This window comes from Fistularia commersonii, chromosome 3, assembly GCF_037954325.1.
Source record: "Fistularia commersonii isolate RoL2024-O1a breed Wild chromosome 3, RoL_Fcom_v1.0, whole genome shotgun sequence".
Classification (NCBI taxonomy): domain Eukaryota; kingdom Metazoa; phylum Chordata; class Actinopteri; order Syngnathiformes; family Fistulariidae; genus Fistularia; species Fistularia commersonii.
Genome location: NC_141286.1, coordinates 17,104,428 through 17,247,160, shown reverse-complemented (window position 1 = coordinate 17,247,160; position 142,733 = coordinate 17,104,428). Strand labels below are relative to the sequence as shown.

The 142,733-nt window shown below is 39.1% G+C and overlaps 11 protein-coding genes and 1 long non-coding RNA gene across 16 annotated transcripts in view; 8 read left to right on the top strand and 4 right to left on the bottom strand.

Moving 5' to 3' along the window:
• Positions 1–1,409, top strand: part of ctsd (cathepsin D) — a 6,490-nt gene extending 5,081 nt beyond the window's left edge. The window contains exons 7-9 of the mRNA XM_086143901.1: positions 6–150; positions 630–728; positions 879–1,409. Of these exons, the coding sequence (XP_086000027.1) occupies positions 6–150; positions 630–728; positions 879–1,040 (406 nt within the window). The 3' untranslated portion in view covers positions 1,041–1,409. The remainder of the gene's footprint in view (positions 1–5; positions 151–629; positions 729–878) is intronic.
• Positions 1,410–4,586: 3,177 nt separating this feature from the next.
• On the bottom strand, positions 4,587–18,196 carry cdhr5a (cadherin-related family member 5a). The gene is made up of 14 exons (XM_086143900.1): positions 17,978–18,196; positions 13,861–14,033; positions 13,541–13,600; positions 13,116–13,205; positions 12,958–13,044; positions 12,671–12,775; positions 12,387–12,572; positions 11,411–11,501; positions 10,715–10,812; positions 10,147–10,353; positions 6,632–6,745; positions 6,449–6,515; positions 5,755–5,915; positions 4,587–5,316 (listed from the first exon to the last, which is right to left on the bottom strand). The coding sequence occupies exons 1-14, from the start codon at positions 18,066–18,068 to the stop codon at positions 4,726–4,728; spliced, it is 2,121 nt and encodes a 706-aa protein (XP_086000026.1). The 5' UTR covers positions 18,069–18,196; the 3' UTR covers positions 4,587–4,725.
• Positions 18,197–38,368: 20,172 nt separating this feature from the next.
• Positions 38,369–51,780, top strand: drd4b (dopamine receptor D4b). Its single transcript, XM_086139689.1, has 4 exons — positions 38,369–38,782; positions 39,853–39,965; positions 45,399–45,991; positions 51,537–51,780. Exons 1-4 carry the CDS (start codon positions 38,531–38,533, stop codon positions 51,737–51,739), a joined length of 1,161 nt encoding a protein of 386 aa, XP_085995815.1. The 5' UTR covers positions 38,369–38,530; the 3' UTR covers positions 51,740–51,780.
• Positions 51,781–59,910: 8,130 nt separating this feature from the next.
• Positions 59,911–65,535, bottom strand: sirt3 (sirtuin 3). Its single transcript, XM_086143896.1, has 8 exons — positions 65,379–65,535; positions 65,232–65,277; positions 64,550–64,726; positions 64,223–64,455; positions 64,033–64,133; positions 63,494–63,655; positions 60,410–60,625; positions 59,911–60,028 (listed from the first exon to the last, which is right to left on the bottom strand). Exons 1-8 carry the CDS (start codon positions 65,455–65,457, stop codon positions 60,023–60,025), a joined length of 1,020 nt encoding a protein of 339 aa, XP_086000022.1. The 5' UTR covers positions 65,458–65,535; the 3' UTR covers positions 59,911–60,022.
• A 185-nt stretch (positions 65,536–65,720) lies between these two features.
• psmd13 (proteasome 26S subunit, non-ATPase 13) lies at positions 65,721–70,434 on the top strand. Its single transcript, XM_086143895.1, has 13 exons — positions 65,721–65,956; positions 66,349–66,427; positions 66,699–66,733; positions 66,825–66,880; positions 66,965–67,008; positions 67,091–67,177; positions 67,684–67,855; positions 67,945–68,024; positions 68,112–68,237; positions 68,526–68,588; positions 69,331–69,411; positions 69,642–69,758; positions 70,124–70,434. Exons 1-13 carry the CDS (start codon positions 65,856–65,858, stop codon positions 70,217–70,219), a joined length of 1,137 nt encoding a protein of 378 aa, XP_086000021.1. The 5' UTR covers positions 65,721–65,855; the 3' UTR covers positions 70,220–70,434.
• Positions 70,435–75,815: 5,381 nt separating this feature from the next.
• On the top strand, positions 75,816–92,224 carry jph3a (junctophilin 3a). Its single transcript, XM_086143894.1, has 5 exons — positions 75,816–76,220; positions 81,309–82,089; positions 83,634–83,758; positions 87,046–88,274; positions 89,512–92,224. Exons 1-5 carry the CDS (start codon positions 75,839–75,841, stop codon positions 89,590–89,592), a joined length of 2,598 nt encoding a protein of 865 aa, XP_086000020.1. The 5' UTR covers positions 75,816–75,838; the 3' UTR covers positions 89,593–92,224.
• A 6,040-nt stretch (positions 92,225–98,264) lies between these two features.
• Positions 98,265–103,495, top strand: LOC147235706 (uncharacterized). Its single transcript, XM_086143893.1, has 2 exons — positions 98,265–98,570; positions 99,557–103,495. Exon 2 carries the CDS (start codon positions 99,700–99,702, stop codon positions 101,479–101,481), a length of 1,782 nt encoding a protein of 593 aa, XP_086000019.1. The 5' UTR covers positions 98,265–98,570; positions 99,557–99,699; the 3' UTR covers positions 101,482–103,495.
• A 439-nt stretch (positions 103,496–103,934) lies between these two features.
• On the top strand, positions 103,935–113,781 carry LOC147235705 (casein kinase II subunit alpha'-like). 3 transcript variants are annotated; one of them, XM_086143890.1, is made up of 13 exons: positions 103,935–103,981; positions 107,639–108,015; positions 108,205–108,316; positions 109,421–109,522; positions 109,709–109,759; positions 109,935–109,994; positions 110,572–110,655; positions 110,848–110,958; positions 111,070–111,171; positions 111,351–111,451; positions 111,570–111,718; positions 112,191–112,278; positions 113,399–113,781. In XM_086143890.1, exons 2-12 carry the CDS (start codon positions 107,909–107,911, stop codon positions 112,262–112,264), a joined length of 1,053 nt encoding a protein of 350 aa, XP_086000016.1. In that variant the 5' UTR covers positions 103,935–103,981; positions 107,639–107,908; the 3' UTR covers positions 112,265–112,278; positions 113,399–113,781. The 3 variants fall into 3 exon arrangements, with proteins under 3 accessions (XP_086000016.1, XP_086000015.1, XP_086000017.1); XM_086143889.1 differs by having other exon boundaries at positions 103,943–104,164; XM_086143891.1 differs by lacking the exon at positions 109,709–109,759 and having other exon boundaries at positions 103,946–104,164.
• A 666-nt stretch (positions 113,782–114,447) lies between these two features.
• kiaa0895l lies at positions 114,448–126,393 on the bottom strand. 3 transcript variants are annotated; one of them, XR_015105927.1, is made up of 8 exons: positions 126,168–126,393; positions 124,970–125,733; positions 124,718–124,861; positions 121,002–121,134; positions 120,073–120,378; positions 119,046–119,143; positions 117,156–117,378; positions 114,776–114,904 (listed from the first exon to the last, which is right to left on the bottom strand). XR_015105927.1 is itself a non-coding variant. In XM_086143886.1 (7 exons), the coding sequence occupies exons 2-7, from the start codon at positions 125,693–125,695 to the stop codon at positions 117,217–117,219; spliced, it is 1,569 nt and encodes a 522-aa protein (XP_086000012.1). In that variant the 5' UTR covers positions 125,696–125,733; positions 126,168–126,393; the 3' UTR covers positions 114,448–117,216. The 3 variants fall into 3 exon arrangements, 2 of the variants coding, with proteins under 2 accessions (XP_086000012.1, XP_086000014.1); XM_086143886.1 differs by having other exon boundaries at positions 114,448–117,378; XM_086143888.1 differs by lacking the exons at positions 114,776–114,904; positions 117,156–117,378 and adding an exon at positions 117,492–117,644.
• A 4,106-nt stretch (positions 126,394–130,499) lies between these two features.
• On the top strand, positions 130,500–132,296 carry LOC147235703 (beta-1,3-galactosyltransferase 1). The gene is made up of 2 exons (XM_086143892.1): positions 130,500–130,629; positions 130,820–132,296. Exon 2 carries the CDS (start codon positions 130,820–130,822, stop codon positions 131,909–131,911), a length of 1,092 nt encoding a protein of 363 aa, XP_086000018.1. The 5' UTR covers positions 130,500–130,629; the 3' UTR covers positions 131,912–132,296.
• A 501-nt stretch (positions 132,297–132,797) lies between these two features.
• Positions 132,798–134,323, top strand: LOC147235702 (uncharacterized). Its single transcript, XR_015105926.1, has 2 exons — positions 132,798–133,303; positions 133,396–134,323. It is a non-coding gene; the product is annotated as an uncharacterized LOC147235702 (long non-coding RNA).
• A 2,652-nt stretch (positions 134,324–136,975) lies between these two features.
• LOC147235701 (interleukin-17C-like) lies at positions 136,976–141,735 on the bottom strand. Its single transcript, XM_086139675.1, has 3 exons — positions 141,522–141,735; positions 141,050–141,300; positions 136,976–139,346 (listed from the first exon to the last, which is right to left on the bottom strand). Exons 1-3 carry the CDS (start codon positions 141,543–141,545, stop codon positions 139,109–139,111), a joined length of 513 nt encoding a protein of 170 aa, XP_085995801.1. The 5' UTR covers positions 141,546–141,735; the 3' UTR covers positions 136,976–139,108.
• Positions 141,736–142,733: the final 998 nt, after the last annotated feature.

The window sequence follows — 142,733 nt, the reverse complement described above, 5'->3', positions numbered from 1 at the left end:
GTCAGGTTGAATGTTGGTAGCCAGCTCAGTCTTTGTAAGAGTGGCTGTGAGGCCATTGTGGACACGGGCACGTCTCTGATCACTGGACCCTCAGCCGAGGTCAAGGCCCTACAAAAAGCCATTGGAGCCACTCCTCTCATCCAAGGAGAGGTGAGATACTAAAGGATTTCCACTTATTAAAGCTCAACCATATGTTTTTAAAGAAATAAATTCTATTTAGGGAAAGTGCTCTCACAAATCCCAAGAAAATGGGATTTGTGGAAGCAAAAACATTATTAGATGCGAGACAATGTAACTATTGTCTCGCATCTAATAATGTTTTTGCATCTAATAATGTTTTCCTCTGAAAAGCAAAACTGATTAGCACGCTTCAGAGTAATAAGGCTGAACTGTCGAGCTTCCCCGATATGTTCAAGACAAACACAAAACTCAAACTCAATTATTTGTTGTAGTTGTTGTTGTTGTTTTTGTTTTTTACAAAAAAACAGTATTAATCTGAAACTTTCTGGTCTTTGATTCTGGCTACTTAATTCATTATCAGATTAAGCTTTTTTTTTCTTCTCCTGGAACTGAACCACACACTGAATTCAGCTTTAAAAACTTTTCATTTTCTTTGAATAAATGTACAGTACATGGTCAACTGTGACAAGATCCCATCACTCCCTGTCATCACCTTTAATGTGGCCGGACAGTCCTACACTCTGACTGGGGAGCAGTACGTCCTGAAGGTGAGCTGTCTTTTGCCTTCAGGGGATGATATAATTCAGTCCCATCATTAATAATTAAACTTTTTCTTTTTGTCATAGCAAGGAGGAGTTGAATTGAGTGTAATTCTGTCTGAAGTGTAGATTAACGGTCATCTCCTCTAAAATTTTCAGGAGAGCCAGGCTGGGAAAACCATTTGTTTGAGTGGCTTCATGGGTCTAGACATCCCTGCACCTGCTGGCCCCCTGTGGATTCTGGGAGATGTATTCATTGGCCAGTACTACACTGTTTTTGATCGTGAAAACAACCGGGTTGGCTTTGCCAAAGCAAAATAAGCACATCCTGAACAAGAATAACATGCTTAATGCAACAAGTTATAAATGCTTCAATCTGTGCATCACACATTTTCTGTTGCTTTGCAATCAAACTTTATTTAGCAATAGACTCTGTGTAGGGCCTTAATGCACTGATGTGAAGAATGTAGAATAATGATCCCCTGCAAACCTTTTAGGCTGTGTGAGATGAACAGGATCAGGAAACAAGTGACTACGTTGATACTGCCCTTTTCCAACAGTTTTTTTAAATCGGGCACTCGTTTTAAACTCTAATTTGTAATTGAGGGGGGGAACCATTTCTCTACTACTGACTACTACTGGGATGGATTGTAATGTGATTGGCTCAAATAAAACCGTTTTAAGATGTTACCTGTTTTCATTCTGTCCATAGACAGTCCTTAATAAATGGTTTAGTTGTTTTACTGTTTCATTGTTCTAAAAATACATGTTTTGGTTTGAAGACCATCTCAGTCCAAAAACATCTAAATCTTCCTACCAGTACGTGTAAGCTCACTTTAATCTGTTTGAGCTGGTTGTTTACTGTTCCTGGTTTTTAATTGCTCTCTGTGTTATTTGAATAACAAACTTTCTTAAAGTCCAAGTCCTGCTATTTATCTGACAAGAATATGCTTCTCATAAACAAAAGGAACCTGAATATTTTAGCTGGAATATATCTGAAATATTCAGTTCCATCAGTTAACACTGTTCAGTTAACAGTGCAATATCAACAACAGCTTTACTCCTTAGTTTGTATTCAAATTATTGGTGTCAAACCAACCTGCAAAATTCATGTCTGAACAGATGATGTTCTACTGGTGTGACATATATAGTCACTTTTAGATCTGTATAGTTTTGATTGGCAACTACATTTGCAGCTACCATTCAATGGACCAATAAAGTCCTTAGATTACCAGTCCAACCCGCCATATAAATTTCCCCCAAAATGTCAAACCTCTCTTTTTAAAATGTCATTTTTTTTATTTTAAAACAAACTTTTATGCAGACATGACTTGAGAAGCAGTTTACAAATCCTTCAAACTTTATTATTCCTCAAGCACTCAGCATAAATTCTTTTCATGTAAAAAAAAAAAAAAGTCACAAATAGACATTAACCCACGATTTATCCATAACAGTTGTTATTTTACTGAACATGCACAATGAAATACAGTTTGTGTATAAAAAAGGTCTGCTCAGCAGTTTAGTACTCCGTGAGATTTGTCCCCATGTCTCACTTTCAGACTGGTTCAGTTTAGAACATTACACAGGAAGTGTGCAGTGGAAAAAAAATCGTCAGCAGCCCTGCAGACATCTACTCTGCCCCCCTGTTTTTTCTTTTTTTTTAGTCATGATGTCAGTCATCATGACCACGAGCAGTTTCCGAAGTTTCAAAGGGGTAACTGAACCTTCCAGTTGTTGTTGCGAGAAAATACATGTGAGGAAAGGTATGTCCAGCTTCTAAATGGATGAAAAACTGCTATAGCCAATTGTTGAGAAAAGCACACTGGTTGAACTGAGTTGGCAGGTCAAAAAATAAAAACATTCATTCCAAAAAAGGGTGTAAAAGTAGCCTTAATATCAGCCAGAAAAAAATGAAAATGCCTTGAAGTTAACAAAAACTCAAGATTTTTTTTTTTTTTTCCAGAAAAAAAAAACCCTCACTCTCCTTGGTTAATGTAATTTAATATTGCAGTCTTGATTTTAAAGTATGTCAATGAATCTTTAAAAATATAGGATTGTATAGTTTTGGCCAAGATAATTAAAATGTACGAAGACAGCTTCTCATGTAATCCCATTGAAGACTCCCTGTCAATGAAGGACCGAGTGATGGTTTCTTACTGAGTTATGATCCATATATACTGAGGGTCTGGGTTGCCAGGTTTTAATGTTTTTGCCTCAATTCTGCCCCAAAAAAGAGCCTTAGGGTGTTCTGACTCAATATAAATGAGTAGAAAATCTGTCAGCCTGTTGCTTTTGTTGAGAGTGCATGTTTTCTCCTCTTTCCCTGAGGATCCGTCATGTGGTGCCTAAATGAGGGTAAAACTTTAATCAGCCCAGCGCCTCAGTTCACAACAAGATACTAGCAAACAGAATAATTTTGAATATTCTAAAAACTGTTAATCAACATTAGATCCTCAATAAGGTAATTGATTGAATACTGACATGCAGTAAGCAGTCAACTGGAATAGACGATAAATGTTAGAATATAAATTTGCTGATGTTTCCAAGAATACTGGAGAGCCTTGACTAAATCCACACAGTTCCAAGCGCTGGGTGCCTGAGCAGGATTTGTGACAGCACAAATATCTTGACGCAAATCTTGATCTGATACCCAATATACAGAAGCGTGATGTATAAATCTGTAGCCCTCAATTACAAACACAACAATTTTTTTATCTAAGAATAAGGCATCTTTTGTCCAGTATTTTAGTATGTAAAATGTTAGATACTGGTTATTCATTTAGTCTGGATATTTAATGAGGTAGGAGTGAATTCTAAGTATTTGACTTTGCCATTATGTTATCCCTATAAACATACAAAATATATACTTTATATATTTTTTTTATGTTATGATAGATGTAATGACAAATAGTAGTTTTTAAACCCTGGCAGTCCAAAACCCAATATTTTATCTTCAGAGCACTTGCAAGAGATTTATTAACCACTGTCAAAAATATTAATTACAAGTTATTTATTAATTTGCAACAAAAACTGAAGGTATATATATAGTAGGATGTTTAAAGGCACATTGGGTTTGTTATAACTTGTGTTTTGCTTTACAATATTGTCCTTCTATAGAACAGCTTCTAACTTGAAACATAACATTTCTGCAAAAGCGTGAAACTGGGAACAACCTGAGTGACTATTACAGGACTATTAATGAAATACCTTTCCCCGATGGGGAAAAAATGAATTTCCCCTATGGGGTTAAATGAAATTTATCTTATCTTACTTCCCTTGTCTATAAAAATTGGTTTTCCAAACAGAAGCACAATGTCGTTTGGAAAAGCACAATAAAATGGTGTAATTTTAATCTGTAGTAACTGGTGCTGTTTTATATTATGCAGTATCATATGTACAACATTCAACTGAACAAGAAACCTCTTTGTTATTCATTTTATTTCTTCTTAATCTCCTTTCTCTAGCACTGAGAAATTTTCATTCATGTAGCATGTCTGAAAAATATTCTTACACACGGATGGTTTGCATTCATGCAACAAATAGCCACTGAAGAGGATAGAGATACGACCTGGGCTGGGGTTTGATTCAAAACAGTCTGGTCCTCTAGGGCTTTTTTGTTCCCCTGAAATTATTTTAGCAAAGTTGTGGCAATCAAATCTACTGACTTTGTGAGTTGGTTATTTCCAGAGGAAATCCTAAATATTTTAAGACTACAAGATTCACGCAAATAGCCCTTGAAAGGCACCCTCACTGTAAACAATTCTGAAAATCACTTTGCGGAATTAACTTTGAAGTCAGTCAGTGCTAGTGGAATGTATACTGAAAAAATAAACAAATTAAAACATTTTTTCAGGAGTACTATTCCCTATCCAGGATTCTTTTCTTCAGGTGTGGCAATTCTCCAGATCTTCTGTGCTCATTACACACTGACTGTCCAGACAAAAAAGTGGTAAGAAAACAGACTTCTGCTCAGTTTCTTGACCATTTCTTTGACTCGAGTTTGACCTCAGCCTTCCTGCTCTTGGTCTCGCTGCTCTTTTTCCAGATCGGTTTTCCCAGGGTCCGGCTCGTCATTCGGCTTTGGGCTCTGACGCTCTTGCTCATCATCAGACTCTCTACGAGGTGCAGCCGGATCTCGAACGACTCCCTCCATCTCCACCTCCCCCTCCAGTTCTTCCTCAGTATCCTCCTCCACTCGACCCACCGTGTCAGGGATAATCTCCACCTCTATGTCTGAAGAGTCTTCGCTCTCCTTGAACCACACTGTCTTCTGACCCTCTTTCCGCTTCCTGGTCAGAATGGACCTCATGCCCTGCTCGTCCCTTTCCCCCCTGCCTCTTCGGGAGGGTCTTACAGAGGGGCTCCCCTTGGGGACATGGTTGGAAAAGACACTGCAAGTTGAGCAATGACGACTCCGTCTTTCCAGGGGGATGTTTCGAGCCTGGGGGAAAGTGCTCCGTCTGGGTATGGCGTTATTCCAGCGTCCAGATCCTCCGCGGCCCCCGTCTGCCTCATTCTGGAACCCATCATTGGTGTACTGGAGGGAGTCGCGGTGACCTGAACGAGGCTGGTCAGACTTCAGACAGATACCCAAACACTGTAGGCAGAACAGAGGCCCTTTATTAACGTAGCCAGAAGAAAGGAACATGATCGGGCTGGATAATGTAACTAGTATTCATTTTTTTTACATTAGCATAGCCACATCACTGGTCTCATATTATGGGAAAATTGCATGTTTATGTCCTTTTTGGCACAATAATTCATCTCAACATTCTATTCAATCCTGATGGACATAAATGAACTCCTCATATTTAATATATTTATAACTTATAAAATAAACAAATGTGATTTTAAAGAAAAGAAAATCCCCCCTCTTTTTTCCTGTTATTATTCTAAAGCAGTATTGATGACATAAGAATGAAATAAGTCTTCAGTCCTCCAAGTCCTGGCAAGACCCAAGAGAAGCATGTTCTCTCATTCATATTTTTTATCACAATGTGAAGACAATGTTTTCAAAATAACTTATCAAACTAACCTCGCATATTTTGTCAATACCGGCGTTTCCCTTCCATAACCGGGAAATCAAGAAGCCAATCACAATGAGGCAGAGAACCAACAGTGCTGCCATGACCAGCCCGAGCAGCGCCATGTCACCTGCACGATAACCTACATTTGCAGGGGATGGGACGGCGACGGCTGTGGAGAAAATGAAAATGACACCTACTGAATTCATGTCCTACTTTTACTAAAGAACATTTAACATTTGTGGCTGGGATGAGATCAAATGACTCACGGTCATACCACTGTCTGATCTGATCATCAGGACATCTGGCCAGGTCTTTGTGTCACTAAAAAGTGTGACTCTTAACTGTGTAACTTTGCTACGCGCAGAAAAATTTTAAACCTATGTCTTTCTATGTGTATGCAGAAAGAACATTTATGATTCAGTGCAGTATACTTAGAACTGATTGGATTAGATATAGTCAGATTTCTTGTTAAATGTTTCATGAATCTGTCCTCTGAAATTAATTTAGATTTTTGATCATCATTTCATTTACATTCCAGGATGATAGAGTGGCATAAACTTGATTCATGTTTGCATAAATGTAAAGTAATAATAAATATGTCATTCTATCTATTTGGTGCAACAAACTTATAAATGTAAAGTGCCAATCAGTGAGATCTTAATGTGAAAACAAGCAGAGCTGTGGGGAAATTGTGTGTCCTACCAGGTATGACCTGAACGGAGAGCGCAGCCGAACCAAACTCCCCTGTGGTGGTGTCCAATGCTCGCAGCTGCATTCACAATTAACACATTTTAAGTCGCTATTTAAGCCTCACATCTCACAGTTTGAAATAAAAAATGTCTCAGTAAATATGTACGTTGTAGTGATTGTTTGTGCTTTCCTCACCTGCAGTGCAAAAGACTCAGTCTTCACAACTCTCTTCAGGATCACAAAACCGTCTGATGTCACATTGACGTAGCTGCTGTACTGGATTTCATACTTCACGTCTGGATTCACACCCTGAACCACACATCAGAGGACTGTTTGCCTTATACTTATCATTGTCTTACTTTTCTTTTATAGGGATAAGCAGACTTTGTGAAATTATTCTTAAAAAGAATAAGGTTTCCCAGTAAACTGCCACCTTACCTTACCTTACCTTACTGGGATGTGCAAACCCCTCTACCGTGGTGGAGGGGTTTGCGCATCCCAGTAATCATGGGAGCTATGCTGTCGGGGCCTTTATGCACCTGGAAGGGTCACCCAAGGCAAACGGATCCCAGGTGAGGGACCAGACAAAAGTGTGGCTCAGAAGACCCCCGTGAAGAAGACAATAATTGAACCCACTTTTCCCTTGCCTGGACACAGGTCACCAGGCCTGGGAGCGGGGCTCGGAGGCAAGCGCCTGGAGGCCGGGCCTTAGCATAGTCGGAACAACATGGGTCCCTGTACCCCTGGGCTCACAGGAAGGGCCAGGGACGTCGGGTGCAGTGTGAGCCAGGCAGTAGCCAGAGCTGGGGACCTTGGCTGTCCGATCCTCGGCTGCAGAAGCTGGCTCTTGGAACATGGAATGTCACCTCTGGCGGGGGAGAAGCCCGAGCTGTTGCGCAAGGCTGAGAGATTCCAACTAGATGTAGTCGGACTCACCTCGATGCACAGTGTGGGGTCTGGAACCAGGCCTCTCGAGAGGGGCTGGACTCTGTTTTAATCTGGAGTTGCCCCCGGTGAGAGGCGCTGGGCAGGTGTGGGCATATTGATTGTCCCCTGTCTAAACGTTGTGGTTCAACCTGGGGGACCCGAACAGGGTAGTCTCCCTCCGGCTTCAGGTGGGGGGACGAGTTCTGACTCTTGTTTGTGGCCATTCACCCCACAACAGTTCAGTTTACCCACCCATCTTGGGGTTCCTAGAGGGGTTGCTAGAGAGCACTCCTACTGGGGATTCCTTCGTTCTACTGTGAGACTTCAATGCTCACGTAGGCAATGACAGTGGGACTTTGAATGGTGTGTTGGGAGGAACGGTCCCCCCAATCTGAACCCGAGCGGTGTTTTGTTATTGGACTTCTGTGCTCATCACATACTGTCCATAACAAACATCATGTTCAGGCATAAAGGTGTCCATATGTGCACTTAGCACCAACACACCTCAGGCCACATTTCTTTGATCAACCTTGTGGTCGTATTGTCAGACTTGCGGCCGCATTGAGACATTGAGTCAAAATGGGCCATGTTCTTTGCTTCCATTGACGAGGCAGTAGACTGGAGCTGCAGCTGTAAGGCGGTCAGGGCAGCAACCCTTGAATCCGCTGGTGGACTCCAGCAGTAAGAGATGCCGTCAAACTGAAGGAGTCCTATTGGGCCTTTGTGGCCTGTGGGGCTCTGGAGGCAGCTGACAGATATCGGCGGGCCAAGTGTCATGCGGCTTTGGTGGTTGTCAAGGCAAAAACTCAGGCATGGGAAGAGTTTGGGATGACTTCTGGAGGATGACTTCTGGCGGGCATCGAGGAGATTCTGGTCCACCATCCAGCAGCTCAGGAGGGGGAGGCAGTGCTCCGTCAACACTGTGTACAGTGGAAGCGGGGCGATGCTGACCTCAACTGGAGACATTGTAGCTCAGTGGCAGGAATACTTCCAAGACCTCCTCAACCCAGCTGAAATGCCTTCTAATGTGAAAGCAGAGCAGGTGAACTCTGGAGTGTATACACCTGTTTCCAGGGCTGAAGTTCCTGAAGCAGTCAAAAAGCTCTTCAGTAGTGGGTCCACAGGGGTGGATTAGGTGCGCCCTGGGTGCCTCGAGACTCTGGATGCTTTAGGCCTGTCCTAGCTGACACACCTCTGCCGGATTGCGTGGATGTCGGGGACAGTGCCGCTGGACTGGGTGGTGATCCCCCTTTTTAAAAAGGGGGATGGAAGAATTGTTTTCCAACTACAGAGGGATCATACCCCTCAGTCTCCCTGGTAAAGTATATTCAGTGGTGTTGGATCCAGGAGGGGCAGTGTGGTTTTCATCCTGGCCATGAAACATTGGACCAACTTTATACCCTCAGCGGGGTAACATGTAGACAGCTCAACCAGTCTAGATGTTTTTTGTGGATCTGGAGAAGGCGTTTGACCGTGTCCCACAGGCAGTCTTGTGGGGGGGGGTCTCGTCATATGGGCTGTTCGGTCCCTGTATGATCGGTATCAGAGTTTGGTCCGCGTTACTGGTTGCAAGTCAGATCCGTTTCCAGTGAGAGGTGGACTCCGCCAGGGCTACCTTTTATGGACAGAATTGAGGGATCAAGGCAGGATCGGTCTCTGCTTTTTGCAGATGAAGTGGTTCTGTTGGCTTCATCAAGCCATGATCTCCAGCTCTCACTGGAACACTTTACAGACGAGTGTACGGCCAGGATGAGGATCAGGACCTCCAAATTCAAGACCATGACGCCAACTGGAAACAGGTGGAAAGCCTACTCCTGGTCTGGGAAGATGTCTTGCCCCAAGTGGAGGAGTTTAAGTGTCTTGGGGTCTTGTTCACGAGTGATCGAAGGATGGCGCAGGAGACCAACAGGTGGATCGGTGCGGTATCTGCAGGGATGCAGTCTCCATACCGGTCTGTCAGGGGAAAGAGGGAGCTGAGCCAAATAGGCGAAGCTCTCAATTTTCAGGTCGATCTGCATTTCCAACTTCACCTATGGTCACAAGCTGTGGGTAGCGACAAAAATAACAAGATTGCGGATACAAGCGGCCAGATATGAGTTTTCCAGGATGGCCGGACTCCCCCCTAGAGATAAGGTGAGAAGTTTGGTCATCCAGGAGGAGCTCGGAGTAGAGCCACTGCTCTTCCGCATAGAGAGGAGTCAGATGAGGTGGTTCGGGCATCTGGTCAGGATGCCTCCTGGACGCTTCCCAGGGGAGGAATTCCAGGCATGTCCATCTGAGAGGAGACCATGGGGAGGACCTAGTGAACACCTTGGGGTCCCCCCAGAGGAGCTGGACCATGTCGCGGGCGAAAGGGAGGTCTGGGCCTCACTGCTTTGTCTGTTGCCCCTGTGACCCGACTCTGAATAAGCGAGGGAAGATGGCTGGATAGTTGGAAGAATAAGGTTTACACAGTACATTTAGGCTATCTTAGGTCATAAAATTTATACGCCAGCACCTCACAGACACTTCCATGCACTTATTGTGACTTATTAAGGCATCAGGACTTTTTACTGAACAATAATTAATAAAAAAAAGTTTTGATAAATCATTGATTCATATTTTGTAAAAATCCTCATCATTGTGTCTGTGCATTGTTTTTTTTTCATCCTTTTATTGCATTTAAAACCTGTTTGAAAAATGACAAATGATAGTCTCATCCAAGTTTTATAATTGTATAACATGATGTATTTTTTTCATGATATATACACATTGTAACCTGACCGCGCAGAGTGAACACTTACACTGGCGAAGTCTTCATCCCGGGCTCGGACCCTGAAGGGCCGGTTAGTGCTGCGATCCCGGAGAACCATGCTCTCAGGGACAGAATTGCTGTAGATAAAGCCCTCGTATCGCTCCTTTTCAAAGCGAGGAGGGTTTCTGCTCTTCTTCATCACTTCAATGGTCACCTGTGTAACTGCAAACTGATCCCTGTTGGTGACCTGTGATGCCTGAGTGTGATGTACCAAATATTTTGTCAGTTGAGGTTTCAAAGGTGTACAGAAGCTTTAAGGTGCCTGCAAAATCCAAAGCTACTTTTTTTTGCTACAACATTTATCCTTAGATAGATTCATCTTTGTATCTATTTATCATTACTACCAGGACAACGTGCAAAATTCACACAAAAAGGACAATTGAATTATACCTTCTTGCTTTATAGTTATTGTAGCTGTATGTGGTAATATACTCATATTACAGCCTGAAATATTCCCTTTTCACATTTTTTTAAATTCCATAGCAATCCTTTTATGACAATTTGTTTGAAATTAGAAACAATAGAAAAATAATATTTTTTCTCTTGTTTATGTTTACCAGAACAGTGAGGGTTATTGGTCCAAGAATATCAGCAGCTTTTGCCATGGTGATGTTCCCCGTTTCCTCATCAATCTGGAATATGTTTCCCTCATTGCCTGGATGATAATGTAGATAAAAAGATACAAATGTATTCATATATATCTATTTTCAGCTTTGTAGATTGTGTTTTTTTTGTTTTGTTTTGGTTTTTTTTGCTTTTGTTTTCAGGGGGGTACAAGTAACAAGTTTTTCACTATTTAAGTTTTGTTTTAAAAAAAAATTAAAGGTATATATATATACTAGGGAACACACAGTTGTTTAATTTTTACCGTCTATCTGATACAAGTTGCAGTATATCTGGTGGTGTAAATACTATAGACATGTGTCTCTGGTGGAAATCTAGCTTAGTGAAGATCAGTACTTGTTCAATATTTAATGTGTATTAATGGTTGTTGATTTTTTTAATCTAAACAGAAGCAGTTCATTCAATGTTTAAAAAGTTTAATGGAAAAAAAAGGCATTATTTATTCTCATAATACCATGTTGTTTTTTTGTTAGAGCTCCCTTTAAAACATCCACCAAGTAAATGTTATATTAAATGTAATTTTAAAACTGCAGCATTACAGTTTGGTAGCAAATGGAACAATAGTAAATATATAATGCCGGCAATATAAGCTACAAATAACTGATACATCTGAATAGTGAAAATCCAACCTCTCAGTATTCTGTAGCTGATCTGCTCGCTCCTGTTCTTGTCTCCATCTCTGGCAAACACCGGTCCAGGATCGAGAGCTAGCGGCCCTTCCTGTGGAGTAAAACCACCAGCTGTTTCTACAGAAAATATTAATGCTCATTTCAAATTAAACTGGGTGGACGATGAAATAATATCAACTTAAGATAGAGATATTTTTCAAACACTATGAGGGTGATGTAGTTTTTTCAAAGGAATTTGTGACTGGCTTCTGCCTGCTGAAAATGAAGGGCTTCCAGTGTTTCTTTTTATCATTTGTTGATGCAACGCTTCCCCCTCGCTTCCAAAGAAGGAAATTCAAAGACAAATATCTATCAAGAGCCCATGAACTGTTTTCCTGACAAAATCACAGTGATATCGCATGGCATTTTAGTCAGTGGATATAGGGGATACAAGTGCAACAATGGATCAAAACGATCAATCATCATGATGATGATTCTTACACAATGTACATACAGTATCTGCACAGTGTCCCGTTGGTACACAAGATAACAAGTATATAGATTTGAAAAACCTTGTTTATGATTTTGATTCAACTGGGTGGATACAAACTGCTGAAAGCAGAGTAAAAACCCCATTGTTGAAATCATAAATTTTCTTTTAAATTATGCTTTAATTGATTTTTGAGTAAATACTGAGTGTTAACATTTACACAACTTTAAATTCCATACCAGCAAGCCCATATATATGTGGATACCTTTGAATATAGTAGCCAAGTCCGCTTATGTGTGGTGTACCATAAAGATGTCTGCATGGATCATCGTGAGCTGTAAAACTTTCCTAAAAACCTGCAGTTTTCCTTGAAATACAACGTTGTACCTCAACTTCAGCTATAAAATGTTACCGTTGTTATAGATTTCGCCTTTGCAATGGAATAACATTACATCGGTCCTATCTTGTCTTATTCTACAAAAATACATCACAAGAAAAAGATCTGACCTCTTTTTCCGTGAGATTGACTTTGCCTCTGTAGCCAGTGCTCACACATAGTTTGGCAATTCCCAAGGTGGCCCTCGAACAAGGCTGAAACCAGGGGGGCCGGTTATCAATGTCCTTCACATGCACTGTGATGCTGGCCACTGATGTGAAGAAGGGCTTGTTGGATGCTGAGCCGTTAAACGTGTCCTGGAACATGAAGCACATTTCAGAGGTTAAAGGCCACCGTGCTTCACCTCGATATTGAGTGATTACGTAAGTATGGGTGATTTTGAGCAATACTTTACCTGCACATGTAACACCAAAGAGATCTTCTGGACAACATCATAGTCAATGATACTTTTGACCAGTATTTTCGGAGTGGTGATGTTCTCTAGGCGGAAGTATTTATCCTGGATTACATGATGACACAAAGACAAAAAGAAATCTAAATAATAGTCACATAATAATGATAATACTGGTGATGATGATGATGAGGATGATAATATGTGTACAAACTGTAGACAGTAAAAGTATATTTCACAGTCCCATTTTATAAGATTCTGATAAGAAAAAGCATGAGTCGTGATCTTACTGTGGCAGACTCTAAGCGATAATATAGTGGCTGTGAATCAATGTCTGTAGCTTCTATCAGTCCGATGCTGGAGTTGATTGACGTGAGCTGCAAGAGAATCAACCCCAAAAGTGAAATGACACAAATATTACAAAATGTTGAATTCAAATGTTTCTCACCTCATTCACTTCTAGGACGTAGTGGGTTTGTGCAAAGTTTGGAGGGTTGTCATTCACATTTTCAACCAGAACTTCAACAGACTCATTGATCTCAAAAGACACAAACAATTCAGATTTCAAAATGCATTATATTTTAACATGAAAATAGAATTGAATGTGAATGTTCATGGTTCATTATCCAACACATGAGCGTGGATCCATAGCAGACACTGTACAACAGGCTGGTCTTATGATTTTATATATATATATGACGGCTGTGGAGGATCCCGGTCATCCAGGTCATGGTCAAAATCTTCTTCTCGTAGCAACTGGACTTGATTTTATTCCCTTCAAAAGGGAAACGGATTCGCACTCTAACAGATGAATCTGTATCACTCGGCTCAACTCGGCTCCTTTTTCGGTGTTGTTGAGTTTGTCCTACTCACAGACGTGGTATCCGGTCCTATGCACTGCACCCACACCACCAAGGCGGCACTGGACAGTGACTAACACACAAGTCAAAGATTACATATATAGGAATAAAATTTCAATGTAGAGCATAGCAGCACTGGTTGGCAATACCAGCATCAGAAATATTAACAGGTGAATAAAAAATCTCAATATATGAGGACACCAAGTCAGAGATAAATAGAAGGAAGTATGCTTTGAAGAGAACATAACACAAACAAGATGGTTGCTAAACAAATATTGAAATTTTATGGTTTAAACACTAACAAGAGGTTAATGCATTGTCAAGCTACATTACCTCAAAGTCCAGTCCTTTCTTTACCATCAGGGAATTGGCTTTTAGATAAAACAAATCCTCAGGATTCACCTCGACAGTTAGGGTTACATCACTCGCAGTTTTGATTTCAACAACCTCAACATCAGCCGTGCTGTTTTCTTGGACAGCAATAGGGCCAGGTGGCACTGTGCAAACTAAGAGAAGCACAAAGAAATAATAATAAATGATGAGCTCTGGCACTTAGCTGATGACTTGTTATGATAAAAAAAAAGGAAAAACAAGAAAAAGTATTACAGATATTTAAACACTACCCTTAACACTATATGCACTAACTAAAAATAATAGATCGTTCTCAAGTTCCTTTACTGATATGTACATCTAACCCCATCAATTTCCCTTCTCGTGCACTAAACACATCCAAGACCCTGAGACAAAACAGAATGTCAGTGTTGCAGTATGCCAAACTTGCTACAGTTTTTCAAGTCTCATGGGGAAGTTAGTCAAAGTGTTATACCTGTTTACTTCATTAAAGGTAAAGTATGAAAGACAATACATAAATACAACTTCTTTGTGGTGACTTAACGTAACATGTTAAATTAACATAAATGACTCCAATAATTATATTTTTACATATTTGTTCCAATAAGCTGATAATGATGTAGCTTATTAAGATGTGCCGCAAAATATTATGTTTTGTCGGTTATTAAATTAAATGACTTATGATAATATCATTTCTTCCAGGGCTGTATTGGCATCCATTTTTTTTTTCTCTATTTCTAAGCTCATTGAAATGTAACAGATATCAGGTAATAATAAACACAAGTGATGGAATTCCTAACCAGGGTGAAAAACAATTATTATTGCAGACTACTTCCATTATATCATTGCTTCTCAAATAGTGGGGCCGGTGTGACCCCGGGGAACATGTTTATGGTGTAGTATTAGCTCACACCTAATACTAGTATTAGAATTTGGTGTCGTATGCCTTTTTTTTTGCACCGAGCATGCACACACACAGCACAGAGCAGGAAATATGAAGTGCATTGAACAAATCCTCAAGAGACACCATGGAAAAATATCTAGCAGGGATGATAAGAAAGGTGGTGAGAGACGGAGATGATTAGACAAATGAAAGACACCCGAAAGCTAAGAAAAGGGGAGACCGGTGTGTTTACAGTGTCTGAAAAAAGTGTTAATGTTACTGATTTGCTATTTGAATTTATTGTTATTATTTATTGATTTATAAAATTGTTCAGTCAGTCAAAAAATGTAAGAAAAAAAATTATTTGGGGGAATTTCAGGCAAATTGATGCACTTTAAATTTTTTCTTTATGTTGATTACGATACACTGTTATGCAGAGGTGTACATATAACAATTTTATAGACAAATTATGCTTTGTAGTTGCAGCAGTGAGTGGAGGGGTGCGCGAAATGTTTTCTTCTTCCTAGAGGGGTCATAACAGAAAATAATTGAGAACCACTGTATTACTGAGTAATCAACTCAAGATTCAGTCATACAGTACGTTGTAAAGTTTAATCATCTTAGAATGGAGGCTGTTATGATGATACAATTTATCAAGGTCAAGGTTTATGTAGCTTTTGGTAACAAGGAGATAACTGGCGACTGTCTAGTTGAAAAAAGTACTTGAAGTAAAAAGGCATTTGAAATAAGTCCTCATGTGACGAGGAGGATTCTGAACTATTCACTTGAAGAGAAAAGAAGAAAAGAAGAAAAAAGCTTAATACCCCCATGTGACAAACATATAATTGTCAAAAGCAGAGAGAATGTCCTAAGTCCCTGACCTGTTTAAAGCATTCTTAGCAATAAGAAACACAAATCAATGTCAGAGTCAAATTTAACAGGCTTATACACTCCATGAATTCATTATCACTGTTCAACTTTGTCCTAAAGCTGTAAGCATAATAAACACAATGTTTTCCATATAAACAACACTGTTTTTATATGTATTTTTTTTAGTTGCTTAATAAAATAACAATTTGCTGTGACTAATGACATTACTTTTAAATGCTATCTTTTTAAAAATAAATATCAAATTTGATAAAAATTAGGATTTAGGCTATTTAATTTGGAATGACGCTTTTTGCAGATATGAGGTGGCAGCCAGTATGGGATTTTTGTTCTTCAGCAGAACGTGAGGCTAATGATAGAACAAACAGAGCTTTTATTTCAAAACACCTGCCACTATTTCCTGGCTAATCCCATTTTGAGCTAGTATAATGGAGAATGTGCTTTAGAGCAACGTCTGGGATAAATTTCCTTTCAAAGAAAGTGAGAGTACATTTCAAATAATTCACAAGTTCTGCAGAGTAAAATCTGATCATGTGTTATGTTCCTCTTGACTTCAAGGATACGTTCCTTTGTGTTCGAAGGTGAAAGTGATATTCTATAATAAATACATTTTTCCCACTCAGCTAAACGCCTCATCCATAAATGCTAATTAAATAACTTCAAATCATCATCTCTGCCTCCAGAAATGAATCTAGAATAATGAAAATATTTTAACTAAGCTATGAGTGCTGTATAGTTATATAGGCTGGTTACATGGGATGGTTGGTAAAAAAAATATTGAAATTTTATGATTTTAACATTCAAAAAGAATCATGACACACTTAAAGGGCAATTTTTATGTGTGTATATCCTGAAGATTATAAATTAATTTTATTTGCCGTTTCAAAAGCAATGCTCTCAGAAATTACAAAAGAAGAGCAATAAAACCAAATGTAGTTACTGAACTTTGTAATTACAACTATGGCAACTTAATGCAAACTGGCCCAAAGACCTACTGCTCAGTCCCAAGTGCACCCACTATTTACCTATAATCTTGTGCAACAATAGTACTGATCATCAACAATATATGCATTACTAATAAATTACTGTCCAACTCAGAACAGTCAGAAACATCAATGATCCAGTTACAAAGATGTCTATACAAGACCATAATGAACTGCTATATTAACAACGTTCAACTTTGCATTTTGTTTTGAAGCATCATTTTGGAAGTTAGCGTTGTAAACAAAAACTTAGATAAGTATGACCTGCATCGGTTGGTGAAAATGGAAAGTGGAAAATGAAAATTCAACAACAAAAGCAACCAAGGAGTACTAAAGGTGGGAGGGGATCTGGAAGCCAGGAGGAGTTTCCACCCTAATAATGCAGTTCGAAACATGTCATTTAATCTTTGACCCCTTCTGATCCTATAACTCCCTAGTAATCCTATTGCCTTAAGTAAATCAGTAATGTCATGAAGTCCCAAGCTTACACTAACGTCTTAAAAAAGTGAGAGCTTTTTACACTTACGAGTTAAACATCAATTTTCTGTGAATGAAATCAACAACAGGTGTAACTGTCTGCCAAAAGTCTTGGGTTGATAGTTTTTGTCCCTTGATTTGAAAATCATCTAGGAATAAAATATTTTGAAAGGCATTTTTATAGAAATTAGCTTAAAATGAATAAGAAATTAACTTGAAAAACTCCCTCAAAATCCCAAAAAAGACAGTCCATATTTCTCCATATTGGGACATATTATTATTATTATTATTATTATTATTATTATTATTATTATTTAATAAAATTGTTGTTGTTGTTGTTGTTGTTGTTGTTGTTGTTGTTGTTGTTGTTGTTGTTGTTGTTGTTGTTGTTACATGTCAAATCTGGTAGGAAATCAGAAGGAACTCAAACAGCATAAATATATTGCTTCTGGGAAATTAGAAGCACACTATGATTTTCTCCATTAATGCATACATTTTTTTTATGTATAAATGATCGTCATGTAGTCAGATAGATGCTCTGGGCTATTACACAAAAGTGCAAATAAAGCACCCCTCATGATATCGAAAGAACACATGCAATGTCTTTAAGTTTGGTTTGTGCCATGTGATTTTCCATCCCAAAAACTGCTGGCTATTACAATACTCTATTTTTATTTATTTTATTTTATTTTATTTTCTGTTTTAAATTGACCTAAATTACTCTGAATGAAACACTGCAAGGGAAAAAATATTACACGCTTCATTGGGTGGCTCCAATCGCCATGGAGGATGGCAGCATCAGGCATGAAGCCTCATATATATCAGCATCTCTCCTGCGGCCCTTAACCAAGATCAGAGCTCTACTCACGTCTTTGAGCAGCACAAACTGTACAAAAGCAGACGGTAACGATACATCCAAGGAGAAAGTCCACACTTTTGCTCTTCGGTTTCTCTTCCATGTCCTGATTTCAGTGGCAGCAACAAATGAAGTCCCAAGGAGGATGAGGAGCCCGTGGTACCAGCTGGTACTCATCCACATAATGCCCCGTCTGTGCGCCTCTGCGAGTGGGAGTTGACTACAGTTGCAATGTTTGTGACTTCATCTGACGGGCACATATTGCATGAAGCGCCTGCCAGTAGAGAGACTTACAGCCTCCTACTAAAATATTTGCATCTGTTTTAGCTGGACGGGTCAGTCAGTATTGGTGGCCCTGCTGCATCCTGGGAAAAATGTTGTCAGCTGGAAACATTTCTCACGTACAAATTTGATGCCCATTAGAAAGTCACTGGGAGAAACGTGAATAACAAACCTGCAAATAAACAGACGTATGATCCCAACTATAATTCAGTTCCACAAATGAAAGACAGCTCCAGATGCTCACTTGGTCATTATCTGAGTTGGGCTCAATACTCAACAGTCCTTTAACTCCAAACCTTTAACTCTTAAGAAAATGAATTAATAATGCAATTTCTCTTTGAAAAGTAATTTGTTGCATTTCTTATGCCTGTTACTGGTGTCTGCAAAACTATGGTTCGAAATTAATATCATGGTTGTAACTGTCACTGGCAACAAATGAGGACAATTAACTCAAGTAGGAAAATAGACAGAATATAATTTTTATAATATGACATAATTAATCTAGGTAAGCAAAAAACACATATCTTATATTTCTCAAATTGTTAATTATGTAAGACTAATAATATGTGACATCAATCTGTTACAGATGGATGTACTTTTAATTTTATTCAATGCATTAAGGAAGAATATGGATTTTTTTTCTTTTATTTTTCATTAAAATATTTTGGGAGTGTTTTAATTTGAAGAAGGTTCATTAAATATGTCGAGAACTGCTGCCATTGTAAAGAATGACCTGTAAGAAATGTTTAGAATTGTCTGGTGTTCTCCCTGAGTGACAGTGTGACCAACTATGATTGCTGATTTACTCTCATCATACTTACAGTATTGCAAAAACAACAATCAAACCAATAAACCCCAAACTCAGTTTCATGATTGCGCCTTAGCAACATCTTGCCAACAAAATCCATTATCCAGTCTCATAAATGCTATGTGCCGCCCAAATTTTTTTTGTTCAGTTTATATTATCAACCAAGAGAAATAAAAAAGGATACAAAAGTGAACCAACTTCTATTGCTGCTCGCCAGTAACTATGTGAACAGAATATGTCTGTATGGACCTTGAATGACTTATAAGGCGACTTAAATAAAATGTATTATAATTGTTATTATTATTACAATAAGTTCTTAATAGCAAAGCTATCCGGATAGTAGGCAACAGCATTTGCTGCATTACTTCCATGTTGTTGGATACTGTAAGTAAGTCATTAAACTTTAATGCATATTGCATCGCATATCCAGGTTAGAAGTGAACAGGAAAGCCAAAGCTGTACAATGTTCAGTGGCTCTTGCACTGCAGTAAGCTGATTATTTTTTGTTTTACTATCTTCAAAAGTAACAATTGACGCTAAAAGCGTTAGATATGTTTTCCTGCTGTCTGATCTCTTGTATAGTAACAATGACACACACTAGCACAAGCTCAGACACATAACTGCTTCATGTGGGCAAGGCAGTGCTTTGTACATAAACCCGCCTGTGAAATGTTCTGTCTAGCATACAAGCATACACACACTACTGCCCCCATTCTCACCCCCTCCTCCTCCTCGGTGTGGGAACAACAAGCTCACAGTGTCATGATGTCACAAGAAGGCCATATATTCTGCTCCATGCAGACATGATCCTCAGCAACATAAGCACAAAGCTGCTGCTCTCTAGCTCTGCATCCGTTCACACTGGAGCAACAGCCTCTCGGTCATTACGTCACACTTTGCTTTGGGGAAGTAAGAGCTGTTCCCTGGCCACCAAGAGGCGCCTCAGCTCCTCAGAGTGTCAGCTGCACCATGGTCGGAGAATTTCCAGAAATTAGAAGTTCAAAAATATTTAGAAATGTTCCATTCAAGCAACAAATATTATATAAAATAAATAATAAACCTGACATTTTCATAAAATATAGAGATATTGAAATTTGCACCACTTCAATAAAAAGTAATTGTTAAAGTGATAACAAAAAGATTATCAAGATAAAAAAAGCTTATCTTTGCACTCATTACAAAGTCTGAATAATTTAATGCGAACACAACGGCAATATTTATGTTGTCAGCATTGTTTTAGTTGAAGTTGCAGCTGAATATAAATTGACCTTTTGACAAAACAACAGATGTTGCACATTAAGGGTCAAACAAACTTTTGTGCTAAAGTTTGTAACTTCTTTTTATCATTTGCGTGCTGAATGTCCATCTATTGTTTTTTTTTTGATATGCTGTGAGCCTCTCAACCTCATGGTGGTGCTATTATGGTGAAAGATAATTAGTGGGTAAATAAAACTTTGGACTTTTTACTAACCCTTTTTATACAATAATTTGTTCAATGCTGGTGATGTAACAGTAACTTGATGGAGTTTAGCAGAGAAGCTAATCTCATTAGTGGCCTGCTCAATGGCATTCCTGTTCCAAGGAGCTGCAGCCTTCAGTCTTTTATTTATTTATTTTTTTAGAAGGCAGTTCCTAAATTTAACATAAACGTATCTATCTTATTAAAAAACGTTGTTAATTCTACCTTGCAGAAACAAACAAATAAAACCGATTCTGATTGCAAGCTGTTTTTTGGATCAGCAGAACAGTGCCCAGTTTGCAGACATGTCTTTAGTTGCTAAAAGGGAGCTTAGAATTATCAATGCGCAAAAAGTAAACAACAAAAATTAGAATATAACAATAATAATAATAATAATAATAATAATAATAATAATGAGAAGAGGAAGAAGAAGAAGAAGAAGAAGAAGAAGAAGAAGAAGAAGAAGAAGAAGAAGAAGAAGAAGAAGAAGAAGAAGAAGAAGAAGAAGAATGGTGTGGTGCATTGGTTAGCACTTCCATCATTGCAAAAAGGTTTGATCCAAACAGGAGCCTTTTCTGAGTGGAGTCTCCATGTTCTCCTCATGTCTGTGTGGGTTTCCTCTCACAGTCCCAAACATGCAGTAGAGAAGAAGAAAGAAGAAAGAAAGGTAGGTGGGTTCATTAGAGACAATACATTGCAAAGACCTGTGGATGAGCGAGTGAATGGTTGTATATTTCTATACCGGTCAAGGGTGAACCCTGCCCACTCAGTCACATGGGCTCCAGCCCCCCCAAAACCCTGACTTCAGGATAATCGGCAAGAGGATAAATGGATAAGTGTAATAATAATACATAATCATAACAATTATTAATATTATTATTACATAGTAAGCAGGCTTACTTAGTTGTGATGTTCTTCTTTCAGTGGGCTGTGAAACGGCCTGCCCGTATTGACAGCATCTTCTAGTCTTACAGGAGTTTTTCCATGTGACATCAAACACTACCAGTCATAGGATACAGGCCTGTCACATGGATGTGAAAATTAGAAACAAGCATGAATGGCAAACTGTGTGTCTACTGTCAAGTCCCGGAATCCTGTAGCCACAGTATGAGTCTGATGAGCTTTACAGGAATACAGCTCCTCTGCATTTGTGCTTTGCTGCTGACCTTTGACCGAAAAAGGAGCTAACAGGTTTAAACTGGCCAAACGGAACAGTTGGCTGATGCCTTGGGATAATGTGGCAGCTTGTTGTCACTTTCCATTCATAGACGCACATTTGATTTATTTATTCCTATAGTATACCTCTTCATGTGTTCGTTTAAGATTCCTTGTATATTTTAGATGTTTCGTCAGAAAATCTGGTTTACTATTGCATATTAGCATAATGAACTGTCCTTATATGTAACTGAAGCCTGAAAATATATGTATTTTTATTGAGACACAGATTCTGGTGCATTCTGAAATCTCTAACATAGCAGCAAACATAACCTCAGAAAAGAAACCATAATGCAAGTTTGACTGAAAAGGTGAAGTTCTTGTGAAAGAAAGTAACTATTGGAAAGTAGTTCTCTTCAGGCCCAGTAAAGGCAATAGAATGTCCTTCAAAACCAGAGTCTCTCTTCATTTCATAAGAATAGCAAACAGGAATGCTTTTTTAAAAACTGCTCAAGACACATCACAAAAAAATTCAGTGGACAACCAGGTTTATTTTTCTTCTTTTGTAAAGTTCCACAGAGCAGGAAAAAAGAGAAACTCCCTGCCATTTAAGGACCCCTTAAATGACAAGGATTTTAAAATAATTTGCTTCTATAAAATGATCATCTCCCATGGTCTTTATGTAAGACTGTATTATTTGGTTTTCAATAAAACCTGCTTGCAAATTTTGCAATATCTGCAATAAATGACATTGTCTGCTAACTTGATAAAGGAAAAAAAGAAACACAATCAAATAAATATTTCTTGCGGCTGTTATAGAATTAGTGTAATTTCTAGTTGGATATTTATTGGAGGTGCCATCCAGTCATTTTTGCTGGTCATGTAAGCGAGTGAAAATATTTTTTTCATCCAGTAGCAAAGCTTATTATGTTTGGTATGTTGAAAATGTTTTAAAGCAAAACAAGTGTTTAATACTGGATACCAAGAAAAATTATCTCTGGGAAATAAATGGATAATTCCAACAACTTTTAACTCAATCCTTGATTTAAATTCCAAGTAGAATATGTTTAGTGTCTTTGCTGCTCAAAATTTAATTTGAGGATGTGTGTATTTTTTCTGATTCATTCATATTTTCCATCTCATAACCTCCTTGCCATGAAATGGCAATATAGAGTGATTTGACTGGGAGTTAAAGCTTGAAGTGATATTTCTGCAATTTTAATTGGGTTATTTAAAAAAGATAGGTTCATCTGAGTCAAAAACTTTTTGTTTTTTTATTCCCAGTCTGGTCCAACTGAGCCTTATATTCACAGTTTGGTGTAACAGATTCTAAAATACAGACTGAGTCATATAATAGAAGTCATGAATAAATGATGGTTTCTTTTTTTAAACTATGTAAAAGTGAGCTCAGATGGGTTTCGTCAGCAATGTGCTCCCTGGGCTCAACCACATTTTATCCGTCAGTGTGTTGCCGACGTCAGAGGTGGAAGCACAGACTGCTAAAATCTGAAAGTTTGTTCAGGGCCAAGACCATACACGAGTGGATTTGATCTAACCGTGTAATTTCTCTGCCTCTTTTAATTTTATCATTGTCTTTGTGCTTTGTGTGATTTTTAAGAATTTGTTATTGTCCCCCTGTTGTGTTAATAGGCCCTCAGTAAGCTGCCAGACACTTTTATCCATAAGCCCTCTTTCTATGAGTGTTTTAACCCAGCTAGGAAAAGGGTTCTTCACAAATAGCTCAAGCTGCCCTTTACCAGTCCCATTTACCAGATAAGGGGCTTATCTTTCATTTATGTGCGTGTGTGAGATATCCTGCAGTGTTGAAAAGCCATCAGATGCTCATTCAGTAACACACTGACCTCTTAGCACTGTGGTCAAGCTGCAGGAAACTACCACTTAAAGCGCACCCAGGGAAAAGAGAAAGACACTGCTCACTGGGTGGTAATAACCGTTTCAAAAGGGTTTTGTTAAGGACTGATGGTTATTTGATCTTTCATACATGTTTGCTGATTAATGATGAAGATGGAAAAATTATTCCTTTTTCTTTCTGTTGAAAACTTCTTAAAAACATATTCTGCTCACAATTGATTTGACTTTTGTATTCAAGACAAGACAGGATGCAATAACCCTTCATTAGTTTAGGTAAAGGTCAAAATTTTGGTGTTATTAATTGATATTTTAAAAAATGATCGCACGCTTAGCCTTTTGCCATTTAGTTGAAGTGAACTGCATGATTATACGTTCAATGTTTTCGTTTGTTAATTGAATTGTTTTATAACCATTTGCTCCAAATTATTATAATATATTACAATACATTGTTTGTATATCATAATACATTGTTTGAGGCAGGGGGAAAGGCTTCAGAAGACTGTGAAACATATGGATTGACAAGAACATTCTTCATGTTAGTTAGTAGAAGGTGATAATATCGTAACTGAACGACTGTTTTTTCCACCAGAATAAATATGGAATTCCACAGTTTTTCCCACAAGAAAAACAATACTCAACATAAGTGTGAGGAATTTCATCTATCACTTATATTTATCAGCAAAAGTGTTCATGCCATGTTTCGTTAATCCATGACGCGATAAGATATATATAAATTTATCTATATGTATCTTCATATCTCAGTAAATGAATTGTCTCTTTGTAGGAGATAGTGTTTGACTAATTAATGAAGGGAATTTCAGTGTAATGATTATCTTGCAGATTAAAAGCAACCAGTGCTAGTTTCATTAATGCAAATCTAACAGTAAAGGTTCTAGAGGTATGCTCCTGAACTTGCTTCTGCACTGAATGTGTCACAGCTTGTGACACATTTTTTGTTTATTTTTCTTTTTAAGAAATATTCCAATCTTTTGGTTGAGACATTTTGGTGGGAAGCAGATTGTTTGTGGAAAGGCTGTAGCATGACAGACATGATGCTGGAGTGAAGACAGGAAATCCACTGAGCTCAGCTGTACAATCAGAAAGTGCAAGGTAAGCAGGGGTTCTTATGGTGCAATAAGAAAAACATATAATTTTAGTCATTAAAGAGACAACAAAGAATCTGAGCCTTTGCACCGAGAGAGTAATTCTGTTTTGGCTGCCCATGTGTTTGGAGCCATCAGGTGAGGATAGCTGGAGTTTAAATGTGATACTGGGGTGTCCCAGAGGAATGGGCTTCAGCTGTTGTCCTGTTTTCAGTGTGTTCAACAGAAAAGATGATAGAGCCCCGATGCCTGACCAAAAAAATCTCAGCTTGCTACAACACTATCCTTTGGTTTGTCAGATGGTAACTTCAGTGCATCCCCAGTGATGGGTATTCAGTGACAGTTATCCTTGGGTGGGTGAACTGGAATCAGCGAGGCAAGCTGGCCACCACCACTAAATGAATGATGTTTATGGATGATTTTATAAATTTAGTTTGAATTATTACTGTTTTCCTGCATGAAATTGGTGCTGGCTCACAAACACCTTCTGTTCAGGCTTCCTGGAAAGCAGCCCATGTTTTCAGCAGCTTAAAGCAGAACTATTTGGTTCGCAGGGGAGAAACTGCATTATACACAACGGAAACAAGTACTATCCTTGTGTATGAATAGATAAACAATGTACTGCAGACCGCTGCAAACGCTTATTGACCCTTTTTCATCCGCTCAACGATTTGTGTTCTGTTTGTAAAAACACAAACACTGAATTCACCACATTCACAAAGCAAAAGACTGTTGCTGTTCTCAACTATTTTCTATGGAGAGGAATATGCTATAATTCTGTTTGTATCTGTTATATTTATTGGTGCAGTTTCCAATTAGTAACTCGGAGAACTTGATTTATGGATTTGCTTTAATGAATCTGAGACAATATCTTGTCTTTTCCATTAGGCAGTGACTGTACTGGTACTGGTACTGGTCCCATGTGTTATTTAGCACCGGGTTGCATATAAGAATAAATAACATGGATTTTCCATTCTATTGAATATCACTCCTGCAGAATCAAGCTCAGGGCTCTCAATGATTCAATGTGAGGGTAAATTGTATTATCTATGTTCTTTGTAGTCTTGTCATGAGTCATGTTTGTTCACTGCATCTTGAAGGGTGGTCTAGAAAGTAGTGGTCTAGAAAAGGTTTTGGGACCACTGGGGTGCGTATCAGAAAAATAAGAAATCTAAATTGACAGATGCCAGTGCAGTTGTTAGATTTCCATGTGAGGGATAGTTTTTGCTTTTTCTGCATAACCTAGTTCTCCTCTGATTGATTAGGTACATGAGTAAACAGAATGAATTGGTAGTTTAGAACAAAACAACTAAGTACTAATTCATAAAATTTAGACTTCCATTGCACCTCTAAGACACCTCTGAGTTTTCTTCATTCATGCATGACCATCTGAGTACAGTGCAAAGAATATTGTTGAGGTGTTACTGTGATCAAAGAGTTGTGAACATGTGATACTGAGGGACTGTAAAGATTTCAGGGTCTAAAATTAACATGGAACTGGATTTAATGCAATCTGATGTTTATACGCATGATGTATTTAACCAAAATGGCTGCTTGCCGTCATCATCTAAAGAGGGGAATGACAACAGTTCATACAACAAGCCATATAAGAGCTAGTACTTAACATAATTTTTCCTAATGTTAGTAGTTTGCAAGGTAAAACTGGAAGTACCAGTTACAGCTGAAATAATTCACAAATGCCACATTAATACCCATCAGCCGTATTTGTATGTTGCCTCCAATTTATTTTGGCATCATCATTTCCTATTTTGTTATTAAATTATGTAGCTTTGTATTATAACGCTTTCCAAGTTTTCCACCATATTTTTTTGATGTTATTCAGTTTTTCATCCATCCTGATGTCTCCTTTTGTTTTTTTAAACTTGCGCATTTTTCCAATTTGGTGTGATTCACCTTAGTGGATGCTGCTTTCCATATATAGTGACATAGGTGTGTCGGTACCGGAACGCCATCTGAATTGCAGTTAAGTCATCTGAGTCTCCAACCCAAGTGGCCACACCCAATTCCCTGAGGCCTACTTGGTTTTCTCTATGGTGTTTGGACAGTTTATATTGAGGTGTGTTCCACAATAACAATTGTCAGTGTATAATCTGAGGGGGTGACATGTAGACTGGCGGTCCCTCCTTTCACGTAATAAGATCATCTTTTAAGACAAAGGTCATATCCATCAGCCATGTTTTCACTATTCTAATAATAGTTGCTATCTCTAAATGTGGTTTTAGGTCCGCAATCAATTCATCTGGACTTGCCACTGATTGACACTGCACCATATAGTAAACATTGTGTCCGCCAAACCAAGTGAAGGGCAATAATCTTAACTTGATTTCCCTACAGCAAGTATTTTTACAACATGACAACAGTAGCAACAGGGGATTTCATATTGCATAAGTTCGGTAACAAATGACCACATGAGACCTAATTAATCCTTGGAGCAAGCAAGGACCAAATGTGAGTCCAAAACTGAGCTGCCGCTGACTATGAAGAGATACGAGACACACACTAGAGGGATATGTGGGTTGATAAACTGCAGGTGATGACTTGAGGAGGAGCAGGTGTGCCAGCATTGAGAGAGGAAACAGAGAGCCATGGCACAAACAGACACATCCACGCACACATGCATGCACACTGGAATCACAAGAACACGAGGAAACCAAAGAGACCCTTAAAATCAGTCATGCTCTTTTGCAGTCCCAGTGGTGTAATGGACTTTCTATTCTTTAAGCCAAGCTAAAAGATAAGGGAGTTTCTAAGGAGTCCTATGGGTCAAAATAAGACGTGTTTAAAATCAAGTGATACCCCAAATGTACTTAAATAGGATGAAATAAAAGGATACATGATAAGCTGACAGAGTAACCAATATGGCAACCTTTGCACAAACAGTATGAGTTCCGTAAACACATTCTCATAAACACCCTCAGCAGGATGCAGCCTACAACACACGCAGTGCTTGCATCCATGATAACAGACTCTCATTACAGATAAATTCCTTCAAGGGCATCCTTGACATCGTCTCCATTTATGCCAGTTTAAGATACAGTAAAACAGGCCTGATTTGTGTTTTGACCCCCAAAAGGTGCAACTTATTTTCAGGTTCTTCATTGAAAAACTTCTGAGACAATGAATAGCCTTCAATTTTAAGGTTTATCACCAAGATAAGCTTTTGAAGTGGAAGATCCGAGTAACCACATCCCACTTGCGTAAGTTGTATTCTTGGTCATGATTGGCTCCAATATGTGTGATGTCACCAGTAGTGCGAGTACATTCACGACTTCTTGTAAGATTAAGACGAGCGGAGACTTTCGCTCTTCTGAATTTTGAAAAAGGCTTCTAGTGTCAAACTGCACAAACATCATGCTGCACACTGATGCACAAGGGTTCAACTGAACAAAAAAAGGAAAAAAGAAAGAATATTCTGAGTGGAGAGGGACGATAAATATTACATTACTCTCTTTAATCAAACATGTAGTTTTGTTTTTGGGAAATTAATAGACTTTTCAGGGAAAATGCAGCCTCAGGGCGGCACAGGCCAGTGTCTCTATGTGCCGGGCCCAAGCCCAGATAAATGCAGAGGGTTGCATCTTTGAACCAAACATGCAAATCAAACCTAATAATCGCATACTGGATCGGTCGAGGCCCGGGTTAATAACGATTGCCATTGGTACAGAAGACCTACAGGGTATCAGTGGAAACTGGGCTCCTGGGGGTCAAAGAAGGAGAGGAGGAAGGCGTGTTTGGAAGCAGAGAGAGAAGACGAAAGGCAAGAGTCTGGGACTGAGAGTAAGTAGGGACTTTGAATATCAAGACTGTGACAGGAAAACGTAGAGAGTTGGTCAACATAATGCAAAGAAGGAAGGTGGATATATTATGTGTCCAGGAGACCAGGTGGAGAGGTAGTAAGGCTAGAAGCTTAGGAGCAGGCTTTAAGTTGTACTATTGTGGTACTGAGAACTGGTAAGAGAACTGGAATAGGAGTTATCTTGAAGATGGAGTTAGTCAGGAATGTTCTGGAGGTGAAAAGAATGTCAGATAGACTTATGAGTCTGAAACTGGAAATTGAAGGTGTGATGCTCAGTGTTGCTCGTGGCTATGCCCCGCAGGTGGGATGTGAATTAGAGGAGAAGGAGAAGTTCCAAAATGAGTTCGATGAAGCGATGCAGAATATCCCCAGAGATGAGCGAGTGGTAATTGGTGTAGACTTCAATGGACATGTTAGTGCAGGCAATAGAGATGAAGAAGTGATGTGCAGATTTGGTATTCAGGATAGGAACGCAGAGGGACAGATGGTGGTAGACTTTGCACAACGGCTGGAAAGGCTGTAGTGAACCCTTTTTTTCCAGAAAAGACAGGGACATAGGGTAACTTATAGACGAGATAACCTGAAAGTGATCAGTGACTGCAAAGTAGTTGTGGGCGAGAGTGCAGCCAGACAGCATCGTATGGTGGTTTGTAGGATGACACTGGTGACAAGGAAGATCAAGAGGACAAAGTCAGAGCTGAGGACAAAGTGGTGGAAGCTGAGAAGGGAGGAGTGTGGTATGTTATTCAGGGTGGAGTTGAGAAAGGCTCCAGGTGGTCAGGGAGAGCTTCCAGATGATTGGACAGCAACAGCTAATGGTATCGGGGAGACAGGTAGGAGTGTACTTGGTGTATCATCTGGGAGGAAAGTGGATAAGGAGACCTGCTGGTGGAATGAGGGGGTGCAGGAGCATATACAGAGAAAGTGGTAAGCAAAGAAGAAGTGGGACATTGAGGGGACTGTGGAGAACAGACAGGAGTACATGGAGATACAACGCAAGGTAAAGATAGAGGTAGCAAAGGCAAAACAAAGGATGTATGATGACTTGTATGCTCGGTTGGACAGTAAGGAGGGAGAGAATGATCAATACAGGTTGGCAAACAGAGAGATAAAGATGGAAAGGAGGTCCGGGAGATTAAGGATAGAGGAGGGAAATGTATTGACAGATGCAAGAGTGATGAGAAGATGGAAAGAGTACTTTAAAGAGCTGATGAATTAGGAAAATGAAAGAGAGGCAAGGGTAAAGGAGACAAAGAAGAGGATGAAGAGTGGAAAGCCAGTTGGTCCATTGATAGTGCAGAAGTGTCTAAGAGAGGCAGTGGTAGAGTTTCTGGCTAGATTATTCAACAGGATCTTAGAGAGTGAGAAGATGCCTGAGGAATGGAGATGAAGTGTGACGGCGCCCTAAGAGTAAAGGGGATGTGCAGAATTGCGGCAACTATAGAGGGATAAAGTTGATGAGTCATACAATGAAGTGAAGTGAAGAGATGGGTTCAAGCAGGTTGGAGTGGATGGAGAAAAGTGTCAGGGGTACAATGCAATAGAAGACTGTCAGCCAGAATGAAAGGAAAGGTGTATAAGACAAGTGGCGTGACCAGCGATGCTGTATGGCCTTGAGACAGTTACAATGATGAAAAGACAGGAGGCAGAGCTAGAGGTCACAGAAATTAAGATGCTCAGGTTCTCTTTGGGAGTGACCAGGATGGATAGGCTCAGGAATGAGTCCATCAGAGGAACAGCACATGTTAAATGTTTTGGGGAGGCCAGAGAAGCCAGATAGTGAATATATTGGTAGACGGATGCTGGAATTGGAGCTGGAGGCAGGAGGTCAAGAGGGAGACCAAAGAGAAGATTTATGGACCTTGTGAAAGAGGATAAGAGGGTACTTAGTGTGCAAAAGGAGGATACAGAGAATAGGGGAAGGTATAGATGGAGATGGTTGATTTGCTGTGGTGACCCATGAAGGGAAAAGCCGAAAGGAGAAGAAAAACAGCCTTTCAGGAAAATTTATAGTGTATAAAAACAAATATTAATCACTGGGCTCAAGTGGGCAAAATATTATTTTCTTTTATTTTCACCAGAGGCCCACTTTGGTCTCCACGTGATTTCTGCCCAAAGGATTTTGAGTTAAACATCTGCGTTGTTCATTTTGTAAGCCAAATATTCTCCTGTTCTTCCCAAGGCTTTTTCACAATGTGTGAAAAAACTAATTACTGCTGACTTTATTCTAATGATATTCATACCACCGGAGCAGCTGAGCCGCAGACACCTTTACACTCAGATCAACACCAACAAATACTGGAAGAGTGTGAATTCTCATAATAACAGTGTCAGATCTCTGTGACTCTCAGCTGGGAAAACATTGAAAAGAAAATGACTTTTTTTATTTGTATTTTTTCAAAGATGTTTTGGCTCAATGAGAGAGGAAGAATGCATAGTGAAAGGATTGATGACTGGACATTGTACTTAAGCTGCAGGTTTGGCCAAGTAATCTGCTTATTTAATCAATGTAAAAGTACAGAAAATTGTTTGCTTAAAATCTGCCAAGAACAGAAATTAGAAGTATGAAGCTTTCCAGACATATCATAATTGTTGAGGCAGCTTTAATAAATCCTTGAACCATAAGAAACACAGACAAACACATCTAAAACATGATTCAAAAAACAATTAAACATAATACAGGCTTCTACAGAACAACCTCTCTCATGAAAATGACAATATTTTAAATGTCTCAAAGGGATCTTTTGTTTTTCATATTTTAATAAGAAACTATTTGTTTGGCACTTGTGTGGGATTTAACAAACTCGTTGCTTACAAACTCAACACCATTTAAAGTGTTGGAATTCAATTACCCTTCTGTATTTAAGTCTTGCTCACTTCATCTGTTTGGAAAATTTGAATTCAATTATTGTGCCAATATTGGAGTATCCTTCAAATGTTCAATTGTCTGTAACAACAAACTGTATCAAATATCAGCATCAACTTTTTTAAATGTTTCACATCTCAGTACAAAATGAAAATATTATTGATGATTAAATCATCATTGAATTAAAAAGTTGAACCAATATCTTCCCATATTAACCTGAACATGATGGAGGTTGATCAATTTGTGCGTTGATGTTGCTGGCAATTTCAGTGTTTTTTGTTTTGCTTTACTTGCAATTCCTCTTACATGTAATTTCTCTCCTCTTCTTCCGTTCCTGCTGCTTACTGTGTTGGCAGGAGGTGTGACTGGGCACTGAGAATGACGAGATACAGCTGCAGCCCATTTCAACAAATAGTCCAGATTTAATCCGTTTTTCCAAGACTCTATTGCCAAAATTTTCCATGTCACCATACCATACAAAACAGTCATGGCCCAACTTGCTTAATAAGAGACACTTAATCGATGCTCCCTCACTTGGTCATAATTGAAAAGGGCTCCTCACTTGATGAGGATTTTCCGGAAAATATGCTTGTCTTGGATCAATACTAAAAGAGCATCATTATACTGATGAGTGGGGGAAGTGAGTCCATCCATCAAAATGCATTTTTATTTAAACAAAATAAGGCCACAAATCACACATAAAAGCAGGTCGGAATGATGCAGAGGTGGGCTAATAAGAGAAAGAGATCCCCACCCTCAGCTCTAAGTTCTAAATTGAGGAAGAATATGTACAATTAGGCTCCCCTTACTGTACACACTTCAAGTGACCTAATTCTATTTTTACCTCCCATGTGTCAGATTAGTTATGTATCATAGATGTGGAGGCTGGAGAAAAGCTCTGGGAATTAGATCTGTTTCAAGCCTAAGTCATATGTAAAAATAAATTGGATTCTCGTTGAATATTTGTCATCGTGTCAGTCATCTAAATGGACAGATCAAACACTGCCATTTTAAGAGGCATGTTATTCAAAGAATTCTGCATTTTTATTCTTTTAATAAGTACACATCCATGCATGCATCTGTGGAAAACAATAATAAAGAAATGAGGGCTTGAGCTAGTTGGTCCAAGTTATCTGTCTCATGAGCCTTTGGGGCAGCATTTTGGTGTCAGCTGGTAACTTCCTTTCCAGGAATAATCAAAACCCTGTCAAAAGAAGTGGGTTGTTAAGCATTGTAAAAGTAGATGTTAGCAGCTGGTCAAAAAAAACAAAAAAAGGAACAAATAAAAAGTGGATCACCAGGAATGTGGTGTAAAACTAGCTTTAGATAAAGATTAGACACTCTAACAAAACAAATTAAAGGCAGAAATGCCTTGTTGACTTGATATTGAATTTGATAAATACAGTCTAATCTCACTGATACACATGGAACTATCACTTCAGAATCAGGATCTCTTTTGTTCACCAAATGTACAACATACACAGTGATTTGTCTTTCCTAAAAATATCATTTAACAGTAAGTTTAAAACTGAGAAAAAAAATAAGTTATAAGGAAAATATAAGTTAGCAATAATAACACAAGTTGCACTTTAGAGCATATATACAATATTACACCTCCACCTAATGTTATTCTCCCTTTACTCTACTGCTGCTGATGAAACATCACACTATATTTCAACGCTGAAGTAAGAAGTGGATCAATAATAAGACAGTTGGAATCCTTCCATGAACCAAAAACCACCAGGTTACACCATGGTAACCATCAATGTATCCTTGTATAGCTTTCTAATTTTAAAGGGTTGGGCTTATAGGTATGCTGCTGGCTTCATGTCTCCTTATGCATTTCTTCATCCGCCTATCAGTTCAGTCCTCCTAGAGTCTGTGCAGTCCATGTTGGCAGAGCCTCCGCCAATTGGAGCGCTGGGTGGCAGTGTCCTTAAGCTGGGTTGGTCTTTGTATGCCTTTTCAGGCCACCAGCAGAGCGACAGCCAATAACTAATTGGCTGTAGAGAACCTTCCGTGGCAGGTGATCTTTGGGCATCTTGATGACATGGCCAACCCAGCGGAGTTGGTGCTGGCCAACCATGGCCTCGTTACTGGCACAGTTGGTCTTGCGGTGTATTTCCATGTGGGGGACGTGGTCCCTCCAGGATATATCCAGGATGCATTGTAGGCATCTGATGTGGAAGGCCTCGAGCATCCTAACGTGTCGTGCATACAGTGTCCATGTTTCACAACTGTAGAGGAATGTTGTTAGGACTACTGCCTGGTAAACAGATGCGTTAGTGCGGAGGTTGAGGTGTTTGTTCTGAAAGACCCTATGTCTGAGTCACCCAAAAGAAGATGATGCTTGATTGATCTGATATTGTATTTCCCTTTCCATGCTGCAGTCGTTGGAGAAGGAGCTACTGAGGTATTTATAAGATTCTGTAAGAGGATCTTCTGAGATGGTAAAGGTTGTTGGCCGAGGTGGGGGAGTAGCTGCCCACTGGCACAGTACCTCGGCCTTTGCCGCATTTACAGAGACATCCAGTCTCAGGTGCCATAAGCACTTGCAGCAGCTGTGAGTACAGCTTGAAGTACTTCTGGTGAGAGGACCACAACTACACATCCATCTGCATACTGTTGCTCCATGATGTGTTCAGAGGTTACTTGCATGACAGCCTGAAGCCATTTGATGCTATAAAGGTTTACGTCAAGCCTGAAGTCCATCGCAATGCCACTGTCCTTCTTGATTTTTTCACCTAATAGCAATGTCACAGATAGCAGGAAGATATTAAGAAGTACTGCTGCAAGGAACCATCCCTGACACACACAAGTACAGACCCTGAAAGGCCCCGATTCCTGGCCTCCAGTAGTCCCAATGTGGAACTGTTAAAGGACTAAGACAAATTTTCTTGTGCAGCCAAATTTCAGGAGGATACTCTATAGGAGTTCCCTGTTGATGTTGTCAAAAGCCTTTCACAGGTCAATGAAAGCCATGAAGAGGTCCTGGTTTTGTTCTCTGCACTTCTCCAGAAGTTTCCTTGCTGTAGAGATCATGTCCACAGTACTTCTGTTCATTCTGAATCCACTCTGTGATTCTGAAGGAACATAAGGAACTTGTCTCCTTTGCCTTTGTAGGTAGTGATGATGTTTGCATCCCTCCTCTGTTGAGGGACTGATTCTGGTGCCAGGCATCTGCAATAAAGAGGCAGTGTGTGTTTCCCTTCCAGAAGAAAGTGTAATCCAGCCCTACTTTCTTCAGGGAGCCTTCACATAGGAACTTGGTTTCACTAAGAGCAGCAATGTCAACACTGCAGCGGTTAAGTTTTGCTGCAATAGGCGCCGTTCTCCTCTGTGGCCTGTAACTGATTCCATCAGTGTCCAGGAGGGTTAGCATGTTTCATGTAGCCGGTTTGAGAGGGATTATTTTCTTCTGCTTATTTCGACCACTGGGTGGAATGTCCCAATAGGTCTCCATTGGTTTCCTCTGGGTTCAATGGTTTCCTCCCACAGTCCAAAAATATGCAGCAGGTAAACTGGTAAAAATTGCTCCAAATGAGTGAGTGAATGGTTGTCTGTCTATATATGTGGCACGATGATTGTCTGGCGACCAGTCCAGAATGCAACCCGCCTCTCGCCCAATGACAGCTGGGATAGGCTCCAGCATCCCCCGCGACCCTGAGTGCAGGTTAAGTGGCAGACGATGGATAGATAGATGGATTCATTAATGCAACTTGGATTGTGTTTTTCATTCATACATTATCAGTACCACTGATCTAATACACAGGGTCCTGTGGGTGACTCCTTTTCTAAATTACCATCAAAATGTTTTTGAATCATTCCTTAGTTTTTTTCAACCTCCTGAAGTATTGACACATTTTGAAGTGCTTAAACTGACACCAGAACTTCCTAAAAATGGATGTTTCCTCTCAAATAGTATTGAGTAATCTAGGTCAAAAAAAACAACAAGATAGCAAGAACTTCAAGGAAGTTACAAGATGATGAATCATGATTATGAATCATTTCCCTTTCCAGAGGTGGATGTTTTCTCTAGGATAGGCACATAGTTTCTATGGCAGCAGTGTTCTACTAGAGCACAGCTGTTCATGTGACATTGAGAGATTGTATTTAATACTTGAATGTATATATTCATTTGAAGACACAGAAAAAGCCATTCAGGTTAGTGTATTAAAACCAAACAAAATAACTTCCTATTTTCTGGAATTGTTAACGTTGTCATGTCCTACATTGGCGTTTGTATCCCACAATGCATTTGCACCTGTGACATATCAGCAATGTTTGAACCGCACCTCTGGAATGCTGTAGAAATAGATCTTTACATTAGCCGTTACACTTTTCATGTGGTCACACCTTTGTATATAATGCAATCATCATGTTTGTAAAGTTGGTGTGAATGTGCATTTAGAGTTTACAGGGCTATTTGAGGTTTCACCAGTCAATGACAACCTTGATCTCTGACCTCAAGGGACCTACAAAAGTCTTTTGGTCTGACTTTTTCAGTTCATTTTTTATTATAAACCAAGCATAAGGAGTAAACAGAGGTATTTTGTTGGATGTTGTTTAAACTAAATGCTTGTGAACACCAGCATAATTGCTTTCAATTTTTCAAATTTTTAAAATCTTTTTTAATATCCCTAATTTCCCGGTCATTTTTTGTTTAATCATTGCTTGTTTTTCAAGGGCCTTTCCTGCTTAAATTTATGATGTATAGTCCTTAAAGCTGATTTCATTACATTATCCCTTTGTTTTTTGCAACAAATGAATATTCTAAAAATGGGATCCGTAAATAAGGGGTAATAGTAATTTAATTTGTTTATTGCTGCTTTTTTTCAAATTCATTTTTGAGAAGCTCCACCTAGCTTTTTTAAAACCATACTGATTCTTGTTGCTGTGTCCTAACAGACAGACAATGGTGCTGAAAAATTACCCTTCTTGGCAGAAGTAAACATCCAGATTGTTGAATCAAGGTTGGTTGATACCTGGGACAAATGTCCCATTTTCAATCGGTGACAGTTATTCATTGATAAGTGGTGAGTTATAGTTACCCAGTCAAAATGCTGGTTGCTGTTTGGACTGCATGCTCATCAGTGTTAATTCACTAAGACTACCAAAGGACATGCTTCATTTTATAAGCGTTACAATTGGATCAATGAATAAAGTTTTCACACTAAAGTCAGTGGATCCAGTCAGCAAAGCCAAAAATGTGTAACCTCCGTTCTAGCAGTCTCCATTGTACTTGAATATTGTATTATTAAATTTAGAACAGATTCTCATAACTGTATATGAGCTTTGTTATCTTCAGAAAGAGGACAAATACACTGAATCCTTGTTTATTTATTTATTTATTTATTTTTTGTAATTTTGTTAACACTATACGATAACCAAGTCCTTTACTTTCATTAGTAATGTTTCATGTGGGGGGTCTAACTCAATAATCTGGTCTCACAGGAAAAACCATGGCAAAACAGGCATAGTTGGGATCGACCTTTGACATGTCCTTAAAAATGATTCGCTAATTTTACACAGTCCTTTAATAACACAATTTCTTGAAGTGAAGTCGAGTATGACAATTCTAAACTAATTAACTCCACTCAAGCAAAAATGTCCTAGGTTAAAATTATAGGACCATGGGTCAAAAATTTCATACAGTCTCATTAGTTTAGTCTGGTACTGTCAAATTACAATGAAACACATCATCTTCTCTCCTAAATGTGAAACTTTATGTTGAAGATCTGTGTGTGTGTGTGTGTGTGTGTGTGTGTGTGTGTGTGTGCGTGCACACATGCACATGTGTCTGTGTGTGTGAGAAATCCTAATGACTGATATCTGATCTTCATCTTGATTATCAAAAGAGATAATCCAGAGTTTATGGGCATGTCAAATATTCATTTTTGGATGCATTTTCTTTGTTCCGATTTTGCAAACAAATATGAATTAATTCTAAAGAGATGGACTCAATCAAACCATCTGTATGGTCTTTGACCTCTTTGACCTGCCTCATGTGATACTTATTTGCCATTCTTGAAAGATCTTGCTTTAAAAACCAGTCTCATCAATGACAACGGTATCTTGTATCACTATTCCTTGAGGAATAATGATTGTAATTTTTAATTTTGGCATTGCAGCCTAAATGCCAAGGTATTGAGATTCTTCAAGCACTTTTGCAGTTGAAACAGAGAAAAATGGCTTCAGAGTTTACCAGTAATTACATTTTCATGTCACAAATAGAGCAGCTGGACACAAGACATCTTCTTCAGTGTGCAGTCCACCGTCGGAGTTTGTGACCCAAAAGTCAAGCTCCCAAATTACATTGGTGTTGCTAAATATTGGACCAAAATTGAAGTAAACATACTTGTAACATGATAAATCGTGCCCAGAGACCTCCCTCTTCACTTTAGATGTCTCATAAATTAAGTTGCGTTCTTCAATGAGGATGGGGGAGCATCATATGTCACAATTTGCAAGTGTAAATCAGGAAAAAAAAAAGAAAAGCAACTGAGATGAAAATGTAACGACCTTGAGGGACCAGGTCATTTCCAACCAGTAAACAGCAGATGACAATTTGCATACGCTGGGCAATTTGGGAATAAAAGCACAAATTAAAATCTGGTAATTATTTTGTCACAAGTTTCATAGGTTTCTATCCAATATGCTTCTCCAATGCCTTTGCCATTTAGTCTCAAAGTTTAGTTTTCCAGCTTTATCCCAAACACCGGCATTTAGTATAATATGCAAATCAAAGGGTCTCAACAGGATTATGCATCAATTTATATGTGAGGGGATTTTTTTTTTCTTTGTATTTCCCACAGAATATAGATTATATTGATTGTCGTCGTAGTCAAACCGCCGACCCGACGCGACACGGGCAGCAGAGGTCCGGTAAGCAGATTTGTGCAGGGGTGGTTTTAATCCTTCGCCTTCTTATTCGTACTTTAACAAAACTCCCCCACAGCGAGCTGAGGGGACGTGCGGGCGGGAAACCGACCCACGTCATGTTTTACGCGCACTCGGTAGTAACGTCGGAGCGGTGAATGTGGACAGGGGTGGGAGCTCTGCGTCCGGTGCGCAAAGCGGAGCGCACCGGACAGTCGATCCACCTCGGGAAAGCCGCGGGAAAGGGATCATAGATGAAAACCATCCCGGAGAGGGTGGATCTTCTTCGGAGCAGGATCCCGTCAGTCTGCGACACCGGCGGCCATGTGGGACAACTCCACAAACTTGACCATCGACACGCAATCGGCTGCCGCGGTGACAGGCAGCTACAACATCCCGGCGCTCATATTCGGGATTCTGCTGATCGTGATCGTTACCGGCGGGAACGTGTTGGTGTGTCTGAGCGTTTACCTGGAAAAGGCTCTGAAAACGACCACCAACTACTTCATTGTCAGTTTGGCGTTTGCGGACCTGCTGCTGGCGGTGCTGGTGCTGCCGCTGTTCGTTTACGCGGAGGTGAGATCACGCTTTTATTTTAAAACCCCACGCGTAATAGTTTGATGCGGCGTGGAATTTAGATTCTAAACCCTGCTGTGGTTAAAATCACGGGTAGGATAGAGGCATTTCGTAAGTCTGATCGGGTCGAAGGGGCAACACACACACCACTCTGTCACCTCCTTGGCAAAACATGTCCCATGTCTCTGGAGCACCGGCCTCGTGGAGGATGATTCATACCCCAAGCATTACATTTTTAAACGAAAAAGACAAGATAGCAAAGTTCTAAAGGCTTAGATCTCGCTCTTATTAAAGTATTACAAGTTACCCGGATCACAGACTCCCTGCTGAGGCTTCCTCTTCTAAGTCCCTTCTTAACGAGATGCGCCCTGTTGCAGCTCATGCTCAGGTCAGCCAGTTTCCTAAAATTTAATTCCGGCAGTTTTGTTTAAAAAAAATGTTTTCCAGGCGTGAATGTGATCGTAGGGAAGAAAAAAAAAACATTTAAATGACAGAATTAGGTGCTGAAAATGAGTAGGAACAAACAATTCATAAACCGAAGCTTCATATATAAAATAGGATTATTTTAATTTTTTTAAAATTTGTATGAAATAAAAAAATTGTTTTTTGTTTTTTGTTTTTTAAATCAGAACTTTTTCAAAAATCTAGTGACAAGTTATTTGGGAGTTGAAGGTAAAGAAGATCAGAACAGAAAGAACCACACGTCCATCCATCCAAACTGTCCAGAGAATTTTTTTAAGTTAAATGATGGTGAATCACCTTTACTTCTTAACCTAACATTTCAGTGAAACAAAAGTGCTCTTGATTATTTTTTTGAAGGCTGAGTGTGTGTCCTCAGGTAGAACAAGATTTAGGGCCTTGAGCGTGGACTGCTGCTTAGTCAAATGAGTTTGACAGTTACAATTTTCACCTTATGAAACGAGTGAGCGCGGCAGCGTTGCATCTTGAACGAGAACCGATGGTGCAAGCACAAGAGGATTAAGGCCTCTTTATTCTGCTCCTCAGCTCTGGGCTCTGGGCTAATGAGTTTGTGTTTCCTTCTGTGTGTGTGTGTGTGTGTGTGTGTGCAGTTCCAGGGTGGAGTTTGGTCCTTAAATATGCTCATGTGTGATGGCTTGATGACCATGGATGTGATGCTGTGCACTGCATCCATCTTCAACCTCTGTGCCATCAGTGTGGACAGGTATGTGTGAGTATCCGTTCTGTCAAGACATGACTAACCTTCTGTTAATGGAGGTTTTCTGCATCTGTGCCATGCAGAAGAAAGGGAGGTTGTGTTCACAAATCCAGATGTTCAATGTACTGAGAGAATCTTTTTGGTTTTTATTTTTTGCTTTTGTTTGCAGCAGCAAATGAGAGAACAAAGACCAGATGGAAAAGGAAAATTGTGTGACATTTATGGCTGATTAAAAGCCTCAAGATGAATCAATCTACTGTCACTGGGGTCGATGAGACACAAAGTAAATCTATAACACAACACGTACACAAAACAATGAGCCAATATCGATTCCTGTGTGGAGCAAAGAAACGAATCAAATCGCTCTACACAGAATATTCCAATCTGATGGGAGTTTTAATTTAGAAAACAGGATTAAAAAATTAAAGTTATGTTCCTGAGTTAATTCATGGCCAGTTCTGTGTGAGTGGGATTATAAAGATTGCCCTCATAATTGTGTGAATGTTTTTTCATTATTCCAATTAGTAAAATCCCCCTAAATGACCATTATCTTGTGTCTACATCTTTAACCGTAGAGCTTCATGACCCATGATGTAAAAACAATTCTGCTTTTATGACAGCCACTTAACCAGCTTGTTTATGAGGATGGGCTCCTCTAGGGCCCACATTATTATGTCTGAAACACCATGTTAATCTAAAAAGAGAATTCCACAGAAAATTTAGTTGAATCTATTCCACAAATGAGTCTTATCCAGTCACTAATTAACTCTAACCAGGGGTGGTTCTTTGAATGTTTAACTGGAGCGGCTCCAGGATGGCAGACGCTTGCCTAGTGGTGGAAATAATGTATGTGCATTGCATATAGAGTAAGAATATTCTTGGATATTTAAGATTCAAAGTGTTAATTCCTATGTGTACAGTCTGGAAACATTTTTCCCTGTACAATGAAATTCTTACTTGCTGCCCACAGTGCATCCAGATAAGTACTCTACTTGATTGAATATTAATAGAATGCCAGCACATACGGCAGCTGTCGGGGGTGCCTGATAGTGCTTGTTAGAGCTGCAGCAAGATAAAACTGTTGCCTAAATCATATGACCATGACATATGATGCTGTGTGAAATACTTATAATTGTGTCTCGCTAAGTTATTTACGTAATGAACCATAAATATGCAGCTATGAGATTACAGAGAGTTTTAAAGGTGTGAATCTTTCAATTGAGTGCGTTAAATGTGTCTTATTTCTGTCTGCTCCTGATAAGGTGACTGGTTGGAGGTAATAGGCTCTGAGAAATATTTTTGCTCCTGCATCTTTTGCGGCTGGCGGATTGATTACTTGTTGACAGCTAAAAATCAAGTGTTAGTCTGATTTTCTTTCAAGCAGTTTTTGTAATCCAGTCCTTGATGCTTCAACTTAGAGGACGAAATTACATTTAAAGAACTGGGCCCTGAAAAAAATATCTACATATAATAATATAATACTTTCGATCAAAGTTGGCCTGATTGAATCTCATGAATATATGTGCCTGCTTACAGTAGAGATGTGGCACATTACACATTGTTTTACTATCTCCAGAATGCCACCCTTTGATGCCATTTTTTTGGTGCAGACTATGTAGTAAATAGAATATATCAAATTTGACAGAATCTTATTTAATGTCTCTATTGGTTCTCAGTCGACCCAGTGATGGTACTTGTCATTAAATCTTGTGATAGCATCTAGGTCTGTAGGGTTTCTTGGAGACAGTTTATGTCTCTAATCCGAGGGTCTTCTTCTGTTTTGACTACGCGTCTCCCCTGAAATGATTGATCTAAGCATTTGGTACTTCTGTATTGTCATGGACACCTTATGAACCATTCACTTCAGACCAAAGAATGCAACGTGTGCAGAAAATGGCCCCTAGCTCAGTTAGCCAAAGGTTTTAATGGCAAGCAACTGGAATAGAAGCACAGTGGGTTTTTACTATGGAAATAATGCACTAGTGGGTATTGAACCCATCTGCTTTTAAGAAGACTTTCAGTCTCAACATGAATAATGTTCCTTAGCAGATATCCTAAAAGTTTAAAATAATTTCTAAAGCTATGTTGGGCTCAAAGAAGTTATAATTGCTGACATTAATGTCACGATATGAGTTGAACGACGTACATTTGTCTAACTAGTCTCAGTAACCTTTGGTCTAAACGGGCCTAAAAGTGATATTTCTACAGCTTCCGAAGCAAAACGGAAGACAAATACACACCTCCCTGAACATGAGACACAAAAGTAGGGATAATAAGCTTGGGAGAACAGAAATGTTAAAAAAGGGTAAAACACAGTAGTTACAAGTATGATTATTGAATAGAATAGAATGTGCCTATAATTATCCCACAATGGGTATATTTCATACAGTTCCATTAATGATATTGTTTTCTTCAACTACATTTCCAAACTGCTACATCGAAGACTTTGAAGGAGTTGTATTCTATAGTGGCCTCAAAAGGGTTTTCAATTAGTTATGATTTCACAGTTAAATTAACCTTTGACGCTTTCATCACATTAGACAGCAGCATGGATTTTTTTAGTCATAATGAGAGTATTCATATTTAAATTATAATGAAACGTATGCTTTGAGAGAGTAACTTTGATACTTTGATTTGCATGAGGCATTCTAATCAAGTCGTCTTTGGGCAATTAGAAGGATGAAATTCCTGTCAGTCACATTCATGATAATCGGAGCACTATAGAGTCAGCAGATCTGACTATCAAAAAATAGAATGACATCGGCCATCAGTGTTCCAGTGAGAGAATAACATTTTAAGAATACCATCTAAATATGTTTCATTGTCGGAAATCAGAAAGCCAAGTTTCACTGTGAGTATGGTGTTTAAAAATACAAGAAAATCTCCCATGCACAGTAGGTTCATGGAACTTAAACATCATACACAGTATGAAGTTTAAATGCAGATATTGCCAACATGGTCAACACAAGTTAATTTAGTTGGACAAAAATCGTCAATCAAAAACATTCATTTTGTAAAAGTCATTCCAAAATTGATCCAAATTCTCAGACTTGGCAACTAAGAAGAAAAGCACATGTTTTAATTGGGTGGGGCAATCCTATCTTCCAGTATGACTCAAGTGCTCTCTTCAAATGACAGTCTTCATCAGAACCGAGGAAATATGCCCTCTGTTTTTTGTTGTTATCATGTTTGAAGACAAAATGTAAGAAAGCATCATCTTGTCTGACAGAGTACCTTGAAATGTTTGCGGAGGTCAGATTTAAGCAAGTACCTATATGTATTAAGCTTCTGCATGGTCAGAGTCACCAAGATTAGAGGGACCTCAGCACCAGACAGACAAGTCAATGCCAAAGCTGAGCCACAGGCTACAGAGGGTGTAACTGGGCTGACAGCTGCAGAGCTGGATGCCACATTGTGGGAGCACAGCCTATTAGGCATTAGCTCCAGAGTGCCAATGAAGTATTCACTTTAACCTGGAGAGGACTGCGGCCGAGAATGGAAGCGTGCAAACTGGTAAGTCTGGTAATAAAACTAAAAAAATGAATCTAGAAAGTCTTTAATAATTTAAAAGAAAAAGTGTATTACTATTCACTTGTCATGAGTAACATAAAGGAACATTGGATTTGAAAATATTAATTTCACAAGTTTTAAATCCTCTGTTTTTTGCACCAATATACCTCCTCTTTTTCTGTATGATGACTCATCCTGCACATCCAGACACTTGTAAAAGGTCACCGAATCAGACATGACTTAAAGCAAGTACCTTCCATACCTGCTTTTAAACTCAACTTCACCATTTGTGTGCCAACAGAAAAAAATGTGTTCAGGTGTCAAGGGTAACAATCTTGGTTTTCATTTACCTAACATGGTGCCTGTGGTATAAATTCATTATTTCTCTATCACGCTTCTTAACTAACAATGTGCCGACAGTCATCTTCAGATTTATTTTTCTCTTAAACTCTGCATCATGCTGCACAACTCGGCTTATTTTTTCACTCCAAACGAAATCAAGAGATTTGATTAAAATCACACATTTAGTTTTACAGCCCAGAAATATGTGTTGTTTTTTGCAAATAATGCGTCACAGCACAGAAGCTCAACACACTCTTGACTCCCATTGCATGGGGACTTTTAAGGATAAGTCTGATTTTCACCGCCCACTTTTCCGTCATGTGTTTTTGCTAGAGTGAGTGGAATGGTTCCAAGATTGAGAGCAAAGTGTTTTGACCTGCAAAAGGCTGTAACATAATTGTATGGAGCATTTGTCATTACCTACCACAGTCTGCTGGATTTTCAACAGTTGCAAAAAATAATACCTTTATATTTTCTACATCATTCTTGATGTCGCAAAATAATAATCCAGGAACAATAACAATAATTTGGATTTAAATAATATCCGAAAAACAAATGTTGCCAAGGATTAACTGCTTACATCCCAAAATACAAACATTGGTAATATATCTTGATGGCAGAAACAGCTTCTGACTTAGAGTGATGCCTTTCCATCCCTTATTTTTAAAAACAATATAAATATATTCCGAACTCTTGAATTTTGTCAGTTGACTGAAGGAGGACTCTTGTTCATATGATCATCTTGCGTTTATTTTTCTTTTTTAGCAACCACAAAAAAACAAAGATGTTTTTCTTTTGTTTATTTCTTTTAGATTCTCCTTAAAGTGGAGCTCAAAAAAAACAATTTAATTTAGATTCTGAATAATGAAGAGAGTTTCTGTAGGGCGGGGAAGTGAGTGCTGCCATCCAGATTATTTTTTAGGGAAATCACCCCTTATTGAAGCAAGATAATTCAGAGCCACATTCTGCAGATGTTACAACAGTGTGGCTTTGTTATAAAAACATGGCAGTACAAGACTAGCCTGCAGGCAGTCCAACCCTGTCTGCCATTAAATTATACCAAATGAAGCACAAAATAAACCAACGCTGATATCAGACTGGTTCACAGCTGAATAAATGTTCAAGAAGTAATGGGAATTACTTTCCAAACTTCAAGGCTACTCTGTTACAAAAGTATCTGGATGCTAAAAGAAAATGCAGAGATCAACATGGTGCTGTCCTAACTTTTTTGTAACCTGTTTGTGGCATCAATACATTTACATATAAACAATGAAGACAGTTTGAATGTAAACCTAATGTTTTTTATTGTGTTAGATTATATGTCGACAACAGCTTGCAAAATATACATAGTAACCAGCGTTTCCAAAGACAGGATTGCCTAAATTGTCTGCGTTGCGTCTCTGACTTGACATTTTTCACATCTAACCAGACAAAACAATTGAAACAAAGCAAGCTCATTGACTGTGATATTTATTTTTTGATATGCCCCAGCACTACATACTTGCAAGGAAATGTTTACATCTAATAGTAAGGTTGTGTCACTTCTCTCCTGACCTGTGGTAATAAGTTTTTTTCCTTATTTTGCAGGTTCATTGCTGTCTCAATACCTCTGAATTACAACCGGAAGCATGTTGACCATCGTCAGCTCATCTTGTTGTCAGCCACCTGGCTGCTGGCCCTGGCTGTGGCTTCGCCGGTCATCTTTGGCATCAACAATGTGCCTGACCGTGATCCCCGAGAGTGCAAACTTGAGGACAATAACTATGTAGTTTATTCCTCTGTCTGCTCTTTCTTCATCCCCTGTCCCATCATGGTCCTGCTGTACTTTGGGGTGTTTCGAGGACTACGACGGTGGGAGGAGGCTCGAAAGGCCAAACTTCGCAGCAGCATTGAGGCCTGCAGGAAGCTGCAACACGCCACCATCGCTACTGCCCTCCCCCCATTGACGGGTACCATCCCAGGGCCTCTACCCATGCCTCTACCCAGGATCATTGAGAGGGACCTGGCTCAGTCCCGGCTGGATGACACAGACGACTGTATCCAACAGGAAATTCCATATCCTCGCCAGTACAGAGAAAACTCAGTACCCACAGTGACTTTCAGCCATCAGCACATGAAAAAGAGCGCCAAGATCAACAGCAGAGAGAGGAAAGCGATGAAAGTCTTACCTGTTGTAGTAGGTGAGTATGTCTGTTCTCCCTTTCAGTCATCTCAAAGGCTCTTCACACAAAGAAAACAGATTGATTTTGTCAGATTCCCATTACTTTAGAGGACATATTTTCCATCAATCTAACTGGTGTTACTGACAGGGTTTGTGTCTTGACTCAAGCCCTCAGCAACCAGCTGAGTCAGATAGGGACAGAAATGGTAGAGAAAAGCCCAGCAAAGAATCTTCTTCCTTGAGAAGTTGAAGCAAGCTGGGCTCTCCTCTCAGCTTCTCATCAACTTCTATAGACCGACAATAGAAACCACGCCACAGCGCTACAGTATGGTATTGCGGCTGCACAGCACGAGACAGGAAAGAGTTGACCCAGGTGTTGTGAACAGCGCAGGGCATCGTTGGCTGTCTTCTCCCGCATCTGGGCTTTTTCTACAATGCCCAGTTTCAGAAGAAGGCTAATATTTTGGCTGGAAAACAGCATCTTCCCAAGAGCTGTAAAAGCATCCCCCAGCAGAGCACTCACATTCACACCTGGACCCACACACAGCCAGCCACACACTAATACAATGCTGCCCCCCCCCCCCCCACACACACACACCCACAGACACAATAGCTTGCATTAAATTTCTCCACTTTAAACTCATTCATATTCAGATCACCCTTCATACCATCTGCATCATGTACATAACTATGCAAAATTGCACTCTGCCTGCACAATAACAATTAAAAATCTTGAATCTTGAAATGATCATGTAGTGTATCATTGATTCTTGGTCAAGTTCAATCCTTGAGTGTCCAAGGCCATTTAGAAAGTCCAAAATAGAATTGCATGTGTTGATCATTTTTAAATTAGTTTTGTACAGATTAACTCAAAAATTCAATGATCAAACTGCTGCACCAAAGAGTAAAATTGAATAAATGACAGCAAAAAAAGACAGATGTTTTGTAAATTTTACGAATTTGGTTTCCTGTTTGCAGTATAATTTTTTTTCAAAATATTCCTGTCATAAAGTTAAATTCATATGTTATGATATAACAATGATAACACAAGTTAACCCTCTCAGGTTTTTTTTATCTGTATTTGGAGCCATTATATTGACAGTAAGAGAAGGCTGTAATGATGTTCAATGATAAGACAAAGTTTTCCACACATTTTGCATTTCAAGATACACTTGATGTTGAAAATGTAGAAAAAAATAGTCAGAATGTCTTATTTGCTATGATTTTCCTTTCATACATATGAATATGGGATATAAAAACTAACATTAAAATATAGATGACTCTATATAGATATAGATTACTCAGTATAGATTACAGTTACATATTGATATAAAAATGTAAATATATAGTTTAAAGTTTCATTATTGCATTAATCGTCATCATGGTCAGCCTCTCCAGACTTTCTAAGAATGCTCAAAATAAATGTGAAATACAAAAAAAATCAGTTTTAAATTAAGATATGAAGGTTAAAGTATAATGCAATAAAAGTGTGGTTTGAAATGAGAAAAAAAACAAGGCAAGGGAGTATGAAGAATAATCTTCAAATTCGGAGCTTCAAATGTACCTTACAATATTTTCTTGCCTAGCTGTCAAGGGTATTTGAATGACAGGAATATCTATTCAGCCATTGAAGCATAAAATTGAATTCAAATTGCTCCTGAAAAAAGGTGTGGGGCTAATTTGTTGTATTCTGCTGTTAACATCGAAATTATCCTAAAAGTGCCGCTGCAAATCCTGTGAGTGGTCCCCCATTAAACAGAAGCGGACTAACCTGTGCCTGACCTTTTAATTGTACATAAACAATTGCTCAAAGAGTTGATCAGAGTGAGTTTGTCCTGAGATCCAGGTAGAATATTTATGCATGTCACTCTAACCATCAAGATAAATTAGTCTTCTCTGACTGGCCCTCTCGCCGGGCAGCGCCATTATAGCTCAAAGCCCTCAATCCAATTATTATGTAAGACATGATCTTATAGCCAGTCTTAATGGCTGAATCCTGATCTGAACCCAGTTTTGTTTTAACCCAGTGAATGACATTTCTCAGCTGTATTACAAGTCCAATTTATGTCTCTCAATCATCATTTGTGCAATTTTTTTCCCTCCCTTTATACTCCCTATGGATCATCACATGTAAATCCCAGTTTTCGATCGTCTTACTGAGGTGAATGTTGGCCTTTTTGCATATAAAAGTGTAATATATTGTATTTTTGTTAATGGATCGTTGTCCAATAAAATAGTGAGTGTTTAGTTGTACTTGGATTATTATTATTTGCTAATTCTATTTACTACTCTCAGTCATTTCTCTATTAGAAAAATATAATTTTAAAAATCACCTCAGTTCATTATAAGTAAAATATTTTTAATGTCTGGGGTCAGAGCACTGACAGATAGACTTATAGGGCACTGACATGGTGTGCCACTACTCAGCTTTCCTCAGCTGGAAATATGAATACTGTATATGTGTGGGAAATAAGGTACCTTAAAAAATGTCCATCAGGTCAAGTCTTTTGAAAATGATCCATCATTCAAACTGTTAGACAACAGCATACAGACACAGTAAAGTGCTTCATAATAACACAGAAGCCTCTTTGACACTGTCTGTTAAAGCAGTGAATAAACCACTGTTAGGAAAATGCAAAGAGATAGAACTGGAAGGCCAGCAAGTTCTGCTCCAACTACCAGAATGACGTTTTCATCAGACTAACCCTAGTTGTGAAGGGGGGGATTCTGTTTTTACAGCTCTTGGGAAGAAGCTGTTTTTTAGCCGAGAGGTGATTGATTGTCCTGTATCACTTTCCTGATGGGAGTGGCACAAACAGGCTGTTGCCCGGGTGGGTGGGTTCTATTGCAATGTTCTTAGCCTTCTTCTGCATGTAGGCATTGTAGATAGAGCCCAGATGCAGAAAAAGACATCCCACAATGCTCTGTGCTGTTCTCACCACCAGGGCCAACTTCTTTCTACCTCATGCCGTGCAGCCACCATACCACACTGTAGCGCTGAGACAGAGGATGCTTTCTTTCGTTGATCTGTAGAAGTTGATAAGTAGCTGAGAGGAGACACCAACTCACTTCAGTTTCCTCAGGAAGAATCTTCGCTGCTGGACTTTCTTTACCAGGTGTGAGGTGTTAACGGCCCAGGTCAGGTCAGATGAGATGTGGATGCCCAAGAACCTGAAGTTGTCAACGTGCTCCACTGTATCCCTATATATAGGTCTTGCTTGTGTTTAGGATGAGGTTGTTGTTTGAGCACTATTGAGTGAGGTACCAGAGTCAGTGGATCCAGTCAGCAAAGCCAAAAATCTGTAACCTCTGTTTAAGCAGTCTCCAATGTACTTGAATATCATATAATTAAATTTAGGTCAAATTTTCATAACTGTATATGAACTTTGTAAGGATATAACTTATATACTACTGTGTTATCTTCAGAAAGATGACAAATTTACTGAATCCTTTTTTGTTTATTTATTTATTTTAATTTAGTTAACAATATACAATAACAAAGTGTTTTACTTTCATTTGTAAGGTTTCATGGGGTGGGGTGGGGGGGTCTAACTCTACACTCTGATCCCACAGGAAAAAACACAGCAAAACAGGCCAACATGTCCATTAAAAGGGATTTGCTATTTTTACACAGTCCCTTAATATCACATTTTCTTGAAGCAGAGTCAAGTATGACAATTCTAAATTTATTGACTCCGCCCAAGCAGTACTGGTTGAGGTTAAAATTATGGGAGCACGGGTCATACATTTCGTACAGTCTCATTAGCTTAGTCTGGTCATGAATCATTCAGAGTAGTACTGTCAAATTACAATGAAACACATCATCTTCACTTCTAAATGTGAAACTTTATGCTGAAGTTGTGTGTGTGTGTGGTGGTTGTGGTAGTTGTTGGCAGCTCAGGACATTAAAAGTGTAGATAAATAAGAGATCAGCAAGGATGATGCTATTCCAACTAGACATTCAGCAGGAAGCGCTGCTGCACTTAGAAATGTCATTCAAAGAGACGTGAAAAGAAATTTTTGGAAATACAATAGAATTCCACTGCAGTACCATATTCATATTACAAAGAAATACATGCAATGGAATGAAAATATTCAACTTTTATTCTTGAAAAGCTAACCTCAAACTCACTGTTGCACACTACAAATAACTAATGGGCCTGAATCCATTGTGCCACATTTCAACACATGTTGTTTGACCATCATCCAACCAAAATATTAATGTAATTCATGCCCTAGTAGGCCACCATTCCAGCTTTTTTTGCAGCCAGATGTGATTACATCTGGTCCATGCAGCTGGAGATATACAAATTGGGAAGGAGGCTAATGGTGCAAATACACCACATATGTTCATGATTAAATTGCTTGCTGGTTGTCTTGCTTGCAGATTAAAACTCTTTTCGTAAACAAATTCTAAAGTTTCATGCGGGGAAAATATCTTATTTATATTGATGATTGTAAAATCATGTCCAAAATGAAACTGGAAAATGCAGGTGGCCACTGCTGAGTTTCGCAAATGCCTGAGCAATTTGACTTTTTTTTTGGATAACTGGCGGAGTTAGGGACAGCTGCTTTACAGGAAGATGGTCCCCAGTTAGAAACCAGGGACCGTCCTTTGTGGAGTTGGCATAAATTTTACATGGCAGGGTTCTTTCCAGATTCCTCTGTTCATCCCCCACAGTTCAAAAACTGTTAGTAGGTGAAGTGAGGTCTAAATTTGCAAATGAGGAAGCGCAGCTCTGTTGCCCTGTGATCCACTGGTGACCTGTCCAGGGTGAACCTTTTCTCCATCCGAGTAGCACCTGAACCGGCCCCCCATCTATCTCCCTCCCTAGTGTTCAAGACCATAGTTATAGACAATGAAAGAATGTTTTTGTCCTCTGCCTATCATTTGAATGAAAGTATTTGAAAGAATACTTCCAAGCATTCTCATTTCGGTAGGATCAACTAGGATTAAATTTCAAAATAATGTCGAAAGTATTTGAATATTTTGATCAGACTTCACTTGAACTGCATCATCCAACAAGCACACAGTGATTAACTTGTTGCCCAGCGGTGGAAAGTGACAGTTGAACTTCTTTTAGTATTCTTTTTCAATCATCCTGACTCATGGGCCTTTTAGCATTTATATTAGACATTATTTGAGCAATGTTTTGGCACTTCTTCTCAAAGGTTATTCCTTGATCCCCAATGACATTTAAATATTTAATTGAATTTAAGTCCCCAGCAAATGATTACACACAAACAATAAATGTTTTTTGGGGGCATAACCATATGCAGCTCTATGGCTTACCGGGTGTAAAGGTGACAAAAAACATGAAGTCATTAAATTGAGAATTTTGAAACCAAACTTGAAATCTAAAAATCAGAATCAGGAATACTTCATTCTTCCTGAAGGGAGTTGTTCAATTGTGTAATCTCCGGGGGCCCAAGTGAACAGTGGGGTACAGCGGACATATAATTACCAATGAATAAACTCTCTATGCACAGATTCTGCATATGAAAAGGACATATGATATTATATCTGATTGAACTGTCTGACGGATCTTTGTATTTTCACACAGGTTGCTTCTTGTTCTGTTGGACTCCATTCTTTGTGGTTCACACGACGCGAGCCATATGCCTTTCTTGCGCCATTCCCCCTAGTCTGATGAGCACTGTCACCTGGCTTGGCTACGTCAACAGCGCTCTGAACCCCATCATCTATACCATCTTCAACACAGAGTTCAAAAAGTTCTTCAAGAAATGCTTTTGGAGTTGCTGCTGACAGTTCTTTCCCCTCCGTGGCCATAGGCTGAATTGGAGGGCAAGACCCTGGGGGGGGGGGGGGGGGGGGGGGGTGCGGGAGAAAATAAGAAAACAAAAGAGTAATAAGATTAGCGGTACAACCATGACATTTGAGGATTCTGATCAACCAATCTACTTGACTCCAAGCTGCCAGCAGGGTTTAGATGATTGATATAATCTTTCTGAGATGAAAATCAAGCTATTTTAACAAAAAGCATTTACTGCTGATATAGTGCAATTGCTTAATTTTGTCATTTTATTATTTTTTGATTTTGAGGACTAACTGGTCAATTGAAATGACAATGTTTTGGTCACTTTTGCTTGATTAGAGAGGCTGACGCTCGTCTGTGTGAAGCCTTTGCATCGATATCAGTGTGTGTGCAACACATCTTCTTCTGAAGCGTCATCCTCAGCAGGAGTTATGGTCATCAAAGAAAAGGGAAATCTACTTGGAAGCATTAACAAGGGGCAGAGGGTGTCCAGTAATTACAAAAATAAGCTTTAACAGATCGTATTTCTAAACATTTGAAAGCCACACAGAGCTCCGCTTTCCTAAAGGAACAGTTCAACATTTGGGGAAACCTGTTTATTTGCTGTCTTGCAGAGAATACGATGGGATTCAGCTCTGGTCTGTGTTAGTTAGCCTTTTTGGGGAGCAATATAAGGTGATGATCATCAGTAGTAATACATATTATGTTGAATTTCAAGGAAACATCTGCCATTATTAAAGATGATTCAAGGCCTTTTACCAAATTAAGAAAATAATCAAGTGGCTTTGAGCTACAAATAACTGAAAATGTAGTGAAATATTTAACTCTTCCAAAATGCCAAGTTTTTGTTACTAAACCTGACCAGTAAATATGTGAAAATTAAATAATTCTTACAATACAAAAAGTATATTAAATTATCAAAAAGGCTAGCATGCGTCACAGTTGTTTGTACTCCTGCATTCAGATTTGAATAACAGAGTGAATGGTAGTATCTCTTTAAACGTCTTTAATGTATGCATCCCCTATGAATGTAGAATTTTATACAACTTATATTTAATCTTGCATGATGACATTAAAATTTACTGGTCATTTGTTATATATTCCAATTGTCACCTGTACTACAGAATGGAATGTGTAAAGAGAAATGTATTTTCTATGTTGATCACATTCACAACTATCGAGTATCGTGCTTCCCATCCCACCTAAAGCAAGAGAGCAAATAACTTTATTCTTCAAAATGGGTCTGAATTAAGTAGCACAAAGTCTATCAGTAGCACAAAGTCTATCTATCATGGTAGTGGTAAAAGAATATCTCATTACATGATTAACAGCAGAGCATCCTTCTGAAAAGTACCAAAAATCAGCAAATCTTCTGAAAATTGGGCAATCAACTCTCAACCAAGGCTGAGCATTGATAAATAGAAAAATTATTAAGATTGAAAAAAACTAAAGATTGTATATCGTTCAATGATGACTTATATGCATCATATCATAACCAACTTACTTGTTCAAAGTGTGTATGGCAGATTGAATTGAATGCTAAAGCTGAAATTAGGCAAAGATAAATGTTTTTTCCCCATTCAATTTCATGTGGATTTAAATCAATTTTTTTATTTCTCTTAGTTAAAGGTAAATGCTATAGCTTTGCAAAAGAAAAACACATTATGCATACAATTTCTACTTTTTATTATAATTAAATAATAATTAAAACCTTTAGTAAAGTGGTTACTTATTCTCATGCGCATTGTCAAGCAGTCAGTGATATAACTTAAAAAAAATTAACTCCTTCATCCATGTCAAAACATACAATAAATTCCCAAAGTTAGACAATACATCATAAATGTCAATATATTGCCCAGGCCTAGTTCATATGTGTCAGAAATAATCACTTTGTTTTTATATATTAATGACTGATCCTGAGTACAAAAGCAGACTTTTGGAGTGTTTCTAGTTTTTCTTTTCTTCTCATGGTGGATCAGGAATGAGATGACAAAACACATCAGTTCACTGGTTAAGAGTTCATTCAGTGCATTAAAAATGAAGTTGAGATTTTTGTATTGTAAGATGTGTTCTGAAAGTGACTTCAATGATTTGTTTGCTTGGTAACTGTGCCTACTATTTGCCATATCCACGTTTTATGTGGAAACCTTTCTAATAAACTCTGCCAGCTTTCTAATCCTTTTACTCGCCTTCAGATAGAACCCAAGTTTGAGGGTGACATGGTCATCTTATTTCGAGGTAATGTTCACCTGCACACCTGATGTGGAGCACACACACACACACACACACACACACACACACACACACACACACACACACACAAACACACATGGAATCCAGATATGATTTCAGGTAGATTGAAGTGAAAAATGACTTTTTTTCAGGTTTCTATTTAACTCTCGTAATCCCATTAAGAAAGTCATGTTATATGGGTCTTTATCTTATTTGTGAATCTGAGTAAAAACATTGAGTCAAAGCCACAAATGACAAGTAATGCTCCTGATTTAACAATGGAATATTTATTTGTTCAGTTTTATTACCACCAAGTCAGAAAAGTGTTTACCCCTGCTGTATTTTAATAGCATCACCATCTTCATTAATATAATCTCTTTTTTGTAATTTATGGATTTTTCTTGTAAGTCTAAAGAAACCTTGAATTCCAAACTAAATGAGTTAATCATCATTTACATGGTCATTTTGTAAGTTAATTTGTGATTTCCTTTAAAATTAAGTAGAAGGAGGACAAAAAAATACATATAAAGAAAAATGTTTACACAAGGAAAATTCTCTGATAGGCCACAATAAAATAAAATAAACTACTATCTGTAGCCTTTGCTAAAAAGACCTAATAAATAAGTAAGTGTAAGTGAACTGAGCAACAAAGGAGAAAGGTCTGACATATTCACCTGAAAGGGTATGACTTCAATAGCTCTTTCCTTTCAGGAGATGCTATCACATGTTATTAAATAGACCTTGTCTTGTTGTAGGAGGTGACAAAAACAGCCTAAAAACACATTTCCATGGGAAAGGCAACCAGGAAATGTGAAAATTAATGGAAAGTGTGAGAGACGGTGTCAAAATCCAAAGGAGGTGCCAAATTCAGGGATGAGCAAAAAATATACAGCTGAGCTCTGAATGATGGCTGACGAAAGTTTACTCACAGCATGACATGGCTCACATTGTTCATGGGATGGAAGCAAATGAAAAATATTGGAACAGAACTATTCTAAGCAGAAATGAATACCCTTTCATGAGTTTTATTATGATAATGGGTACATGTTCGTTAATGATCAGTGTTCTTAGCATTTCAGGATTTGTCTTAACCACAACTCAGCCACTAAGAATGATTGGCTATCCGTCTGGATTTTGGTATTTGCTAATTCACTGGGACAGTGAACCTATATGAAACATGCCTTATTAAATAATGGAAACAAGTGACAGTTGCAGTATGATATTTGATATGAGACACTCCACCAGCCACATACTGCCCTTTGACTTAAAAAAAGATGGAAAACATAGATGAAATACTGTTCAGACAGTATTTTATCATGTATTAATTTGGGATTCAGACAACTGCCCAAACTACCCTCTAAATAACACAGCCTCCTCTATACACTAACCTGTGTATATTTTTGCCACATCCTATATAATATGAATTTTGTTTTGTTGTAATATAAAAAAGGCAGGTGCATTCAACAGAGGAAGACAATGATCAGATAACCAGTGTGTTTGGTTGCACGGACATCCTGTTTTATAGGAAACCGAACACAGCCTCTCTAATTTGGCAAGTGGAGATATGCATATTGACATCTGCTGATAGACTGCTTTAATGAGTTTGAATAAGTTGGAAGAAGTATTGCAACATATATTCATATACAAAAGATCTGATATTGTTAGAGTTGGTTCCTCTTAGTTCTGCCACAGACAATAATTATCAATTTGGCCCATTCCAAAATGCAACATACGTTTTTTTACAGTCGACATTTTCAAATGTCAAAGTATCCGAAATTAACTCCATGAATCATAGCTAAATCACATTTATTTCTTGAAAAGCATTACTCTAACATAATAAACTGCTTGAGCTCAAAATGTATGCAGTTCAGTAAAGAATAACTGTTCCTCTGTCATTTGAGGGTACCATTCATTATTCTTTTTTACAGTCCACCAATATATTGTACAGCTTCGCCTTCAACAAGAGATATGATTGATTTAGTTTTGCTGTCAGATTTTAAACAACTTCTAGATTAAGAGCAAATTTTTCCCATTTATATGCCGCTATTTCCTTTGCCCCTTCCGTGGGCTTCCACCTTACAGCCTCTTTTTACTGGGAGACTTCAATGCTCACATGTGCAACGACAGTGCAACTTGGAAGAGCATTCCATTATCAAGGCGGAAGACTGGAGCTGTGGCCATAAGAGTCACAGATTCTGTTCATAACTTTTATAAACAGAATTTTTAGTTACAGCCAGGGTGTCAAGGGGAGCAGTTCAAGTATCTTGAGGTCTTGTTCATGAGTGAGAGAAGGTTGGAGCAGGAGATTGACAGGCGGATCAATTCAGCATCTACAGTGGTGCGGACACTGTACCGGTCTGTCGGGGTGAAGAGGGAGCTGAGCCAAAAGGCGAAGCTCTCAATTTACCGGTTGATCTACGTTCCCACCCTCACCTCTGGTCACGAGCTGTGGGTAGTGAACAAAAGAACAAGATTGCGGGTACAAGCGGGCAAAATGAGTTTTCTCCGCAGGATGGCTGGACTCTCCCTTAGAGGTAAGGTGAGAAGTTTGGTCACAGAAAAAATTGAACTCTTTTTGAGATAAGAAAGGAGGATGGATTTTGTCTACAAATGATCAGAATTTTTGGTGAGTAAAATTCTGCTATTTTCCTAAATAATACTGCAAGTTTATAAAGTTATTATTGGTGCTTTTTATGTGTCGCAGCTGTTTGCTCTAAAGGCATTTTTGTAGCTACATGAGTTATATATTTGCAATCCACCTCTATTTACACTGCATTTCTGCATAATAAGATGTTTTTTATAGCCATTAACTAATTATTGGGGGGTTGATTGATTCGGAGCACTACTGAAAGCCTAGGTGTAAAATGCATGGCCCACCACTGACATTTTATCTCGTAATTTATCAAAATGAAAGCATTTTTTACCTTTGCGGAAAGCACATCTTGCCAAATTAGAGTAACTTTGATACCCATATTCCAACCGATTCAACCTTGAGAACAAAATAAATGACAGACAGCAAGATAATCACTAAATGGTCTAACTCAGATGTAGATGTTATTAGCAGAAGCATAAAAATGTTTTCATCCGGAGAATAAGGTGGCCATATTGAATGAAATTTTTCAGACATATTGGCTTTGCAATTACCCAAATGGGTACTGTAATAAGGTATATTATTGGAAATCCCTGTGCCAGATGTTGTATTAAAATATAAAATTACTTCAAAACTTATTTTAGAGACTTCGCCAAGGACCAACATCAGTGACACATGAGATGCAACAAATGTGTTTTGTTGCTTAGATTATCTTCTACCATGCAACATGCACCAGCATTACCACCAATGTAGTATCACAGTAATTCCCACCACTATGCTAGTTTCAATTTTCCACTCTTAAAATGACACATCAGATTTAAGAAAAATGACTAATGAAAGTGCAGATAAAAGAGCTTTGTGTGTATCCATCCATATGTCAACACATCACCAATTACTGTTCGGTCCATAACCTAAGATAATTCTAACGAAAATAGATATGTATAACACGTCTGGGCCTAGTGATTATCCATTCTAGTTAGTTTTCTGTTTCAGTCTGCATAATGTCAGTGGTGGCTGATAGGTACTCAGTAACAGGCATCAAGCTGTGGGGATGGGCAGTGACACATGGACACTGAATGAGGAGGAAAGAGTGGATGGTTTCTGTGATCACTCTCAAACATTGATCTTGACATTATTACTTTATTCAAGATATTATAAAATGCTGTGATAAGGGAGTGTTTTAAAGTGCGTTTGGATTTCTTTCTCAAAAATACACTTTCAGTCCTGCCTGCAGAGCTGCTTCTCTGAGTCTAATGAGCTTAGACAAAATTTTTAACCTTGAAGCTCAAACTTTCAGCTGCAGTACATGTTCTCAGTAGCCTGATCTCAGTTTTATTGGCAGTTTTATTGCTGGGAAAAGGGGGGGGGTAATACAAATAACAGGCATTTGTCTCCCTCTGCTGGTAGAAAAACAGAGTGAGGGAGAGAGCGTGTTCTGAGTGGTTTCTATGCCTCAAGTCAAGGTTTGCTTGATGTTTATCAAGAGTAAGCTGTCACTTGTTTGATCAATTCTTTCAATAAAAAATAATGCAACGGTGATGTAAAAGCTATGCAGTTACTTGATTTAGTTGTGTACTTTGCATAGCCTGTCCTTTATTACTGTTCTGGAATTTTAATAATAATAATAATAATGATGACATTGCAGTTACATAACGATCCATAGGTTTACTCGGACGTTCCCCATTTGAAAGGTAAGTCCAAAAGCACCTGGATCGAAGGATGCAAAGCAACTTTTGACAGGTAGACTGGGGAGTCAGAAGTCCCCATGCAGTACATGTTCCTTTCTAAACTGTGTTTCTGTTCATAAAGACCATCGACTGAATGTATGATAAAGGGCAAAGTCCGACACTACCAGGTTGAATGTTTGAGGTGGAGCAATTACTGCAATCACTATTTTCTCTGTTGAGTATGATCATTTGCCACTCATGAAGACTGCCACTCATGAGAACGCAGCCACTCAGGAGGACTCTTGTCAGTGTACAGGATTGCGCTGAGTATGTGACTGGGTACATGAGCGCTTGTGTTAACAACATCTTGCCCACCATACATGTCAGGAAGTTCCACAACCAGAAGCCTTGGTTGAAGGGTCAGGTACGCCACATGCCGCGTGCCAGCTCTCATGCATTTAGGTCCAGCAATGAGACGTAGGATGAAGTACAGACTGAAGAAGGCCATTAGAACAGCCAAGAGGCAGTACAGAGAGAAGCTGCATGGCTTCTACTCCACTGCTGACCCTGTGCGGATGTGGCAAGGCCTGCAACACATCACGGGCTACGTCCACCACCAGCAACCTGCCAGACAACCTCAACATCTGCTACACCCGTTTTGAGAACCCCAACCACAACAGAGGTGAGCCACACACACACGATGGGTCGGAGTGACGTTCTCGAAGACATTAAGGTATCACATGTGTAATCAACTGTTTTCTAAAAAAATATTGCCATGCTCACAATTGTATAATACAACTGCGATGTAAAAGCTATATAACAACTTGATTTAGTATTTTACTCTCTACAGAACCTATCCTTTATCATATTATTTATAGTTCTGGAGTTTTCCTGGCATTGCCATCCATCATGAAGCTGCAGAGGCATCAAGCTGAGAAGATTTACTTGGTATTCCCCTTTTGGCAGCAAAGTCCAAGAGTTCCTTGAAGGCATTATGTGAAGCAGGCTTTGACAAGCAGACTGGGAAGTCTGACATCCTGATGAAGGATATTTCCTTTCTGAAACTGTGCTCCAGTTCATACAGGCCAGAATTATATGTTACAGCTGAGGGAAATGTTATCAGTTAATATTTAACATTGTAAACAACTGCTTAAATGTCTTAGTTATTAAATTATCCATTCAAAAATTTGTGAGATTTGTTCTTTATTTAATTTCATTGAGTTGATACAGCGTAACTGAAATTATCTTGTTAAACTTACATTTAACTGGCCATTATCATGTCATAAGTAACTGTAAATACAACATCAATTCAATCAAACAAGAAAATTTATAAAAAATATTGATGAATACTGGTAAAAGATAATACTCATTTCACAGTAAAAACCTTTTTGTTATAATTCTATTAAAGTGCAAAGTTTTCATTTTCTTTTGTTTTGATTGCATGTAACTTTCAGTTTCTTACTTTATACACGCCGTGAATAAACTTGTTCTTCTTTTCTTTTCTACTGTTTCCTCAGGTTTGCCACAATGAAACATTTGCCTCCATCTTCCCTTACCCTCTGAATCCTCATCTCTTAGTCCAACAAACAAAAATAATTAACATTACATTTGATATTACATTACATATAGATATGGGTGTATCTGTTCTGATTTGAAAGTTCAATAAGTTCAGTTTTTTTTTTTTTTTGTGGTAACATGATGTTTAATAAAACTATGTAGAAAAACTTGGATCAGGTACTTTCGGTCATGTGTACTTTCGCAACAGCTCCCAGTCAGGTCACTCTTCAGGACTTCAGCAGAGACAAACAGAAAAATGAATGTTAGTGAAATTATTAATTACGAGTCGATGCCATATTTTGACATAAGTATTTAACAAAGTGGCAATCTGTGGATCAAGAGGTCACTGTTTTTTATTCAAGTTACTTACCCAGGAGTCACCCTGAAGGCAATTTTAAAGGGTGCTCGAGAGAGAGAGAGATAAAACCCCTTTGATAACAAGTCACTGAGAGTCTTCAGCGACCATTTCCATGATGCAAGTTATAAGAATGCAAGCCTCAAAAGTATGTACATTATGCTGCTGTCAGCAAAGAGTAAATATCTAGTTGGAAATTTCTTATAGAATATGTTTAATTAGTCTGAGTTTGTGAACCCAAACCAAATTTTCCACTCACTCTGTCAGTAGGGGAGGCAGCCATCAGAGCCTCCAGCTCCTTAGTCCAGCCGAGAGCATCAACAAAAGTTTGAATGCTACTGACAATGTCACCCAGCTGCACAACATCATTTGTGCGGTGATTTCTCAGTGCAAATGGACCCACCAGGTCCCTGTTGATGAGGAGCCGAGGAACAGAGCTGCGTACAGCCCATGACAAACTGGCAAAGGGCTCCACCTGTAAGACAAAGAGTGAACAATTGCATATCTGTGCCCAACTGAAACAAATGGAAAAACTAAATGTCTATCAATATTTCCATCTTGCTTGAAACAGTTGCTGCACTATTAATTTGTATCCAACAAAAAAGAAGAAAGATTTTCTTCTGACCCCTCCGTGAGCTGCCACCTTACAATGGTGGAGGGGTTTGCGTGTCCCTGTGATCCCGAGAGCTATGTTGTCAGGGCCTTTATGCCCTTGGAAGAGTCACCCAAGTCAAACAGGTCCCAGGCGGGGGACCAGACAAAGTGTGGCTCATAACACCCCCATGAAGAAGACAGGCCCAGACTGGGCCTGGGCTCGGTGGACGAGAGGTTAACCTCCCTCCGCCTTCAGATGGGGGACAGGTTCTGACAGCTGTTTGTGGCTATGCACCGAACAACAGTTCAGTTTACCCACCCTTCTTGGGGTCCCTAAAGGGGCTACTAGACTCCTACCGGGGATTCCCTCGTTCTACTGAGAGACTTCAATGCTCACGTGGGCAACGACAGTGCGACTTGGACCCAAGGCGGTGTTTTGTTATTGGACTACTGTGCTAGTCACGGATTGTCCATAACAAACACCATGTTCAGACATAAAGGTGTCCATATGTGCACTTAGAAAACACACCTTAGGCCACAGTTCTTTGATTGACCTTGCGGTCGTATCATCAGACTTGCAGCCGCATGTCCTGGACACTCAGGTGAAGAGGGGGCAGAGCTGTCAACTGATTACCACCTGGTGGTGATCAACCCCGTCATACGGGCTGTTCGGTCTGTATGATCAGTGTCAGAGCAGATCAGTGCAGGTCTGCATTGTCAGTTGTAAGTCGGACCCGTTTCCGGAGAGAGTTGGACTCTGCCAGGGCTGCCCTTTTTCACCGATTCGGCTCATAACTTTTATGGACAGAATTTCTCGGCCCAGCCAGGGCGTCAAGGGGATCTGGTTTGGTGGCCACAGGATCGAGTCTAATCTTTTTGCAGATGATGTGGTTCTATTGGCTTCATTAAGCCATGATCTCCAGCCAAGTGTGGCCAGGATGAGGATCAGCACCTCCAACTCTGAGACCAGGTCGGGCAAGCGGTCCTGCCCCGAGTGGAGGACTTCAAATATCTTGGGGTCTTGTTCACGAGTGAGGTAAGGATGTAGCAGGAGATCGACAGGCAGTGATGCAGACTCTGTACCGGTCTGTCGTGGTGAAGTGGGAGCTGAGCCAAAAGGCAAAGCTCTCAATTTACAGGTCGATCTAAGTTCACACCCTAGCCTATGATCATGAGCTGTGGGTAGTGACAGAAAGAACGAGGTCGCAGGATGGCTGGACTATCCCTTAGAGATAGGGTGAGAAGTTTGGTCATCTGGGAAGAACTCAGAGTAGAGCCACTGCTCCTCTACAGAGAGGAGTTAGATGAGGTGGCTCAGGCATCTGAGCCTTGGGGTCCCCAAGCCCTGGGGGGACGCCAGCGTTGACTGCTTGCAACAAAACGTTTGATGGTTAAGTGATTACGCCCCAGTATCTTAGATATTTCAAGAGTGCTGCATCCCTCTGAAGGACATTTTACAATGCCCCCAAAAAGAAAATCATATTCTGCAAAGCTGAAAGCAGTGAAATATGCAGCCAAAAACAGTAATCGAGCAGCAGAAAGATAGTTTGGAGTGGGCGAGAAACTAGTGAGGGACTGACGAAAAGTGGAGGATACTCAAACTGCCATGAAGAAAACAAAAAAAGCTGAACACAAGCTAAAAGCTAGATGGCCACAGCCAGAGGAACAAGTACCCAAGTGGGTGCTCGAACACTGCTGTCGGGAGAGGCTTGTCAATGGTGCAGTTGCGTCTCCACGCCCAGGTAGTTGCCAAGGGGGTGAATATAAATGACTTTGCGGCAGGACCTTCTTGGTGTTACCGCTTCATACAATGCAACCGCCCCTTTATCAGAGCACGGACAACGAGCCACCAAGATGAGGAAGCAGCGGGCCTTCTACCTCTGCAGTTGCCAGAGTTGCTCAGAAGTGACACAGAGGATGAAGAATTCAATGGATTTAGTGATCTGGAGTGAGATCAAGAGTTTGGTAAACTTGTTATGCTATAGTTATTGAACTCTTAAAATGGTATATTAACATACCAGACACCTATTCAGCCTGTTGTTCTCTGATCTATTGTTATTACTATTGTAACAACCCTGCGGTACTGTTTAGAGGAAATGTCCTTAGTTCTGTGATTTCCTACTGGTTGCGAATGTGTTGTGGGACCAGAGGGATTGAAAGGGCAGGGTGTGAGGCGAGAGAGCGTGGAGATGGAGAGGATTAAGTGGAGCCGCTGTTACTTCACTGCTATAATTGTTCTTATAAATATACGGTTTGATAACCAGCAAATCGTCATTGTTGGGCACGTCCGCTCGGACATTACACTATAACTTGCCTTTCAAGGTGAAATGTCTGATCTTGGCCTCTGATTTTATTAAATAAATTTCCCCCAAAAATGTGACTTAAAGATCAGTGCGATTCACATGTTTTTTTCTTCTTCATTATGCATTTTTGGCTGGTGCGACGTTCAGTCGAAAAAATACGGTAAGCATTTAATTCAAATTGTGGGATTGGATTTCATCGAAGTCCATGAGTTAACAAAGAACAAGCCCCTTAAGCAAACATGACTGTTTACATTAAAATATTACTTCAATGTTGGCTAAACTCAAATACCTTGAAGTTGTTTGTCAAACATACATTGAAGAATATTTTTCCATCTTTGACACGCTCTCTATTCATGATGTCTCCAGCACTGATTTATTTCAAATTGAAACAGGTCACACTCTGAAGGTCTTATTAGGGTTCTTATACTGCTGAAGCTAATGCTCACCTCCAGTGATGTGCCCATGATGATCAGAAGGTCTGCAAGTGGGAAGTCTGTGAGGTACTTGAAGAATTGCATTGGTAGCTCCTCTCCAAAAAACACAATGTCAGGCTTTACCACACCCTTGCAGGTCGGACATTTGGGAACCATGCCACTCATTATATCTGGCTTGTGAAACACATGGAAAGAAAGGTAATTCATTAATAGCTTCTGCTTGGCATGACATTTGAAAAAGTTTATTAAAACAAGGGAAACATACATGAAGGGAAGAGAAACGGTTTACTGTTCACTGTAAAACAAATCAATTATTCTCACCTGTTAAGATATATTGACTATTATCTAACAGTGATAATGTGTTACAAAACATTTTCTTGTTTGTAAATATAGTGATTGCAATAAATAATGGTGAGACAAAAGGTACATTTCATAAGGATTTTTAAATGGGCTTCTATACAGCAAGATTTTTTTCCAATATCACAAAGCTTTGATATCATTCGCCATAACCTCTAGAGGACACTGGTATAAGTCCTTGCGTTTCCACTCACTCGTAAGTCTTCTCCCTCATATTTCCTTCGACAAACAATGCAGGTAGCTGTGGCAAAAGTACCATGGGCTTCCACCAGCATCCCAGGAGGAATTCCTGCCACTAAACAAGTATGTAACCTTAAAATAACACGGCATTACTGTTTGTGTGTTTTTATATGTAAAACAATGCCAAGAATAATGAATACATACATCTTTCCAAGCCATCAATGTTCTGTGTGTACATCCTGATGAGCAAACCCTTCTCATGAAGTAGGCGCACGAAATAGTGAGTAAGATTGGGCCTATAGTTTCCAGGATATAGTGCCTTGGCCAGGGCAAAGAAGGGCTTAGGATTGTGATGGAAATAGTCTATTTCAAATATGGCCTCAGCATAAGGCAGATCATACTGCTGCAGGTTGTCATAGAGGCCGCTGCCTGGGGACCTGTGAGCCAATAAAGACTTCTCTTGACATATACCCCTCATTTAATAGCATAAAAATATCATATATGAACCAGTAGCACATCCAAACTTTTTACCTGAAATCTGGGATGCCGCTAGGAGTGCTGATCCCTGCCCCCGCCATCACCACTACTCTCTTGTACTGCTGCACTTGAATATTCTTGGCGATGTCCTCCAGGGTCTGCTGCTCACCAGCTGCACCACGACCAGAGAAAAAATTTCTAGTCCACTCCCACCAGTGACATTTTGCTTGTCTGTGAAGATACAAAAGCGACTCAATATACAATTCCATCTTGCAGGAACTTTGAGAATGTAATTGGATTCTGGACATTTTGCACAACATTGGCTGCAATACATTTACATTAATCGAGCAAAATATCTGTGATATTGAGTACCCGTTTCCATGGAGAACACCCCCGTTATGTACATTTCACCAACTGCAATTTAACATGACAAATATAATAAAGTAATACAAAGAACTCTGGGGCATAATTTTAAAAGTCTTAGGATACTGCTACGAGTAAAGTGACAATGACATCTGATTTGAGCACGAAAACAAGTATCTCAAGATTCGCTTGACTTCAAAATAGGATCTGCAGAAGCTGCTTTTAGAATTAGCAAATATCCAGTGCTGCACCAACTCTCCCCTTGTTGGAACGAATCACTGCTTTGACTGCTCAGAAACTGCTTGATTTTAACACGCCTCCAATCTAATATATTTAGTCTTTAACGAAGACAAAACAGATAACAAGTCTGTACCTGGACAAAGATGATGGTGCCAAACACGATCTGCCGAGAACAAAACCTGTAAAAGCAGGCATAGGTTATCCATAGGCAAACATTCTAGTCACCATTCTTAACACATCGTCAAAAATGTGAATGCATGGAGTTGGTCTCAACACTGACCGTTTGCAAAAGCAGCCCGACTTGTTGTTGAACACAAACTGCGATACAAACATAGACGTGAACTGGGATAAAAAGCCATAATACAATTTTGGTCGAAAGTACTGCTAAAGACAGCGACTGCGTTTGGTCGACCCTTGACCTTAATGACGCAAAAGAATACCGTAATATAGCTCCGATCCTGACTACACTGTACCGAATTACACTCCAACTTTAGATGCTTAATGTGTTCAAATTCTTATAGTTTAGTCAAACAAACTTCCACAGGATGATATGTAAGACGTAAGTGATATGAAAGAGTAAGTCGTAAGTCTCCCAGATCGTTGAAAGGTAAAATTAGCTAGGTAGCAGCGCCTTCATTACCCATAAGCCTTCACGTTCACCAGACCCACAACACGGAAAGCTACTGGACGTTAGCTGAAGAAGAGTGGCTCGTACTCACCAGTCCCGAATTTCAAAAAATATCAATTTGTCGTCAACATGAAAGATGTTACTGGGTACCTTAAGCAGCAGCAAAGCAATAGCTCAACGCCGGAGATGGCAACAGAATGGCATACGCTAGAGGAGTTATACAACAAAAGGTAAAAAGAAAAACATTTCTACAAGTCGACCTGTGAATGTTCCTTGTTAGCCTGTTCAATGGGAATGTTAGCTGAGTCATGCACGACGCTAGCGTTAGCCCTTGCAAATAGCAAACTGCTCTGTTGTATCATGTGTTAGTAAAATAGTACTTAACGATTAATTAGGCACAAAAAATATGTGTACATTTGACATTGCACCTTTTCAACTCGAGAACAATAAATTCAGTTATATTGATGAAAGAGTTCTGGTATGATCAAACCGGCCGCACTCTTACAAATTGTTGTGTACAATGATGAGCCTGATGTTTGTTTTATTTTTAATACTTATTCTTATCATGCACATATATATATAATTCATTGATATGAGCTGGCCCTTATCCGTCATCATCCAGATTGTGGCATCAGTTGACACTGAGGCTGACAGACTTTGTTAAAGATTCTTGCTTCAAAACGGGAGATGGCCTCATACAGGTAACTGCACCACAGTCACACATGTCATGGGTGTTTTTGAAAGCAATTAACTTGAAACGTATGGAAATGCAACTTGCTCGAGTCCCCCTTTGTTTATATGGGACTGGAATAAATAACACTATGAAGCCACACTTCATGGTTATAATGACCTGCTCAAAACTTTGCAGTAAACTATGTATTACCTAAGTTATTAGCTGCAATCCCAAAATAGAGTTGGTTATTATTGATTTGGCCATCCCAATTTTAGCAATATTCTTTTTTCTTCTTACAGCTTTATGAAAACTTCCTCAGTGACTTTGAACACAGGTGAGGCAAATTTGCTATAGCACATCTAATACTGCATTTTCCTGTTGTGTTAGGGTTTTCCCCCTAATACTGGTTTTGTTTATGTTTGTAGAATCAATCCATTGTCTCTTGTGGAGATTATTCTGTATGTTGCCAGGCAAATGTCAGGTATGTAGGTAAAAGAAATGTTTTCTGCAGACTTTAGTCCTATATTCTTTGTGTTAGAATATTTAGTACAATGTTTTCTTCTAGATCCTAAGGATGCCATCACCTTTCTTGAGAAAACCAAGGAGAAGGTAAGTTGATCAGTGGGTACATCTAATTTAACATTTTTACAGAATGTTTGGTTGAATTTAAATGTGTTGCTGGCTCGTTCAGGTGAAGAGCAGTGACGAGGCAGTCATTCTCTGCAAAACATCTATTGGAAGCCTTAAACTGGAGATCAGCGATTTGCCTGCAACAAAGGTAAGCACTTTGTTACGTAACTTGCTCAACTTTTTTTTTTTTTTTTTTTTTTTTTTTCAAAAAATTGTCAGCAGCTGTTGTAAGAACTGATTTCAGTAATCTTCAACTTTAGCTACACTTGCTGTATTTCACCTTCCTTGTAGTCTTTTTCAACATTTTGCATGAAATAATCTTTGAAAGGTTAGCCCTCAAATTGTGTTCAAAATTAAAGGACAGTAATCCCCTGCAATTTTCACATCATGAGGTTTGGTTATGTTGATTCAACAAGCTTTCCTATAGTTGTTGTGTAGTGGTATTGACCAACTCTTAAACACATTCTTGGTTTGGTTGTTTTGGTCCTTGCCTTGTCATGATAACTGTTTCCACACCTGTCAGAATGCCTGCAACAATAGCAAAACCAACCAGTAAAGTTCCGCGCAGATTTTCCAAATCTTTGCGAGGAAAAAAAAATTCTGGCATTGCTTATAAAAGTTCTCTTTCTTCCTTATTTGTCTATACATGTTTAGAAACTAATCGAGGATGTTGAGGAAATGTTGAACAACCTCCCTGGGGTGACATCAGTTCATGGCAGATTTTATGACCTATCCAGCAAGTACTATCGTATCATCGGAAACCATGCTGCTTACTACAAGGATGCACTTCGGTATCTAGGATGTGTTGATATCAACGACCTTCCAGGTGGGCAAAAGCATGATAAGAATCGAAAGGCACCATGTCAGGGGAACCTTGGCAAAAAACAACTGTCTAATTATTATTGTTGCCTCTAGAGACAGAGAAGCAGGAAAGAGCTTTCACACTGGGACTGGCTGGTCTCTTAGGAGAAGGAGTTTACAACTTTGGAGAGCTGGTAGGATACTTGTCATTTTTTAAATGCTATGTTAGTCTTTAAGCTAAAGTGCATGTGGCATTAGCTATGTCTGTTATTTTTGTGCAGCTTATGCATCCTGTGCTGGAGTCCCTGAGGAACACGGACAAACAGTGGCTCATTGATACGCTATATGCTTTCAATGGAGGCAATGTGGAAAAATTCCAGAGCTTCAAGTCTGCATGGGGCCAACAAGTAATTCACAGCTACATCAATGCCCTACATGTAGTGAAAATTTACACACAACTTCCCCTGTGTTGAGGTCAAGTCTTCCTATGGGATATTAAAACATTGTTAGCTCATGCAGTAAAATAAAAAACAACTAAGAATATCTGTTTATAGACACTGAGATTTAACAGATGTATAGGTTCAAAAAGAAACTGCTGTAACTTTGAATATTTTTGTTAACCATTCATTATTTGTGCATCCAGTGGGTGCAGAGCCTGACTTGAATGTCTTCACATTTTCCTCTCTCCATCCTAGCCTGACCTTGCAGCACATGAAGCTAAACTCATGCAGAAGATTCAGTTGCTCTGTGTGATGGAGGTAAGAATTTCTCTGGCAAGATATTTTTGTTTGAATTGATTACGTTCCTTTGCTTTTTGTTCCAGTTATACAGTCCAGTCATTAACACGCTGGCACTGCTGTATCACAGATTGGGCTCAATAAGCCAAAATGGAACTTTTGCATAAGGGGGCTGGCTGGCTAATGACAGTTTAATGTCCAATCTGAATCACATTGACATTTGCTTTGGCATGTACAGCTTAGCTGGATAAAAACTGAATAATTCAAGGTTTGCAGTGCATGTCATAATCAGGCAAAACACACTGACATACACGTAGACCTGCCTTACATAACAATATGGCTAAAGTTATGCACAATCATCCCCTCTGTAAGCCTGTCAGATACAAATAATAAAGTTTGAGCCATTCAGCTGCAAAAACACATTGTAATGGACAGATATCTGTAAACTTTTTTCTCGTGAGCTTAGACACAAATTGTCTCTCTAGACCTATTGCCAAAAAATGGCAACTTATTGACTATTCTAGGGTAATTAACTTTTGGGATATAAGTAGAAATGGTGCAGGTGCCCCTCCGAAATTAGCTTTAATCGCCTGTCATCTCAGCTTGTGCAATTAGCCAAAATTAATCACTTCCCGATCTAACTGACTGAATTGCTTTGTTAAACAAACACATATTAAGTAACTATATTTAATGCGTTGCACAAAGATCTATTGCTGATTGTTTACAAATATTAACATTCAGGTTTGTTTCTTTTTACTTACAGATGACTTTTACTCGTCCTGCAAACCACAGACAACTGACATTTACGGAGATTGCTAAAAGTGCCAAAATCCCCGTGAATGAGGTTTGACGTGAAACCTATTTAATCTGTCTGTCAAAGCCTCTGTTGAATCATTTTTCAGCTATCTTCATATTTTTTTTCATTCATCTTTATTACTTCAGACAAAAATATGTTTTACTGTGAACCTCATGCCTGAGCAGATTTGTCATTTCACTTGAATTTATGTTCACTTTGAAAATGTTAATTTTTGATGTATGTACCCTCTGTGCTTGTACCGGCTTCTGTACCTGCAGGTGGAGCTCCTGGTAATGAAAGCGTTGTCTGTTGGCCTAATTAAAGGCAACATTGATGAGGTGGACCAGAAGGTACAGATGACTTGGGTGCAGCCCAGAGTCTTGGACCTGCAGCAGGTGATGTCAAGTCATGATCTGACAAGAACCGCAGAACATTCAGTCAATGCCAAACCCATGGCCACACTTTCCCATAACATTAAACTTTATTGGAGAGAACAGTTACAAAATACAATCTGATAGTTTCTTTCCTAAATAATAAGTCCTGAAAGAGTACTTGTGAAAGTACTCTTTGACATGTCATTAGATGTGAAAAATTACATGTCATTTTTCACATCTAATTACCATGTGATATATATTAAGAAATTATTGCCTATGTTAACTCAGAGTTACATTCATTTTCTGTGCTTCCCCCTTGCCCCTGGTCACTGTGTGGTGTGTTTGAGTCCCCCTACTGGTTTAACACTCAGCTTGTCCCTTTTCAGATCAAGGGGATGAAGGAGCGACTGGACTTCTGGTGTGGTGACGTGAAGAACATGGCTATGCTAGTGGAGCAGCAAGCCCATGACATTCTCACCTAAACTGGACCCTCACCTCCTCTTACCAGCCCCTACCACCATTCTTGTTCTATCTATGTTCTAGTCAGGTGTTTTTTGATTGCCAACCTGTTATTACATTGTGGTATTTTATAAATAAAACAATTGGTGTGACATTATCACAACATGGACTGAAAATACCACCAACAATAAAATGCTGAAAATATCCTATTCATTAATAGATGTTGATCAGTGTCCCACTGTAGGTTGGTGTTGTGCGGGTTAGCAAGAGCTGGACTTGGAAATTTTAGTTATGGTAAATTAATTTTTCAGATGAATGATTTTCTATCAAAGTCAGGCAATTTCAGTACCCTCCCTTGGAACTTTTTTTATATTCACTGTGTCCACATCAAAGCATATTTTCTAAAATCTGCATGCTTATGTAGGCACAATCGCGAATAATTAATATTGCCTCTTAAAGCAGCAGAAAGGCCAATCGTGGAGAGTCTAATTGAGGCACAGGAAAGTGTAGTGTGAAATGGCTTCTGAAAACAGATTAAGATCAATTTCAGTTGAATTTATGATTTAAGTAAATAAAGCAGCCTATATTTATATATTTAAAATACTATATTTTTAGTTGTTTTTTTTAAATCAGACATTTATTCTAACCGTTTTTTTTTTTGTTTTTTTTTGCAATTTATAATTTAGAGGAAGTGGAGTGGATATTAGGATATTTTACCCACAGAGTAGAGTAATTAGCATGTTATTTAAAGAAATATCAAATGAATTTCCTTATTGGCAGGTTCGGGGTTGTTGTAGAGGGGTCTTTGTATAAGAAAAAAGGACCAATCAAATGAAGGCCTTTTGTGCCTATTAATACCTCCAATTGACCAACACAGTTAGATGGCCAAATGGGCCTGTAAGAAACTACCAAAACAGATTTATGTTGATATTCATATTCAGTTTAAATTGTGCAGACATTAAAACCATCTGATAAACATCCCTGCTTCATCCCCTCTCTTCAATAGCAAAACAGCTCTAATCAATCAAACATGGATGCTTGCCCTCCCAACACTTCTGACTCCGAGTAGAGGGAAGCACATTATTTGGCTCTAGTTAGTTGTCAAGTCAGACAGGGGTTTTATACTGAGGTGACCTGTGGTGATCTCACACTCACTAGATTCTAATTGAACTTCTACACCCATTAGCCTTTCAAAGCACACTACCACACAAAACTAAATAATCAAGATCCAAGAGATTCACAGATCCAATCCAAGAATATCTGTTAGTTGATTAGGTGCAAAAACACTTTTAGTTTTTCAGGTTTTAGATCATAATTGATTTTCAGGAGTCAAGTTTCAGATGTTTTTATATATAGAGGAATTATAATTTAGAACAACAATAAATAGCTTTCTGTAAGTACAATTTTCAGGTATAATCATAGCTCTGTAGAATGTAAATTGCATTCCATTTTTAAGTTTAAAGGGAAATTTGATATATAGTGTAAGAATCCATTTATTAGTTTTAAACCTGCTAAGAGACTAGTGGCACCAACAGTGGGGAGAACAAGTATCTGATACACTGCTTTTCTGATTAATTACTTACAATGTGTTTTGACTTTTAAATGCTTTGCAAAGGGAAAAGCTGAAAAATCAGCAGTGTATCAAATACTTGTTCTCCCCACTGTACATCATAATGCATTTCATGACTGCAGAATTACAGCAAACCCAGCTTTATTTTAAGTTTGTTTCTTATCATGGAAATAGCAATGGGTATTATGTGCTGGCGCCATAATAAAAAGAAAAGGAAGTTTACAAATCAAATAGAAAATTTACAAAAGCAGAGATCTGAGCATTGTGGTCTTGTGAGGACACTGAATGTGATTTTGTGCACTGGGGTCAGCCAAGCACTGTTAAAGATCATTAGTAGTTATTTCAGCTTTATCTGAGTCTTTTAGGAAATGAAGTCAAATGAGGATTTCGTGTTTTGTTGTTATTGTTGTTGGACAAAAAAAGGCCTGTGGCAGACTATCATACTTTACCGAGTATCCAGATTAAGTTGGTCGCTGTTGAAGAAAAGGCCTCAGCTCTTAACCATCCTACTACCAATATCACATTTTCAACACATGCTTATAGATACCTGAAGATACTGGTGAGATACTGTACACCCCTTGTGTGTGCATAGTACATTAAATGTGTAGAAATCAGGAATAAATTATGGCCAAGCTGGAATTTAACTATTCATAATGATTTTGAGACATTGTTTTGTATTTTATGTTTCTGGGAACTGATTTTTTATGTCTAAACACCTAATGTCCATAGGATACTTGTAATTAGATTTTTTTTTCCATATCTCTTAGCCTCTGTGAACTTAATGAAAATGAATCTTCAATTAAATGAAAGGATTCTCCAGAGCAGCTCTAGGGCAGCTTGAGTCTCAAGGGCTCGTTGACTCACACCTCAGGTTTTAATACAGTTTTCCATGGAACTATCAGGTCAGCAGGCATAACTGAGGCGAATGTAAATGTAACCCCATGCCCCTACCCCTCTGACCCTCCACCACGCCATAAAACCCACACCAATACCCTGAATGGTTGCAACATATTGTACAAAAGAGAGGGCAATATTACTCTGTGAAATTTATTGTGTAAATTTATGGTCCTTCATATAGCAAAATCAATATTACAGCCCCTCCTCTCCCCCTGCAAGCATGAGCCACATTCTATCTGCAGCGGATCCCTTAACAATAACTGGTACTGTAATGTTATTGCATAGGGTGCATTAAAATGCTGGCTAAACACCAAGATTAACCAATACAAATGAAAACTTCTAGACTGGTAGTCCATTTGCTTGGAGTTCCTCATTGAAAAATTGGTGAAAACTGTTAATTTAGGAATATAACAGTAGTAAATATCTGTGTTTTAAGGTACTAATTAGGCTTCTATGTTCCCCCTTTTCTCAATTGAAAGTATGAATTTTATAAAACATTCAATTATATCTACATTGTGCATTTAGATGGTTACTTGGTTAATTACTGATTATTTGATTGTGGGTGACGTTCCTCCGAGAGGATACGTTTTTCTGCCAAATTATGCCTGAATAGAAATAAGAACTCAACTTGCTGACTAATTATTAAATTCTGTGTTTTCTACAGAATTATGCTACCTATCAATATATGTGGCTTTGAACACAAATATCGGTTTATGTTTGGTAAAACTTCATGATTGGTTTTAATATAGCATCGCTTGATGCATCTTCCTTATCATTTTGTTGAAAAATCAGCATAATTCAGAAAAATGCACTTTCATAACTGTGATGTTTTTTGTTTTGTTCTATTTTGTTCATGATATCTCCATCTAGCAATTTGGATGATTACAAGGGACAACATTTAATGTAAATCAAAACACATACTGTACACCAGAACTATCAGTGTTGGAGAGGTGGTGCAGAAAAAATAATACGCAAACCAAATTTGAGATGTATTCTGACCTCAGACACATTAGATTTAGACACAGAAGGTGCTTATACTCCAAGACAATTCAGTCAATTGCCCAACAGCCAGATTATTGATTCCTCAAGCAATTATTCGGTATTCCCCCACAACTGCAAACAGCACATCAAAGATGGATGATTCTTATGTTACACTGGGGTTGATTCAAGATTAAAAACAGGATTGATCTTAACCATATCCGCCAGGTTTGATGTAGTATAAGCATCCACAGAAGATTTTTAATAATGTTTTTAAATCTGACTTTAAAAATGTATTAATGCATCTACAAACAGAGGTAGAATCAAATTGGTTCCCATTTTGCTGGGGAAAATGTTAAAACTTTTACATATTTTCTTTTCTCTCTTTTTTATGAACCCTTGAAAACAACATATTTACTCAGGGTTTTTCATTTCCATTAGTAAAATAAGTTTGTCCTCAGTTTACAGATCTGGTATTAGTCAGTCCCAATACCATCCAGTGGTATATATTTTTTTACAACATATTTATTAATGTTTCTACAAACTCAAACATTCCTGTCAATCATGATCCCTGTTTCTGAGAAAACAAAGTGCAATTGTGATCCAAAGTCCTGAGTACAGATGATGTCTGCACTAAATTCTGTGAACTCAACAAACTTCCTTCATACCTCTCAGTGCAGCTATAGATCTACAAAAAATATATATTATTAGCCATTAGCCTGTTTTGGATTGTAAAATGACAGAAAAAAACTGTGAGGTGCAGAAAATGTTTGATTTATCAATAAAAAAAACCTAATGTATTGTTTCTCTAGGACTTAAAGGGTGCCCTCCTGACCGGTTGCCAGACTTGACAAAACACTCGTGTAGAGTCACGGTCCAGTCAAACACTATTCAGAAAATAACTTGTGAACTTCTTGGCGTAATAAATGGTTAGTGTGGGTCTGTGGTGAAACTAAATGGAGTGACAACTGCAGTCGATTGGTTTGAAAAAGAGTAACTACAATTAGCTGGTAGCACGAGATCAATGAGCTTGCAAACCAGCCGTTATAAGAACAACAGTTTGCTGACTACCCAGGTTTCATTTGGGTAGGAGGAGCGTGAGAGAGTGAAATGAGGCTGGATAATTAGGAAGAGCAGGCTGTATCCCCAAAGGGAAGGAGCAGCTCTATGCATGCAGCTATTCGCTCCGTCTCTCCATCTCTATCTCTTTAAGAACCAGGAGACGAAGTGTATGCGAGTGTGTGGGGGAGGGGTATTGGCTGGGGTGGAACAGTCCTGTAATGAGTGGATTTCAGAGAGACGGAGAGATAGAATGAGAACGAGCGAGAGGCCTAAAAAACAAGAGAAGGACAGATGACTTGGTGGAATTGGGAGATATCACAGCATCCGGATACAGGCAAGTCGCCGTGGTGAGGACAAAGGGAAAACGGAAAGGAATATTTTTTTCCTGCCGCTCTTGACATCTTGAGGAGAGAGCATCCTCTTCAGTCCACAGCCAACCAGAGAGGGGAAAGAGGCAAGAAATATTCACAGTGTTGAGTCTTCTGAGGTGGTTGTGTGCTTATTGATGTGTAGCCGGGGCTGCTCGTTTCCAGGCCGTGCTATGGCGATATCTTCAACTTCTCTTCTCCTATTGTAATGGCATACCAGTGTGGAAGCCTCCCTGTCTGTGCGCTGCTTCATCTCCATGTCTTTGCCGGTGCTGCAGGGATGCTGGGATGCTGTAATGTCTGCTTGAGCTGAGCTCGATCGTTGCCGCTCTTTGGGCCTCTGGGACTGCTGGAAAAGCCTAGGCCTTGCTTGTGAGGAGAGCCCCGTTGTGAGGCTGAGGTGACGGGCCGCCAAGCTCCTGGGCTGTGAGGAAGGTGGAGGAGGGAGTGGAGGAGGAGGATGAGAAGCACTCTGTGCCAGCATGCCCATGGGAAGCAGCACACACAGCAGCTGGCTTCATCCCCGTGGAGCGATCACTGAGGCTTATATTGCTTCTACATCATAAGGCAATGCTCTTCAGGCCCTTTACAGTGAGGAGCCGGTGTTTTACATCCTAAACCACCGGGGAAGGAGAGTCGGTGGCCTGCGCCTTCATGCTACCTGAGCCAAACAAGGCCTCCTCCCTTCTTGCGCCTTCTGAGTGAACCAGGCTCTTGTTTTGTCTGTTTCTTGACGTTCTAAGGATTTGCCTAAACCTGTTTCATGCATGTCCACTGGAGGCAGGTTTGACTTTGATGATGGGGGGTCGTACTGCGGGGGGTGGGAACAAGGTAAAGCCCATGGACGAGGGGTCTGTACGGGGCCCCAGGGTCAGGGCGAGTACGCGGGGGCCTGGAGCCATGGATTTGAGGTTCTGGGTGTTTACACGTGGCCCAGTGGGAACAGCTACCAAGGCACCTGGGCACAGGGAAAGCGGCATGGCATTGGAGTGGAGAGCAAAGGCCGCTGGGAATACCGAGGGGAGTGGACACAAGGGTTTAAAGGTCGCTATGGTCAGCTGGAGAGTACAGCCAGTGGGGCGCGATATGAAGGGACATGGAGCAACGGTTTGCAGGACGGATATGGCACTGAAACCTACTCTGATGGAGGTAAGTCTGACTTTCTGTATCGAATAAAACTTCAATGTGGTGTTTGAAAATACCTTTGTAAACTGTTTTCCAGGCAGTTAAACTTCTCTCAAAACATGATGCGGGAGTGTAAACATATGGGTCATGTGACTGACAACCTTGCCACCCTCCTGCTCCAATTAGAACATAACAAAGATGAATGGAGGAAAGTTGGCACACAGATGTATAAATACAAACCTCCCACCCCTGGCAACGCACCCGCCGCGCTTTATAGTAACCAGGGTAACAACGGAGACAGCAGGTCATCGAGTCACTGGAGACCAACTTGCGACTCCTAAGTGTGCTGATTGGCTGCCTGCTCCCATCACTCTCTCCTCTCCTCACTTCTAATTTAGGCTGTTTGATAAGCGTTGCTACGCGGCCCTGGATTACGAAGAGAGAGGTCAATAAGTGATGCAGGTGGAGCGGAAACAGTGATGCAGTGAAGCTGGAGGGTATTATGGGGCGGGGCATCTTATTGTTATTGTTGTTATTTTCTTTAATATAAGCTCAAGGGTGATATTATGCACCAAAGAGGAGGAAAAAAGCAAACCAAAAAGACTGCGTCACGCGACCTGTCTTCCGGTCACGTGGAGGACCACTGATAGAGGAATCTGGCACGCACGAGCTGACACATTTTCCAAATCCCGGGAAAATGTGCAGGCTCCTCACACACTGGAGACTCAAGAGTCAACACCGAGATGTAACAACCACAACGGCCTAATAATAAGAACACATTATAGGCCACATGCAGGCACGCTTATGCACGCACTCAAGGGGAGCACTCAGGTTCAGCACCGCAGACAGCTCCCGTTCACTAACCAACCATAGCAGGATGTATCTTTCCCACATTCAGAACATGTAATGTAGATAATAAAAGCAGCAATTAAATACACTGAAGCTGACCGAAAGTCAGGTTGACTGATCCAAAAAACACTTCTATCATTAGGTCTGAAAAATAAAATATAAATATTAGCATAATGTGGAGTATTCCCTAATGTAATAGCTTGCAGGTTTTCATGTTTTTTTTTTGTTAGCTTTAAATTGTTTCCCAGTTATTATGTAATTCTGAAGTAATTTCTTCCCAATCTTTATTTCAAACAGTGGGGGTATTTTTGAGCAAATCTTTAGGTTTATTATTCTGGCCATGGAGCACCAAAAAAAAACAACTACCAAGGTTTTTTTTTTTATTTTTTCTATCAAAATTTTAGATCATTTCATGGCACTTTCTTAATTTTAAGGTGATTGCTAACCAAGCAACCTCACGCTTCCTCCAATATCGAATTTGTTTCCCTCTACAGATCTCCCCGGTTGCCCTCTTATTACTTCAGTTTTTCAATGATTTGTACATTAGCAGGCTAACTTCTACAAGTTTTCTTATGCACAGCGGGTTTGATTATGAGTACTAACCGATACATACTCAGGAAAGTATCTACCCAGTGCAGAATCAGGCATTACAAAAGACTTTTTAATGACCCAACATGGCTGCTGCAACCACTGAAAAGAAATGTTTTTGGCAAACAATATGCCAAGCAACATATTGTTTATGACAATCTTTGGGTCTAAGCACAATCGCACATGGTTTTTCAATCAGATATTCCTATAATTGGTTGTTGCGTCACATGCTCCTTCACTGATTGATATTGGGTGTAGCCGAATATTTCCTCAGTAGTGTATGGTCTCAGTTAGTTGTTGTTTCTAACTGAAATCCAAACTAATTGTTATAATTGTTACAATCTTCATCACCAAAACAAATGACAGAAAATGCATGAGTTATACAAATGTTAAAAAGCTATACCACAGTTCTCTCGCAATATAGCAAAAAAAAGCATGATCATGGTATGATATCACAATAGAACATTAGTGAAATATTTTTCACCCAGTCTCACTACGTTCCCAAATTGTCTGCCCTAATACAGGTAAACATGTTTAAGATAAAAATAAATAAATAGAAATATATACTCCACATTACTGTATATGTGTAAATATACAACTACAGTATAGGATTTAATAAGAGAATAAGGAGCAAGGCAAGGAAGTAAATTCAGCATCAGAATTCATAGTCAGAATGATTGAGTCTAAAAACCCCATTTAAAAAAAAATATATATATATTCTACGGTATAGACTTAACAAAACGATGAAGCTTACCAAAGACTGAACTAAAAGTTTGTTAGTAAATCACATTCGATTTCAGTATATCCAGCCAAGAAAATGCCAAAAGATACTGTTGGTAGAAAGATGGGATGTGTCCGACTGCAGCAAAAATGTAACATGAAATGCAACTTGAGATTGTAGTCAGAACAACAAATAATAAGCTATGTTTTTTGTGGTTTGATATTTTATTATCATAGTTGGAGATACTTGTTTTTTCAATGCTTCATTGCACTTTGTTTAATTGTTTGGAGATTTCTTTTGTGATGTTGTCTCAGTTTTCTTGGTAATCACTTTTCAGCAGCATATCACTCATGATATCTTCCCTTGACAGCAAAATACCAGGAGTGATATGCTCTTAAACAGCTTAGTGTCTTATTAGAGGCCAGTGTCCAATTGGTAATGTCTTGCAGGGTCTACAAGAAATAAAATGAAAACACAAACAAACAAAAAAAACTAATCACCGGAAAATCCCAAAATGACAGATTTCTTTCTTTTTGAATTCAATTGAAATTATACAGTATTACTTATCTAAATACTGAAACTGCCTTCAAGCTAAGTCAGGGATTTTTCTTGGGTATGTTATGTGACGAATATGAGTTCCATACCTGAGTGAGTATTGTAAGCGTATAAGCATGAAAGAAAGGGTTTCTGAATATTGTTACATTAGTTATGGTTTTAAGACCACACTTTACATAATTTCTTTCACTATTAAACAACTTTGACATTTTTTTTTATATGTTTCCCATGCAAAGGTATTACTAGTAATATATTTCATTCAATTAGTATGCAGCATGGTATAACATACTGCATCCAAATTACATGTACATTTTTGCTGCCATGGGAAATAAGAGTACAAACTCTCATTGTTCCTGTAGCACTTGTGAATGCAACATGTTGCCTCCAAGGGCCAATTGAGAACAGCATAGACAGCAAACTAAACCATTATGGCAGCTTTATTAAATATTGCCTGCAGCCAGAAAAAAACAGCAGTCCTCATTTCCTTACACAGGCTGACCCCACATTTGAAGTATGTTATGTAATTCAGATTTAGTAACAGTTAGATGTGATATGAACTGCGATAAACACAATTGGTAAAATTCCTCAATCATTTGGCCAATGTGCAAAATAGAATGTTCTCTTCTATTCTACAATGTTTATGTTCTATGTTTTTCTGTCGTCAACTTGTAAAGCGTCTTTGTGTACCGTGAAAAGCGCTATACAAATCGTATGTATTATTATTATTATTATTATTATTGTTGTATGATAGTGTTAAATACCACTTAATACAGTTACTTATGTAAGAAAGCTTCATTTGAGGGTTGCACAGTGGTCAGCACTCCCACATCACAACACAAAAGTTTCAGGTTTAGTTTCGGGGTCCAATTTGGCACTTTCTGTGATCTACATGAGCAACATCACAGATACTATTTTTCTAGTTTTATTTTCTTATACCATTTTCTATTTTTGTTTGCGTGTTTCTTTTACAGGATTTCATTTATTTAATTTCTTGACGATATTTAAGTAACTTCTTTCTGACTTTCAGATCATTTTTTATAAACATTAGGTCATTCCCTAAACTTGTCCTTTAAGTAATTCCTTCACATGTCTTGTTGGTTATGAGACAATTCCATGATATGGGATTTTTCTTTAAAAGTGACTCATCTTCAGTCAACTTAAGTCATTTACAGTACTTTATATCTAATAAAATTAGAGAACATATATTGAAGAAAGTGGTTATAACATTTTATATCACAATGTCCAGTCTTACAAAAACCCACAATTCAAAATCAAACTAATGATATAATGCCAAGATTGTTTTGTTTATTTCATTTTATATTTTTGATCAGATTGCCAGCTTAGGTATATGAAACTTAATCAACACTTAACATCTTGGTTGTTACTGAAATCCATCAATTTGATTATCAAAGATCTCTTTGTGGGGTTTAGAATATAGTGAGTGTGATGAAAATAAGAACGTGACAGAGAAAAAGAAAGAAAGACTAGGTGAAACCAGATTTATTTCTTTTAAAAGGCAGTTTATATGTGCTGTTTTCAAATAGAACCCACGAGACAAATCATAATCTATGATCTCTGTAGGAAGCATTTTAGTTTCATAACAAAACTACACTGCACCAAAAAATCTGTTCTTCAGTCTCATCAGATTTGGCTATGACTAATTAATCAAAAGAGTTTGTTTTCAGCCCCATGGACAGCTCTAACCCCAACCCCAACTTTACGTGTGTATAAAATACTACTCTGTGCGAATAGTACCACCATAGTATTCATAATGTTTACCATGCATTGTGTGTTCACATCAGACATGAATGTAAACAAATGGAAGTTATCCTATGAGTGTAGAATGGGTATACAAATATGCCAAATATGCCAAACTTGACAGTAGAAAGGCTACTGCATTCACCATTAAGAAAATAACCAAAGCAGGGAAGTTGGGAAGTTCTCTTCTTCTTTATAATCCCAATAACAAGACAAGTAAGTAGATATTCTTCTCCACCATGTATGACGCGGAGCTTTCTGCTCCTGCTGGTTGGATTTGAATCATGAATGCAGTGCCTGCCGTTATATATAGTTGACATTCTTCATTTGAAGTCATCAGTAACACTTTAAAAAGTTCAAATGTGTACAAGTTGTGAATGTTGCCTGCAGTTTGGATGGAGATTTTGGACCATCACATTATTGGGGAGTCAATTCTGAACCTGCTGGCTCATAGTAGATAATGAAAATGTGACAACCTCTATCAGAATGTGGAACACTGCTAGGCTTACTTGCCGGTGACCATTTTTGAAGGGTAATAACATTCACACACACGTTTGCAACATCATGAAACACTTCTCTCTGGTCTTCTGTGAAGACGAGGAGAGTATACCCTCAGCACTTGCTGTGTCTCTCTGTTTCAGGGACCTACCAGGGCCAGTGGCTGGCCGGGATGCGTCACGGTTATGGCGTGCGGCAGAGCGTGCCATACGGTATGGCGGCGGTCATCCTTTTCCCTCTGCGAACATCCATAAACTCTCTGCGTTCTGAGCACAGTCACAGCCCTCCGGCTGTGCTGGAGGACAGCACTGCCACCACGCCCACGGATGGGGTGGCGGCCGGGTTGGCCGGCAGCCCTGTGGGCCGCGGTGGGTTTGCTTTGACGGCTCCAAGTGAAGCCGAGCGCCAACGGAAGAGGAAGGGCCGCTTCCGCCAGTCCATCCTGAGCGGCCTGAAGCTGCGGCGCTCCGAGTCGAAAAGCTCGCTTGCCAGTCAGCTGAGCAAGCAGAGCTCCTTCTGCAGCGAGGCCGGCATGAGCACCGTCAGCTCTGCGGCCTCCGACATCCACTCCAATGCGAGTGAGAATGAACAGGGAGCCCCCGTGGACGCCACGGTCACGGAGATGTACGCCGGTGAGTGGCGCAGTGACCAGAGGGCTGGCTGGGGGGTGAGCCGGCGCTCCGATGGTCTGCACTATGCGGGTGAATGGGCAGGGAACAAAAGGCACGGCTATGGATGTACAACCTTCCCCGATGGAACCAAGGAGGAGGGCAAGTACAAGCAGAACGTGCTGGTAAGCGGCAAACGCAAGAACCTCATCCCGCTGAGAGCCAGTAAGATCCGAGAGAAGGTGGACAGAGCTGTCGAAGCTGCAGAAAAAGCTGCAGAAATTGCCAAGCAGAAAGCAGAAATTGCCATGTCAAGGTAAATGTTCCCTCTTCTATCCCTGATTTACAAACCCTTTACTGAGCCATTTTAAGCCACTGGTAACGTTTTATTCTCATGCATTTTTGCAGCAAATTTGGCTGCTCTTGATCAAACACTTAAAATTTGGCAGGAAAGTGCTTTTATCTTGATTTTGAAACCACAGACTGAGCTCCAGAAATAGGTCAGTTTGAAAAACTTATACCTTGGGGAGAAGTACATGTGTGCCCAATTGCACACATGTATTTCCACCATTGGAATCAGTTTGATGGTGGAAAAAAATGCATTTCATAAAGAACAGATTTTTGTTTTTTCGGGGGGGATCTCTATCGTTTGGGAAATTTATGTCAATTGATATACAGTTATAACGATGAGGCGCCTTCTTCAGTTTGTTGTTGTTGTTGTTGCTGCAGCTGCTGATTTCAAACGAACAAATGTTCAGGTAATTTTATTTATGCTGATTCTGAGGGGTGTCTATTTACCCCTTCTTGGTCTTTCCCCATCACAGTCCATGGAGTTTACTGAAGAAAAAGTGATTTACATTTCACTAAATTAACTCAAAAATTGAGGAAATAAGTTTCTATGACAGCACACAAAGACAATTATCTTAAGTAAGATATTTTGTCCTGCCATATTTGAGCCTTTGTCTTCAGAGGCAAACTTCAATTCCTTGTCAGTTCTGTTGTCTCTTTGAAAGCAATTTTGTAAAACACTGCAGTGAAATAACTGGAACAGGGAGGTCAGTGGGTGATGGGAGATGTCCCCTGAGGCGGGGTCCAGATTAACACAACTGATTTTCAATATGACCAGATTGAAGGGTCCCCTCCTTGAGCATTTGAACACATACGTTTTCTAATTGTTGTTTAGATTTAATACATTTTTCAGGAGAAATAAATCAAACTGTAACTGATTTGATCCCATGGATTTCTTTCACAAACCAACGGTGTCATGACATACTAATATTGTGTTTTACTGTGGTCCTCAGTCGCAACTGTATTGTACTTCCTTGCTCATTTTGAGCTAATTGCTTTGTGTTTTCTTTCCCTTCTTTTTCTTTTTTTTTTTTTTTGTTCTTTCGAGGCAACTGTCATCGACCACATTTTGCTAGCTTTCAAGTGCTACTAAGTCAAATTATATCTTATGCAAAATGTTGCATATTTTGGATTATTCTTTGCAAAACTTTTGTGTGTATTTAGATAGTTCAAAAAATGTTGTACAAAATATTGCAAATATCCTTAAAGATAAGGATAAGGAAAAATCTTAATGTCATTAAGTTTCATTGCAGACACAGGTAGATGTTGTATTTCTTCAGAAATACAAGACAATATCTGGATCAACACCAAAAATTAAAGGACTACTCCCTCCAGATTGCTTCAGCGAAAGCTAGGATAACATGTAATATGAAAACACCCTTAAAATGTTGAATGGGAAACATTTTCGGACAATTTGTTCTATTGAATGTGATTTCATTTGGCCAAAGCATTTTGATTCAACCAACACAGAAATCACTCCCATCAATGAGTCTGACTGTCTGATATGTCCAGGATGAGCCATGCTCGTGGGAAAGCAGAGGCAGCCGAAGGAGTGGCGCAGAAGGCCATGGAAGAGTGTCGATTGGCCCGGATTGCTGCCAAAGAGCTCTCTCCTTCCTTCCACATTTACGGAAATGGTGAGTGAACATGAAATGACAGTAAATACAGTACCTGCTTTCAAGATATATTAAATATATATATATATATATATATATATATATATATATATATATATATGTATATGTATATATATATATATATACACACACATATACATATATATATATCTTTTATAATATATATGTATGTGTGTGTGTGTGTGTATATATATATATATATGTTTTATAATATATTCATTATATGTCAGTTCAGCCGACATATAATAACGCAGACATATCTCTAACATAATCAGTTGAGATTTCAGTCACACTTAGCTGAGATTTCAGTCACACTATACATTTTTTTAGTATAACGGCAGTGACACTTCCAATGACCTGAATATAATGTAACAAAACCAGAATCCAAGACTGTGGCATGAATGCAGCCCTATTAGTCACCCCTCCGTCCCTGCAAAGAGAATTGTAAAGGTAGAAATAGAAATTGCAAGTTCAGATCTTTTTCTAAGAGGGGGGCAATGAGAAAAAAGGGAAATTAGAAACATGACTCAGTGAGAGACACTCTAGCAATGCAAGACCAGCTCCAAAAGGTTGTGAGTTTATTGTTATATATAGTTGCTCCAATCCGTCAATCTTTATCACTAAAAGACTAGACGGCTCCGATGTCTCTACACGTGCATAATGCTTTTTTCAATACCTTTATCTGTGGTCACTTGTGTTTGGCCTTGCCGGTGTCTTTTTTTCAAGTGTTCCATGGACCATCTCTTTTAGGACAGTCTTTATTCGTGGTCTATGTCTATATGCTTTTATTGAAAAAACGTAATCATCCTTTTAAACTGGCTAACTCTGATCCCATGTAAAATACTATTTTGGAAGCAGCACCACATTATAGTCCAGCTCCACATTAGCTCCATAGGAACAAAGCACCAACAGTCTTGGTGAACATGAATTTATATGTCAGTCAGATAGAGGCTAATGACATTTTAATGTAAGAACTATTTGCACATAATAGGAGTCTTGTTCTTGGAGCTTTTGATGAGTTAATAAGGAGTAAAATGTGACCTTTTAGGTGTTTTAATTAATTTAACCAGAATATGTACAATTTGGGTAGCCAATCTTTAATCTCTACATAATTACATTTTGTTAAAAATGTATAAACATTCAATTCTTAATCAAAATTATGTTCAACCAGCTGATTATAAGCACAGTAAATTAGTCTGTTGTTGATAATCATCGATTAACTTTTGTTCACTATCACAAGCGGAACGGGTGTTTTAGTAAATGTGACACGTAAAGGTTTAATAATAATGATTAAGGTCTTCACGCAAACAATGAGAACTCAGTGGATGGTCATGGTTGTGGGTATTTTATTTAGTTAGTTCGTTAGTTGGTTAGTTCGTTAGTTGGTTAGTTAGTTCGTTAGTTAGTTGGTTGGTTGGTTGGTTGGTTGGTTGGTTGGTTGGTTGGTTGGTTGGTTGGTTGGTTGGTTGGTTGGTTAGTTGGTTAGTTGGTTAGTTGGTTGAGAAAACAAGTGATAGTATTCCCTTACACAGTGATGTATTCTTTGCTCTTTTACAATTATTGTGATAGCAGGGGCCGCATTGAATTTTAAAATTTGAGGAACGGGCTGGGTCAGCACAAGATATGATACATATGAAAAAAAACAAAAAAACACATTTTAACAGTACATATCAGACTCGTATCAGACTAAATTGATATTTGCTTTGAAAGTAAAACCAGCTTGGTTTTGAAGACTCTGGCGTTTGCTTGCATTTCATGCACAAACTGGTTTTCCCTTGTAGCTTCACGTCCAGCTCATTCATGTGTCAGTATGTCTACAGTAAAGGCTAAATCACAAAGCCAATCTGTGTCATTCAGCTCAGGAAAATTCTCAAATGTTCTCAAGTTGCTCAAACAATGAAATAATCTCCTATTTGAGCTCCCACATTCATTGATCCAATCATTCACATCAAGTATTAATTCTGTACCAATCTTTGGCGGGCCGGATTAAAAAGAGCAATGGGCCGAATGTGGCCGGCGGGCCGTAGTTTGCCCACCCCAGGCATCGAGCTGTAATGTTGATAGTCAATACATTTCAGGGGGCAAAAAAAGGATTCATATGTCTTCAGTCCTATGTTCCTGTGGGCAAATGTTTACATTGAATGGTCTGATATCTAGAGCTGCTGTCTGAAAGCAAGCTAAAAACCTGAAAAGACACATCAGACATTTGAAGAGCAAGCAAGCAATAACTATACTCACGTATCTTTGTCGTTATATTTTACTTCATTTTTCATGAGACCACATCATCATGAGAGAAATAACAAAATGGAAAGGTGTCATTGTCACAAAGTGTCTTTGTCCTTGAACATAGTGTTTTTATGTTTTAACGATTTTTTTTAATGTTGAAGAGGGACGTCAGGCAGGTAAAAATCATCTTTAAAAACACATGTTAGCGCAGTAATAGATTTAAAAAAAAAATCACAAGCTGAGTTTTACAAAGTAGAAAGTCATAGAGTTGCAAAGAAAAGTCAAATACTCTTTGAGATGGTAAAATCGTACATATATATAATGCATACAATTAGTTTTTTCCTCGACAAACGCAAAATAGCAGAATAGTTTATTTTATCTAATCTAATAGTATTTTAAGTTTTTTTTTTTTCTCAGAGCCACTACTGTCATTTCAGAAATGTTAATTTCATTGCAAATCAATTACTTTAATTTGGGAAAATCATTTTTCAATTCATACTCTGGCTCTTTAATTTTTTAATGAGTCAAATACACATTTGTTATTCTGAAACCTAAATTAAATGACTTATTCTCTCTATGAAGGCCTGGTTTGTCACAATTTGTGTAAATTAATACACAACCATCTAAAAATCCCAGTTATACTCATTTTCTTCATTTAAAAATGGAATAAGATTTATAACATTTATAACATTTCATCACATTAGCTTTTTACCACAATGAATAGAATATGCTAAGTTCACAAATGCCTTAGTGATGCCTCATTTGTTTTAATCTCAGAGAGTTTGTTTTTGAGAATTCATGGTAAATCTATTATATTACAAAATCCTCTTTAAAATAAAAATCTGACCATCAGCAGAAGATTCAGTTTGTATGCAGTTTTTTTTCCTTTCATTACTTGGCATTTGAATAATTGCAACTCAAACCCACACACACACACAAACTCACACTCACACACACAAACTCACACACAAACACACACACACACACTCACAGTCCCTTGGTCTGATTGTGGAATGGTGCCAGTTTGCTTAATTCGTGCTATTCTCCTATTGTTTTCAAAGGGCTCGAATGTCAGAGGCCCAAGCACCAGGACGCCAAGGACAAAGACCACGAGGTCATCTCCACAGGAACAGACAGTCCAGAGCTGTGCACACCGGACACCACGCCGCCTGTTATAACACCTGAGCTTAGCCCTGTGCTGAGTGTACCCACCTCAACCCCCCACAGCCCACCCAAGCACACCCATCGTCCCAGAAATGCTTGCTTCATGCGACAGAGTGCTGTGGACGATCAAGCCGGGGCAGAGATCCAGGTGCTGGTGGAGGGGCGGGGAATAGAATTGCTGAGGGGGGGAGCCAACAACTGGAATGATGACATATATCCAGATAGATTAGGCAGTAGTCGCTCCACCACACCCTCCCTTCTGGAGGAGCAAGAAGGTCAAATAAACGGCCATGAGCAACTCCCTTTGTCGAACCACAAACTACAGGAGAAATCCATGTCTAAACACAAGTCTTACAGAACATGGGACCACTCCTTGTCGAACCAAAAGCCCCCAAAGCATGCTTCCTCCAATCACAAGTCAAGGGAGTATACATCATCCAATCACAAAACATGGGATCATTCTTCTACCAATCATAAGTCCTGCGAGCATGCCTCTTCCAACTACAAGCCGCAGGTGCACATTCTATCCAATCACAAGGCCTTGGAACATAACATGTCCAATCATAAGACTTCTGAGCATGCTTCTTCCAATCACAAACACCAAGAGTATATCTCCGCCAATCACAATGCAAAGGACCACATCTCTTCTAGTTACAACGCTCGAGAGCATGTCTACTCCAACCATCATCTAAAGCAGCACAACCCCTCCAACCATAAGCTTAATGAGCATGCTGTAATTGACCAAAGGCTAGATGGCTTCACTGAGGGCTGGACTGCTGGAAGCACCCTCAGGTGGAGCCCCGCCCATTCGCGCCTCACAGAGCAGGATGAGGAGAGGATGAACGACTATACAGTTGATATGAGGCTTCAGTGTTCGGACTCACAGACATGTCGGGGGTTGGGTCAAGAGTCACCGGCCCCCCAAAACAACAGGCTGCGGTCACGAACCCTTAGGCCAGTCAGAGAGGGATCCATGGACTCTGTACAGATGCTGGACAACCTGAATGTGGGGGCAGAGCTGGAGGAGTGGCCGCTGCACAGGGACCTCACCCTCTCCCCACCCCTCAAGTCTCAGCCCATCACTCTGGAGCAGGAAGGAGAGAATCTCACCCTCAAATCAAACTCAGTGAGTCCACATTTGGTGTTGGTCTTATATAGTAAGAACGTACATGTTTCAGGTAACCAAACCAGAATAAAATGCGAATGCACGTCCAGAATAACTAAAAAAATCAGTCAGTGTCAGTTATTGAATGGCGTGTGTCCATTTGATGCAAAGATGTTTTACCCGAGCACAAAAATCCTAATGAAATCTTTTTAAATATTACCACACTCTTAGACAATAGCCAGCACAAACTTAATGAGAGTTTAGCAATGAAAGATGCAGTAATGTAATTTCCTCTACAGAAGCTAATGCAAAAATGCACACTTATAATGTCTAGTAGAGGTAGCACTGCACAGTGATGTCAATGTGATACAAAGATATGACAATGGGTGACCATGGAAAAGGAACTTATATCAAGTCAAATCATTGAGAACATTTCAACAGGATGCAGTTAATTTTGATTTGCTTGAATGTCATGGTTTTCCTGTGCTAACATTAACAAAAGTGGTTCATTTGGGGATAAGCCCTGTTATTTATGGCAACTCATATAGTGTTTAAAAGAAGAAAAGATTTTCATTTCCTCTTTTATTCTCATCGCTACTGCTATCTTTGGAGTTGGTAATTTGTCTACATCTGGACTGATAAAATTTAACCTGAACAAAAGAGCTGTGCATTGGGATAGCTAGACTTTTAAGCAAATTGTAGTCACTGTCAAATAAGTAGTGTTGGTCATGTGATGCACGCTAACCCCAGACTTGTATGATTCCTGTGCCATGAGTATATGATGGTCACAGTTTTCCTGTAATGTTGTATGAATTAACGTAAGAATTTAAATGTGAAATTAAGGACATGTCGTAGAGAAAAAGAAATCAACATTAATAATATTACTTTTAATATTATTTTAAACTAAATACAAGGAAAGCTGAAGTTGAATCACTTGATATTGAAAAAAAACAAGGAAATACAGGTTGAAGGCTTTTATGGAATGGAGAGAGTATAAACCAGTCTGAAATATCACATTTCTTTTACTTCAGTACTAGAGTTGGTGTTTTTTCTAAGAAGACAGATAAGTCTTCCATAAATGGGAGAATCAATCTCTTATATAGACAATATTTAGTGATGTTGGAATTATGTGTTTGCCCAGTAGTCAATGCAGCTGAGTGAAAATCTCTGTGCTCCTTGTGTTTTTGAACAGTTCCCACAAAATGAATGATTGCAAGTCCTGAACTAACCTCTTTTTCTCTTCTCTTTTGTCTCTTAGGGCTCCAGCTCTATTCTGGTGGTTATGGTCATTTTACTCAATATTGGAGTAGCCATTCTTTTCATTCACTTCTTTATTTAAGCTTATACAGGTATGATCTACTAAGACTTATTGGTAACTACGGTATATTATATCATTACTTGCTGAGACAGACTTTCTGCCTATTGGACTGGAGCCCACAACCTGAGTGACAGACAGCAGAGCATTTCTAATGACGCTACTGGTCTTTCCACCTCTGTTGAAGTCCATTTTCTATGTGAGCCCCCTTCCTTTCTAAATGCTTATTTTGAGCTTATAACCATAGAAAAATGTGACTGGATAAGATTCTCAAGAAAGTAAAGTGCGCTGCTTTGACCTAATGTGGTGTAGCAGATGCAGATGCATGGGTGTCCAACACCTCTAGTAAAAGGACTGGCATAGACAGTCTAGCCCATTTTTCACCCCCTCCGCCCCACCCAAATCAAAAATATAGAACTTTTTTGTTTACTGTTTGTCATGGTAAACACTCAACATGCTGATCCAGAGCATGGCATTCTTATCTTTAACCCCTCTTTCCTTTAACCCTATGCCCATTTTTATCCCAATCACTACATTGTAACTCCTATCGCACTATGCGCTACATACAGAACTATGCTGCAAGAGTAGATCCATTTAAAGGGCTCTGTCATTATTCTTTTCTTTATCTCATTACAAACCCACACACAACCATTGCATGAGGCTGTGGCGGGTTTAAAAGTGCATTGTTGATCCCTTTAACATCACTGTTCTGTCCTCATTTGTACACGCTCCATCCTGATCATTACTTCTTGCACATGTGGGCAGAAATTTGAAAGCTGCCATCATGCCAAATCCCAGAATCTGGACAAATCAGATTCATGTTTGATTTACAGATCAAATGTATCAAAAACAAACATGCTCCGAGACCAACATCATGTCTCGGAGGACTTCTGGCATTAAGTGTAAGTAAATTGGAATCTCACGTCAACCCTCCCATCTGCACATTTACTCACATTTGCAAGCAAAAAACACACTTTACTGCTGACACACTGATGAGGATTCAGCCTTGCCCCTTTGTACAGCCTTGAGACTGTTATGTTATGACCACTAATTCTACTATAATATGTGTATGTGTCATTATTATTCCAGTTTGTCACTTTTTGCAAGACAGAGAGAATGCTGAGTGCCTCGTATTTATTCATTTCAAATTCGTTTTAACCCGACCCACGATAAAATACCCCAAGTTGACAGGCAAAGAGGAGACAAATAACCTTTCACCTTGAGGTGACCCTCCACCCCTTCTCACAACTCACCTTATCAACCTGAAATGGCATGCACTGTTTTGTCTCTCTCTCTTTCTCTCTCTCGCTCTCTCTTTCTCTCTCTCTGTCCCTGTCTCTCTCTCTCTCTCTCTCCCTTTCTCTCTCTCTCCCAGTCCATCTTGTGGACGAGTCAAAAAGGGAAAATTTGGTTCTCTCAGTGTCATTTCCAGACACTTTGGGCCGGATGAGATTTTTTTCCGCATGTTTGTTTAGCCTGCTCAATCTGGTTTCAGTTTGTGAGTTTCTCCCTCTTGTCTCTTATCCAGCAACACTAGGCAACGTGAGACATGGAGAGCAGTGTAAAATAAACGCTAGCTTTTAACTCTCAGTGGATACTGAAATGTCCTGAGTTTATGAATGATATAAAAAAACTCTACTACTGTATGTTTTATACTTCGCACCCAGTGGCATCATCATGTTGTGACATCATTGCATGCCCGAGCATGCTTTTTCTTACTCTTTGGTTTATGAGGTTGTTTCGAAGTTAATGTGGAGAAAATAATGAAATGTTTGAAATTAATGAGTTTGGTGTGGTTATTGTGCTATCTCATTTTCTTAATCAAATTATTCATTTTCATAAAAATATGAAAAAATAAACCTGGCTGTCGCCACACATTAATCCCACATTAGCAATATCTTGGACTTAACACAGGATTGTAAATTGTCACTGAAAATAAAAGTCAGGTTGAAAGAAAATAGATGCCCACCTATATTCTTGCAATGTGGAGAGACAATGAATCAACGAATGGGAGCCCATAGTATCAGTTGTGTGCGCTATCAAAATTCATTCAATACACATTTCAGCATTCTAAAACATTCTTATTTTACATGTTTTGATATGTACATTAATCTTGTTATGAAATAAGGATGTGAAATTAGGAGACATTGCAATTTTCAAAGTAAATTTGAACTTCAACCATGTTTCTGACATGTTGGTGATGTGGTGAATGCACGCCTCAGTAAATGGTGCACTGTCAAAACCGTGATCTCAATATCAAATTATGAAATCTTGCTTTGTAACACATAAAAGGTGACAAGGGGACTTCCTTTAACTGCTTGTTTTGTGAAATGAAGTTCTGTTGATGTTTGGTTTCTTGTTATTTTTCAATAATGTGGAGTCTCAAGTTCTAGCTTGGTATTATACTGATGGAGAAGGGCATCTATCTTCTCATATTAATATAGAGGCTATGGCAAACAATAACTCTCCAAAATCCGGTGTGTTCCTTTATATCACTCAAATGTCATTGGAAAAGTTCACATGAACTATGTTGGAGGTGTTTGTTATCAACAAAATTCAAAGTAGACAATAGGAGCATCTGCTTTATTTTGAATTACAGAAAAAATAAACAGTTCAATATATTTATATGTCCCCATTTGAGCTATTAGACACAAAATGGCTCCTGCTTCTTTATTAACTTCATATTCAGCACTTGTAACCTTGAAGCTTCATAATCACTCTTGTGTCTGTTGAATGGAGTAAGACAGATGTCAAAAGATTGCTGCTCCCTAGAATCAGCTTTTGAATATGCCTATACAAACTGCTCAAATTAATCAATCAATGTGACAAAAGACTTCCAGTATCAATTTAGCTGTTGGAAAAGGGAAAGAAACATTGGGAGACTGTAGGACAACTTTTAAAATTTTAATAAATAAATGAGTAAATAAATCCAACCATGTATAAAATCTTTATATTTGATGTTTGAAGAATAGAAGTGTAATAGATAATTGTGAAATGTTCCCCATGTGATGCAGCAGAGGATCAATCAGCTCAACCTATTGACCTTTCCCCAAAGCCGATCAATAAAAATAAAGGACACTTGCAAGCAAAGCTTATGCGATCAGAATCACAATCGAGCATCTGAAAAACACTGTGATTTAACTTCTACAGCATCAATGATCAAATGCTTGTCAAAAGGCAGCAGACTGAAGCTAGTTACTCGAAGCAGTCTCTAGGAAATCATTAAGCTTTGAAAAAAATAAACATGAGTTATGTTTACTAAACATACATCTGTGTGTGGATGTTAACAAAAAAATGAAAGAAAAATCCCACTTGGAAAAATTTGATATATGTTGATGAATTGCTCACATCTATGTGTATGTATAAAAAATTGTTTCAATTTTCAGGGATTTTTTTTGTTCTTGTTTTGTTTTTTTTCTTAAAGTGACAGTTCTGAAAGATCATGCAGGGGCAGCATCCAGGATTTTTAGAAATACTGACATGAAAGGTTGAAGTCTCCGATCAGTAAGTTGTTATTAATCTAAATCTGTATTTTTTAGCTCCAAAAATGCACAGCTGAATGTCAACATACCATTGTTTGAACTATGATTTAGTAGTTAATAGAATAGAATAGAATAGAATAGAATAGAATAGAATAGAATAGAATAGTCCTACGGTGGGGAAATTTATACCCTTCTTAGCAGAAAGTGGACAGTGCAAGAAAAGTTATCAAAAATAGAAGATCTACGAAGAAACAACAAACAGCGTTAACAGTATATATAAACAGTGAGGGCTTATATTAAGTTGCACCTAAATAATGTAACAATATGTATAAGCAGTATAAACAGTATAAACATGATCAAAAGTTGAGAGCAGCAAACAACAGCAATACTTGCATTAGTAACAGCGCAGTAATAACACCAATGGTGTCCGAGTGAGTGAATGTATGGGAGCATTCATGCAATTTGTACATTAATAGATAGATAGATAGATAGATAGATAGATAGATAGATAGATAGATAGATAGATAGATAGATAGATAGATAGATAGATAGATAGATAGATAGATAGATAGATAGATAGATAGATAGATAGATAGATAGATAGATAGATTGGTCATCTATAAAAATCTGCTCAGTCAGCAACGTTTTACTTAAAACTGTGATCAATAACCAAAAAAAGGTCAAGTAATGATCTTGCAACCCGCAAACACTGAATGATTAATTAAGATTCGTCAATTGTTAATATTTTTAAAATAGAAGACCTGTTTTTGGTTTTTCTATGTGAATTCTGAAATAGTTTAATTAAATTCTTTTTAAATTCAGAACGTAAGGTGTGAATACATGCCCTTGCCATGTTCTAAATAGAAGTATGATTAATTTATTTATTTGAAAAATTTATCAAGATGATTGAAAAACAAACTTCAATAGTCATTTTCAACAATAATCAAATATGTTATGTGTCTATATTTTTTGAATGGGCTTAGAAATATCATGTTTTGTTTTTATTTGTTTTTAATTATTTATCACCTTGTTCTTCAGTCATGGTTGGCAGCAAATTTCTGACATATTTGTATTTAAGTTTAGGGAAAAAATATGCATGAAAAGACATTGTAGTGACACTCATTATACATTTGAATTTTGGTTTTGCTGCTGTCTTAGTCAATCAGGCACTGTAACTTTGCCTTTAACATCGGTAGAAAATTGTCATTGGTGAGACAATTGTTGTGCTTTTATTATCAGAAAATATAGGAAATGATGAGGAAATAGTTTACAGAGACCTGAATTGTATGCTTTCAAAGTCTTCTTCTCCTTCTTTTCCTTTCGGCTTTTCCCTTCAGGGGTCTTCAGAGCAAATCATCCTTCTCCATTTAACCCTATTCTCTGTATCCTCCTCTTTCACACCAACTACCTTTATATCCTCTCTCACTACGTCCATAAATCTTCTCTTTGGTCTTCCTCGAGACCTCCTGCCTGGCAGTTCCAATTCTAGCATCTGTCTCCCAATATATTCACTATTCCTTCTCTGTACATGACCGAACCATCTCAGTCTGGCTTCTCTGACCTTCTCTCCAGAACATCTAACATTTTATGTCCCTCTGATGGACTAATTCCTGATCCTATCCATCTTTATCTCACCCAAAGAAAACCTCAACATCTTCATCAGTAATTTTGCACCAACACAGTGAATTTCAAACATCAGGAAAAAAGGGAGACTAAGGGAACACTCAAAAAGGCACGGATGAAAAAGTTATAAAATGTTAAATAACATGATAACATGGGAGAGAATATATACTCAACTGCTACTGTTATATCCGAAGTACAAAGTAAGGACTGTAATTGACCAGAAAATACGATTGAAATTATCTATATAATTTCAATTTGATTATTGCGGCTGGGTAACATTACAGAGGAAATATTATTATATTCAGGAAAAACGTCATTCTTATATTAGTCTGATGCTGGTTCGGGAGAAATCTGACATGACATCAGTACTCAGGCTTTTTAAATCACATCCAATTTTTACAGCTTATTGTAAATGTGTCAAACAATTATCATCCCCCGCCCCTTCTCTTTTTTTTTGTTTTCCAATTAGGTTAAACCCCAGCAAGCTTAAGAGTCAGTCAGCACAGGCTTTATCTTTGAAATGAAATGGGACAGTCTGAAAATTGATACCACGTCATAAAAAATATTTATTAGAGCCAAAAAATGTTTGTGAGTTATTTAAATATGATCTAATGAACTTGAAATCTTCTTCTTTTCCTTTCAGCTTTGCTCTTCAGGGGTCGCCACAGCGAATCACCTTTCTCCATCTAACCCTATTGTCTGTATCCTCCTCTCTCACACCTTCATATCCTCTCTTACTACATCCATAAATCTTCTCTTTAGTCTCCCTCTAGACCTCCTGCCTGGCAGCATCAATTCCACCATCCGTCTACCAATATATTCATTATCCATTTTCTGTGCGTGACCCAACAATCTCAGTCTGGCTTCTCTGACCTTCTCTCCAAAACATCTAACATTTTCTGTCCCTCTGATGGACTGACTCCTGATCCTATCCATCTTCATCTCTCCCAAAGAGAATCTCAACATCTCTGTGACCCCTAGCGCTGCCCCCTGTCTTTTCGTCATTGTAACTGTTTCTAGACCAAACAACATCGCTGGTCTCACCACTGTCTTGTACACTGTTCCTTTCATTCTGGCTAATAGTCTGCTATCGCATAGTACCCCTGACATTTTTCTCCTACCATTCCTACCTGCTTGAACCTGTCTCTTCACCTCTTTTCACACTCTTCGTTGCTCTGGACAATTGACCCTAAGTATTTGAAATCCTCCAACTTCTTGATCTCCACTCCCTGCAGCCTCACCATTCCTCCCACGTTCCTCTCATTCACACACATATATTGTCTTGCTGCCACTAACCTTCATTCCTCTCCTCTCAATATTTTTCTTAACACCTCTCACTACAGATTACAGTGTCATCCGCAAATATCATGGTCCATGGAGATTTCTGTCTAACCTCATCTGTCAGCCTGTCCATCACCACTGCAAACAAGTAGGGGGTCAGAGCTGATCCCTGACGAAGTTCCACCTACACCTTGAACTTCTCCGTTACACATACACCACACCACACCACACCACTGTCTCACAACTAGCATACATGTCCTGCACCAGTCTAACATACTTCTCTGCCACTCAAGACTTCCTGACACAACACCAGAGTTCCTCGCTAGCATTCTCAAAGCAAATATTGCATCTGTCGTACTCTGTCTAGGCATGAAGCCATACTGCTGCTCACAAATTCTGACTTCTGCTCTCAGTCTAGTTTCCAATACTTTTCCCCATAACTTCATTGTATAGCTCATCAACTTTATCCCTTTTTATCCCTGTTTACCGCAATTCTGCACATCCCCCTTATTCTTAGAAATGGGCACCATTACACTTGTTCTCCATTCCTCAGGCATCTTCTCACTCTCTGTAATGTTGAATCTATCCTGTAGAATAATCTAGCCAAAAGCACTCCTTCCATCTTCCCATCACTCTTCAAGCATCTGTCAGTGCATTTCCTACTCTATCCTTAATCACCCGGACCTGCTGTACATCCTTTCCATCTCTGTCTCTCTGTTTTGCAAATCTGTGTAAGTCATTCTCTCCCCCCTACTGTTCAATCGAGCATACAAGTCATCGTACAACCTTTGTTTTGCTTTTACTACCTCTGTCTTTGCCTTACGCTGTATCTACCTGAACTCGTGTCTGTCTTCTTCAGTCCCCTCAGTGTCCCATTTCTTGTTTGCTAACTGCTTTCTCTGTATACTCTCCTGCACTTCCTCATTCCACCACTAGGTCTCCTTATCTACTTTCCTTCCAGACAACACAACAAGTACTCTCCTACCTGTCTCCCTGATCACGTTAGCTGTAGCTGTCCAGTCATCCGGCAGCTCTCCCTGACCACCATGAGCCTTTTCCAACTCCTCCCTGAAAACCATACAACACTCCTCCCTTTTCAGCTTCCACCACTTTGTCTTCTGTTCTGCCTTTGTCCTCTTCATCTTCCTTGTCACCAGTCATCCTACAAACCACCATCTGATGCTGTCCGGCTACGTTCTCACCTACAACTACTTTGCAGTCACCGATCTCTTTCAGATTACCGGTATCTCATCTATACAAGATGTAGTCTACCTGCGTGCTCCTACCTCCACTCTTATAAGTTAACCTATGTTCCTGTCTTTTCTGGAAAAAAGTATTCACTACAGCCATTCCATCCTTTTTGCAAAGTCTACCACCATCTGTCCCTCTGTGTTTCTATCCTGGATACCAAATTGCCTATCACTTCTACGTCATCTCTATTGCCTGCACCAACATGTCCATTGAAGTTTGCACCAATTACCACTCTCTCATCTCTGAGGATATTATGAATCACTTCATCTAACTTCTCCTTCTCCTCTAACTCACATGCCCCCTGCGGGGCATAGCCACTAACAACATTGAGCATCCCACCTTCAATTTCCAGTTTCAGACTTATAAGTCTATCTGACATTCTTTTCACCCCAGAACATTCCTCTCAAACCCCTCCTTCAAGATAACTCCTACTCCATTCCTCTTCCTGTCAGTATCACAATGGTACAATTTAAAACCTGCTTCTAAGAATTTACCCTACCTTTCCACCTGGTCGCCTGGACACACCTTCCTTCTCTGCATCATGTCAACCAACTATCTACCTTTTCCTGACATAGTCCTAATATTCAAAGTCCCAACTCTCAGTCCCTCTTGTCTCTCTGCGTCCTCCTCGCCTTCCTCGACCCACAGTAGCCCAATTTCCACAGGTACCCTGTAGGTTATCAGCACCAATGGGGGTCGCTGTTAATCCGAGTCTCGACCAATCCGGCACGAGATTCTTGGGTTAAATTTGCATGTTTGGTCTCGGCACAAGTTTTATGCCAGATGCCCTTCCCGACGCAACCCTTTGAATTTATCTGGGCTTGGATGGGCTCGGGCAGACACCGACCTGTGTTGCACCCCTGAGGCTGGCTCAGGCGAGAGACTGCCCCCTCCCTCCGACATTGCATTACCTAACGTACTTGAAATACGGTTATATAAAATAATTTCATGGATGTATAATTATTACTGTAATCCCCTGTCCATATCCTTGCATCCTGATTTGTGATCTGAGTGTGTGACACACTCCCCCCTACTGTTGTGTTGTGGAAATACATTTTCCGATATATCCGCTTGGTCTTTGTGTTTTATTGAATTCCTCTCCGTCAAACTCCGACTACGATATATCGTCCCCTGGACCGTTTTCGGGCTTCCCGGTGCTTCCCTAACTTGAAACTGCTGTAGGAGCAACCTCTGAGCGGTAGCAGCTCGCTGCGTGGCGGCTTCCGGTGTCCGTTCATCTGCAGGAGGATGGCGTCTGGTTTCAACCGCATCCCCTCCACCGCCGGTCCTCCGACTCCAAAATATACCGAAGGTTGTCGGCTCCATACTTACAGCGGCAGCCACAGCCACCTTTAAACTGCTTGGGTACGTCAGGACGAAGTGCTATTTGTGTTTTGTGGTCTTTGCTACTTTTACAGGCTCAGTTGCAGGATGTGCATTTTCCGCTGCAGCTCCGCGGAGGCCTAGTTTAATTCGGGGTCCGTTTTCAGTTGAGGTTCCTATGTATCGTTTACCAGTCAACGTTATTGTGGCCTTTTTTTAAGCGGCATTTCAGGCGAAGGCTCGATAGCTTATAGCCTCTGCTCCGAGCGCTTTCGCGTTGTTGGCCTGTCTGTTGGTGTTATGTGTGGTTCATATCATGACATATGTCTTCAATTTAATTTAATGTAGGTTAGCCGGCCGTAATCGCGAAGGAAGTCCAGTTGTTTAGTAACGTTAGCCGTAACTAGCGATTAGCAGTTAGCCGCAGCTAACGAACGTATTCCGGGCTGGGCTAGCAAAATACTGGTACTGAAATTGTTTTATTTTGTGCCGTAATAACACGATATCTTGGTAGTACACTGAGCTATGAAGCAGTGTTACACTGAACAACAAATAACATGCATGACTAACACATACTAAGATTGTATCATTAACATTACGTGTCTAACAAATTGTCCCAGGAAATAGCCTAAGCCCAGTTTTGCTTTGAATGTATGTCACCCTGTTATTGCAGAGTGTCGTTCAGGCTCATTTTCGGCTGTGCACATGCATTACGGATAACACCAGCCATTGAATTGACCTGTTTGGGAACAATGATGTATCACTACTTCACATTCACATCTATGCTAGTGGGTTTGACCTCCCCAAAACGATTGTTGTATACTAACACTCGTTTGTTCAAAGAAATAAATACACCCACCAAAATTAAATAGTGCCAACATCTTTTAAAGGCATTTTATGCATATGGAGTACTTTTTTTAGCTTGAATACTCATTCTCCGCATCACAGTTTCAGTTGATCGATGTGGAAAGTAATGTATTTTGTTAAAATTTAAAAAAATCTTCTGTTCATCTTTTTTTTTCCTCCAGGGTTCCACAGCAATCTCAAGAGACGCATGTAAATACTATTAAGGCAATTGGCCTCACAGTGTTCAGATTGCCATTACTTAAACAACATCCCACCTTAGTTTGACACTGGAAACCCACTTATCTCCTGGGCTCTGAATCCTTACATGCAAAGTGGAAAGATGACGGAGGCGTGGCAGCAGCAACAGCAGCAGCATGCAGTGGCTCCTCCTTCTGTAGTGCACACACTCCCACAGGCCACTGACAACACTCTGGGCTGCACAGTATATGGAGTAGTTCTTCAGCCAGATTCCTCTCTGCAGCAACCCCAGCATAGCCAGCAGCATGGTGTGCAAGGCCAACAGCCCTCCTTACAGGTGGGAGGAGAGAGAGGACATAAATGTGGAGCCTGTGGTCATGACATATCTCACCTGGCTAACCCTCATGAACACCAGTGCATGGTTACCCAAGACCGGTCCTTCCAGTGTACACAGTGTATGAAGATCTTCAGCCAGGCCACAGACCTTTTAGAGCATCAATGTGTGCAGGTGGAGCAGAAACCTTTTGTGTGTGGTGTGTGCAAGATGGGGTTCTCATTGCTTACATCGCTGGCCCAGCATCATAACTCGCATGGCAATGGCAACAACCCAATGAAGTGCTCCATCTGTGAGAAAACGTACCGGCCAGGATCAGGAAATGTCACCCCGACCTCTTCTGCTGCCAACCCCCAGCAGCCCTCCACTGGTGAGACATCTGGTGGTGGTGCAGCAATCAGTGCCTCGTCCCCACCTACATTTGAGGCCTCTGCACCAGACAGGCCATATAAGTGCTCAGTGTGCCACAAATCTTTTCGGCATTTGTCAGAGTTGACCCGCCATGAGAGGGTACACACAGGTGAAAAGCCATACAAATGTGACACATGTGATAAAAGCTTCAGCCAGTCCTCACATCTAGCGCACCACCAGCGTACACACAGCTCTGAGCGGCCATATAAATGTGCTGTGTGTGAGAAGAGTTTTAAGCACCGCTCTCACCTTGTGCGGCACATGTATGCTCATTCGGGTGAGCACCTATTTAAGTGCAATTTGTGTGAAATGCACTTTAAGGAGTCTTCGGAACTCCTCCACCACCAATGCCAACCGGAAGGAGAGAGGCCCTTCCGCTGTGGTTCATGTGGAAAGAGCTTTAAGCGTCCGTCTGACCTGCGGCAGCATGAGCGCACCCACTCAGAGGAACGACCTTTCCAGTGTGAGGAATGCCAGATGAGCTTCAAGCAGCAGTATGCTCTCGTACGCCATCGACGCACTCATAAAAATCCAGCTGATCGTCCTTTCAAATGTAACCTGTGTGATAAGGGATTTCTCCAACCGTCCCACCTGCTTTATCACCAGCAGGTGCATGGTATGGAAAGTTTGTTTAAGTGTGCATCCTGCCAGAAATCTTTCAGCCAATCAGGAGAACTGTTACGGCACAAATGTGGTGGGGAAGTAGAAAAGCCCTACAAGTGTGATGTGTGTGGCAAAGGTTACAAAAAGAATTCAACACTGCAGCGCCATCAAAACACTCACTGCACAGAGAAGCCATTGAAATGCTCCTTGTGCGATAAGCGCTTTGTTTCTTCCTCGGAGTTTGTCCAACATCGGTGCGACCCAACCCGCGAGAAGCCACTGAAATGTCCTGATTGTGAAAAGCGCTTCAGGTACTCCTCTGAGCTACAGCGTCATCGTCGTGTTCACACTGGGGAGAAACCTTTTAAGTGTGCCAGCTGTGACAAGAGTTTCAAACAGCGCGAGCATCTGGCCAAGCATCAGAGTGTGCACTCCAGGGAAACGCAGTTTAAGTGTGTATGGTGTGGTGAGCGTTTTGTTGACCTCACTGCATTGCAGGAGCACACAGTTCAGCACACTGCTGAAGGTGAAAGTTTCCCTGAAGCTCCCTGCATCCCATGAGCAGCACATCAAATGTGACTTTTGCCCTCAAATCAACATGTGCCAGCCTCCATTTTCCCAACTATAGGTTCTAACATCCACCTGTTAATTATATTTAATATTTTTTATAGGATCAATAGTATTAAGAATCAAATCCTCATCCTCTGAGTGAAAGTAAACAACTTATATTCATAGACTAGTATCCCTTGTGCATTGAAATCGGGGTAAAGACTTGAAAAACTGAGGGGGGAAAGGCTTGTAATGTAACATGGGAAGATCATGATTTTGTTCAGTGTTGAGTGTGGGATTTATTTTGTGGTTGCATGTGATTGTTTGTGACTGTTGCTGAGAAAGAAGCAAGAACTTTCATACAGCTGTGAGATATATGTGATCATGTGTAAACTCATTTGAAATCCATGTGCCTTTTTTTAACCCATCACTCAATTTGTGTTGCATTGATCTCATGTCCAGTATAGCAAAGACCCTCCCATCCTCACACAGCGCCCAGCCTGTGCAACAGTATCTTTTCACATTAGACTTTAGGTAGTATCTGTTTGTGCATGAATATTTATCACTTTTTAATATCACTGTTGTATAATAGGTTTGGTTCATTTAGGAAAATATTCTAAGAGGAAGGAAAAAGCAAGTGGTGTAAAAATTGTACAGCTTGTGTCTCATGGAAACTGTGTTTGTTGCATCTTTGTATGAAAACAAAAGACATCTGTAGGTAACTAACCCATACCTATTATGTCATATGAACACTTGACATGTGCAATAGAACATGCACAATGTAATATTTATGACTACTGATTAATGGCATAGTCTACTCTGTTATATTAAAGATTGTGTGTATGCGCTCATGTAAACATTGAAAACTGTATAGTGCTTATGTTACCTGCTTTTGTATTCACCATGAATGAGCTTGCTGCATTTTGCAAGCACTTTAGTTTGATTACAAATCAGATTATCACAAAGCTTATTCTGACAAACTTCCAATTATATTGCTCACTTGCCACACACTAACTAGTTACTGTACCATAGACCTGAGAGTTTTTTTTTTTTTTTTTTTTTTAACGAAGAACCGATCTTGAAATATCCTCACAGGATTCTGGCTTAATCTTTGTCCAGACTTCCCATACAACAGATTACTTTGATTAAGCCTCAAAGTTGGAAAATGTGTGTTGGTTTATGCAGAGGATACAGTTGAAATGTGTGTAATCTAGTTTACTGTGTGGATTTCTATATTCTGTACAATATTTTCAGTATATTTAAAGGAAGGTATTTGGAATTTTAAAACTAATGGACAAAGGGAAACACATTAGGAAACTGATGTGGGGTGGGGCACACATACGCTGTGGATGTGCCACAGTGGAGGTCTTGATGAGTCCACTGCAAACCCAGAAGAGGATTAAGTGAAAATGTGGAATAATGCATTGGATTTTCAACAAATAAATATAAATTGTTCATACTGTACACAGACAAATAAAAAAAACATTATGAAAAGTACTTTGTAGAATTATTATTGACAAATTCAGTTGTCCAAGCATTTGTTGCTGAAGGTACAATACCTCAGTGTTTCCTGTGGAAAACAACACTTTACTTTGTGTACTAGTGTATTAGTTTAATAGCTGCACATTCATTTTCTATAGACGTTTTTACAAAAAAAAACCGTCTAAACACAAATCTTGAACAACGTACAAAAGATTATTTGCAAACCAACGTGCAAAATGATTATTTGATAGGACTGTAGAGATTGCATGATGTTCTTGGCATCTAACCCATGGCACACACCGAATGATGTTCACGTAGCAGAGCAATGCTAAAAAAAAACGAGTCTTGATAAATGACAAACTCAAAACAATCATGAAATACATTAACTATGAATTTCTGTATTTTCTCAATCAATGGACGAAACACTTACTGAAGTTCCTATACAAAGCGGTCAGGCAGGCGATCTAATTCAGTCCAAACTGAAGTTTTTAACACGTTTACTTACGGAAAGACAAAAAACAATTTTGACCGAAACAAATCCCATATTTGGTCTCGTCAAACGTTGCGGTAGGTCCTCGATTAATGTAAAGGTTATCTTGATTCAATAAAACCACAAAATCACACTTTAGATTGGAATCCATGGAACAACGAAATGAAGATCTCGTCTTTGTTGGCGTTACACGATCTCGCTTATATCAACCGACCCATGTTTTTGTTTTTATTTTTGTACCTCATTCTCCGTTGAATTGCATACATCGATTTAGTGACATTGGGCGGTGTTCAGGTTGTTCAGTATACAATGAATAAAATGAAAATGCTGTAAAATCCATTCTAACGCACGATTTTTAATTATATTTTTCTTTTTTACTCTATGTGTCAAGTGAAGCCTGGTGTCAAAATTTATTAATTTCCATTTTTTTTACCATTACTTCATATTTCTTGACATTTAATAGATTTTCAGGTCACCGAGCTGACCGGTTTACTTCCGGTTGATGTTTACTGAAAAAGGGAAAGACCATCCCTGCTTGAGGTACCACCACCACCATCACCCACATGACAAACTTACCAAATTAATAATTGTGAGAATTTTACATACATTATCTGGAACTGTACTCCTGGTTGCATCACGTTGCTGTTCTGGAGGAAAAAGTGCTGCTGGTAACAAGCTAACGCTAACGTAGATGTCGGGCGGAGTCAACATTTCTACGACGAGGTTAGCCGGCTAACTTTAGCCCGTTTATTGATTTTACATTTCAGAAAGAGCCATAAATCTTACATGAATTCAGAACAGACTTTGTCAGTTCAAACACACGTATGCAGTGTTGTTGTATGAATGCGAAGTAATTTCTATTTTTTCTGATTTGTTTTTAAAGCTAACGTTGGGTCACCGCAACTTGTTAGCTAAGTGTGTAAATGATCGTAAAATTATGCTAGCGCTCCCAAACGGGTTCTGGTGTAGCAGGAGATGCGTCAAGTCAACTCGTCTCAGTTTAGGTGAAAATAATAATAATGGTGGGTTGTGAAAAAAAACATCTATCATTTATCCGATATCTAATCGATATCCATGCCATCTTTAGACCTGGGTGTAATTGATTTGACGAAACTGACTCTTTCCATTAAATATGACGGCGCTGTATGTTCTGTCCGCCGTCCAGTTTTTAGCCTCCAATGGTTATGGAGCTAAAATACAGTGTTTTTAGCCAACACTCAAACTAGTGGGAGTAAAAATTCTTAAATGGCCTCTCCAGTGTTTGTACTTACTTAACATTGGTTTCATAAATGGGACCGAATTTTCACTGCTTCTACCAAATCTACTGAGTCCAGTTTTCACTGTATAGCGACAGCTGGACGCATAGGTCCAGTGATGTGCAGTAAAATTGGCCTTTTCATTTTGATAATTACATTATTGTAAATCATCATGCTGGGTGGTTTCTCAGTACATTTAAATGTGATATTATATCATTAATTTCTATGATACAATTGTGTTCCATAATCTTAACATTTGCATCCAGGTATGGATAATCTCTTTGTTAATATATTTTATTAAGTGAATGGTAGCCAAATTAATTTTCTCAGCAAATCTGCATGCTGGTTTTCTAAATATTTGGAAACCACCATTAATAATCATCTCCAGTTTGACACAAGTATACATCAGAAGCAGCTTTTTTTAAATTCATTTATCTTGTTTTAACCAAATAACAAACCATTATTCCAAATAGTGCTCAAATGTCTATGAAATTACCAAGAAATTTTGTGAAAATCAGTTCAAAATTAAACATGGATATGCAGGAAATCTGCATCAAAGTGCCTGGACATCCAAGAAATTAAAACAGTAACAAAGACATTGCCTCAAAATAATTGCCTGACTCTGATTATAGTAAATAGACTTTCCCTATGATTGACATTGATATGACAATCTTAAGACATCCTTTCAGGGTGAATACTGGGGTGTTTAAAAAAAGCAAGTGTCATTTACGTTGTGGATGATGTCTACTATCACACTTGAACCACATGAACCAATAAGGACCAACCAAGAAAATAGAATCAATAAAGTTAAGGTCAAGCAGTTGAGGCTGCTTTGCAGTTAACCTCAGCTTGTTCAGAGAGGTGAGGGAAGCGTGTCTAAGACTGGCTTACAAAAAAACTATGGTTGGTTCTCAGCTATTTATTTATTTATTTGTCCTCCCCCATCCATATTTCTTCACTCACTGTTAAAATATCAATGCTTGAATTCAAGCATGTGTGTAGCTGTCGCTGTTCTTTTTCTGTGGCTGTTTGCATGACCTGAACACTATATTGTTAGTTTATTGTTAGATTATGTTGCATTATGAGTCATTTCTGCCAGTTGACCTGAAATCCATCCTAGGTGGTAACTGCTGCAGACATCTTTAATTTGGTGCCCTTTGTTGTTACCGTAATTGGAATGGTAATGATATCGGTCATGTGATATAATTTTATTCATTTTGATAAAGAATTTGGTACATTATTTTGCTATCAGCATCAAGGTGCTTCCCCCTTACATAATTTGTTTCATTTCACAATAATAGGAACATACCACCAGTAAATGGAAGTTAGACATTTTAAGAGAAAATTTAACTTAAAATAATCAAATGCTTAAAGACCTTAAATCATCCCCAAGTTATTTATAAATAAATACTAAATAAAAATTTTATCTTTTCCATTAAGAAATCAAAAACCTAAAAAGAAACTTGAATGACTGAAATTATATACTTTAAAGGTAATACAGTATCCAAATTAAAATGTTAAATTTCCAGGCCACACAGTCTGCATCCCAACATTTAATTTCACATTAAAAAACATTAAAAATACTGTTTACGGGTCAATAACACAATACTGATATGATATTTGTAAAATGCCTTTACAGCCACTTGTAATCGCTCACAGATAAAATAATAAAAATATTAATTTTGGTATAATACATCAATGACAAGTAATTGATTCATGGGAAAGAAAATGTTTTTGCAGACATCAGAGGGTTTCTTGCAAAGTTTTCATCAGTCATCTTCTTGTGTGAGAGTTTGTCAATTATATTATTATTTATGGGAAGGAATCCTTTATGTCTTGGTAAAATTTTTAATCTTAGCTCCTTGAAGTTACTCAACACATCTTGCTCTTTCTGAAGATTTCACTTAAAACCAGTAAGAAATCACAGAAAGTAAGTCAGATTAACTAATAGTAGAACAGCTGATGACTTTGAACTTCAGAGTCAGTCCAGCATTTTTGTTTTTACAAACAGAATAAAGAAATGGCTTCAAGCAAAATAACTGTCATATTACTTTTCCATTGCTGCTTCTCTCAGTCATGGTCTCTAAGGTCTGTGTGTAATTCAAGTTAAATTGACAGGATGGAGACACAAATTATTCTGTAGACCCTGGGTAAATGGCTGATAGAACTGACCTCAGAAAATGCATCTGCATTCGTAAGAAAGGTTCTGGTTGGGGTTTAAGTAGCAACAGGGCAGTCAGACGGAACCTTTTGTCTTGACTGGAGGAATGTGGGATATGTTTAGTGGGTGGACTAATATTGATGTCATATTAGGGAAGTTCATTTTCTGTGATGTCACAAGGGGAGGCATATAGAATGCTGTGGTGTCACTTTAATGGCACACAAACACCCATAGAAGAAGTTGGAAAAACATTTACATCACTTTTCAAGTGCTTTGACCAGTTGCATCCTTGTTTTGTCCAAATATACATCTATAATGACTTGACATTAGCTGCTACCATCCAGCTAATCGCTAGAATCTCTTATCACTCTCTAGCAGCATTTTATTGTGATAATTTACAAATGATGTGAGTTCATTTTTGCAAAATCATTATCATATTCCTTTACTTCTTCTACATCGATGTTAGAATTAGTATCTGTATTTTATGGTTTGTGATAATAGACTGCTGGTTGTACAATAAAAACAAAACAGCCTAATACTGTGTTTTACCATGACAATGATAGATAACCACTAGAATTGGTCTTTATAGGTGAGGATTAGTCTTTTCTGAAATTTCACTGCTTCCGTCCAGCCTTCATTTGACCTATATTACATGTTTGTAGTGTTTTTTGAGGTGGACCTGGTTTGATGCTGCCTAGAGGCCAACATTGCCGTTACATAATATCTGCCTTAGTCCTCTCTGCTTCAGCTTGTCCTATCTTGTGTCCTGTATCCCTGCAGCTGGCGGGTCTTCATCCCATCCTGCCTAATATCCTGCTCAGGGGCATCGCACACTCTGTCATTGTAGCTCTTTCTGTCTGCACAACAGCTGCGTCAGATTGGCCTGACGCCTCTCATCAGAGGGCACAAGCAGCCAAAGCCAATGGTAAGCACGGCACAAGAGTCTTGCAGCCTAATATTCTAGAGAGTGGGTGTGCTGCTTTCCAGTACCGGGCCAAGAAATATTCAGCGGAAGGTGAAAGTCTTCGACACGGAGCCTCTAGGCTAGCGATGCCCGGATCCACACCGGCCAGCAGCAAGGCACGGGTGTACACCGATGTCAACACACAGAAGAACAGAGAATACTGGGACTATGATGCACATGTGCCTAACTGGAGGTACATTTTAAATCACAAGCATTATGGTGTCACAAAATTGGGAGTGGGCTGAATACATTTTAATCTACTCTGAAGTTTCATGTTTTTTAGACATGACACAAATATAACAATTAACAGATTTTGATTTGCATGCGCAGTGATCTTTTTTGTCTTTTGCTGTTGCTATGTGCTTCTACTTATTGTCAACAGCAATCAGGATAACTATCAGTTGGTGCGTAAACTAGGCAGAGGGAAGTACAGTGAAGTCTTTGAGGCCATAAATGTGACCAACAATGAGAAAGTGGTGGTGAAAATCCTCAAGGTGAGTCCTATATGTACTTGTTTTGCTTTCTTCTTTTTCTATATGAGCCTCTCCAGTCTCATTTAATTTCTAATCATATTGTCTGCTTAGATATGAAATGTCTTGCCAGACATGTAACACAAGCATGCCACCATCAAAGAAATAAATAAAAATAAATCTTCCAAATACATTTAAAAAAAATGTTAACACAGCATTGCTGTTTTCATCATGTGAATTTATGATGTCAAATGTTACATTTTCCTTTTAATAGGTTTGATTTTTTTTTTTGAATTGGATAACTGTAATTAATTTTATGTTTTGTTTTTTGAAGAGGCAAGTTGGTGATTTACTGATGCTATATGATGTTGAATCCCATTAAATGTACTCCTTAAGAATAATTGTGAAATACATTTACATATCTGTTTTAAAAATTTTGACGGTTTTATAATATTCTTGGTGTTTGATTCTCAGGCAAACCCCAGCTCATTAAAATCAAAATATGGATTAATTTTGAATTTTCAGTTAATTTTTCATTTGACCTTACAAATTTGTGTATTTGCAAAAGGCCTTTTTGTGACATTAGATTTTGTATAGTTAACAGATAACTTATTATAAAATCTAAAAATTGTGAGAAAGAATTTTGTAGAGGTAGCATGTACCATGCCATGATGTGGTTAAAAAGATTAAAACAGCAACATTAAATCCTTTTTTAGTATGTGTGACATTTCCCTTCTGGGCTCCTGTTATACAGGCTCCGTTGTCTCCCCTGTATTTTTAAAACATAATTAGCATTGTACCCTCTTCTAGTTGGTATAGAGGATGACCTTCAGAAATAGCACCACCCACAACAAAGCACCCATTGCTTGACTGTATGGTGGAACAATTTACATCTTCCTATTACCTTTTGCCAGTTTTATGACAATTCAGCTAAGATTCCCCATATATATCGATGGTAATGTAATTCTGATCTTAATGTCTGTAAAAACTTTTCCAACATAATTATGTAATTACTTTGCGCTGTAGATGATTACGTGCAACAAATCTTCTTTTTCTAAGTCTACTGGAACGAGTCACAGCTAGTTCTAAAGCTATTAAGATAACTTGAATTACTTTATTGTCTGACAGCCTGTTAAGAAGAAGAAAATCAAGCGGGAAATCAAAATTCTTGAAAACTTGCGCGGCGGAACCAACATCATTCGCCTGGTTGACACAGTCAAAGATCCGGTGGTGAGTGAATCCAATGCTCACTTTGCTGCATGTGGGCATGCCAACAGCTGTAATCCAGTCATGCTTTTAACTGTGTTAGTGTGTGCGTGTATGTATATGTGTGTCTGTGTGTTCAATGCAGTTATAATGATCTTCACCTTCCTGCTGTTCTCCTTAGTTAAGCCTTGTGTTGTCCTCTCTTTGCAGTCCAGAACACCAGCGCTTGTCTTTGAGTGCATCAATAACACAGATTTTAAGGTACCTAAGTTTGGCCGAGGTCATAAATGCAGAACTACCATTCATGCAAATGCATTTATATTCATTCTTAATAACACGCATAACCCTTCAGTTATGGCTGTAAATTTATTCAGACCAGCTGAACGACTTGCTTTATGTTTTCAAACACTCTACATGTGCCCTACATCTTCCACAGGAGCTTTACCAGAAGCTAACAGACTATGATATCCGTTACTACATGTATGAGCTTCTCAAGGTAATTATATCTTCTTACATTACTGTATGGCTTTTTAGTTTGTTTTAATGATATTGAAAGGTGAGAGCGATTAAAAAAATAAGTTTCTGCATGGCTGCTGGATATCAAAAAATCCATTTGTCACATGGACTGAAGTATGAACTGAACTCATATCTGTTTGATAACTGAACTGATTTAAGTTTATAACTTTTATCTAGTTAATGGAGAGGTCTTCAACATTTGGCCTCAAGCCACCACAATGAGCTGGGGATTCTTGATAAAAAGTATCCATGTAGATGCGGTTTATTTACTGGCATTTGTCATCAAATGTTCCAGTCGTTTATGTGGCTGTTTATGTGGCATTACTAAAATGTTTTCTCCTACAATCTACACTTCTGTAACCACATATTTGAATGCATCTATAATTTACTTATTCATGCTGTGTATCCAAGTCAGCATTGTAGCAAAGTATTTTCTATTACTAAGAATATTCTTTGTGATAGAATAACAAAGACTGTCAAAATATCCATGAAAATGACAGCAGATATTTTGAACGTTTATGGATGGTGTGAAGACATGTGCCTGTCTTTTGTTTGAGGCTCTGGACTACTGTCACAGTATGGGGATCATGCACAGGGATGTGAAGCCTCACAATGTAATGATCGACCACCAGCTGAGAAAGGTACTGCTGTAGAAATGACCTTACTCAGCATTATATCCACTATTGACCCTAAAAGAAAACCAAAATAATTGTTTTGCAAAACACTATATGAAGCATTTCATATCCGAACTAATTCATACAGGTGGAGTAGTCAATTGATTTTTATGTTGTAATATAAACTATGTAGTTAAAAGTGTTTTGTGTCTGTGGCAGCTGCGTCTTATAGATTGGGGTTTGGCAGAATTCTACCATCCAGCTCAGGAATACAACGTTAGAGTTGCCTCCCGTTATTTCAAAGGCCCAGAGCTGCTAGTGGACTATCAGGTACCTCCTTTAAGTTGTTTACTGACACTTACAGATTATGTTTTTGCACCACTGTGTTCCTACTGTTATAGTTAATATAGTATGTTTTATTTGTTCTCTTTTTTTTCCCAGATGTATGACTATAGTTTAGACATGTGGAGCCTTGGCTGTATGTTGGCCAGCATGATTTTTTTGAAGGAACCGTTTTTCCACGGTCAAGACAACTATGACCAGGTAAAATTCTAAATGAACGAATCTTCTGTCATTCTTTGGCTTGACCACCTTTGCATGATAATAACAACAACACTGTAGTGTAATGGTCTGAAAATTTGCAATTTATTTTAATGAATTGATACTGAGGATTTCTTGATTTGATAAGATGTTTGTAAACACTGGACACCATCTTTTTACAGCTGGTTCGTATTGCTAAGGTTCTTGGCACCGACGAGCTCTTTGGCTACCTGCACAAGTATCACATAGAACTGGACACTCGCTTCAAAGACCTGCTGGGACAGTGAGTGTCTCTAGCATCTGGACAGTCCAATTCCAAACAAAATCTCTCAACATTTAATATCATCACCGCAACCTGTTGTTGAAGTTTTAACTTTAGAAGTGTGGATTTGTGTGTCTAGACAAACACGAAAGCGTTGGGAGCAGTTCATCCAGACAGAAAACCAGCACCTGGTGAGTCCAGAGGCTCTGGACCTGCTCGACAAGCTGCTGCGCTATGACCATCAGCAGAGACTGACAGCGGCCGAGGCCATGCAGCACCCATACTTCTGTCAGTACTTTCTGCACACGATCTGCTATTTTTGCATGAAAGACAATGACCAGTAACTTGGCACTATATGAAATGATTGTGTAAAAATCTTCAATCTTAAAGCATTACCAAACATCACCAACTATTCTTTTTGACTTAACAAGTCTTGTTTTTCCTTGTCATGCAAAGGTCCTCAACATTACGTCCTGAGTTTCCCATAAATATTAAAATTATAAAAAGTTAAGCAGCTTAAATAAATCTCCCAAACCAGTACTTTTCTTTGAAAACTTATAAGGAGCTCACAGAATCCCGGTAACAGCAGGGTTGACCCACTAGCTACCAAAAGAAAAACATTGTTGAATTATGGCTAATAAGCCAAACTAAATCTCTAATAGATGATTACTTGATTAGAAGCTCAAAAATGTTAAAGATTTATCTTATATATTATAATAATGATAATAATAATAATAACAATAACTGTTTTTCCTCTCAGATCCTGTGGTGAAAGAACAGGCTAATGCCAATACAGACGGCACAAAGGCAATAAGCAGCTCGAATGCAACATGATGACGAGAGAGCAGGTAAGCATTCATTCCTGGAGACACTGAGAACTTGCTGCTATGGCTGCTCACGAGTTATCAATATCTAGTTTGATTTTTACAATACACATTGAATTGAAAACACAAATGACTTGTGTGAGTTGGGATATCCCCTATATAGCAATTACATGGCAGAGATGACGAGATTACAATTGGACTCACTAAAATCAAAATACTGTTTTTCAAAAGAAGTGGTAACAGTTTAAATAGTAGCCTACATATTGCGGGGTTGGGCACTAGATCCTTCACAATACTCCAAGTCACGATACAGTATTACTAGGATTTAAAATTATCTCTCTCTTGTAATTGATTACCTTTTAGCTGATATTCGTGGCCAGACAAAACCACGCTAATAGTACACATCCAATTTTCTTGCTAAAAAGTGGAACTTTGAAGCAGACTGATTAGTGCTGTTAAGTTTCACCACAGCACAGCCAAACAGTCTTTATTGATATCTAAACAAACATAAAACCATGTTCTCTGTTCAATACTGTACAACTATTGTAAGGTCATTGACAAGATTTATGAAGTGTTACTATTTTGGACATAAGCTTTGTTTATTTTGCGCTGCTTGCCTAAGGAGCAGACTTAATGTTATGTATTAAAAAAGCTAAGGATGTTGTAACATTTTGCTCTCGCCAGAGGGTGGTAATAACACATCTGAACTATCACCACCAACTAAATAGGGCTTAGTAACAAGAAGCCAGCTAGGATAAACTAAAGCTAAAATTTTCAAATAACAAAGAAAAATAACATAAAATCAATATAGGGACTTCCTTTTGATGTTATAAGAAGATCTTTAAGGTATTGTGTTTATAGAGATACAAGTTATTTATGGTTCAGTTATTGAAGTCTAAATTTAATGCAGCAAAACTAAAGACAATTAGCAACTTGCTTTAGATTTTATTATTCAGTATCTTGGGTCCAATTTCATTTGAGTCTCTGAAAATGACAATGAATTAAAATTATTGAACTCCTCTGATTATTGCAATAGCTTTGCATTCATGTTGAAATTCTACACTATCTTAAAAATTGTGTTACAGTCCTGCTAATAGTCTGTAAATATCAAGCCTAATTCTCCGTTTTTGCAATCCTCTCCTAGGAGTATCTTCATTACCTCAACTTGTGACCTTTTCGTGGCAGAGATCTCTGCCTCCACATCAATAGCCATACTGGAGCAGGATGTCAATTTTGCAGCATATAAAAACACTGATTAAAGTTCTCCCAAGCCCAGGGAATTTACATCAAGTTACAGAAAACTTGTCTGAAATCTAGCCCTCCTTCCCTCATCACTCCAACCTGTTTTTAAAGTGAGCAGAAGGACTGTCGTTGGATTAGCATCAAGCCAGCCTCTGTTCATCAGTACAATGCTGTGGTGACCAGAGATCCAATTCCACATATTAGCACTGAGTGGCATACAGGCTCTTTTCAGCTATGGATAGAACAAAAGCTATATTAAAAGAGAATAAACCATTTTTATTTTAAGAGGTGTGTTGGATCGTCATTTTTGTGTCTGTTCTTGAATTTAAAGTGTGAATAAGATGCTTGAATGCAAGAAGGGATATTTTATTGTTTTGTAGATTTTATCTCCTGAGTGATGTTACTGAAGTTTTGTGGCTTTAATGACGAGCAAGTAATTTGTTTCTAGAGATGCACATTTTCTAGTCTTGAATGGAAAGATGTGAATTTCTGTCTTCAATCCATAGGTTTCCCAATAAAATCAAGCACTTCAGTAGAAAATTTGTAAAGCAGAGCTGTGCAACAAAAGCAATTTCTATGAATTCATTACCCCAAAAGTCTTTACAGTTTGAGATCAAAAACTAATTTACACCATAATAGATTTTGTATGTGTGTTTATCTTACATCTCAAAGGGCTCAGCTTGGTACCAGAGAGTAATTTACAAGTCCTTTTTTTAAATAATGGGGAGCATATTTTGCATAGTTGACCCAAGATATTTCCCAAATATCCTCAGATGCGCTAAAGCCAGGAATGTACCATGATCCTCAAAGACTCGGGATTAATTACCCAATAACCATAAAAGTAGTTTTCGCAAAACTAGTTTACCGTTTCAAGATCCTGAAAAATAAGCCATTTAGTGAAATGAAGTGTTTTTTTTAATCGATGTGGGGCAAAAAAAAAAAACAAACTTCTCAAGATTGTGTTCTTTTTAATAAATAAACTTGAAATTCAAGTGTTTTTTCCTGAACACAAAACACTTACAAATAGGTGCAGTTATAATTTATCTGGGTGGAGGTTTGTTACCTTTCAGGTTAACAGCCGAATAGACAGCAGACAACCTGATCAAATTTAAAATACATCTGTTCTTAAGTGGTTTGACAGTCAACAATTGTCTGAATTGTAAACAATGAATATTTTTAACATGAATTGGTTAAAAGGTTCACATTTGGTCAAGTGTCAAGTTAAAAGCTGGGTCAGCTTGGATGCTAAAACATATGCTGCTACCTGGTTTTCCAGCCAGTCAGTGTCGTGTTCACCAATGAAAGACCCAGCACTGTAAGAAATGTAAACAGCCAATGAATACATGGCTGGCTGGAGCAAATGAGCTCCATGCCCATTCAACATGTCCTCTCCCTCTGCCAGTTTCCCCTAAACACAGAGCACAAAAATTTATTGAGGACAGCCACTTTTCAAATAGCCCAAAAATTAAAACATCACTTTTGCACTTTATCTTAAAGTGGATGCAATAGCCTGAAGTTTGAAAAATGAGGGGGTTGATATAACTGTAATGTAGAGATTGTATCTCTTAGCCTAACAAGTCTCCCATTTATTTTCTTGGTTGCAAGTGGGCTAGCTGATTATGCTAACCTAGCTTCCAACGCTAAATGAGAATACTATGTCATTCAAATTTGAGTCAACCAAAATGATGTAGGACATTTGCCGAGAGAAGGTCTACCATACTGGAAAAGATATCTCTGTGATCATTATCAGTGAACCTTTAGGTACCTCTCACTATACAGATGTTAGAATGTAACTTTAAAGTTTGAAACTTTTGCAGATAACTAAACATGGATACTGTAAAAAAAAAAGACAAAATACAGCAGATTATTTTTCCAGAAGAAAGATAGGTGACTGTTGAAATAGTACACATACAGTTTAGCAATACATTAATAACTGTGCTAACATCTCCCGAGTAACGGCACACATTGCCCATCCCAGCTCCATTAATGTTTGACCTAACTGGAGTGCTCTATATACCCAAGGCAGGCCCTCATACTAGGTCAGTACTGAACAACAGCAACACAGGCATTGGGTTCAACTATGGGCTGGATCGGTTTTGCTTTTTGGGTAACAGCATGACTCAACCAAATGGGATTTTAATTCAGACTTGAAAACATTATTGAGCCAAAAAGGTAACCACATTCTATGTTCGGGAGCTCAGGTGACATCTCTGGGCTTGGAGGAGCAGCGATGGGCCAGCTCCCACCCGGCTTATGCTCAGATCCATAGGAATTTATTTGGTTAGAAGGATTGGGAGTCCACGGGTAGCTACATTCAGATTTCAAGCAGCAACAAGGCTATTGGCTAGGGTCTACCATGGCCGCACCCACAATGCATACTAAGTACAGAGACATTGAGGCAGTATGAGGCCTTCTGAACAACAAGGGAGCCCACTGTATGTAAACAAAACAATGCAGGGTAGCATACTGCAGGTGTTACTAATGCATTTGGTAACTATTGAAGTGGTTAAGGGGCCTCCAACAGCTGCCATCTTTATTACTAGAAAATATCTAGATATAATCTTTTCATATCATCTACAATGAAATCACTGGTAAATTTACAAATCACTTATTTGCTTATGGTTGGTTGCACAAGTGTTGCAGAGTGATGTTCTAAGTAGGTCGTTGTGTACTGTTACAACATATAATTAAAGACAGGGGGTACTATTTTCAATCACAATTTCCCCACAGTTTGCCATGGCTGAGATAACCAGTTAACATCATTGGTCCCGAAACATGAAACAAGCCCTACATCATATAACCCAAAGAGCACAAAGATTTTATCTTTACACTGGTCTGCAGCAGGAGGACAGTGCTTCATATAGAGAACCTTCTCTTCTGCAATTATGGACCACATTCTTTGGTTGACTTAGATCACAGAATGACAGGCTATATTGAGACTAGCTCTTTTTTTATATGTAGATAATGTGCAAGAGTGGCATTCCGCATGGAATTAACTTTGAAAGGAGGGGTAAAACACATCATAGTAACATTGATATCCAAACACCACCAAGGACACAGCTATACAAAGAGAAAACTTGGCAGATATCCTCTAAATAATACTATAATTCCTCCTTGGGGATATTTGAACACATGAGGCCACTGGCACTTGATATCTGAGAGATTCATGGCATCAGTTTCACTTCCCCAATTTTTTGAAATGACAGACCTTGGTGTCCTATTTAATGCAAATAATCTAAGGCATAAAACAAAGTCTCAAAGGAGAGGGTATAAAGCTAATACCAGAGACATTCACGTTGCTCTCAAAGTAAAAAACAAATAAATAATTGCATAAATAAAGCAAGTGATTAATTTTGAATACAGCTTGTTAACAGTATTCTGTACAGGCATTGGCTGCAATGATGAGTCGTTTAACATAATGGTTGTTACATGGTATAGTATTGAGGTAACTTCATAATAAGAGGGAGTCAAGGCAAGGGGGGGGGCACTTGAACTGTGCCTGGCTCTTGAAAAAAGCCACACAGACATGCATTAGACATAAGTGAAAATTTAGATAGAGGTGTGTGTGTGTGTTTATCCCTTTTGTTTGTGTCATTCAAGTTTTCCAAAAAATGCTCAAATAAAAGCGTTGATAATACTGAATATCTTTAAGACAATACCACATGATACTAGCATCCACAGGCTGTCTCTCTTGTCCTCTCTTCGGGTGGCCCTGGGGAGTCAGGGCAGAAGTTCCTGCAATGCCGAGTCGTCCAATTCATTGACCTCGACAATGTGATCCAGATGTTGCAGGTAACGCTCCTGGTCTCGCATGAAGTGTGGGATTCTAGTTCGGGTGAACACTGCCGAATGCTTCAGCCTCTCCACATCTTCATAGGACACCTACAGAGACCAAGTGTGTCAGGGCTCTATCTTTTTGCAGATTACTTTGAAAGCATACTTAGATGGTTCGGTCATGTACAGAGGAAGGATAGTGAATATATTGGTAGACGGATGCTGGAATTGGAGCTGCCAGGCAGGAGGTCTCGAGGAATACCAAAGAGAAGATTTATGGACGTAGTGAGAAAGGATATGAAGGTAGTTGGTGTGAGAGAGGAGGATACAGAGGATAGGGTTAGATGGAAAAGGTTGATTCACTGTGGCGACTCCTGAAGGGAAAAGCCGAAAGGAAAAGAAGGAGAAGAAGACTTTGAAAGCATACAATTCAGGTCTCTGTCAACTATTTCCTCATCATTTCCTATATTTTCTGATAATAAAAGCTCAACAATTGTCTCACCAATGACAATTTTCTACCGATGTTAAAGGCAAGGTTACAGTGCCTGATTGACTAAGACAGCAGGAAAACCAAAATTCAAATGTATAATGAATGTCACTACAATGTCTTTTCATGCATATTTTTTCCCTAAACTTAAACACAAATATGTCAGAAATTTGCGGCCAACCATCAATGTACTTCATTTCATGAACCAGCTAAGGTAGAAGCGAAAAGAACAAACACATTTTGAAGTTCCTACAACATATTTAAAAAGTTTACGGGGCTGAAAGCAATGTGACGCTAAGTCACAATCACAATTGTGTACGTTTTTGTTCTCTCCTCAAAAGCCCAACAGAGGGCAGCACCTGCAAAAGGTCCCTGCTCAGTTCAATGTAGCAACTCCTGTAATACAGTACTGAGTTTTGTCATCGGGTGGTTCTTTTAGGTCAAAGGATGATATTCATCATGTCAAAGGTCTGTTTATTGAGATCTGTCAAACTGTTCAACAGCTAAAGACACTGAAGCCAGTTAAAAACAGCAAGGAAATTTTCCTTTTTCTGTGCTTGCTTGCTACGTCTGTCAGAAGTATTACACTTAAGTGTGACGGATTAGGGCACTTAAGAACTGCACTAAAATCATGCTTTCTTGTTTGTAATAGTCAGTTAACTTATCACTTTAAAGATATAAAAGTGCCAGAGACACCTAGGCAGCTGGGCTGAAATTTCCATGAACTGCAAAACTGTCTCCAAGCGCTTTGGCCTAACAGCTCAAAGGACCCTGGTTCGACTTTCTCCGGTTTCCTCCCACAGTCCAAAAACATGCAGCAGGCAAATTAGAGGAAAATTGGGAAAACTGCCCCGAATGAGTGAGTGACTAAATGGTTGTCTGTCTGTATATGTGAGCCTGCAATTGACTGTCAACAAGTCCAGGGTGTACCCTGCCTCTCGCCCGATGACAGCTGAGATAGGCTCTAGGATCCCCAGCGACTCTGAGTGCAGGATAAGCGGCAGACGATGAATGGATGGATATTGCAATGGAGAGACTTTGTTTGACACATTAGAATGGCCATTGTTAAATTACTTTATAATTTATTTTATTTTAAAATCTCATTGGTAGCTTTATTCCTCTATGAATGTTTTCCTATAATTATCGCTTCATGAAGTATTTAAAATCATCTTATACTTTTGGTAGTTACAAAAAATAACTTAATTAACCACCAGCTTCTTGTTTTATGAGTCTTTGTGCTGGTGTTAAAGGTGTTAAGATGTTAAAACATGACGGTGCAAACACACACCTTTCCTAAAGAGGCCAGCATCTTGAAGTCAATATTCCTTCGATGGCGAAGGATACGGAGAATCCCATCCAAGTAAACTTGGTCTTTACTGAAGCAACCTGCAACAGAACCACAGCATCCAGGAAGTGTCACCATGGCCCTTACAGACATAGCAACTGTTGATGACACAGTGAATGACCATCTTACATTCCTGAAGCCCATTGTCATGATAAATATGAGGGAAACAGACATGTGGCATCTGATGTAAACCAGCTTTACAGCTTCTCACACACCAGGAAGCAGAGACTTAAGTACGCTAAAACTAAAACTCCAGTATCCTCCCACCCATGTGTGTGTCTGAAGTTGGAAAATATATTGATGCGGTTGAAAGCTGTCCTCTTAGTCCTACAAACCAGCTTTTTAGGACCAGCAGTTCAAGATGTGGCTGTCACCAATAGCCTGAAGACTTTTAAATGTTGCATGAACACTATGATCGAATTTTTGGACACATCTAAATAAAGGCCACACTTTTCTCCACCACAATGAAAAAAAATTCAATCATAGCTATTTGGGACTTTGAGAGAGCTTATGCCCTGGACAATGCCAGAAAGTGTGCTTTCCCCGGAGGGATTTTTTTAAGAATTGGAATATCATCTTTTTTTTTTAATTTAACTCTAGTTTTCCAACAGCTTTTAATTCCTTAAGTGTCCATGACTATGGTTCACCAGAAATCTGTGATTAATATCAAATATTATCTAAAAGGACTGAGGAGGGTAGAATGTTGACTTAAAACAAATGAATGTAAACTTTGGTTCTTATGATTGATCTTAGCTGTGAGAGCTCTGTGAAAATGCTAAGAGCTGTTTTGCTAGATTACAATTATGGACTTAAAAATATCATTAACATTGCAGCACGATGTTTTGACCTCACTGTCAATTTGGGAATGCCTTCATTTTAAATTAAACATGAAAGTGCCAATATTTATTGTGACTGCGACCTGTGTGCAGCCAAGTGTGAGTATGTTTGCCTTTTGTGTTTTTGTCCTCACCGGGCTTCGAGGTGTCAGTCTGTCCCCTCTTGGCTCGCAGGCAGTACTCCCAGCGGACATCCGGATCCTGGACAAAGCGTGCAATGTGACTGAAGAGCTGGCTAAAGGTCATGCTGGTGGCGTGGTACACCGTGTAGTAAAGCAGAGCGGCACGCCACAGGTAAGGCTGTTTTCGTAGCAACACGCTATGCAGGCTGGCCAGGCCTTCCTCGGTAGGATTGGCTGGTTTAAGGCCAAACTGTTTCCGGCCCTCTGCGGTGGCCCATGGCTGCAGATTGTTGTTTACTCCTCGTAGATAGTGGGTACCTGATGAGACAAAACATCTTTAAATGAAATAAAATTGAGGAGAAAGGTGCTGCAGATGGTTACGATATTTTGTAAAATGTGGGATTTTATACTGATTCCAGGATGTCTGATGACACTGTTGGATTTAGATAGTCATGACAGCTAGTTAATAGTGTTTCTTAAAAACCCAAATCATTTTTTTGGGAAATAATCAAGTGTTAAGTCCACACAGTGAGCTTTATGTCTAATACTGACTCAAGGATATTCACTTGATGTGTTTCACAAGTAAAACAAAAATCGCATACTCAAGGATATATTTCAAAATTAGCTGGAGCCTTAAAAGTAACATGAAGCACAAAAAACAGTTGATTTATCATAATTTATGACTCCCAAATGTTTTCACCAAGTAAATATACAATGGTGCAGCTGACAGAAACAACAATAACCAACTGTAGGTAGCTGTTTTTAATCACATATTGGATTACGTTTGAATATAAGCCACAGTACTTATGTTCCACCTATATCCTATGATTGGGATGAGTAGATAGATCTTTTTTCCATTTATGAAAGAACCATTCTGCTAATTAGCAGAATATCTATCTCTTGCACTGTGTATGAGCTAGGGTGTTTGAAGTACAACACACCAATTTCATGCCTCAGCATCCCTTCAAGCCAGTGCTGTCGAGCTCCAGCCAGATTGATGGTCAGGGTGGGACGACAGCTTTCCACCACCATCACAGCCTGGGAAAGCAGCTCATCAGACAGACGCACAACAACCTACACACAGAAACACATCATTGTTATCACCTCTTTCAGTTCCATGAGACTATCTGAGTTCTGCTGTTCTTGAGTCCAGTTAAGCCAGAACTAAAGTGCCTTAAGAATATTTGCATTAGGGCTGTGTTAGTTTAGATGCACAAACTTAAGGATAAACTTGTTGGTGGTGTAAGGCAAGTCACTCTGAGCACACTTTGACATAGGTTTTTTTATAAATTGCTATTAGGGGACAATCTTGCAATATGGTTGAAATCTATTCTGCAAAGACGATGTGCATCAATAAATCCGTGTCAAGACACATAAACCTTCACAAGGCTTGTCAACTTGATCAGGCACGAGTTGAACAAAATTCTTCAATAAAAAAAATTAAATAAATAACCAATTAACATTTTCGTTTTAATTAATACAGCCAAATGGGGAGCTTACTAAAATTACAGTAGTGTTTTTAATGTGACTGATTGATTTCACAGGTGACTAATAGCCAGTTTTCTCTTGTTTTCCATTTTTTGTTGTTTTTTTTTGTATACTGGACAAAATAGACTTAGTGATAAGTAATTAAGTGTTCTTCTTCTTCTTCTTCTTCTTCTTTCGGCTTTTCCCGTTAGGGGTCGCCACAGCGAGTCAACTTTCTCCATCTAACCCTATTCTCTGTATCTTCCTCTCTCACACCAGCTACTTTCATATCCTCTCTCACTACGTCCATAAATCTTCTCTTTGGTCTTCCTCGAGACCTCTTGCCTGGCAGCTCCAATTCCAGCATCCGTCTACCAATATATTCACTATCTCTTCTCTGTACATGACCGAACCATCTCAGTCTGGCTTCTCTGACCTTCTCTCCAAAACATCGAACATGTGCCGTCCCTCTGATAGATTCATTCCTGATCCTATCCATCCTGGTCACTCCCAAAGAGAACCTCAACATCTTCATCTCTGCAACCTCTAGTTCTGCCTGCTGTCTTTTGGTCATTGTAACAGTTTCTAGTCCATACATCATCGCTGGTCTCACCACTGTCTTGTACACCTTTCCTTTTATTCTGGCCGATAGTCTTCTATCACATAGTACCCCTGACACTTTTCTCCACCCATTCCAACCTGCTTGGACCCGTCTCTTCACCTCTTTTCCGCACTCTCCGTTGCTCTGGACTGTTGACCCTAAGTACCTGAAATCCTCCAGCTTCTTGATCTCCATTCCCTGTAGCCTCACCGCTCCACCCGAGTTCCTCTCATTCACACACATATATTCTGTCTTGCTGCGACGAACTTTCATTCCTCTCCTTTCCAGAGCATACCTCCACCTCTCTAGATTTTCCTCTACCTGTTGTCTGCTCTCACTACAGATCACAATGTCATCCGCAAACATCATGGTCCATGGGGATTCCTGTCTAACCTCATCTGTCAGCCTATCCATCACCATTGCGAACAAGAAGGGGCTCAGTGCTGATCCCTGATGGAGTCCCACCTCCACCTTGAACTTCTCTGTTACCCCTACAGCACACCGTACCAGTGTCTCACAGCTAGCATACATGTCCTGCACCAGTCCAACATACTTCTCTGCCACTCCAGACTTCCTCATACAATACCAGAGCTCCTCTCTTGGCACCCTGTCATATGCTTTTTCTAGGTCTATAAGTAATTAAGTGTTCATTCAAAGTAAAAAAATTAACTGATAATCAATTAAAAACAATTTATACATCAAATGATTAATTTGTCATCATTTGAAATGTCTTTTTAGACTGTTCCTATGTGAGTGAAAATTAAGCCAAGTAAGTCGATGACTGTTTCAATCAGTAAAGGGAAAGTAGTAGATAGGAGGTTTGTTATAAATGGTGATGTGGTGCATACAGTGCGAGAGAAATCAGGGAAGAGTCTGGGTAGATGGTTTGACACAAGTCTGAGTGATGAGGGACAATTTGAGGAGTTGAGTCAGGAAATTATCCAAGTCATTTTAGGCATCGGTCAGGGCTCCCAGGAAAGTCACACTTGTGGTGTTTCCAGTTTGGGGTGTTGCCTCAGTTGATGTGGCTGTTGACGGTGTGTTAGGTTCCCTTGTCAAAAGTAGAAAAGCTAGAAAGGATGATTAACTCATCTGTTGGGATATGGCTCAGTATGTTACTGTGGTCTTGTTGGAGAAGATAGTCTGTATTATCGAACTTATGGTCCCCTGAGGAGACTGAGTTGAGGAGGCACAAGACAGCTGGGTATGTTATGCATACTAACTGCAGCCGTTAGAGGTGGGCTGCCTTGGTTTTGTGGCAAAGTCTGTCATTGCTCTACTAACTGAGTTGGGTATTTGTGGTCGAGCCTGAAACTTGCGGTCAGTCAGAACAAGCAAGCGAATGGTTGTGGTTAAGCAGGAAGCAAAGGTAGCTAAGGTAGGATTGATTGCTTGTAGATTGGCTATGTGGTATGGGGGGGGGTGTTCTTGAGGTGTTTTGGGCTTAACTTAACGAAACAAAGGTTGGCTAGGGAAGTTTTTGGTGATGGCATATTGTTTGTTGGGTTGTTAACTTGCTAGTAGCTTCCCTCTTATTTGTTCAAGTGCTAGTTACCCTCTATAATTTGAGTTATGCTTCCAGATGAGATGAGATGAGATATGTTTTGCCTTGGATTTTAGCACAGGGGACAGTAACATCTTGTCTCATGTATTAATGAATGTCTTAAACGAACAAAAATGAGGGCAGTCAGGATGATGACCAAGAAAATAATCACAGTTGTAGGTCAAATGATGGTAACATTTCTGGATCACAATGCAGTTTAATTTCTCCCTCCGGCATCATTGCAATTTGAACTTGGGGTGTTCAATTGTGAAAGCATCCTCCTTATCACTTTCAAATTTTATGAAATATAATAATTTGATAAATCAAGAAAATATTATTTCCCCATGGTTATTTAAAAAATTCCATCTCTAAACGAATTAGCAAAAATTCCAAATGACATATGGCATTCGGAATGTCTGAACACACAAACTGCGAACTTAAAATTAATGATGCCCACATTCCTTTCTCTGCGGTTTTACTGGGAAACTTGAACATAATGAAGCCTTTGTCAATAATTTCAGTTTGTTAGCAAGAAGTAGGGCAGAGCAGTAGATGCGATGGTGTGAAATAGACTAATGGAATACTCTTTACAACTGTAATTCATTCATTTACATCTAGACATAGAAATCTAAATATAAATCACTCTGTTTAGCTAAATTGAATTGGTTGATTTCAAAATTATGGGAAATGCCATAATGAAATTGTTTGACAGTTGGCAGCAAAATCAATATATTACATAAAAAAACAAAAAGAAATACCTTTAAATAATCAAATAATTACTAAAATCATTTGTTAACAGGTCATCAATAAATTGTGAATATCTGCACAAAAATTATTTTCAAACAGGCAAGTTATCATTACCGGTTCCATTTCAATTGGAAAAAATAAACTAAAAAATGAATTAGTTAATAATCGCTTTTACAATAAACCCTATCAGATATTATCAACAGTTTTAAAATATCAGAATTGTAATTGTATTTAATGTCATCCAGTCATAGTGTGAAATGCCACAAGTGATAGTGCCTGTTGAAGTAGGGTACACTCACCTCTCCTACGCAGCCTTCTTTTTGCAGATATTTCCGCACTGCTGCCCAGACCTGACTTTTTGGGAGTGTGTTGCCACCTGTCACTTCCTCAAAGTTCTCATAGGAGCCAAACTTCTTGAGCACACACTCCATTATTCCAACTGCCTGCCATCACACAGAGACATCATTATCATTATCATCATCATCATCAACATCATTATCATCATCATCATCACACAGGTTGAGATATTTGGCTCTCTGAAGATGAAGTACCTGTTCGAGGAAGAGGCCAGAACCTTCCCTGTACTTGTCCAGTACACTCCTTGGCTCAGGTTGCGCGTACTCGAACTGAGGCTCATACTTGTAGTCGGACTGGAAGAAGGTCTGCTTCTCCTGTTCCAGGTTGAGAGGTCTCAGGGCAACAAGCAGACAAGGCCTGGTGGAAGTAGACTCCGTGGAGTTTGCCACGCTCTTGGCGATGTGTGGTAGAGAGGTGGCGGGTCGCATCCGTCCCTTGCCAATCCGCGGCCCGAGAGAGTAGTTGACGGAGCAAGTGCTCTCACTGCGACGCATCCACCCTGTGGCACCTAAACTGGGGCTGGTTAGGCTGCGGGCCGGGGGTGACGGAGCAGCTGAACCACTGCGCCAAGGTGGCTGCACAATCCGCCTGCCTGCCATTTGCTCCTGAGAGACTCGCAGGCGCTGGGGTGTCATGTCCAAACTGAGGGGGCGGCGAAGTGGCACCCTGGGTGTGGTGCCACCCTTTGATGATGAATTCCTCTCTACCACCTGACTGCTACTCCCCTGAGCTGTAACTCCATTATGGGAAACATTGTCAGGTTTGACAATGTTGCTCCTTTTGACCTGGGGTCTGGGCTTCACTGCGGAGCGGCTGACGGGTTTGGTAACTCGGCTGTCTGACTCCAGCAGACCCCTACTGTCCCCCATGCATTCATCATCAACCCGATCCATGAAGACGTCATATGAGTCCAACACCATCACCCCAGTCTAAAACTCTTCCTGACTCCAGTCCGGTGCTGATAAATCAAACAAAACAACATTAATTTAAGTACTTTATAGTGGTTACAGAGAAAATGAAATAAGGAAACAGGCAAGGCGGTTCACTGTCACTTCTCTAACAAGATTAAAAGCTGAGAGAATGACTGACAGTAGGTCAAGGAGATTCAGTGTCAGTATGTGTTGTTTGTGGAAAGAGACAACAAGACGCCTGGATGTCTGAAAACAGGATCCTCAGAGAGAAAGATGAGATCACAAAGCCCCTGTGAAGTAACATCTTGAATTAATTCAAAAAAAGTTCACATATTTTAAGTCCACGATGACAAAACGAGTCCTGCTGGGAGTTTAGGTGCATTCAGTGTGATAAAGACAAATCAAATCAGTTCAACACTAACGTTTCTTCCCTCTCCCCCTTCTTCAACTCTAAATATAAACACATGGCATTAATACTAACCAAGCAGCGTGTTCCGGGACTTCGGCGGAAGATTTGTAGATTTAAGCCTCTTCATTCGATCGTGACGGTCGCTGCCCCGTACGGACAACGCGACGGAGCGGTTTGTTCAAACTGAAGGGGGATGTCAGGCAGCGGATAGCGGTTCAGGAAGGAGCGGGGCCTGAGGCGCCTGCCTGGGCCGGCCAGGAAGCAGCGGTTGTGTTGGAAGATATGACGCAGCACGCCGGATGCGCCGTGCCTGACGTCATCTTCGTCACGACGTACACTCTGGGAAGAAGTATCCTATGATATTAAGATCAGGGGTGGCCAATTATTTTGGCTGGTGGGACACGTTTCTTCTTTAATTTATATGCGTTGGGGGGGCACCTAGGTATCATGTAAATTGAACAAAATGAAAAAAAATTCTAATTTAAATACTTCTTTTTTTTGGCATTTTATTTCAACTTTAAAATCATGAATGATCATATACATGTTCTGATATTATTTTGTATGTAATCATCCATACAAAATTAATCAAAAAGGAAGGAAAAAGGAGTTTCTAAAATCAATATTGATTGAAAATACTTACTAAAATATTCAAAAAACGTAGTTTGGCGGGATGGATAAAAAAAGCAAAACGGGCTGGATGTGGCCCGAGGGCTGTAAAATGCCCATTTCTTTATTAGATGTTCTCCATCGATCTCCTTGTGTTTCGAGTACACGTGCCAGACATGATCGTGGAACAAATTATAATCCATTGTAATTTTTTTTTCTTCAAACTCTTGGCCAAACAAAGGCGCATTCATAATTTCTCCAAGATTACTGCTCCAATATTATAATAAGTGACTTATCACTCATTCATATTCAGGTGAAGTTGAATAAAGTCAAGGATGGACGGTCAAGAGTATAGCTTTTCAAAAGAGAGTTCAGGAACCACAACAAGCATGGAAAACTTTGGGTGTATTTCACAATGAGAATAGTTAGAATTTTGGTGCTTCCACATACTGCCCTCTGTTATGCCAAAATGCAGCACAGGTTAGTGTATCACACAAGTATTAACATGAGATATCTACACAAATATTTGGGGTTTTTAGCATTAAACTAAACAATACAATATTTGACAATATTTTCACTAACATTTTTTGGTTGAAGTTTGCTGTTGCTTTTAGGTGCATATTTATTTTCTAATTTTCCTTTGTGTTACTTATTGGGAACTAATAAGTATAGAAGAGCACCATCTTTTGACATGATGTAGCTTTAGAGACAATTCATGCCCACATATCGGGACATTCAGTGTGAATTTCCAGAAACTTATGGAGCCCAAAATGTGATATCCTCACATGCCACCTGGAGAATATAATAGATATAAATGATAATGAGAATTGATATTCAAGCACCTCATAATAGTGGTATAGGTATTGACAGTTACATGCAAGATACTCAACACAAATGGTGTACATTTAATATGCTCCTAGTAAGACGAGATGTTTTCAGACATCATTGCTCATCCATCCCAGTAACTTCTTTTTATTAACCTTTTGGCTTTCCCTATCAGAGGTCGCCACAGCGAATCAACATTCTCCATCTAGCCCTATGATCTAGAAAATCTAAATCTAATCTTACCAATGTAATACTTGTACGCTGACACCTGCCATTCACTTTATTGGAATTTTATTGTTGGTCATTACAACAATAAAAATGAATCATAGGTGTCCACATGAACATTCACAACTGAAACCCACTGCACACATACCATATCAGCAGGCTTTTCAGTACACATGGCATATACATGTGGCATGTAGTTTAGATAAACAGAGAGTGCAGCTACAAAAACAGTCAAAGCTTTCTGATGCAATCTGAGACAAATAACTCATATACGCCTTCTATAGTATATAATGTAGGCAGAAACTTGGCACAGGTTAAAAACCCATGAAATCCCTCTGTACAAAAATCATAAGAAAAAAAGAATCTGTATGTTATATGAAATCATTAATGCTCAGATCAGTGTCAATTGCAATAAAAAAATCTCTCAATAATGACAGATTTAAAAAGGGGAAAGAAATTTAACCTAAAATGAACAAAAAAAAAGCAGAGAAATCAAACTGAAATAATGTTGTGGGTGCAAAAGTATCAACAAAACAGCATGAAAAAAATTAGCAAGATCAGGAATAAAGAATTGGGTTGTTCCTGATTCAATTGTCACGACAGTCTGAAAGCCTTCAATGAGATGAAACGAAATCATTTTTCATTTCAGGTTTTTCAATGTGTGTGAGGTGACTTGCCCTTTCTTTCATCTTGGCCTACTTAAGAATAGTATCTGACTTCAGTTCAACAGTTAAACTGATAACAATTTTATAGTCCACAGTGAATGAGTTGTCATGAAGGGCTGATTTTGAGGTAATCACAGGTGGGTACATGTAGATAGTGGGAAAAAAAAGCATGCAGTAGAGCCTGCTTATCATTAAGCGAGCGCATAAAAAAGATAAAGGCACACGCAGTGGATTTTTTTTCATGCAGGCTGTGAAATGTTGAAATGTTAACATCTAATCACAATATATGCCCAGTTTTTTTTTTTTGGACTGTTTGTAACCACTTCAAGACTAATTTAAAAATAGAAAAAGTTACATTTTTATGGTGTCCAGTAAATTCTGTTATCACTGGAAATAGAAAAGCAAACAAACTGACAAAAAAATGGAGTATTGTTATGAATTTGTGATTTTCAAATTTAAAGAGGACGTGCATAGAGCTCAGACACAGGAAATAGCCAAGATTTTTCTGGCACCAGATTAAGATTGCCAAGAATGAAGGGAGACTCCTTCGTGTGGTTTTCTTTGACCTTGCCTGTACCTTTGGGTTGGTCCCCTATTAAAAACCAGCCCAGATCTTTAGTCTAAATCAGGGGTGTCAAACTCATTTTGGTCCGGGGGCCACATAAAGCCTAATTTGATGTCAAGGGGGCCAAACCCGTAAAATCATTAACTAGAAGTAACACTAAGTCCAAATTTTTCCTTTGTTTCAGTGTAAAGGAGGTAAACAGGGGAATTATAAAAATCTCTATATTAATGAGCTGTTCATCTAAAAAAATACATGATGAATTAATATTAAAAACGAATATTTAGAAAAGAATGGATGAAATTAAAAATATTGTTGAGTTAAAAGAGAAAATCTTGTCGCTGTGGGAAAATTTGCCACTAGAATTTATTAAAAAATTGATTGGTAGCCCGTATAAGAGGAGGTATAATGTTTACAAAGCTAATGGTGGCTATTCTGGTTATAAATTCATGTTTATAATTTTGCCCGTTTTTTTTTTTTTTGCTACCGTTTTTGTGTTTTTTACAGAAATAAGAAAAGAAAAGATCATTTAAACAATGTCACAGATGTTTTTTCATCAAAAGATCATTTTGGATTATGGAATTTTGTTTTCAAATTTTGAAGCAAAAAAAACATTGCAAAGTTACTTTTCCATTTTTTCCTTGCCCTTTTTTTTTTTTTAAACCCACTGTATAAAACCCCCGATGGATGTGAGAAAAAAATGACCGAAACACCCTGTGATGCTGAGGTACACAATTGAGGATGTGCTCTGCTGGTAAATCAGCATAGCAGCCACCCCCGAGATCCTATTAATTTATATGTAACCCTATTTTGTAACACGTCAGATCAAGGGCTGAGTCTCTGTAAATGTATAAAGGATGTGATTTGGTCGTGCAATGTGCCCAGAGAACTTCTGTGCACAAAGTAGGTGCAAACTAGATATAAGTGATTTAACTGGAACAGTTGAGTATCTCTAATGATCCTTTAATTAATAAAGCAAATAATACACTTCTCGGTAGAACACTTCTCGTCATGTTTAATCCATATCCTCCTTTCTTGGTTCTCTCTATCTTTTGTTTTTCTCCTACCTTCACTCTCTATGTTGAAATGTGTCCAGTTCTACTCTTGCATGCCATCGAGGTCTTGAAAATATGCATCAAAATATGACTGTTGTTGTAAATTTATAGCCAAAGGTTTGAACTTCACATACCATACAGTATTTCCTGCTTTCCTTTGACTTTTGTGTACCACTTTGTATCATTCATTATTTATATGATGTATGAATACATTGGTTTTGGTGTTCCACCTGTAACAAACAATAAGTAAGCCATTTTGATTCAAATGGTGAAAGGAGCAGCAGATTAATGATAAAAAAAGTATTCCAAAGGCTCTGGGAAAATTTCCATCTATATACTGGCTGTCAGGCATTTACTCTTGTGGAGGTGGGGATTCAACAAAGGTGTGGCTTACAGGTCATTGGTTAATGTTTCAAGATGTGCGCATTTCACTGGAGACAGATGAAAGTAGCATTTTGCACCATTTCATCACCTTAATAGAAATTAAGGTTCGTCACCTTGATTCTTTTAACATATGGACGAGGACAGCAGCCTTCCACTATAGCTTTGGGAGTCCAAACACACCAGGAAGCAGATTTGTCACAACATAACCAAAGGTACGTACGCATTACAGTACATAGAGTATCGTCAGGTGAAGTCCTCAATTGGAAAAACAATCAGGTGTAAAACATTTACTCATGAACAACTTGCTAGCAGTTCATTTTTTCATGTGTGTGAAATGTCCATTGAGAGATTTAGTCATTTGGTTTGATTTAAATTTGTCTCATTCTCTTTCCTCTCAATCAGATGGGAAATAATGGGGACCCAAATGAAAGCAGGAGCTGGTATTGTCATGCCAACTGCAGAAAGTGTTTATTTATTCTGGTTTTCATTTTTTTGTCTTTTTTGTACTACATGTACACGGTGGATAAGTTGGATAACTGGAGGTCCAAGGGGTGGAATTTCTTTCATAAAACAAAATGGCGGAATAAATCTAAGGGCCATGATGAAATTAACAGCTCCGTCACACCCGGACCTGCTGGAGTTACAGAGAACAGAAAGTTACCTTGGAGCGAGTACTATGTGGAATACCCTTATGACTACCACTATGTGATGAATGAGCCACATAAATGTGAGGAGCAGAACACTTTTGTGGTTTTGATAGTCCCTGTTGCACCCCACAACAGAAAAATTCGTGACATGATCCGGCAGACATGGGGTGGTGAAAGCAAGGTACTGGGGAAAGTGATAACACTTTTCTTCCTTCTGGGGCTCACTGCAGCAGAGTCCGTGCAACAGATCCAACACCAGCTTTTGCTGGAGAGCAAGGAGCACCGGGACTTAATCCAGGGAGATTTCCTGGACTGTTACAGAAACCTGACGATAAAGACAATGGTAATGCTGGAGTGGTTAGACAATTACTGCTCCACTGCTTCATATGCTATGAAGATTGATTCAGACATGTTTTTGAATTTGCCAAATCTTGTCAAAATGTTGTTAAACGCTCCAAAGACAAATTACATGACCGGCCTGGTTGCAAGAGATGGTTATGTGCTAAGAGACCCAAAGTCCAAATGGTATGTCCCAATGGCGGTTTACCCAAATCTAAAATACCCAGTTTATGTTCTGGGTCTCGGGTATATTCTGTCTTTAGACCTGCCTAAAAAACTTCTCAGTGCATCGAGACATGTCAGAGCTATTTATATTGAAGATGTGTATTTAGGCATGTGTATGCAATACTTGAAAATCCCCCCCACCAATCCCCCCGGCTGGGCTCAATTTCATGTTTTTCCAGTTCCATACAATCGCTGCAGGTATACCAAACTCGTGGCCACTACAATCAATATGAACCTACTAAAGATTTGGAAGGACTTTAATTCAACAAGCCATACTTGCTGAACTCTGTATTTTCTATATTTAAATGAATTTCCAATAACATGATGATGCACTTTAACAACTTATACTATATGCTGGACTGGAGCAGCAATTGCAGTGGCAAAATCTCCATTTAAGATTTATTATCACTAAATATTATTAGTTTACATTACCCGCCTTTTAATAGAGGAATCAGGTTTCCAAGAATACATTTTTTAAAGTTGTTTATCTACAAAAGTATTACTTCAAAAAGCCTGCTCATGAAATGCAGAAAATATGAAAACACAAAAATATTCTGATCTGATAAAAACAAGCATTTTACAACATTTAAGTTTATCTGAGGAACCTGTTGGTAAAAAAAAATATTGCAAGCAAATAATGATCTAAAAATAAACAATAGAAAAACAAACCATGTTTTTTGCACTCCTGCGTTTGGGTTTGTACTTTACTATCAGCAGGCTGCATAATTTCCACCTTCACAGGACAAATCCAGCGAGTTTAGTTAGATTAAAAATAAAACAAACATAGAGCAAGAGTTTGGGTCAACAAGGTTTGTGTTATTTTCTTTTTTTTCTGTCTTTTTGATCTCAAATGTAATTTTATCATGTTTTCAGGGAATTTGTGGTCTTACGTAGTCATAGTCTAACATAGGTGAACTATAAGGAATTGTTTGTTTTTTTTGTGTGTGTCCACATGTTTTCGATAGATGTTTTTCAAGCAAAGGCACTTGTCAGTTTGTTTTAATGTGCCTACATTACGTGTCAAAGTCCAACATCTATTGGCAAAGCATGCAAATATTTTACCTCAGTAAAAAAGCATGTGGAAACAGAAATTGGTCTAAGCAGAGTTGGAAATTAAGAGTTTGAAATTGTAAAACAATATTAGTTTATGTGTGCTCATGTAACGATTGTGTGTAACACAATTCCAACACAAGTGAGTGTTCCCCCCCATGTCCCCTCGAGGACCCCGCTGAGGGTATAGAGCTGGTCCACTGTTCCTTGACCAGGACAAAAACCACACTGCTCCTCCTGGATCCGAGGTTCAACGACCCGAAGGATCCTCCTCTCCAGCACTGCTGAATACACATTACCAGGGAGATTGAGGAGTGTACTCCCCCTATAGTTGGAGCACACGCTCCAATCCACTTTTTTAAAAAGGGGGATCACCACCCCTGTCTGCCAGTCCAGCAGCACTGTCCCCGACGTCCACGCAATGCTGCAGAGAAGTGTCAGCCAGGAGAGCCCTACAACGTCCAGAGCCTTGAGGAAGCAAAGGTGGACCTCATCCAGCCCTGAGGCCCCGCTACTGAAGAGCTTTTTGACTGCTTCAGCAACTTCAGCCCAGAGCTAAGTTTGTCTGCTTCTGAGTTCCCTGGCTCTGCTTTCCCATTGGAAGGCGTTTCCACAGGATGAGGAGGTCTCCATCAATCTACAATGTCTTGAGTTGAGGTCAGTATCGCCCTGCTCCCACTGTCCACAGTGTTGATGGAGCACTGCTTTGCCCTCCAGAGCCTTCGGATGGTGGACCAGAATCTCCTAGATGCTCACCAGAGGTTGTTCTCCATGGTCTCCCCAAGCTCCTCCCACACTTGAGTTTTTGCCTTGGTGACCACCGAAGGTGCATGCCACTTGGCATGTCGTTACCTGTCAGCTACCTCCGGACCCCCACAGGTCAGAAAGACCCAGTAGGACTCCTTCTTTAGTTTGACGGATTCAGTTTGTTATGGATTAAAAGCCGGCAGCGCACGCAAGGTCCCGCTGTTCAAGCCACCACATGTCCAGGCCTGTCTGAAGTTTGCCAATGACCATCTGGATGATCCAGAGGAGGAATGGAAGAAGGTCATGTGGCCTGATGAGACAAAAATAGATCTTTTTGGTCTAAACTCTACTCGCCGTGTTTGGAGGAAGAAGAAGGATGAGTGCCACCCCAAGAACACCATCCCAACTGTAATGCCTACGAGATGGAAATATCATTCTTTGTGGATGCTTTTCTGCAAATGGGGATAGGACGACTGCGCCGTATTGAGGGGAGGATGGATGGGGCCATGTATTACAAAATCTTGGCCAACAATCTCCTTCCCTCAGTGAGAGCCTTGGAGATGGGCCAGGTCTGGGTCTTCCAGCATAACAATGACCCAAAACACACAGCCAGAAACATTTCAAGGTCCTGGGGTGGCCTAGCCAGTCTCCAGACCTGAACCCCATAAAATATCTTTAGAGGGAGTGGGAAGTCCATATTGCCCAGTGATTGCCCCAAAACCTGAAGGATCTGGAGATCTGTATGGAAGAGTAGGCTAAAATCCCTGCTGCTCTGGTCAAGAACTACAGGAAATGTCTGATTTCTGTAATTGCCAACAAAGGTTTCTGTACCAAATATTAAGTTCTGTTTTTCTGATGTATCAAATATTTTTTTCACGCAATAAAAAGCAAATTATTGTCATTCGCAAATTATTTTTTATTATTATCATACATTGTGGTTTTCTGGATTTTCGTTTTAGACTCCTTCTTTCACAGTTGAAGAGTACCAATAATAAAAATTACAGAGCTCTACATTCTTTGCAAGTGGGAAAAGCTGAAAAATCAGCAGTGTATCAAATACTTGTTCTCCCCGCTATATGTCAAAACATGGTGTTTGTTACAGACAATCTGAAATGAGCACAGAAGTCCAATAACAAAACACCGCTCAAGTTCGGATCTGGTGGGCCGTTCCTCCAAATAAAACCCTTCCAAGTCCCACTGTCATTGCCTACGTGAGCTTTGGAGTCTCCCAGGAGGAGTTCTCTCTAGCAGCCCCTCTCGGGACCCCAAGAATGGTGTGGTGGGTAAACTGAACTGTTGTTGGGTACATAGCTGCAAACAACAGTCAGAACCCATCCCCCACCCGAAGGCGGAGGGAGGCTACCCTCTTATCCACTGGGTTGAACCCCAGTGTGCAGGTGCTGAGTCGGGGGGCAATCAATATACCCACACCTGCCCGGCACCTCTCACTTGGGGCAACTCCAGAGTAAAGAGATCGAGCCCTTCTCAAGAGGCCTGGTTGCCTACAAAAATATTGTAAATAAAAACACAAAAATTCCACTGGGCCATCCTAACATTCAGACCAAAAATACTGAATGCAATTTAAGAAGATGCTGTTTTGATCCTTGCTGTACTCCGAGATTGTAAAGGTGTCCTGATGTGCACGCTGTAAAGCCCCAATAACAAAAGTAAACCCCTGTACCTCTTTCTGTGGTCTGTTTTACTTTGGTAAGGTAATTAAACTAACGTGTAGAAGTCACCTCGCATCTTCGGTAGCATAAATAGACAGAGCCTGATACACACTGTTCTCAGTATACCTACTGAGAATTTGGAAAATACATTATACACACAGACAGATTTACTGTTGTATTACCAAAAATAGATGTCAATTTTAGTGTTGGAAAGAAATCAGTTCAAAAATCAAGAAAAAAGACTTCCACTCATATCAAAATCATTAATATACATGACATACATTCCGTGATTGGCTCTTTTTATAGTATATTTTGCTGATGTTAAAATTTTCTTACTAAATGAAGAGATAATACAAGACCAAACACTTATGTCAGATGTTTGCAAATCAGTGGGCTTGCTTCTCATATTAGTCTTTTTTTAATTCTATAAAATCTTAAATTTCACGATTAAAATATACAAAGAAAGAGAATCAGCAGGTCTCTCTGCTTTGTTTATTCTCCATCACTGAAGCCCTCAAACACACACAGCAGTTAGATTTCAGTGACTGTGGTGGTGACTGTCGTCCTCTGCTGGATGATAATTGGAAAACACCTCTGGTTGTAATGGAGTTAAGTTAATTACTTTCTTATTCAGTTTCCTTTGTTTTGAGGCATCAAATCATAGGAGGTTTAAAAAGCTTAAATGAGCCGCTCTACATTGTTTAGCACCTTTACTGGCCTGACGCTGGAGTCGTTTGTACATTGATCCACGAAAACATTACATTTGGGGTTCAGGCTACACTTGACCTCCATAGTTACTCTATGTTCCTGTTTTTCTGGAAAAAGGTGTTCACTACAGCCATTGCCATCCTTTTTGCAAAATCTACCACCATCTGTCCCTCTGCATTCCTAACCTGTATACCAAATCTCCCCATCACTTCTTCATCCCCTCTATTGCCTTCACCAACATGTCCATTGAAGTCTGCACCAATTACCACTGTCTCATTTCTAGGAATATTCTGCATCACTTCATCTAACTCAATCCAGAACTTCTCCTTCTTTTCCAATTCACATCCCACCTGCGTGGCATAGCCACTAACAACACTGAGCATCACACCTTCAATTTCCAGTTTCAGACTCATAAGTCTATCTGACATTATTTTCACCTCTAGAACGTTCCCAACAAACTCCTTCAAAATAACTCTTACTCCATATCTCTTCTTGTCAGTACCATAATAGTACAACTTAAAGCCTGCTCCTAAGCTCCTTGTCTTACTACCTTTCCACCTGGTCTCCTGGACACACAGTATATCCACTATCCCTCTCTGCATCATGTCAACCAACTCGCTACCTTTTCAAGTCATAGTCCCAATACTCTAAGTCCCTACTCTCAGTCCTAGACGCTTGCCTTTCCTGTTCTCTCTCTGCCTCTTAACACGCATTCCTCCTCTCCTTCTTTGACCTACAGTAGCCCAGTTTTGGTTCCCTGTAGGTCATCAGTACCGATGGTGCTCGTTGTTAACCCAGGCCTCGACCGATCCGGTATGATCTGTTATTATATTTGATTCGTATGTTTGGTTTTGGCAAAAGTTTTACGCTGGATGCCCTTTCTGATGAAACCCTCTGCATTTATTCGGGCTTGGGACCGGCTCAGGGAAACACTGGGCCATGCCGCTCTAAATCTGCATTACTTAATATATGCAAAACAAAATTTAATTGAAATAACAGTATGAACACACATTGATATCAATTTGATGACTCAGCTTTAGATGTACTATGTTCCATATTTACATTCATAACAGTAAAATAAAAATGAAAATCAATAAGAATAAGTAGCACCCTTGAATCTGTTGAAACATCAAAATGCACATACAATTCAAACAATCTTTGGTGGTAAAATTATTTTATTTTTTGTAGTAACAGTGCACATGCAGAGAGGTATAAATATAGCCAGCTCAAACAGGAGGACTTTATCAGAAATTATACAGGACATCATGACACATCTAAACTTTGAAGTCTATGTTGCTATAGCCCTGTAAAAAGAGAAAATAATAGACCAAAAATTACTTGCAAATTGAAGTGCTATATGAATTTCTGCCTCATAGAGCTGAAAAAATATGTCTGTAATATATATTTTTTGGTGCTTCAGTAAATCAGTCTTATCCAAAGGATCAGTTTATCACATTTTAACTCAAAGTATTGTCAACTGTTTACATTCATAGTCTGACTAATAACTTTTTAAAACATTTATTGCAAGAAATTGAAATTGATAATTAAAAAAATATATAACATCCAAAAGCCACAATAGATTAAGTTTTATAAAAAAAAAATCCCAATATTTTTTAAAGAATCTCATTCCCCAGAGGGAACCAGGTACAATGGATCTGTTCACGAGCAGCAGTGGGTAATCATCGAAGATAAATTCTTTCTATACTCAAGTGCTTTTCCGAGTATCCGTACTTAACTTGATACCGGGGGTATTGCTGTAAAAGGATTATCAGGACAGGAAGAATAATTTCAATATCCTGTCATTCACACCTCCTTATGTCCCCCGTAATTTTTTAATGCTTCAAGATTCAAAAATACAAAAAACAAATTGCTACACATATCATTAGGAAATTGCAAAGTTTGTTAATGCAATCTAGTGCATTTACTTGTGTCTCTGCTAGGTGTTTGTTCTTTACACCAGTCTCATGACGAATGTCCGGAATATCTGGAAATTGCCAGAGTCTTAGTTTTATATCTACTCTATAAATATGGTAAGCTTGCATCTTATTTCATTTCATTCTAAGGAATGATTCAATAACCTTATTTTTCAAAGTGCAAACCTTTCCTTTCATTGTCCATAAAGTGCATCAAGTCACAGTGACAAACACCACGTCATTTTGCTACATTTCACTGTCACAATAAAGTGCACACTCCTTTGCTGCAAAATTAGGCTAACTACTGATAAATATAAACAGCATTGTGATGCTTTTGAGCAAAAACATCTCTTGATGACCGTTTCTCAAAGCTCTCATAAGCTCTCTTGCGGGCCGACGTGCCACAGAGGGTTAGAGTGGTCGTCCGTTAAACCAAACATTCCTGGCTCAATTCCCGGCTCTTCCGAGCCTGTCAAAGAGTTGTTGAGCAAGACTCTGCTCCCCCGTCTGCTCATGGTTCATTCATGATGGGTTCAATGCAGTGGTCAAAAGTCACTGATGTTTTGCTCTAAGTAAAAATGTATGTGACAACAAAGGCATTTCTTCTTCTAGTGTTCAACGGCTAAATTGACAGCCCTCACATCATTACACTTATGAAGGACAAGGAAAAAGAAGATAATCATATTTCAATGATAAATTCAAACAAAGTACCTCAAAACTTTTTTTTCAATATAAATGGCTACTGTGCCATAAATTATAAAAAGTAATTAATCTGTTTATCGATATAGATTTTTTTGAATTTGGCTCAATTTCCATGGGACTGGAATGACTCAGTTTAAGGTCAACAGCACTGGGGCCATGAATTCAAGACCATGTGTTATATAATATGAAAGATGCTGCCATGGCATAAATTCCTACTACTTTAATCCAATTAACCTTTTTTCCTTTCTTTCTCTTTCTTTCTGGCAAACTAAATTTCAAATGTTGGTAAACAGATACATATTCTAACAGGAATGATTGTTTAAATATCTGGCATGTCTTTAAGGTTACAGTGTTATTTGACAGTGTTTGTCTGTAACTTAATTGGCAAAATAATCAAGTAATACCTTTTTTCATTGAATAAATGAGAATAAATTAAAGAAATTATAGCTTATCTTATTTGGCAGCGATATAACTTATGATCCCTGACCAAAATATGGTACTTTTGTTTTCACTAAATTTATAATGTAAGAGTATAGACGACTATCAACATTTTCCAATTGTGGAAAATGGCATGTCATGTATTCCATAATATTAGAGCTCATAAGCTTTCACAGAATGCTGCACTGGGACCATTTTGTAATGTTTAACCTCGTAACTGAAACTTTGGATAATAGCATTTACATTTGTTGATTATGCAATGTATTTTGGCACAACACAAACACAGGCCACAGGGATATCAATGAGATGCCTTTCAACCACAAATTTATTTGGGTCAAATGGACACCGACCCTTCTTCAGGACCATCAGTGGAGCTAACAGAGGCCTGGAATTGTAGCTCAGGTCTTCACGCTGATTGATGATACAACCCTGACAAAGACACTCGGCGAACACAATGTCCAGAGGGAACCTGGTCTCATCCCGATGGAGCCTGACAGAGACAATCACACAGAAAAAGCATCAAGCATCTTCATGATGGCTCTGCATGGAAATCAAAACAGCAACTTAGAAGTAGTTACTTTCTCCAAGGTATTTCTTTAAGAAAAGACAAATGGGTACGATTTTGATCAAAAGCAGGAATAGAGTAAAGTTTACATATGTGACAGGAAACGCCGGCCTTTAATTTTTAGGTAGCCTTGTGGTCATGTGACATGACATGACACCGGTAGCTCACAGCACAGGACTCCTTTTTGTTGTTTTTCAAAACGTGGCAAAAGCTGAGAGTCAAGCACCTGTACAACTTAGCTGTGCCGGCGGTGACAAAACAGCCCAAAAAGGAGTTATCTTCTTGGATTTTAGCAACTCAAATTCAGTTGAACATGAAACTGAGAGGGAACAGCATTTTAGAGCAGCATTCCTGAGGGGCGAAACTTTACAGAGGTTACTAAGCATTTCCTTACGCCAACCCGGACGGAAAGCTAAGGCAAACTACAGATGTCAAGACAGTTAGTGTAACAACTGTGTTTTTCCCACCATTACCACTTAAAATCCTCAACTTAGTGATGTATTAATCTGTAGGCCATCAGGCGCTCGCTATTCTGTCCTTTCGCCCCAGCTATATTGTGAAACCACCTCCACTTCATTATTGTATTTATTTCTCTGTCTTTTTATATCTATATTTAGTTTGGTCTCTGCTGTGTAGTGAACAGCCCTTGTGAGTTGGTTCCTGTTGCTTTGTAGTGAATAACACTTGCCATTCTTATCTGGCTACGTCTTGTTTGGAGTGAATTCCTAAAAAGGTTGCTTGTTTATGGTTGGCGTGTAGGTGTAATATTTAGTATTTCCTCTGGGATGTCGCAGCCACAGCTGACCGGTTACACTTATTTTGCTTTCTTGTTAGATTTTCCATCCTTCTCATCTCAATTGTTTTTTTTTCATCAGAAATCAGCATATGAACACATAATTTTACCTGACTTATAACTTAATAAAACGGACTAATTTCTGCACATAAGCTTCCGTCTTATCTTCAATCATTCTATTCATTAACTCAACCTGTGTAGTAATCCAAGTCAGCTTTAGGTGGGTTACATATGAGACGAGATGTAAGAACAACTTAATTTATCCCGAAGGAAATTGTTGTGCCAGAGTTTCAAGCAAAAACATAACAGTAATAGATAATAGTAGGAAGGAGGGAGAATAAGAAATACAATAAAATATAAATTGTCATGGTTAAGGCTATCAAGTGTTTTAAGGTCTTAAGTACAAATATAGATAAATATGTACTGTATGACCGGGGGTCAGAGGAGTATTTAAAATAATCCAGCCAGCCCACCATCACAGATTAAACAATAAGAATTACACGGTTTAAAATAATGAACACTCAAATGAAAAAAGTGTAGCTATATGATAGATAATCCAGCACCAAGACAAACATGTATTTTAAAGATTAAACAGCAAACAGCAGGTAATAACATTAAAGTCTTCCTATATAAAAGAAAAAACAGAGCTTTTCAGCCTATTGCATTGCACAATGCTTCTTTAACTGTTTGTAGGTCAAGTAGCTTTTAGTAATAAATCTAACAATCAGGTACTTGAGTATTTAAACCCATGACTTATTTATATATAGTGGATTTTTTTAATGCGTTTTAATAGGTGAATTTAAGGCATTTACGGCGATCAACGAGAGCGTCTTACTTGTAGATCCAGGGCGCCAAAGCGCGGCTGCCAACGTCTCCAAAGGTGTCCTTGGCCGTCCGCACGCATGTACGGTTATCCTGCGGCGGTAACAGGTCGCCCTGAATACGAAGATTGTCCCAGTAGTTCCTGCTGAACTTTTCGGCCAGACTATTAAACTGGACCAGGTTTACGCATTTGGATCTCCGGATAACCGCGGACGCATGGCAAGAGGCGCGGGGAATGAGGATCAGCAGGCAGTTCACGGAGAGCTGTAACCGGGACCAAAAAAGGGGGAAAGAAAAGGAAAACCAAAGATTAACTACCAAGAAATACAAATAAAAAAATAACAAAAAAAAAAAAAAAAAATACAAACAAACAAATAAACGGTATATGTGCCCATTCGGGAGGCTGTACGGAGAAGTGATACAACCGCTTAGAATTGAGGTGAATGAGGCTAAAAGCGCTCTCTCTGGTGAAAAGTTGTAATTACCATTTGCAAGGCGAGCAGCGTCATCTTGAGCCCGGACAGGTGTGACTGAGACGTATTAGTCCATTGAAACTAAAAAATAATGTCTACAGCATCCATATATAAAGGCAACAAAGTCGTTTGCCTCAGCATCTCATTGTAATGAAAGAGAGAAAGAGAGAGAGAGAGAGATGTGTGTGTGTGTGTGTGTGTGTGTGTGTGTGTGTGTGTGTGTGTGTGTCTGTGGGTCTGTGTGTGTGTCTGTGGGTCTGTGGGTCTGTGTGTGGTGGGGTGACAAGGTGTCGCAGTCAAATACCAAACACATCTGGACACGCCTCCTGCAGGCTAACCTGACAGACAGACAGTGGAAAATCCCTCTTAACTCTTTCCAATGTTGTCTAATATACTTGGATCTATTTAAATGGATTTGTTTGTGAATTGATCACTGCGATATTATAAATTACATTTACATAGTGATTGATTTTAATCATCTTTTAGGTATAATGTCTTAGATATCTTCCTCTTTCTGTTGTCATCATCGCAGATGCTCTGACCTCACACACCTGACAAACACCCACAAGTAACTGTAGCCAATATTAATGTAAATACAAGAAACAAGTCAAATGTGCTGTAGCATATCAGTTTTCTTTTAGAATGTTTAACAAAGTTTTCCCTGAATGAACCATTCCTGTGTTTGCATTCTTCACAAGTTAAGTTAATCCTTGGAGTTCACAAGAAACCAGAGTCTGACAGCAGTTTAGAATGCCCCCGTTAAAAAATATTCAAACTGACTCTGAATGTCCTTTTGACCAAAGCCAATATTTGAACCCAGTACGACACTGAAAAGGCCTGAAGGTATAAGTTCAGACACGAGCCATCTAATTAGATCTGACAGTAACTTGGTGAGGTGAACATGTTTCCCCGTGCAATGGAATTTTTACTTTGGTCTACACAGCACAGCCAGATCAATTGGAAGACAAAAGAAAAAAAAGTCCAGGAACCAGTCACAGAGGTTGGGGTGCAGACCAGGGCCGGACATTTTATGGGTGAATTTGTGGGAGCTGACAGTATTGAAGCCAGAGCTGTCGTTCACACCAAGCACCCCGATGTAGGAGTCTTTGTTTTGTAGGAGGAAGAGGGAATAATGGAGGGTAGCAGGTTTGGCATCTAAGGTGGACCTGTTGGGCCAGTATGCAAACTGCAGGGGGTACAGGGTGTCTGGAATGTTGCTTTGAA

Excerpts from the sequence above, each read along its gene's own strand:
- sirt3 (XM_086143896.1), bottom strand. The coding sequence starts at position 65,457 with ATGGCTTTTTATCCCAGTTCACGTCTATGTTTGTATCGCAGTTTGTGT. Across the intron at positions 64,134-64,222 it reads CATTGATGGCTTGGAAAGAT|TGGCAGGAATTCCTCCTGGG; the intron begins GTATGTATTCAT and ends ATACTTGTTTAG. Across the intron at positions 63,656-64,032 it reads ATGAGGGAGAAGACTTACGA|CCAGATATAATGAGTGGCAT; the intron begins GTGAGTGGAAAC and ends GTGTTTCACAAG.
- cdhr5a (XM_086143900.1), bottom strand. The coding sequence starts at position 18,068 with ATGGAAGAGAAACCGAAGAGCAAAAGTGTGGACTTTCTCCTTGGATGT. Across the intron at positions 10,813-11,410 it reads CAGCTACAGAATACTGAGAG|GCAATGAGGGAAACATATTC; the intron begins GTTGGATTTTCA and ends ATTATCATCCAG. Across the intron at positions 5,317-5,754 it reads GTATTGACAAAATATGCGAG|TGTTTGGGTATCTGTCTGAA; the intron begins GTTAGTTTGATA and ends TTCTGCCTACAG.
- kiaa0895l (XM_086143886.1), bottom strand. The coding sequence starts at position 125,695 with ATGGTGTTGGACTCATATGACGTCTTCATGGATCGGGTTGATGATGAA. Across the intron at positions 124,862-124,969 it reads CTGGCCTCTTCCTCGAACAG|GCAGTTGGAATAATGGAGTG; the intron begins GTACTTCATCTT and ends GTGTGATGGCAG. Across the intron at positions 117,379-119,045 it reads TGCTGGCCTCTTTAGGAAAG|GTGTCCTATGAAGATGTGGA; the intron begins GTGTGTGTTTGC and ends TGGTCTCTGTAG.
- LOC147235705 (XM_086143890.1), top strand. The coding sequence starts at position 107,909 with ATGCCCGGATCCACACCGGCCAGCAGCAAGGCACGGGTGTACACCGAT. Across the intron at positions 108,317-109,420 it reads TGGTGGTGAAAATCCTCAAG|CCTGTTAAGAAGAAGAAAAT; the intron begins GTGAGTCCTATA and ends ATTGTCTGACAG. Across the intron at positions 109,995-110,571 it reads ACATGTATGAGCTTCTCAAG|GCTCTGGACTACTGTCACAG; the intron begins GTAATTATATCT and ends CTTTTGTTTGAG.
- LOC147235701 (XM_086139675.1), bottom strand. The coding sequence starts at position 141,545 with ATGACGCTGCTCGCCTTGCAAATG. Across the intron at positions 141,301-141,521 it reads CGCTGCTCGCCTTGCAAATG|CTCTCCGTGAACTGCCTGCT; the intron begins GTAATTACAACT and ends TCCCGGTTACAG. Across the intron at positions 139,347-141,049 it reads TTGGCGCCCTGGATCTACAA|GCTCCATCGGGATGAGACCA; the intron begins GTAAGACGCTCT and ends TGTCTCTGTCAG.
- LOC147235706 (XM_086143893.1), top strand. The coding sequence starts at position 99,700 with ATGCAAAGTGGAAAGATGACGGAGGCGTGGCAGCAGCAACAGCAGCAG.
- jph3a (XM_086143894.1), top strand. The coding sequence starts at position 75,839 with ATGTCCACTGGAGGCAGGTTTGACTTTGATGATGGGGGGTCGTACTGC. Across the intron at positions 83,759-87,045 it reads CTTCCACATTTACGGAAATG|GGCTCGAATGTCAGAGGCCC; the intron begins GTGAGTGAACAT and ends TTGTTTTCAAAG. Across the intron at positions 88,275-89,511 it reads TCACCCTCAAATCAAACTCA|GGCTCCAGCTCTATTCTGGT; the intron begins GTGAGTCCACAT and ends TTTGTCTCTTAG.
- psmd13 (XM_086143895.1), top strand. The coding sequence starts at position 65,856 with ATGAAAGATGTTACTGGGTACCTTAAGCAGCAGCAAAGCAATAGCTCA. Across the intron at positions 67,178-67,683 it reads GCGATTTGCCTGCAACAAAG|AAACTAATCGAGGATGTTGA; the intron begins GTAAGCACTTTG and ends ATACATGTTTAG. Across the intron at positions 68,589-69,330 it reads AGTTGCTCTGTGTGATGGAG|ATGACTTTTACTCGTCCTGC; the intron begins GTAAGAATTTCT and ends TTTTACTTACAG.
- drd4b (XM_086139689.1), top strand. The coding sequence starts at position 38,531 with ATGTGGGACAACTCCACAAACTTGACCATCGACACGCAATCGGCTGCC. Across the intron at positions 38,783-39,852 it reads CGCTGTTCGTTTACGCGGAG|TTCCAGGGTGGAGTTTGGTC; the intron begins GTGAGATCACGC and ends GTGTGTGTGCAG. Across the intron at positions 45,992-51,536 it reads AGTCTTACCTGTTGTAGTAG|GTTGCTTCTTGTTCTGTTGG; the intron begins GTGAGTATGTCT and ends ATTTTCACACAG.
- LOC147235703 (XM_086143892.1), top strand. The coding sequence starts at position 130,820 with ATGGGAAATAATGGGGACCCAAATGAAAGCAGGAGCTGGTATTGTCAT.